Source organism: Falco punctatus (genome assembly GCF_963210335.1).
Source record: "Falco punctatus genome assembly, chromosome: 3".
Lineage (NCBI taxonomy): Eukaryota > Metazoa > Chordata > Aves > Falconiformes > Falconidae > Falco > Falco punctatus.
In genome coordinates this window covers 48,698,820-48,823,821 of record NC_137582.1, presented here as the reverse complement: position 1 = coordinate 48,823,821, position 125,002 = coordinate 48,698,820, and the positions used below count along the sequence as shown (strand labels likewise).

The 125,002-nt window shown below is 37.1% G+C and overlaps 1 protein-coding gene across 4 annotated transcripts; it reads right to left on the bottom strand.

Moving 5' to 3' along the window:
- Window positions 1-3,405: 3,405 nt before the first annotated feature.
- RB1CC1 (RB1 inducible coiled-coil 1) lies at window positions 3,406-85,240 on the bottom strand. 4 transcript variants are annotated; one of them, XM_080381461.1, is made up of 24 exons: window positions 81,160-85,240; window positions 68,668-68,780; window positions 66,674-66,801; window positions 64,094-64,220; window positions 63,661-63,831; window positions 52,805-53,007; window positions 51,258-51,693; window positions 47,124-47,294; window positions 39,689-39,873; window positions 37,082-37,268; window positions 36,920-37,001; window positions 35,985-36,046; window positions 34,853-34,956; window positions 32,100-32,226; window positions 23,467-25,382; window positions 18,933-19,092; window positions 16,577-16,685; window positions 16,219-16,459; window positions 13,135-13,186; window positions 11,745-11,792; window positions 9,587-9,645; window positions 7,695-7,831; window positions 4,739-4,809; window positions 3,406-4,379 (listed from the first exon to the last, which is right to left on the bottom strand). In XM_080381461.1, the coding sequence occupies exons 3-24, from the start codon at window positions 66,742-66,744 to the stop codon at window positions 4,302-4,304; spliced, it is 4,797 nt and encodes a 1,598-aa protein (XP_080237587.1). In that variant the 5' UTR covers window positions 66,745-66,801; window positions 68,668-68,780; window positions 81,160-85,240; the 3' UTR covers window positions 3,406-4,301. The 4 variants fall into 4 exon arrangements, with proteins under 4 accessions (XP_080237587.1, XP_080237589.1, XP_080237588.1 ...); XM_080381463.1 differs by having other exon boundaries at window positions 7,704-7,831; XM_080381462.1 differs by lacking the exon at window positions 81,160-85,240 and adding an exon at window positions 80,698-81,100.
- Between the last annotated feature and the right edge of the window lie 39,762 nt (window positions 85,241-125,002).

Sequence of the window (125,002 nt, the reverse complement as noted above, 5' to 3'; positions counted from 1 at the left end):
TTGAGCGGAAAATTTTAAGATTACTCAAATTATACCATCAGTTTCAACCCAGGCTTCAAAACAAAGGACTAAATGGAATGTTTGCCCAGTTAGTTGTACGTTCAAGACGTTCAGTGAAAAAGTCACAGCAATTCAGCCTGAACAGCGGGATGGACAAGACAACCGTGGGAGATGCCTTCCAACCTCAGCTGTTCTGTGAGTCTGACACTGCTTAAGTGCATCAACACCAAACTCAATTCTTAGCCACTATTTAGAGCCTGGGGACTCCAGGCTCCTCAGAATTTTATGTGGATGTTGGTAGTATGAGTGAGTGTTAATACAGGAAGTGCTAAAGGAAGTAACTGTTTATCCTTTATCATCACTGCTGTAGGAATGCAGAATGGCTTGTAAAGTGATCTAAAGACAGCGGTGACCTTAAAACGCAGCACTGAGACGGCTCACTGAAGTTTAATAGGCAAATACAGCTTGAAAAGGCAATAGAGTTCTTCTATGGTGAATGCTCCACTTCTAGAATTTGGCACTAAGAAGTAATTCACTGCATTACAATTTATTAATGAAAAATTTATAGGCATGAATAAGCACTACAAAGTACTATCCAGTTTTTGCTGTAACTGTTTACAGGCAATCTGGCTTCTACCTAAACCCCACACAACAAGAAAGGATGCAATATTAGGTCACAAAGAAAACTAGTGCTGCAAAAAGGCACACGATCTTGCACAGCACAGGGCAGATTTTCCAGCCCTGCTATGCTACATACATAATGAGAACTACATTTAGGGAAAAGCGTATACTTAAGTGTACACTGGTCCTACTCATAGACCATCTAAGATTCAGATGAACCACAACTGAATCCTAAACAGCACAAACTCCTGACTTGAGACCTACTGCAGAGCACTGCAAAAAACTATCTGCTTCTCAGATTATTCAAATAGATACAGCCTTCCAAGAACACTGGAAAAAATAAATCCCTTTTAAATTATCACATCCTTTTGGTGTTAAGTCTACAGGGTAACATTTGCTTTCAGTCAACTTTCTCTACCATTCCTATTACTTTTTGTGCTTCAACAATACAGTTGGCTATATAGCCAAATTTACAGAATAAACATATATTAGCAGTAGCACAAGAGGCTTTTTTAGTAACCTGTAAGTTTCCAACACGCAGCTGCCCAAAAGAATTAAGAGAAATCTCAGATCATTAAATTTATCCTTCGACTTCCCCTCTGAATATGCTCCTCATCCAAATTACATAGATATATACAAAGTTCTATTATGGAGCAAGATGAAACACATAGGTGGTACATAACAAGCATAGTTTCAAGAACTAGTAAGGCTGTGACATACACAAAATATGTAAACTACATTTTTTTCTTGACTGTTCAGAATCATTACTGAATACATTAGGTAGTTTGTTTGACAGAATTTCCATTTTGAATATACATAAATAGTATAAAATGAAGCACATGACAAATATTCCTAAAAACTAAAGCCATTGCTGGTTATTTATATTTTAAAAATATGATGTCATGTAACAATAACAGATATATCCTGGCATTTCTTTAAGCAGCAAACATCAGCAGGAAAGGACGACTTCTTTCCTCATAGTTTGCATTACTCCAATTTATGTGCTTCACAAGTTCACTTTCATTTATTGCTCATGTGTTCAGAGTTATATAAACAGTCACACCTTTGTCTATCTTAAGCTAGAAATCAAGCCAACTTTCATAGCATCATAGATCATCACTGCTACTGTCCACATATAAGCTTAAATACACATTTTTAATCTGGGCAACAATAAACAGACTAGAAAACTCAGATTTTTTACAAAGATGCAAGATTATTATTTTTTTTTTCTTTCCATAATTCTCAGCATGGAGTTCTGTACTCACCTCACTTCTGCGCTCAGGACACCATGCCAGAGCCTGCAACGAGCTTCACAGTATGTCATCCACACAGAGCAGCAACACACACAGGCCTTAGTGCTTAATGAGATTAGAGCATCCAAAAAAACACTTTCATTTTCATATGAACAAAAATAAGTGCTGCTTGTACATGCACGGCGCTGTAGGGCCATCATCTAACCTGTGGTTTTATCCAGCTTGGAAGAACTTGACAAACATCCTTTCCTCTACGGGGAAAATTCTGGGGGACTTTTACTTATCTTTGAAGTAGACTATTCAGTAACAGAAGAGCACGGTCTTACATTGTTGTGCTGGATTGCATGTTGTTATACAGATCCATTGCTGCTACTCAAGGAGTAACTGTCCTCCCAGAAATAGAAAGACTCTGTGCCTCTTGGTAAAGGCTGGTGACTTCCAAGAGACAATTAGTCCCTGCAGGACACAATATTCACAGCAGTAGGGAGATTATCTGAGGCTGGGAAAGTTTTGTCAGTAAGGTAAAAGATGTCAAGGATTCTAAACACTCTGCATATTAGAAGCAATGAATTGTGCCACATGTGCATCTTTTTAAACCACTTGTGAGTCAGTTGACTAAAGGTACAAGTCCGCACTGAATTGTCGACAGAACTGAATTCCCACGTAGTTGGCCAAAAATTCAGTAAGAAAAGATACTGGGGTGGGTTTCCCCCCCCCCCCCCCCTTTTTTTTTTTTTTTCTTTAAACCTGTTCTATAGTTCTGTGTTATTTACCTATTTGACACTGGGCAGTACTCAGCTGTGGTAATGTTCTTGAAGAACAAGGGACATTTTTTTGTTATTTAAAGAGTCAGTACATCAACTAGCAAATTTAATCAGGTATGAATGCAACTTGACAAAATGACATTCTGTTTGTCAGAGATCAACTGTCTTACATTTTTCTATTTATTTGAAAGGTGAGATACAACTACAAGCCCATGCATTTCATAAAAATCTGAACTTAAAGTTGTTATAGAAGAAAATTTTAAAGCATACACATAAGTCTCTGGGTATTCAAGTGGACCGATTAGTCTAGAAGAATATTATTTGCAACATATGGGCTGAAGCACTGACATTTTCACGTGCTTACTTTATCTCTTTTCTTCCTCCACACCTTCTGAAGATAAATTACATTTAAATAACTCTATGGATTAAGTCCTAGACATAAGCTCATAGTTGAAGCCAGAATTTCACCTTCCACTGACTACATACTTATAGTACATCTTTTTATACTTATGAAAAAATGTAAGACTACATTCTATTTTGAAAAATGTCATTTATCCATTTAATTTGCTGACAAAATTAATTTGTGCCTGCTTAAATCCTTTAAGGTAATTCTTGTAATCCCTGAATGTTTTGAAAATTAATGCCTGTTGCAGAAAATTTAGGTATTTCTATGTAATGAAACTGTTGGAGGAATCAGAGAGAAGCTGCAACAGATTAACATGAAATTAAAGATAGTATTTAAAACACACACAAATACTGCAAACACATACAGTTTCAAATCTTTATTGTTTTAAAATTCTACATGTCTTTTACAATTACAATAATTTGTTACTTAAATGACTCTTGTATGGTTAATGTACAATGAGTTTTTTCCTGAAACTCAACCATGAAATACAGTTTCATCAATATGATTTTTCTAAATAGATTAATACAAGATTTCTGTTTTGTTGGGAAGAACAAGTGCTTCACTTTGAACAAACAGCACAGGTGTCTTCCCTTCAGAATCTGTGTGATCAATCCGTCGAAAGTGCTTTTGAAGATTGCAGATCTAACTGTGACTGATTTTCAAAATCAGTCTATCAAATAACAAGTTTTTTTAACATTAAAGAGCATTTTCATGTAATGAAACAAGTTGCAGTAGTTATTTTTATTCATCTACTGAGGCAAACTCATGTTGAAGAAAAATTATATGATTATCTGCATGCAATGAACACTCCTCTTTAAATAGTTGATGAATTTTACACATATAAAGAATCTGTTAAAGAGTGCAAGTACTTTGATAATGATTTCACAAAAGGACGTATGCTGGTAATAATGGTAACTAACATTTAACATCTAAACACAAGCTAATGTATATTTAACAGGCAATTAACATGGTAAACAAACCATGTTTCATGTGGTTGCCCTTTGAGAAAATGAACTCATTTGGTCCACACTCCTAAAGTTGTCTGGGTAAAAAAATTGGAACAGTTAGGGCCAGAGTTTTTGATGAAATTCTTGTTTCTAAAATGTGACCTGTTAAAAAGTAAAAGCAGTACATCAATGATGTATCTTGTCACATGACCCCCGTATAAAAAGATGGCCTGGTATTTGGAGCGATGAACGAGCACTGAAGGACAAGTCAAAAAAGAATGGAGACAGAACAAACTAAACCTCTGTTGTGTTATACTTTCTTGTTCCATGGTACTGCTTTCACTCTGTAGAATTTTGTACCCAAAGGAACTTTAAATCTGTTTTGTGCCTACAAAAAAAAAAAATCAAGTTACATTAGAAACGTGGGATTATCGTTCCGTTTTTTTAATATTTTTTTAAGCAGAAACTGATTCCCAGCCCTCAGCATTTATGAGGCCCTTTGGAGTTTGGCAAGGTTCTGGGCTGTACGGACACAACTACGCAAGCCACTGCTCGCTCACTCTTTTTTCTAGTTTCCTTTCTCTTGCTATTCACTGACTGAAAAATGGAGCAGGAATGGCAGAACCTAGAACAACTTTCATCTCGCTTATTATGCGGAGAGTAGTTTTCACAACTTTCACAAACATTTAAATGTGAACTTCTTCTCTATTAATCTCATCAGATGATTTTCCATTATTATGTCCTTACCTTTTTTGCCTGGCAATATTCTTTTTCCATTACTTTTCCTAGCACCCAAGGTCTCCTAGATGCACCTGAAGCTAAACAGAGAATATATTTATTTTAGATAACCAAAACCTGATATTACATTCAATATGGTTAAAGATTATTTGCTAAAATTATCTCATTGAAAGCAGAAATTCTTCAAAAACCCTTTTTAAATTGAGTTAAATAAGTTCAGATGTCATGACAGTTCACTGGTGTTTTCAATAAAAAAATGTTTTTTCAGTTTAAATTGTTTTTAAAGTTAACATTAGAGCAGACAAAAGCAAATCAAAACTAATTCATTTAATGATTCAAAATTATTCTCATCAACCAAGCTTGACCTTTTGATCTTAAAGTAAGAATTTCCTTAAGTATTTCAAAGAATGTCATCTGTACTCAGCTATTATTATTGCTCTTACTGAAACATTTGATTATTTTTCTGTATTACTGATGGAAATTAGATATGCATAAATAATAATTTTAAAGCCCTACAAGGCTGCTAGTTTTGGTTGCAGTTTTCTGAGAGTACTCAATACTGTTCAGAAAGGAGAAAAGCGAAAAACCTCAATAATAAACTGACAGGTCAGAAAAGCAACAGTGGGCATAAATAAACATTCAGCTTGTATAACAGCGAGGAAACATACTTGTCTTGTATTCCAAGAAATTCTATCCATTTTACTTGCTTTGCTCTTTCATAACTATCACTCATCACAGCATGAAGAAAAAAAAAATCAAAACAGTCTGAAGGAGCAGCTCACATACGCTCTGCGTAATGGTAAAATCAATGCTTTTCTAAGCATGACAATGAGATACTGCATCTAGTGACTAGAACATGAGTCACTCAAGAACCAGTTTGAAATTTTGGTTATATTCTTCAAGATTAATCTGGCTATTGATAGCGGAGCAGATTCTGTACTACCTAATACTCCTACAAACCAGTGCAAATTATTCATAACTGGTCTGAATGCTCCACAACCAATACTTAAATCTAAACAAAAACTTGGGGTTTTTTTATTTTCTTCGCTGACAGACTTCACTGATGTAACAAGGATAGTGAGAAGGACGCAGGGATTTTTTCCTTACATTTGCAGATGAAAACTCCCATATCCTGAAGATAAGGGACAACACAAATCTTAACCAATTTCAGTGTTGTCACAGCAGTTTAAGTGCTCTTAATGTAGGCAGAGACAACCTACGATAGGCCAGATCCCTGACACAATACTGTGGGTGGATCTACAGAATTACTAACTTTATATGTACATGTTGGTACAAAAGGTCAGATTTAGATGCAATGCTTTGGCAGCCCTTAAAACAATGATTTGTAGTGCCCAGGTCCACAACAATTTTAATCTATTGCAAATGATACTAGTGTTCTGTGCTTCATTTTTCCCACTTCCCTGATGCAGTAATAGAATCAAGACGTGGCTTCCTGAAGCACTGATCTAGAGACAAATGTGCTCCTAAAGCAAATGGTAAGTCTATGTGTTTGTTTTATGTGCAGTTTTCTTGAATTTGAGACTAACTCTGGTTAGCAAGTGATAAGGAGTGGAGCAAGCCGAGTCCATTTGAAAACAGATCAGTGAATTGTGTACTCAGGGTAAAATACAGACTGACATACATAGCTTTTACCTTACATATGTAAACCAACAATAAGAAAATCAACCATACTTCACAGTTATATATGTACTACTAATGGCGTAGTTCAGAATGTATTACATCTGTAAGATAGGAGCTCTTTGCATATGTTTCACAGAGCACATGGGACAGATCCTTCAGCAGTCTCAGTTCAGTTAGAGCTTGGCGGTCTTCTCGAGACTCCACAATTATTTATGAGCTATCATCTTTCATCATAACTGAAATCTACAGTGATCCTGTTCATTGAAAATAAGTTGACAGCTTCGCACATGCAACAACATATAGAAATGTTTACTGGTAAATTAGAATAAATACATAAAAATTTCCTTCTGATGCACATTCTTAGACATCTCTGCAAAGTTGGCAGCGTGAGTGGGTTTGCAAGAATACTACATGTGATATAGGTATTTACCTGAATCTATTTCACACAGCTCAAAGTTTAGTGCAAAACATAAGTTAAATTGAAGTAATAATCTTTTTTTAAAATGAGGAAAAATAACAAAGTTTACATAGGTGCCAAAAACAGTCAATACAAAAACCTGAAGATTAAAGGAGGAAAAAAAGCAAATGTGCCATCAACCTGAACATAAGCAGAATAAACAGAAACTGTTCTCTGAAAACTTATGAGCCATGCTAAACACCATTTGAATTGGGTGGAAAAACTTTATCAGCCAAAACATTGCTTGCAAATCCCCATATACTATGGTCTACATTTTGTTATCTCAGATGTGTATTTGGGTTCATAAATTCCAGTCACTTTGAGGAAGATTAAAGAAAAAAAAATATTCAAAGACAATCTTCAAAGAACAAGAATAGGTATTAAAAAATAAGAGAGCATGCAATTTTGACAGAAATGTTACCTTGAGTTCTGTATTTACTTTCCTCATCAAAAAAGACATTGGAAGCAGAAACCCACATAAAAATATGCCTGAGACCTAGACAATTCATGCTACCAAACAGCTAAGCAGCCTGATCAGAACGTTTTCCCCATAGCCACGTTAACACACTCTGTGTGTGTACAAAATCGGCATTTTCTCTCTTTTTTTTTTAACAGCTTACTTTGAAGATGCAGATATTTTCCCTATTCTTCCAAAACATCAACTTCTATGTACATTTTTGATTTAAAATGTCCTGCACTGAAAGATGTTCAGCATCAGAACAAATAGCAAACGCTACAAAGACAGCTGATAGCCATCTTACATGCTTCTCAATTATCACATTTTTATAACTTTCTAACACTTAGTAAGTGATTTTAAGAGTGTTATTTGCATAAGTAGATAATAATTGGAAGTAATCTGACACTTACCACACTCACCTGGTTTGAGATCCAGTGCAGCAAGAGATTCTGAGTGCAAGAAATACAAGGTTGGACTAACAGTAAACAATACATAGTTATCATGCCTTTCGTCCAAGATAATGAGAACCAAATCGCCAACCTGAAAACTGGAAAAAAAAAATAATCAGGGAACTAAAAAGGCATAGAAGTTTAAAGCTACATTAATTACACTACAGTTTTTTCCCCCAAGTACTGCACAGATTGAGACCCAGTTGAACAGCAGCACAGATGTTTCTGCTTGCTATGCCAACTCATACACATTTTGTATTTCCTGAAGTCAACAAAACTTTACCTTTTAAAAACTGTTTTTGAAATGTTCTTCTACATCCATCAACTCAATATTTTTTCAGAAGAACTGACAGTTTTGCTTTAAAACATAAATATAATTTTATATTACTTTTATTCTTATGGTAATGATCAGCGTACCAGTGTTTAAAAACACTCTTTTGATGTTTTAAACTGAAGTCAACTTGAACACAGAAAAATACAGCAAAACATTTATGTAGCTATTCAATCTCAAAATTTTAAGGGCACGGGACAAAGAAGGGATGAAGCGTTCATCATGAAAGGGTTAAAAGCAAAAGAAAGACAGCAGTGACATTACATGAGAAGTTTCAAAAAGCTGCTTCTTTTTGACACTAGGATAACAGAAAGCCACCACGTTCTAATACCAAGATACAGCACAGTATTCAGAGAACTTTTTCTGTCTCCAACTTCTGTTTTACAGTGCAAATGTGCTGGAAGTAAATTATTTGCCCATTAATGAAACAAAGTCTAAAATAGCTACAAATTAAGCATTAGACCATGAGAGGGCTCCAAAACAAAGTATTACTACTGCTCTTGAAGACGGGGGAGGAAGTGGCACAGGGGAACACTCTTCTCCATAAAAGCCAACTCCAGATATATAGTCAAAGGTAAACAGGTACATTTAGAGAGAAATTTACATCTTCTTTAAAGTTCACTTTCAGATTAAATAAATAATCCAAGCTTTTCGGCCTGGATTTACTATGACAACAGACTACACTGACTTAAAGACATCTCTGTTGGACAGATTAATTCTTCTTTCACAGTATTTTCCTCACTTACCAAGAGACTACAAAGACAGTTACCAGAATATTCAGAGGCTAACAGGAAAATCTGATTCTGCACATACAACAAATTGCACTTTTATTGCAACAAGGTCAGTAATTCAGAAACCATTAAAGGAATAATTGGTGCTGGTTTTCTTTGCAAAAAGATTTTTTATATTACTCATTTAGTATCAGACCAATAAATTACTCAAGAACAGTTTTCTGTAGCTTTCATATTCTGCAAGAATTAATACTTTTTTTCCCAGCAATTTCTATTCTACCTGGAGCTGCCACTGCCAACACAATAATATATGACAGAATATTTGAGTTTATTTCACTTCATTCTGTCAAGGTAAGCCAAAAATTTTGAAGACTCTAGAAAGATAAAACTTCTCTTGAAATATAATGAAACACTATGCATATTCAGGGTGAACAGGATTCCTTCTACTTTTTCTTAGCACAATTTCAAGAAGGTTACAGATAAACAAAAAAGTAATCTAAAAGAAAACTCTGGGAGGATTCTAGAAATCCCGTGAAGGAGTATTCTCATGAACCATGTAAAGAAAGGCACAGAACACAAGACAGCCACCAACACACACAATTCAGAAAGGCCTTTTTTGTTTATTATTTATTAAGCCAGCTGGGATGGTTCAATAATTGACAGCTAAACTACACAGATGGCCTATAAATCTTTTCACCACACAGCAAGAACAGGAGGACTGTGACATTCTTTAACTACATACCTATTGAAAGCATATCCATCTGTTAATTTTCATATGAACATGTACTTACTCTCTAATTGCTATTTTTTCAGAGTGTCTTGAGGATACTGATGACATGCTCTGGGACATCTAAACAAAAAAGAGAAACACTATGAAGTATTGGCAAGCTATGATAAGATGTATATTGCAGGTAACAATACGGTTAAGAGAAATAATTTAGTATTGATTTCAAAACAGTGTCTATTCTTGCAGATTTTATATTCACTCAAGAACATAGCACACCTTTCTGCCATCCTGCCATTATGAAGTTTCTTACATAACTGACTTCTCCCTCATTATTTAAAACTGCTTTCCAGATAAGTGCCATTGAAGATTTCTTCTGAGTATACACAAGACCTATGATATAGCTGTGCACCCTAACACAGAAGACACTGGCATTCTAAAAAAGGCTGATGGTAAAACACTTGAGATTAAATATGTTTATTACAATTAAATTCTGGATGTTGAACTCTATATGATCTCTCAGTTTTACTACAGACTGTCACATAACCTAAAGTTTACTGTAACAGACAGAGCAGCATTCCCTTCAACAAAACTTGAGTCAAATTCACTAAGACCAAACAAAGGCTCAATTATGTAACGTTTACACAGAAAAAAAGGTTCCCTTTCTCAGTAATTCGTTTAAAAACCCAAATACCACCATTCCTGGTATGAAAAGGAGCTTCTTTTTATTTTTTGTTGCTTGCAGAGGTAACTCACAAGTTTTTCCGCACAAGCCAGTGTCCTGAAAAGAATTTCTTTTACTGTGCAGAACCCCTTCTGGGCTCCTTATCTGAAGCAGCTCAATAGAATTAAATATTGATATTCATGTGTTTTAAGTGTATTTCAGTTTTAGAAATGTATTGGGAAGGAAGGGGGGAGAAAGTAGTATGAAGAGACAAGAAATAAGATTTATTTTATCTACAAAATAACCAATTTTCAAGTAACAAATTGAAAAGATATTATGTTCTTATTAGAACCCATTTAGAAACCAAATTTGAATTGCTTTAGACACCAATGAGCTGCCAATTTCTCTTACAAAGGCTTGGTATTAATTATAACAATTATTTTTGTATTTGTCTTGCACAACACTTTTCTTCAATTTCACTTTACTCTGAGATGACAAGAGATTAAGAGTTTAATTCAGGAAATCTACAGAGAGGTTTAGAGGAATGTCCAGCATGTTTGGAGTTCTACCGTAAAAGCTACCCTGAAATACCTTTTGTACACTTCACTGACATTTTGAATAAGAAAAATCCTGTTATAAAATATGCTTTTAGGTGTCTTGCAATCCTTTCTTATGCCCTGCACTAGTCAGGGTTATTATATACAAGTGTAATGTGAAATGGAAAGCGTTTGAAAGATACTGCAATTTCATACCTGAATACATAGCAGGAGTAAATTACATGGTAAATTTCAGTCTTACCTCAAACAGAAAAATAGCAGCTCCTACTTGAGATCCTATTAAACATTTTTCCTAGAAATCTTACTTGCAACTACACAGGTATCAGTTCCTACCAAACTCCTAGGTATCAACCTGTCGCTTAAAGTGAGATCTCCACGGCCAGTTCAAGCAATAAACTGCGAAAGGATGTGTTTGTTTCCCATATGCACAGCAATTTTTGTTAAGACTCGAGGTTGCGACCTGTTAGTAAGGATAAACTGTGGGTAAGCAGAAGAAGTAAACACTCTTCTTTTTTCTCCCATAGGCACTGACTATTACTTCAGTGTTTAATATGATGGCTGTTTGTAGTTCCAGCTGGTAGGAAGAATTCAAGTCTCATGCCTCACAAAAATGACAGGTGCACTTTTCCAAGCACAATCTTTAAGTTCTTACTAACACTCCTAATTATGTTTAATGTGCAGGTATATTTAACATCCTTGTAAACTGGCCTTCGATCTACTGTTGTTGAAAAACCGAGCCATGGAGCCACTGAAATTAACTCCCCCTACCCCAAGCCTGGATGTTCCGTGTTCTTTGGGAAGAAGTTTCTTTCTCTACAGTCCTGTGAATCGTTTCCATGAGAAGACTGCTAAGTTGAGGTACCTCTGAAAGGTTACTAGGTTACACTTATGTGCTACTTGTCTTAACACTTTAAACACTTTTCAAGTTAATAAACCTCCACATTTTTAGTAAGCTTTTCTTATTATTTCAGGTGATTAAAAACATACATTGCACAAATACTTACCAGTCTTTGATTTAATCTCTTGTTTTCCTCTTCTTTCAACTGCAAAGTCTGAAAAAAAATCTTATCTGATTAACCAATTAATACACCTCATACAGTATAAATTGTCTAAAAAGGTTTTGATATGACCAGAGCCAGACTACTTACAAAATATACGTATTTACTTCAGCTTTCAGTTTTAAAACTATATCAAAACATCTTTTGAACGGAGCCATCTAAAAAAAAATTTCAAGTCTAGCAATTACCAGTGCTATAAAGCCCACTGCTAAGCTATGCTCATCTCCATACTCACACTTTTCCTTAAGGTACAAAAACATTTCACTGATAGAACAGCAAACAAAATGTAATTTATTACTATTTTACAGCTTCTACCTGTGATATCTATCTTTTGTAAGCAGATGACAGAATAAAGCATGTTAGTGCTCCTATTCAGAAACATCCAGCCACTTGCCTCATACAGTGCTACAATCCTTTAAGACGACATTCATGTTCTCTAAGTGATTACAAATTTCAGTCTAAGTGATCCTAGAAAGCTGAAAGACAGACACTTCTTTTTTAAGGTCAACTCTGAGAAGGCAAGAAAGGCAGCTGCAATGGATAGATATGACCGAATAGTTTAAAATTACTAGAATCTAAAAGATTCCAATGTAACTACTGAGAGTTAATCTAGCACCTTTTACCAAGAATAACAACTTCTATTTCATCAAAAAGGTTCAATTCCGCACTGTACGTTAAAAGCTACGCTCAAAATAGAAGTTTTAACTGAAGTGAAAATATAAGGAATGTATTTGGGAGAGGTGGGGGGTGTGAGAGAGAAACTTATAATTCTAGCTTGTAAAGGCATGACAGTTACTTCAAAAAATGGTAGTATTAAGCACGTGTTATTTCACCTTTTACAGAAGTAATACTGTCAAGATTACAATGCACTCCAGGTCCAATTAAAATGATCTAGGTAACAGCAGCCAAAGAGGAGAAACTACTCATTTCCAAGAGAAACAGGTAAGTCAACCTTAATTTCTGTCCAGCTGCTTTGGATGTCTTAATTTGAAAAACTTATCAAAACTTTTTTGCTACAGAAAATTCCCTAGATCAATGAACTGTCACTCCTAAGAAGTAGTATTACACATGACTCATTCATTCTGAAGCGTACATAAACAGAATAAACAAACTTTAAGCTAGGCAAAGTATAATGTATTAACACTTATTTTTAAATACTTCAATGAATTGTACTGTTCCAAAATGAGTATCATGAAAAATCATTCTCTGGAATGATATTTATAAGCCTTGCAGATACTATATTGCATCAGAGTATGTAACTAACCACAGCACAACTTCATACATGTACTTGTACGTACTTAGTTGTAACACTTAACCTCACAATCAGTCTACTCACTCTTTCTAACAACATTATCCTCTGTTTTTCTTCAGACATATGGACATTTTCACTGGAAGAAAAGGAAGAAAATGGACAGGTTAAAAATGAAACTTCTTTTCACGATCAAAAATTATCTTTCCCACCCACCACAGCCCCCATCTTCACTCAGTACCAAGTATTTGCTAGCACAGAGGGAACAGCATTGAAAGATACCTTAAGAGTCAGCATCAACATTTCTGGCAGGTTTGGGGGGATTTTTCCACCCCCCACCCCCCTTTAAACCCAAGGAAATTCTTGCAACAAGACAGCAAGTTTTCAGTCATTGGTTAGTTATAAAGTTACATGGGGCTGTTTCTGCATTTTTTGTGTTATTTTTGAAACACCAGGATGAAAGATACAGCTCCGAACGCTGCTTTGGCAGTTCACTCGTGATATTGCAGTTAAGCTCTGAAATGTCGTATTTTCCTAATCTTTGTAGTTTAAAGTCTCCATGCCATGGGGTTCTCTGGTACAAAGATATCAATGTGAACTTGCTAATTTCTTCTGTTTATCTGTGACAAGCAGAGCACTGAAGCGTGGCAAGATAATCTAACATACTAATAAAAAAATTCTTAAGAACATAGAATAATACCCAACACAAAACTTATTTTTAAAGGCAGGACAATAGGGAGGACAGTAGGTAAAGGGGTAACAACCAGCAGCTTACAGTCTGTTTTTTCTGCTTTCATTTCAAAAACGGTTCAACATTTGCAAGCTTTATCAAGTGGGTAATTCAAAGATGCAGCCAGTTTCTTCAGATAAGTTTTCTTAATGAGCAAAAAGAAGCCTTTAATCATATTAGGGGTATAATAAAATTAATCTTGGATTTTAAGCTTCTTTTCCATGCAAATGAATTCAACATTACACTGTACAGTTCTGAAGCATAAATCAGATGTTTTGAAAACCCTCAGTAATAAGAACTTCTGTTTTCTTTTAAACAAGGTGACGAGATCTGTCTTCCCAAAACATCTCATTGCACTGAGGTAACTAGAACAAAGCAGGCTTGCTGTTTATTCAGGGTAACATGACACAGCCTGTGATACTTAGGAACTTCACAAATGAGAAAGTCTACGGGAGGATGAGGAGAAGAGAGGATATGTGACAATGCAATCATAATGTATGCATTAAAAGTCTTTTAATAAACTACTGCAGGTGTAAAAGCATAAAAAGAAACCATCCCATGTGGCTGTGCTTTCAAGTTCAAATCCAGATTTCCTTAATTGGACATGGTAGGAAAGGATCTTAAAACGAGCATTACTAGTATAAGGGAATTAAAGAAATGCAGTCTTCCACCACAAAGATGTAGAAAGTGTTAGCATGAAGAACAGTTCTCATGAATCACTAAAAAAACCCCAAATGTTGATTATTTCAGTTTTCTTAGGCTGCTATAGCAGCACATACTCATACTGTAAAATTTTTCTAGTTTTCCTCAGTTTCTACATGGGGTTAAAAAAAAGCAATTTGAATACGCTGGACAAAACTTCTTTACCCTTTTTGCCTGAATTCTCTCCCACTAATCCATTCTGAAAGGATTCCGATACTGCACTAAGCATGATAATAGCCGAGTACCTTCTAGTAATGAGTCTTATTTCAATGCATACGCATCACATGCTATTCATTTTGTCTTGTTCTAGTCAGAAAGTAAATATAATAGAATGTGCATATTTTAGTACAGAATTCTTAAGTCTAACATTCTATATTTAAGAGAAACATACAAACATTGTTAAAAAATAGGAAAAAATAGGATATTTGTATGTATCATCATAAACCCTTCTCCTGGAGTATCAGACAGTCTTTACTGTTCAGAAATTTTTACGAAATTACTATAGGTACATTTGAAATAAGAATCAAGGCTATGAACTTGATGTATGTTTTTACAGTAGTCCTTACTGAAAAACACAGAAAATACATTTGCAGTAAGCTGGAATCCTGGCAACAACCAACAGGACAACTTTGTGCCAGTCAGTACTACTGAAGTTCAGAAGACTTCATAGTCACATACTAAAACCAGACTTAAAAAGTGTCTACTAGCTTTACATGTAGAGTCTTAACTCACTAGGCAAGGTGTTATATGCCAATAACAAAGCGCACTGCTATTGTAGGGCACCCAAAATAGGGAATACAGTGAAGCTGATGGCTGCAGAAACCAATTCCCTCCGATCTCTAATCACCTCAGTATTTCAAGCACACCTTCAGACACCTGCTCACAAACTAGCCCCTAATTAAACCTCCATACAAAAAGAGTGATAATCAGTGAAATATCAACATAATGCTAACTGAATCTGTTGTAAATCCACAGCATTAACCAGATCCAAACACAAATGAACGGATCTTAAAGTTCAGTTTGAAGTACGTAAGTTGCTTGCCCTAGCTGTTTTCAAGTAAATTAGTTTAAATCACTGCAGTTTTTTCCCAGCCCCATCACTGCCCTCTAGTAAGTCAGCAGTACATCACAGCTGATGGTACTGATGATTCAGAGGTTATACAAAGAGATGCTGAATACCTGTCTTTCTCTCCAATAGTACAAAACATCAGTCCAACAAGGCCCCTTGGTCAGCCTGAGTCCCATTATTTGTTTGGAAACCTGAGGATTCAGCCTAACTTCCACCCAGCATACCCATCACAGCCTCCCTTTTATCAAGGAATGCCGTTATGCTATCTTACAGCACACATGTACATGAACAATAAACTTCTTGTCTTTAAATGAGAGCCAGCCACTGTTCGAAAAATATGCCAATAACATACAGCCATCCAGCTCATTCACCATTACAATTGTTCTTCTCCTGTTTCACTTATGTTTCATACACTTGGATTATTTTTTCATCTCATAATTGTAGGGCTGAGTTTTGCCTTTAAGTTGCATACCTCTAAGTCATCAAAACCACACACTTCTGATCATCATGACATCACAATTGTATGCGTAATTTAAAAGATTATTTTTAGCAAGAACAAAGGCAGAAGGTGTGTTAAACATACTCACTTGCCCTTCACAACACCCAACACCACACATTTAAAGAATGAGAGCACACTTTGTTTATTTCTATTACAATGTCCCATACTTACTGCACAGCCATCATACTGGTTTCCATTGTGGAATCCATTCTCCCTTCGGCTGCAATGTCAGAAACCAATCTGTCTGTGTCAGTGGGAATATCAGCTGCGCAGGCTCCACAAACTTCTGAAGCTGCTGCCGAGTAGGCTGATGGAGAAAAATTACTACTTCTCAGTTTATTAACTTCTTCTTCAAGCTTTTTCTTCTCTTCAAGTAAGCGAGCTCGATCTTCAGAAAGTGTTTCAATCAAATCTATGAGACAAGTGAATAAACATGCTTTTTAATTACAGCAGAAGGATCAGAACCAATCTGTAGTGAATGGAATTGTCCTATTAAAAAGGATGAACACTTCTTCAGAAGTTTTCTTACCCTTATCTTTTTCTTGCTGTTGCATAAGCATTTTTAATTTGTCACTAAGGTCATTAATTATGTTTTCTTTTTTCATTTTCTCTCTTGCCAGAACAGTGTTAAAGTTGGTCTGAAAACAGAAAGTAGTATTACTGAAATAAGAAATGTACTGCATAAATATAACAAAATACTTCACTAGAAGAAAAACGTACAAAAGATCACACATTTCAGTTTCCCAAATTATAATTAAACAAGCAATTAAACTTGTTTACGTATTATTTTTGTGAAGAGACAACACCTCTGTATATTTTGTTTTGAGGTCTGTGTAACTAAGTTTATCCCTCTGATTCCCTCAAGCCCAATACACACACATATAATAATAAAAGAAATCATTGTCAAAAAATAGTAATTTATATGTTTTTTGTTTATTTTTTTAACATAGTGCTTATAGCCCAGCTAATGTACAACAGTTGCCTGTTTCATATTAAAAACTATTACTTTAAGGATTATAATTATTAAGACAAAGCTGCACTACATCAAAACGTTACATATGAAAAAAAATTAGTAACAAAACTAGAATAATATACTGAACCTGAATTAAAAATACATTTCAAGTCATGCATCAACTCCTCAGTAAACAGTTAATTAATGCAGAAATCATACCGGAATCCTGGCTAGTAGCTTGAATAACTGACCATAAGAACCTAGCATATCCTTTGGTATCAGTCAGACAAATCTTTCCACTTCAATCCTTCTATTAACCACTATGCCTTCACCCCTTTACTCTTAAGGCTGTGCTGAAGAGACAAAAAATACAACCAACCATCCACTAAAAGGATATTTTAAACTACAATTTTATTTTTTTGAGTTTTAAGACTGTCTTAGCCTGCACCTATCAACTCTCAGTCTCAAAGTGCAAGCTATTTGGCACGCTACACACCTTACACAGTGCACAGCAGCCTTGGGTATACATCTGCATAACAAAACTATCACACCCCACAAGCATAACTAACACCTCTAAGATAATTTTACTGAGAAAAAACCCAACATCAACAGTGAGGTTAAATACCCAGAATGTTCACTGATCTGCAGAGCCAGTCCAGCAAGGTTTCAGCACAAACTGATACCACGTTTTTATAGTTTCGGGAAAGGTTGTTTTTATTTGTTTGTTTTCATGGTGGATTTGTTTTGTTTTCTTGAGTTTGTTTTTTTTTTGTTTTGTTTTTTAATAAAAGCTTCCATCTTTCCTTGGAATTTGCTGCTAATGCCTTAAGAACCTTCCCTTCCACACTCTGCTGCATAAATGAAGAATAATATTAGATGAGGAAAATGGCCTATTAAAGCATATTCTGATGGAAAAAGAAATCTTATGATTAGCAGTATAACATATGAAATATTCCCATTAGATTTACTATGTAAGCCTCACTTCAGTATTAATGTTTGCAGTTCAAAATTTCAAAAATATTCCTTCTTTTGTAATTGTCTGCAATTTTCTGCTCTCTGCACTACGTGATTCATAGAGTTCATTCACCAAACTGGCTGATCACTACACTGTCTTTGTCCTTATCTGATCCTACCATACCTGAAGTAAATACAGGTGCTTAAAACAGAAAATCCTTTTCTAGTGTTTAAATGCAACAAAACTGTAAATAATAGCTGTTACTAAGAGATTTAATTTAAGAACTGAAGACTCATCTACAAAATCCAAGAGATTCAAGATGCTTTGAAAGGAGAAGTATGTGTACACAGATAATTATTTATCCAGTGCAATATATTTTTGTATCAACGTGTGGAGTACATAAAGTTTCTAAGTTTAAGTACGATGTAACATTTGTGTTGAACATCAAATGCTACCTGCCCAGGCTAATAAAGTTTAAAAGCCATTAAGAAGCATTCCTAATTAGTTGTGTGTTGCCCACAACTTTTGTGTTGTTAACTTAAAACTATACTTAACCAGTACCTTTCTGGAGTTCAAGAGATTAATGCATAAAACACTTACAGCACCTACCTTAACAACTTAAGCAAAAGAAGTCAACAAATAACAGAAGTTGAATCTGGATTGCCCAGTTCAGAGATATTTAAGGTGCAATTTTTTATTTTTGTGACTAGGGTTTTTTTTGTATGTTTTTGTGGTTTTTTTCAGGGTGGTGGTGGGTGGGGTTTTGGTGGTGGTGGGTTTTTTTTTTTTTGAAATGCTTAAGTATGGATTCCATTACCACATCATCTCTTGGCTCCAGATAATAGTGCAAGTTTAGAATGTGCAAGGGTTACATAGCAAAAAACCAAACAACCTAAAAACCAGCTCCATAACTTCAAAACAGCAGAAGAACACGTAACTGCCATGGGCGCAAAAGTAATAAAATAGAATCAGCTTTACCTGCTGTTCTGCAGTGAGCGATGTTCTGATGTTCTGCATTTCTTCATTCTTTCTCTTCTCTTGTTCTTCAAGTTGTTCTAAGAACTTCATTTTTTCTTCCTGAAGCTTCTCTTGAAGTTCAGCAACCAAGCTGGATTCAGCCGATGCTTCAGTGGGAGGACTTAAAAGAAAATGTTTAGGCTTTAAATTCGCAGCATATACAGAATGCATGAAGCAAACACACAAACATTTTTTCTGAAATATTTAATACTGTGTTCTAATTAAGTCATTACCAATCTTCAATACTACTTTTTATCATTACCATCTCACCAAATTCTTCTCTTTGGCATTCTGGATTTTTAGGGTACAACACTGGCTCTAATTTTGAAGATTTTTGAGGGGGGAGGGGTGTTTGTTTTCACTTTTCTAACTAATGGAAGGTGTAGAAAGCGGTAAAACAAGAAACAGTGACAATCAACTCCCTGAAGATTCTTAGCATGTCAAAATGCAAAGCCTCCAGGACTATCACATCATTAAAGCAATTCAGCAATAAATCCGATAAGGAAACCAGAGATGAAACTCAGAACTATGGGTTGCAGAATCTGGAGGACAGTAGTAGTGATTTAAGAAAACATCAATAGTCATTGACAAAGGAAGGAAAACAACTTTAAATGGCTCTTGAAACAAGCAATGTTATGTAGGCCAAATATTTTCCATTACTGAAACAAAACCTTAACTACAGTCTGTGTCTTGGCTTGAGTTATCAAGAACCACTGCTGAAGAACACTAGGATAGAGAAATCCCTTGGTTGGGCAACATTTGTAAAAAACTGTATTATTTTAAATTTTTATTATTCCTCTACAACAGAATCAAATTTAATATAAAGGATCGCCCAAACCTAACTCTCCATCTACATAGATGTGTTAATGGTTTTCTCTAGTTGGAGCAGCCTGAAGGTATGGTCTCCTGATATTAGATGGGCTGTGCTGAAAGCAAAACATTGTGTGCTAATATACTAACACTCAAGCACACCTCCTAATGCTAAAAATGCCCCAAGAATAATCCTTGCTTCATAATGCAAAGCTTCTCTGTTAAGACAAAGGACTACAGAACCTCAGAGAAACCAGAAAGATTCAGTACAGAGAACATAAAAGGAAACTGAATTGCAGAGGAGGCAGTGAACCTAAAATTCTGATCACTGCATATGGGATGGGAGTTTGGACATCCATGAAACAACCAGTTCCAGCCATTTCTACAGTCTTTGCTTTACCATACGATCCAGCACATACTCACCTACCTCTGTTTTTGCCACCAGTTCTCCCCATCAAGTTAAGCAAGTACAGGCTAAGTCTGTCTGAACTGTAAAGAGGTAGGCCTGCACCTTACTTTACAAGCAAAAAAAAAATAAATCACTGATATTACTCCAGGTAATCTAAATGCCAACTTAATACATCAGCCTAAACCCAAAGAGCTGTTAGCTGCACTAAACCAAAGCAGGTACCATCTGCCTCTCAGGCTGCCTGGACTACTGACTGCAGATGACAGCCAAGTAAAGGATACTGTTACTCTGCACAGGAAGCTAGCGCATTACCAGATTTTAAACCCCATCACTGTATTAAGTATTGGGTTTACAGCTTTAATTTGAAAAGGTCTTGACACCTATGGCAATAATTACAATGCCTAAATGTTCAGTGTTTTCAAGACACCAAAAGCACATTTCTTCAGAGATCACGGTTCCTCTGCAAGTACTACTCTAAGATGACAAAGGATGTATTTAGCAACACTAGCACTGTTCCACCACTTGGGTACATGCTGAAGATACAAACTATTAAGCAGTAGCTGAGCAGTCAAAAAGTCTGTAAGTAGGTGTAAATAAAAGTTTTGAAAGCCAACTGAAGTACTTAGTGCAGCAAAACAACCTTTGACATTCCAGAAATCATAAATAAAAGAAAGCAAGTTATGAAACACCCAGGCAAATCTTTTTTGTGCCACTGAGAAAGCATTTCTGTGCTGAATTAAATTTCAATTTATTTCTAAACTGAGGCTAGCTGCATGAGACAGCACATGTTCTCTACATGGAAGCTTCACCACTGATGATGGTCTGATAGAAGTGGCTGCATAATACCAAGGCTGAAAGACAACAAAGCTGTATTTTAGTTTTCAAAGCAGTCAGGATTCCTATTCTATTTTTAACATTCTTTAAAATGTTACGTATCTTTTAACTAACCAATGAACCACTTAACAGAAGTCATTACAGAAACTGTGTTTTTCAGTTAATCTTGGCTAGCACACACTACATACAGTAAAAGGATTAAATAGGAGAGTAACAAATGCCTTGCAGTTATATTATCTTTCCTAATCATGATTACTTGAATTTCAGGCACATTTATAACCAAAACACAGTAATTTTCATATGTTGGCAATGCATGGGTCACAAACTTTTCTCACTTCTAAATATTTTTGTTAGTTTTCACGTAAGTTCAAAAACTAAGTTCCTGATACCAATGCAATACTTGAGTCAAATTTAATAGTTCAACTCCCTGTCCATGCCTTCTAGACAGCTAATGTAACACGGCTCATGCAGAAAAGGAAATTTATCTGACAAGAATATAGACACATGACAAAAAAGCTGGCTTATGCCGTTACAAGTTAACTGCTAAACAACCAAATGAAAAAAAAAAATGAACTCAGATTACTGACATAACTTTGGGTTTTAGGTGCTCAAAATCCAAACAGCTAGACCAGTGACTTCGAAATACTAAGACAGATTCACTTAACATATATGCCCTCTGGAGAAAAAACACAGCATGTCTTCATTCCCAGAGAAAAACCTTACCAGCAGATTAAAGACATAAAGAGGAACCTTAGGAGCAGATACATATTTTAACATCACACAAAATCAAGATTACTTGACAGAATTCGTAACAAACTACTAACACTTTAGACCGAAGCAGATAGCAATGTATTTTGAAGAAATATTATCTGTTTTATCCTGTTCATATAAGAATACACACAGCTGTGTGCAGCTGTTGTGTAGATGCTGGATTTTTAAGAAGTCTGATGACAGAGCTACATCTTTTTCTGTTGACTGAACTTTTTAAAACTCTTACTGTGCATTAATACATATATAAGGAAAATAACATAGTTTATCTTTTTTTCTTTCCTCATTTCACCATATTTCATTAATAGTTTCTTCAATTCAGAAGGGCAGTTTTTAGTTTCATTATATCCTAATCTTAATTCGAAAACCATATCTTATTATCTTGATGTATTTTTTGGACACTGACATAGAAAACACAGACATGATACAACACCATTTAACAATGTATATGTTCACATATGAAAAATCCTTAGGTAACGGGACTGAAGTGGAAAATTCAAGTGAAACATACTCAGTTTTCTGTTGCACTGTGCAAGGGAATTCTGCACATGTGTTGGACTCTCTGCATAACCTCCCCTCCCCCCCCTTTATTTTTTAAACATGACATTGATATTTGAAAGTTAAATTCCAATTTAAGTCTGTATCCATGTTCTGTAGTACCCTTCTGGCTTTTATGCCCACTCTGTCCATTTTATTTATCTGTCCATTTCTTTATACTCATTTCACATACTTGGTATATCATAATACCCAGGAAAAAATGATCTGTTTGAGTATTATACAAACAAGATCTATCCACTGCATTCCTTCACGCTACAAGAACATAAATTACAAACTCTAGCATTTCAAAACAGACTAGTTTCTAAGCATTAGCCACATATAAAAATCCTAGTATTTCCATTCCATAACAGCATAATCTGCTCTGCTGACAGGCATTATGAACTAGTAAGTAGATAAGGTAAGAGAAGTCAGAAAGAGTAATGCTAGGCATTCATGGCAAAGGAAAATGTTTTCTTTTTTTTCTTTTAAATGGAAACTACAGAAATCAACAATGGAAAAACAATGTTAGAATGTTCTTTGGAATTATGTTGCCCATGTGTGTTTCTTTATGAAGCTCAAACTGAAGACCCTGAAATGCATAACCATGGCAGCTAAAGTCAACAGAAAGTCCAGGTGGCCATGGGACAGTTCCCAGTCAATCATACATATATTCCCACACACATTTTCATGCCACCATTGGCAACAAGAAGCATATGTACTTAGCCAATAAGAGAAAGTTACCAGCCTAAAAGCTAACCACTGCATGTTCACACAGCGCTAATACCAGAGCAACGGATGGGAAAGGAGAGAGGCTAAGACCATTAAAATTAGAATTTCAAGGAACATGCTCTGGAAACATTCCTTCAATGTATCATTGCAAAACTGAAGTACAAAGCCTTCATTGCTGTCTGTAATAATACTCTATAAGGTATTTTAGAAACTGAAATTTTTTTACAGACACAAAACTATCACTATCTATAAAATGGAAGTAACCTGAAACTTGAATACAGAAACCAACCCAGATAAACACTATCACAAATACAGAGAAGTTTTACTTAGTACACAGCACATCACTAATATACCATATTCATTACTTTAAAATACTAGGAAAACACAGTAACTTAATTCTTACAGTACCTCCGGTTTACTTGCATCTCAAGTTGCTGTATTTTTTCCAAAAGCCCTTTTTCAGCAGCTTCCCTCTGTAATTCAAACTCTTTACAAGCACTTTGCACTGCATCCTCTTTTTCACAATTGAGCTTCTGAATGAGCAACTGCCTGTCTTGTTCTTGGTTAGATACTAACAGTTCTTTCTCTTCCTTAAGCTTATGGATAATAGCTTCATATTTTTCCTGCTGCTCACAGAGAAATAATTTTTCTGTTTTTTCCTTTTCTAGGGCATTCACTTCCAACTCTAACTTACTTTGTAGTTCCGTTATTTGCTCTGAAAGTCTTTTTTCTGCCTCAGAAGTTTTTTTATGAAGAAGTGTTACTTTATTTAGTTCAGTTCTAAGGAAGTTTGATTCTTCTTCATATCTGTCTACTAGCTCAGAAATGCACTGATCTTTCTCAGTTGTCATCAGAGTCCTTAGTTCTGATAAGCCCACTTGATATTCATCACTGTTAATCTGTATTTTATTGTTTAATCTATCTATCTCCTTTCTTAAACTTTCAGTTTCCTTTTCAATCTGAGATTTTAAGGTCTCTTGTTGCTGGTTTCTGCTTTCTTCCAAAAGAAGCTTCATTTCATCAGTTTCTGCCTCTTTCAGGGCAAGTTCAACTTCTAATTTGCACCTCAAATCAGACAGATCTGAAACCTTGAGTCGTAACTCTTCTACTTGTTGTTGTTTCTCTTGAACAACTACTGCATGAGATTCCTGCATTTGTTCAAGTCTGCATTGGTTCTCTTTTTTTAATTTATCTAAACAGTCCTTGTGCTCAGCTAGCACCTTCTCAAATTCCTGTAAATGCCTGGCTTGTAGGTTGTTTTCCAGTTCCTTTAAATGGCTTTGCTCTAAACTCTCGAGTTCTGCCCTCAGGAGTTGTAGTTTTTCATTGTTTTCAACATGAAGTTTTTTCAAGTCTTCAAGTACTATCTCACGTGACTGTCTCAGTTCCTTAATTTCGCAATTTTGTGTCTCCATTTGGCATTCCAGTTCAAGTAATTTCTGGTCTTTTTCATTCTGAAGGCAAACTACAGCTTCTTTCTCATTTTTCACCATTGCAAATTCATCATTCTTATTCTGAAGAACTTCCTCAAGGCCTAATAAGTCACCTTTTAACTTCTTAATCTTCTTTTTATTTTCTTCACCATCCTCCAATAATTTATTAATTTTACTTTCATATTCAGTTTTCAAAGACTGTAATTCTTTTTGATGTTTATCTTTTAGTGTTTTTTCAAGTGAAAGTTTTACCTTCTCTATAGTATTTACTATTTCTAACGAAGTGCATTTTAAAGAATTAGAAAAGTCACACTGTTCTCTTTGTACAAGTGTTCTAAAGTGGCAAAGATCCTCTTTTATACCTCTTAAATGTACCTTTGAGTCTTGGGCAATAACCCTACACTTCTCCACGCAAACACTGACAGATGCTTTTTCTGCTGGAACGTCCTTTACACAAGAATTTGTATCTTGCATACGTCTACTGTCTATTGCATTGATAACTGAAGAATAAAGAGATTCCACCATCATTTCTGGACTTTGTGGATCACTTATTACATTAGGAGATACTGGATTTTCTTCTATTACAAACTCATTTACTGCTGACATGAAGTCAGATTCTGGACTTTCTGCTAATGAATCCAAGTCCAATGATCCTTGCTTGAGAGCTTGCTCCAAGTTTGGATGGGCAATAGTTTCAAAATCAAATGTATGAGCATCAATGCTGTCTGGAGATAATTCTTCTAATGGAGCTGGGGGACACACAGGAGGACAGAGGGGACCCTGAAGACTGAGTGATGGAGGAGTTCTCGAAGAGGTAGCAATTGCAGTTCCTATTGTACTTTCCATCCTTGGTGTGGTAGCAGATTGTGGTGATGCTTGACTATTGGAGGCCTACACAAAACAATGAAACAAACACTTAACAAAGTGATAGGCAAAACTTAGCATTCTAAATTGATTAAAAATTACCAGGCAAAACAAGAACTTAAAAAGTCACGATATATTAACTGTAATAGTCCAAGACATGTAAAACTAAAATATAGGCAAAAATTGCAGAAATTCAGAGATATGTTCTAGTAAGTTTCAAAAATGCAGCATTTCTACATACATAAAGTGTCTATCTATCCAAAAGTCCTACACAGACCAAATGTAATTTTACTTGAAAAGGCTGAAACGCAAGTTTGGATGATACAAAACCCTGAAGTAACCAGTAAGAAATAGGCTTTGTTTTCTAACGGCCTACTGATTCTAGTTTTCCTAATAATTTTGTTACTAAAAAAAAGGATTATTTTGTTGCTAAAACTGCTAAAAAAAATATCAGTTTAATCCGGTCCCTATTAATACACTAAACTAAGGTGGTTTACAAAAAGCTCTACCACAAAAAAAAAAACAAACAACCTGTTGTCTACTAAACATACTAAAACCATAGAATTGTTCTGCTTGTGAGAGTGTAGAAGCAGTATAGCGCTGAGTCCTCAAACTACGGCCCATGGGCCGGATACGGCCCCCAGGGTCCTCAATCCGGCCCCCGGTATTTACAGAACCTCCCACACCCCCCCACCCCCCTCCCGGGGGTTGGGGGGGAAACCAAGCAGCCGCAGATGACTGCCTGCCACTGCATCCGTGCGCCGGCCCCCTGGTTAAAAAGTTTGAGGACTCCTGGTATAGCGTAGCACAGGGCACATTCTGTTTAAAAGCAACGTTCTGACTTTTCAGAATAGAAGACATTGCAGCCTGAGTTGACTTTTTTTCCCCTCCATGCTGCTCCCATCACTCCCTGGTTTTGTCATTTTGGCTCTAGACCTTGGATAGCACCTAAACTGATACTGTAGTATCAGATCCTTCAATTTTCAGCTGAAAAACTAATGGTTAGAATAACCATCCATAATCATCCATGAGTAACAACAGTTTGTAAACAAATGGAAAGATTAAATAAAGCTTCTCCACCTTTGTGGAATTGTTTCCAAATAATTTTGATCAATTTCAGTGCTTTTGATTCTTCAAAAGCTAAGAACTTACCTTCAAATCAATTTTCCAATTAACTGTAATTAGATAACACGTTTAAATCTCATTATCAACAGCTCTTGTTCATTACCATATGAATTATTAAGCAAGATCTCAAGTTCCAGTGCCTACTCTGCTGTAAAGTGTACATTCATGATCAGTGTTTGAAACCATTTTTTCCTATTTCTAAGACGACACACTTTTCTACACTGCCATGGAATATACACTTTAAGTTAATTCAGCTAAAGTCTGATTCATCATAGCTATAATAGTTTTAACTGCAGGCCAAGTTACATGCATTTATTTCTATGCACCTGAAATTCAGTAAAGCACCATTTTGAAATGCTATAAAAAAATTAATCAAGCACAGCAGGGCCTTAGACACTGCAAACTGCCTGTGTCCTGTGATTTTCAAGATTGTTTTGTGACTGAAACTCAATTTAACTTACAGTATGATGCATCTAGAGGATTGCACTTCAGTTGTAAATTTCTTAGCTTTGTTATTTAATAGATTTCACATAATAAATTTACTGTTTGCAAGCTTTGCTTGACAGAATAAGCAAAGCATGCATTGAAGTCCTCTTCCATTACTATCTTCAGATCTACCAGAACTAGGAACAAATGGTCAACCTGCAATTACTATTAACTATTAAATACAATAGGGAATACAGAAGCCCTAATGACAACAATAATATCATCTGCAGATTCTCAGAATAAAAATACAAACCTTACGCTTCAACAAGGGTAGAACACATCCCAGCGGAAGTCAAAGTAACATACAGCCAAAAAGTAACATACCCACCAAGGATACATTGCTGAACAAGTTTTTAACAGGATAGCAAAGCAATTTTTCCTAAGAAAACTACAGTGAAATACACACAGTTAAAACACTTATGGAGAGTATCTGTGACACATGCTGAGAACAAAATCATCAGGATCACAAACTGGAAGAGACACTGAGGTTTTTTAATGGATCAGTGCCCTAAAGTCTCAGATGCATTATGTGCAACACCATAGACCAACCATTACCTTGCTTTTCCATCCTTCATTCTTGAAGGACTTACGTTATTCATCTGAGGAATGTGACTATCTTGAAAAGAAACTGCTCCTACAGACTCATGGGAATATTTGCAGTGACAGATTCCCATAAGACGTTCAGTCTCCAACTACTGAGGATCTTTCAGAATGGTGCTCTTCTCCAAAAACTCAACACTGCCTCCAGCTGATAGTCCTGATGATCCTGCTTGTGCCTCTTTCCCAGACTATCCACACTGTTTCCTCCATGCATTTAAATAGGGTGCCTGGTGTTCTTCAGTACGTTAATTTTTATTGAAGAAAATTCTGCTATCCATTGAACTCAGTTACTTGACTGCCAACGGTTAGCGGAGTTGTGCAATAAACGGTCAGCAACAGAACTCCAAAAAAAAAAAAGACAGAAATAACAGATACTGGACTGCTGATACTTAAATAGCCAAGTTTTGTTTCCTCAGTCTTTTACAAGTGTGTGCTACCCAAATGGACCCTACTCTTCTCTGTACCATGTAAACGTTCTCTTAATGGAGATGTAGTGTGACTGAATTCCAAACTGAGATTTAGGAACCAGCTATTTTCAGCTCTGATGCTCACCTATTTAGTAAAGCTACATTTACACCTCACCTCCATTAGCCTTTGCATCTATATGATAGTAAGTTATACACTTTTGATATACCTTTATCAAAAGTGAACACAGGACACTAGACAAAAACAACTTACAGGGAAAGGTATTTCTTTGTTAACGGTAGTATTAGTCCAGGTTTAAGCATTTCCCTTGGGTTTAATTTTAGCTTGCTGTTAATCTAAGAAAACTTAGAAAAAGACATGCTCAAGGACACTGTATATGCTAATGCATGCCCAGATTCAAGGCATATGCTTTAAGTGACAAACATTTCACATTGATAAACCAGAGTTTTAACTTTAATAACAGCTAGCATCACAGATGTCAGTAAGTATGCACTAAAAAAGCACTTCAAGGACTGGGAATATTAGAAGGCCCTGCAGAAAGCCACATGCAAAGGAAAGATGGCATCTACTTCTAGCACCCCTGCAGAATCATCCTAGAAGGTAAAAAGTAAGGATATAGCATGAAGAAGAAAAACAACAATAATCATCACTGCATGGAGTAACAAACATGCTACTTGAGCTTGGTTTCCTCATGACCTGGGCCTATAACAAATTCCATGCCTCTGCTGTGGGATAGATATCTAACTAGACTATCAGATTACTAACTAGCGAAGAGTTAAACCTCACATTTTAGATAGCTGAAACTATACGGAAAGCTTTGTTTACTCTTGCCTGTTCCCCCAGAAGCCAGTGCCTGCCATGTAGTTTGTTTACAGGCAGCAATGTACGCATATGTCATACACCAATTCCTGTAATGACAAAGGACAAGGAGACAAGAATAAACAAGAAAAAAATAGAAAGCAAAGACAGAGAAGTAGAGTTAAAATTTTAAGTTCTCAGATGTTGCTGTATTACATGCCTTGTTCTAGTTATGTTACTACAATAAATGTAGTCAGGGAACAGGACAATTCTTGGAAGTATTACAAACAGTAGTTTTGAACTCAGCTAGAATAGTAGATTCATATTCTGATTTGGAAAGGCAGCTTCTCTTACAAGAGAAAATTGTAATACCATTGTATTGCATACATTATTCACCTAACTGTGGAGAAGACACCTTAATCATCCTACCCGACTGTTACAGGCACCTTAACTTTCTCCTGGACATCTTTGACCCAATCACCGATTTGCTTAAACTTTGTATTATGGAGATGAGAAGGCACAGCAATAACTCCGGTGTGAGACCATTAAGCAGATTTCAAAGCAGTAACAAAAATCCACAATATTCTTTAACTACTCTGATGCAGTACTAAAAAAAGAAACCATATCAGCCAGAGAAGCATATAGTCACTAACGTTCTACGAACTTGAAAGCTGAAATAGTAAGTTACAGGGACACTTAAAAAGAAATGCTACTAACATCCCCAGTAAGGTACTGGATCTCCTGTCTGACTTGGTCTTTGCTCACCTGTCTGCGGCCACAGCTTTTCTCTCCTGCCTAAAGCAACTCTCAAAAAGACCACCTGCTATACCTGATGCAGTAGAAAAGGGGTCCTCAAACTTTTTAACCAGCGGGCCGGCGCACGGATGCAGGCAGTCATCTGCAGCTGCTTGGTTTCCCCCCCAACCCCCGGCGGGGGGGGCGGGGGGTTCTGTAAATACCGCGGCCGGATTGAGGACCCTGGGGGGCCGTATCCAGCCCGCGGGCCGTAGTTTGAGGACTCCTGCAGTAGAATGAACTCCTGCCTGACCTAGACACAGCTAAACTACTGCACTGCCAACAAGCCAGGGAAGCTATCCCAGCCCAACTTAACCAACCAGGCTTCTGCCACCACTTGTGTGAAAAGGGAGGCTGGGGTTGAATGCATCTCCTTGCGAAAGGACAAAACCAACATTTTGCTATACAGGCAACACTCAATGCCTGCATGGTCATGAGCAACCCTGCACCAAGCTGGGACAGTATCTCACACTTCACCACCAGAATGTGTAGGTGCATGAAGCTGCAGGCATCTTCAGGCCTATTATTAAACGTTTCTTTCATCCTTCTAATTATATATGTAAAATCCCAGCAATACTAAGGATAAGAAAAGACCATTTTCAGATTTCAGTAATTCTATTCAAAGAAAAGAACATGGGCAAAAGTACTGTAATTTTTAAAAAAAAACACTTCAGATGGTCTGCAGAATAAAGCAACAGAGAAAGACCTAGTTACCTTTCATCAAGTAATACCAAGAACACTGTCAATAGAGAAGGAAAAAGTCTGACACATCTATTTGCTTCAATTCCAAAAACTAGTTCAAACCAGTCACTGAAATGACACACAGAGATGGGCATTTTCAAGGTGACATCATGAATGGCCCAGCTCCGACTGTGCAATGCAGTTTACTCTAAGGAAAGAGACAATTATCCAAACCTGTCTAAGCACCTGACATTTCTGCATCAGCCAAGAATCCCAACTGGTCAATGCACAGCAAAAAGTAAGAGTGGGAAGTACAGATTCTCCTGATTGGGCAAGCATCTTTTTTTGTGCAATCAGATACTGATAAAAATATCTCAGATAAGCAACTCTGAACCAAACAGGGCAAACCATCAAGACTTGAACAAGTAAGGCACATTTCCTGTTCATCTTTCTACTGATATACACACTTTGAATTAAAACTTACTCCTTGGATTTATTTCACTCTTTGACATTGCAAGCCTTAGTGAAAAATTACTTTGTTAGAACACCTGTCACTATCCTAGTTTCTGAGACTAATTTTAGGATGCTCCAAGTTGGGGGCTCCTAGATTTCACAAAATTTATACTACTCCTAGCCATTCCGTTCAATCATACAGTGGTCAGGCCCCACCACTTTTGTTCTTAATGGCTGTTCATATAAAAAACAATCTTCATAAAGAGAGAAAAGATCTAAGTAGTGACATAAATTACACACCTTTCCTATATTACAGAACAATGAGCAGCCCAGATCTCATATTTTACATAAATAAAAGACTTCCAGTAAATCTCTTGCTCAAATCTCAAAGGAATAACAAGGTAAAGGACTTCATGTCACCTGGTTTAAACAGGATTTTGCCAATTCAAAACCCAACATGCCCATAACCTTGACATTTATAGAAAGATGCTTCTAGTCAAAGTGCATACAAACACACCATAGAAGATAACATGAAAAACGCCACCTTCTTCCTATAGCAAAGAAACCCAATCTGAAGCAGTGAACTGTACATAAAATCTTAAGGAATGCTAAATTCACCCGCAGTTTCACTGGGACAGGCTACAGTTGGAAGCTAAAAGGACCCATTTGGTATATTATGAATGATTTCAGTGACAGAATTCAGAAAAGACTGAACACACAGAAGCAATGAAAAGCAATGGGCAGAAACGAGTTTCTAGGGGATAGAGTCTGCTTGACAGGTAGAGCAAAAACTAAGAGGTCTTTTTGCCATCTATTCCTTCTACACTCAAAGAAAGGCTACACAAATTTCTTCCCCTCCCTAAAAAGCAGGACTGCAACAGAAGAGTACATGACATCAATATTTAAGCTAATGGAGACAACCAACGAAGGCCCCAAATTCTGCCTTAACTGCTTGCACCAAAAGGTCTCAAAAAGCAATGCAAAAGTCTAGAAGTAACAACTTAATTAAATCCAAAATAAAGCAACAAAAGCAAAATGTACACATTCTGCACACAGAAGCTTCAGAAAATGACAGAAAACAGAAATATTAGCAGAAAATTCTACTTCTACAATTTCTGTGGCATATAAGCATCTGTTAAATATTTAGAAGATACTCAATATCTTTTCACTGTTCTCTACATAGATTCATTTTACTCACTGAAAAGCTCAAAATTCTCAGAATATTTACTAGTATGTGATTAGAAAGGTGAATTATGCAGTTGAGAAACTAATCTTTACACCCTGAAAAACAAAAGTTTTTCTGAAGTGGTTGACAAAATGGTATTATGAAAATATTCTACTCTTCCAATATTTTTTCTTGGTAAAGAAAAGCAAAAATACCTTTTGTTCATTCAGCAGGTCTGTAATGGTTTGTGACATTTCATCCAAACTCTGTGCTGCCTTTACCAGGTTATGTAGAGCACGTACATGCTGGTGAAGAGGTTCGAAGTCACAAAGTATGGGCACCCTGAAAAACAGTACAGGAATAAATCTTTTTTCCACATTGTTAATCTAATATTCAAATAAATTATGTGTATATTCTACAATACTAGGCTTCCCTCTGTATAAGGTTTGTACTTCCTTCATTTCATCTATTTTACATGGAAAATCCACTCAAACCACCTGGTATTTGTCTTTTAAAATTAAGAACTTGAGAGCATTTAAGGAGTAGACAAAAATAAACACAATGATGGGCAAATATGTCCATCTTTCCTTCTGAGGAAAACATTTACCGTTACTGTTGTAACTCTAGGTACTACTGGAAGAGAACTGAGAGTGATCAGCTCTGTAATTGAAGAACTTATGTTTGCAAATAACTATTCTCCTGTGCAGCTGGATTCTCTCCAATCCAGCTCTTCCTTTAAAGCAGCTATTAATTCTCTACTATTTTATTTTGATAATAGGTAACCTAAATAAAAAGATTGATTGATGTCACATTCATATTGCAAGTGTTGCAAGATAAGCTTTTGATTGCCAGTTTTCTAAATCTTGGAAAAATCAACATTTATTTTCTTTAGAGTCCATATACCCAGATTTTTTAATTTGTTCAAGAATAGCTCCACCGAAATCATCAAGCAGGAGTTAATTTAGACTAACAATAAAAGCAGATTACACTTCAGTGTATTCTGCATTCTCTATTCAATATGCAAAGCAAGTGGTATCTACTGTATTTTTGTAAAAACAATATTTCAGTAATTGCTCAAACATGTAACTTCAGAAGACTGAATTACTGTAAGTAAATAGAAGCACCATTTTAACTATAGAGCTCAGGGGTTCAATGCTGATAGAAGATTTTCTCCTGGGTCTCCATTTGCCTAATACTTGCTCCTTTAGGTATTAAAAATACCGAAGAAATTATCCTTCTAAAGCAGGGGTCCTCAAACTATGGCCCGTGGGCCGGATACAGCCCCCCAGGGTCCTCAATCCGGCCCCCGGTATTTACAGAACCCCCCGCCGGGGGTTGGGGGGGAAACCAAGCAGCCGCAGATGACTGCCTGCCACTTCATCTGCACACCGGCCCCCTGGTTAAAAGGTTTGAGGACCCCTGCTCTAAAGTTTCTTCTGATGCTATGTCTACCAAGGTACATAACAGCTTCACACACTCAAGCCGTCATGTCCACCACCGTAATCATAATCCTCAACCCCAAAAAATCGGAAGAACATGACATAATCCCACCTCCATTGCCATCAAGTGGAAAGCTATGTCACTACAATTCGGACCAACAAACAGTTGGGTTTGTGACCGGTTTTCTGATAATATTAAGGCAAAACTCTTCCTCAACTCGGTCCAAACTTCCCAGGAAGGCTGTAAAATTCTTACAAACAAAAATCAGGCAAACATAAGCATGATACTACAGTTTGCACTTTTTTACTGCAGAAACACTAAGAAACAAGCCTCAGCTTATCATCATCGAGGACAAATCCTCTGTCAAGAAGACTAAGCTTACTATACTTCTTATTAATTCCAGCAGCAATACCATAAGGATGGCTGGCCAGGAATTCTTAATCAAAAAGGATGCCAGTACAAAATCTAAGCGAAAAATGTAGTGAATTCATCTCTGACACTGTGCAGTAACAGGCATCAGGCTAAGGCTGCTGGTGAACCTGACAGATGACAGCGGAACATCCTCCTTTTGGATTTACCTTATCATCCTTTGCGGGACTGTGGCCTTGGGGCAAAAAAAAAAAAACCAAACAAAAAACCACACAAAAACCCCCCAAACAAAAACAAACCCACAAAATCATTGAATTTCAGCAAATCTGTGACTGCTGATCTCTCCTAGCAGAATGGTGGATACATGCAACACCTGATTGTGTTCATCCTGACAAACAGATCTCCTAGACAGGACCTTACATAAAACTTGCTACTAACTATTTCTTGCCCATTATCTTGGTTGGCACTTCTCTGTCTGATTGCTACAGGTTTAAGACATATGAGTTTGAAAGCCTACTCTAACAGTCAACTTCTCCAGAAAGGCATCTCCAAGTTCTAGATAAGAAACTAATCTTGTCAAGTTGCCTGTGAGCCAAAACAGTAACCTTCCTGTCATGAGCATGCCTGACTCACTGGGAGGTAAGAAACATAGAAATAGAGCTTCTGCTCAAAATGATGGAAGCAGAAGCACTTAAAGAACAAATTTTTCATTAAAATCAGCCTATCAGACAAAAAGCAGTAACTGAATACAGGAGATCTCCATGATCTTATGCTGGGCTAAAGATGTTTGTTTCCTCCAGAATACCACTTAAAGAGCAAGTAAAACAAAAATTCAAGCTAATTTTGATCTGAAAAAACATACGTAAAGTTACGAGTTTATTTCACTTTAAAACTAACAAAATTTTTTTTTTTGTTTTTAGCTGTAAGGCAGCTCAGAGCAATGTCCAACATCCTTTACATCTCAATACAGAATACATGTGTTCGTTCATGCAGCATATAGATAATGTGTCTGCATTGTTAGTGAAGACCACTCCTTAAGAATGATATCAGTTCAAAAAAGTATGCTTGTCTGTTCCTTAGATTAAGTGAACTGGCTGAAGAGGGTGGGACCAGGGGAAAGCTACTGCCATAACATACAAAGTTTAAAAAGGTGCTTTACCTGAGTAATGGCTGTACTTCTGAAGGACAAAAAGACTGCAAAAACTGCAAGTCACTTAATGAGATATCTGGAAGCTCACTGTCAAATCTGCGAGGTTTTCGTGTCTGTATTAAGAAGATACTAATTTACACATTGACAAGGCAAATAATATCGAGATAACTACGGAAGCTAATTAGTAACACAAAAGTAAGTGTTAAACTCATTTCTCTCAAAAAAAAGTTCATACTTTTTTTAAAGAAACCATGTCTGGCCCTATCCCACTAAAAAAATTAAATTAAATACACATTTGTAGTCATGTTATCCATAATGCCTCGGACAGTAGCAGAATAGAGCATTTAGGTTGCAAGGGACCTACGACAATCATTTAGCCCAACTCCCGCCCTATTACCAAGCTTCATAAACATTAAGGAAATCTTTAAAAAGTTAAAGGGTAAGAGATGGCACTGAAGCTTCATTTATTGTGCTGCTAAACACACAGTCAAGTATTAATTCAGTTATTCAGTATGCAAAACACTGACAGGAGTAGCATTCTTATTTTCCAAGTATCCTTTTGAAAAAAGCTGAAAATTAGAAGCTGGAAACGAGGCAAAGTGATGTGGCAACATTAGAAGCAGTGAGAGTATTTTACTTAAATTAACCAAGCTGTATGAAACCAAAGTTTACAGACAATGCTTGACTACAGCTATACTTTTTCAGCCCTTCATGTCATCAGCCAATAAAGAGACAAAAATGCTTTTCTACCCATCCAGTGATTACAGAAAAAAAACACAAAAACCTTTTACTTGCTTTTACTGTCCAATTAATTTCATGGCTCTATTATTCAGAAGAGAGGATTAGATGATCAAATTATCCCTCCTGGCTTTTTTCTGATCATTAATAGCAATTTTTGGTTCAGTACCACAGACTCCTTGTTAAAAAGGAACATCAAGTATCAAATCTCCCACTACACTGCAAGTTATGAACCAATGTCAATATAGGTAACTTGAAATAGCAGAGAGCACTAGCTCCCAGCTTCATGTGTCAGAGCAATGTCGCAGGCACATAGCTTGAATGAATTAAGCTTAGGCTTTTAATTTATTAAAGTACTAATTATAAAAATGAAATAAACCCCAAAAATATACTGACTACATACACAAAAGGATGGAGGCCAGGAGTCAAGTCCTCTAAACAAACGATTCCTTAGAAAAGACTTCCCTGGGCAAAGAAAAAGTGGTTATTAAAAAAAACAACAACACAGAAGTGCAATATACAAACAATGCCTCAAGAGAAAACAAGCTACTGCAGTTTAATAGCTAAACTAAATTTGAAAGCATCACTATGCCATTTGGTGACAACATAAAGTTGCAAGTGACCACAGAACTTCATGCAAAAGCCACCATCCAAACAGAACTTCTCATTTTGCTGAAGCCTCTTTTTGCTTAATGTTCACCCCTGCAAAAGCCTCAACTCCTTTTTCAAATTTTCATTCTAATCTTGCTAATTTCCTTTCCACAATTTTGATAATCTTCTGTTCAGTTTTCTTATTTTAGCAGTTCATTCAGAACATAAGCTGCAGACTTCGCAGAAAAAATATGTCAGTTTTTTGGGTTTCTGTTTTGTTGGCTTTTTTTTTTTAAAAACTTCTGCTCAAGGTCTTTAGACATGGGTCTTGATTCTTCGTTTTTTTCTTAAGTAGCAGAGAGGAACTTGTAGCAATACCAAAATATTCAGTAATGGTTTTTAAAGTGTTACTTAAAAGAAAAGTAAAGCTTATGGAGCACTTTCAACCAGAAACTGCATTCAAATGTAATAATTAGAAATCCTACCTTTTAGAAACATTAAACTAACTAGAACTTTCACATTATTTTGGATAATTTATATGAAAGTTCAATATTTTGATTAATAGAAAAATTAATAGATACATATTTTATTCATAGCAGGACCATCTGGCACACTGCATACATTTACTATTTAAGTAAAAAAAATTATACAGGTATTTAAGTTACAACGTAATGAAAGTATTTTAACTACAAAGACAAAAGTCAAACTTAACCACACTTCTGATTTCACAGAAGACAAAGTACTTACTGAACAGTTTACCAAAAGATTCCCTTTTTGCCTTTTCAGCTTCATATAGGTGTTTCCCATCTTTTATTAAAGCACCTGCCCACTGTGGAAGGAAAAATACATAGTTATTTGTTAAGTTATACGTTGACACTAAGATTTGGTCTCAAAGTTCTACTTACTTACCTCCCTGTAGTGTTTTATGAACATTTTTCTCCTCACAACCTCAACAACAGCTAGACAGTACATTTGAGGAACAGTACTGAGAGCCTCTACAACCTTGACCCTTTCTAGGAGCTCTGTCACAAGACGAAGCAATGCTTGTAGTTTCTCTCCATCTTGGTCAGCATGAAGCATTACAAAACAACACCACCTACAAAAGCAGGTTACACTTTAGAAGATAACTTAGTCATCTTTCTTGCATGTAAATTTCATTAATATGAACAGCATGTCTGGATACACTGAACAATTACATCAATTTACATGGAAAACCAACAGGCTATCTGGAAGTACTAAGTAATTTAGAAATCTGTAGTCACCTTGCAGTTCCCTGTTAATTTCTCACAGTAAGATTTCCACAGCAGTGCTCAAAAAATGAACACTTACCACCATTTCAGTTAAGGTATTATTTTTGACAAATAATGCTCTTGGCATACATAACCTTAGGGGGAATGATAACGTAACTTTCTCCAGAAAAATTAAAAAAAGCTGGTACATCCAGAGGAAAAACTACTTTTCATTCATAAATCTTAAAAATAGTTATTGAAAAGCATTAGCAAGAAGTATTAAGGGTAAGAATACTGCCAAAGAAATAAGATCAAAACACTTGTTTGGGAAGTTCACACCATCTACTCACTCGCTACAAATAACAGTCCCTGTAACATACAGATTCTCACACCTTGTAACCACACCTTCAGTTATCTTATTTAAACAATCAATACATTAACTTCAAGCACAGCCATCAGGTAGCTACTGCAGAGGTGATCAACTGGTGTGTTTAAGGGGAAACATCAGGAGCACTTTACCACCAAAGAAGGCATAAAGTGGAGGCATACCCCATAATAACAATTGAAGTATAAGTGAAACAACAAATAAGTCAATATTAAGCAACTAGGAACATAACATTAACAGAAAAACTACAAGATATGCAGTGTTGACTTCCTTATAGTAATGAGTAGTAAAAAATAAAGAGGGTATTATGTGAAGCCAGCAAGCGGCCAGTTCAAAACATGTATATTTTCCACAGAACATATTGTTAAATTGCAGAACTTGCAAAAAACAGGGGTTTGTGGATTAAAAGAAAAGTCTGACTAGTTTATGAGAAAAACCTCCACCAGCAATTAAAAACTGAAGAGCTCCTTCTACATCAGCTAATATTTTTCTCTAAGAATGTCTACATATAGTTAAGTTTGTTTTCCTCATTATTAGATTCCCGTTAAGGTCGTTTGCTACTGCTACTGAAGACAAGCTAGAATTTGGTTTGACCCAAAATACAATGAGTTTTTTTGTATGGTTTTGGTTTGGTTTTTTTTTTTTTTTTTCAGGGGGGTAGCAGGATTGGTGAAACTGGAGGCTGGTTTGGTTTTAGATTGGGTGTTGTTTTGGGTTTTTTTGTTAGGTTTTGGTTTGGATTTTTGGGGTTTGTTGTTTTGGTTTTGGGGTTTTTTACATCTATGCTTTATTCTTCTTTTGAGACCTATCCTGTATGCATTCACTCTCCACACCTCAACATTCCTTACAAAGGGATGAAAGTCTTTTCCTCTAGTAACTCATGAATTAAGCGTATACTACACAAATACATAAATACTATACTTCAAAATATAAGAAATGAAAGTCATGCAGCCTATGTTCTACGTGCTACCCCTAAATACCTGCTACAGTGAAGTTACACAAAATGTCATCTTTTCACTGGACTAAGTGCATGTGCATAGGCAACAAAGACAAATTCACTTTTCATTTTACTTAGCAGTAGTTTATTTTACAAACATTAACAAGATCGGTGCTGAGAGTTCACTACTGATTGTGCTTTACTCCTTCCTGTAGCTTGCACCTGCCTCATCTACATGAGCTCCAATCTCTTCAAGAAGAAAACGTCTACTTGATGGATATCCAACATGCAAGTCTAACAGGATCACAACACTGCCTAATTGGTAGCTGCTAGCATTTTTTTTTTCCTTCCAAAAATTCTAAAGTCTGTAAACTTTTCTTATGTGTCTGACATGACAAATTATCTAAAGCTTAATTAAGTGCAGTAGTGTGAGAAACTATTTCACAATGAGAAATACAGGCTACTTACTGCCTTCTATGTTATCTAGCAACAATGCTTACAGGAAAAATTGCCATTTTTACTGGCTGTGACTAGATATAATTATTTTTCATGAATTACAAGTAAACCAAACTACTGGCACGCTTTTCTGCTTTGACGTGATCACAAGCTACTGAAGTGTGTTTCACTTACGCTTACTATAATCCTTTGAGAACATCAATGATTACCACACAAATTTTAAATATGCTACTGATTGCTTCTGAGGTTGATGAGAGGAAATGTGATTGTAGGTTCTTAGATATTGCTTTATTGATATGAAGACCACTTACACCTCTAAGAATACTCTCTCAAAATAATATCTTGTTTCACACTTACAAATAACTTCATATAAAAAAACTGAAGTAATCCAACTTTCACTTCTCTCCATTAAGAAAAACTCTATGCTTTACCAAAGGTTTTCTTGAGACACATTCTTTAAAGTCTTGATGCAAGTAGAAGCAATATAAAGTTGAAAAGTTGTAACTTACTTCAGTCTGACTTGTAGATTATTTGCAAGCTCCTGTTTGGCAGTGGTACATTTCTGTTTAATATCTAACAGTTTTCTGTGATTAGTTAACATAATCATCAGCTGATTTGCATGACTCAAACACAAATCAGGCAGCACAGAAGGATCTTTCAAGTTCTCAGCTCTCTTCTGATTAGCCAAAAATCCCTAGAGGAAAAGAGACACTTTTGTTATATGCAAGCTTTGTGACAAGCATGAAAGTGATCTATCTTCTCTGTAAGAATGCAAGCATCTTAAACTTACTGTAGCCATTGAGGAGTACAACAGAATGCTACATAAAGAAGTTTCAAAGTTGCCTTCTGTTCATTCTATAATGTAGTCCAAATAAATCTTATTTGTTAATTTCCCTCTGATACAGTTACCAACACAACCCTATAAGAACTTTACACAAATAAGCAATGCCAGTAGAAGATCACAAGCCTTAATGCAGTAGAAAAGTAACTACTGGAATGGAGGGGATTCAGCCATCATTTTAATTTCCTCAAACAACCAGCTTGTTAACCTCTAGCATATCTAGACTTAACATCAACTTAGAGCATATTCAGTACTACTGTGGGCTAAAGAATATACTTTTTTGCATGAAGAAATTTATACATGAAACAAATTAATGAGAGCCAAGACTGGAGCTAGACATCTAGACATCTTATTTGCATGCAGGAGTTGGGCACAGCTAAAAACTACCTGTTGTAGATTGCAACAGACAACCCCTAAAAGGGCAGGGGGCAAAACAGGGAAAATTAACTGCCTTAGATAAACACGTCTTAGATGGCTGATTATAGGAAGTAACATATGTACACAGAGACAGAAGAGACAGGGAAGACAGGGGGCTGCTGGCGTAACTACTGGGCCAGGCCATCATCTCCATCACATTCAACAGATGAGACAGAATACTGCTGGATGTGGTTCTTTAGGCAAGAAAATACAATGCAACACCACCAATTTTAGCTCTGATTTTGTCCACATTCATACCATGTCTCAAACGCTGCTTGAACATCAGTGGTCACTGTAGTTCTACAAACTTGCTTATTAAGCCTTTGTTTTCTTACTAAAGAATTCAAAACCAGACAATAGTTTTAAGTGTTTTTTTCTGAAGCTGAAGTTGATGAGAACACCAAACCACAGATAATTATACAAAACTGCTGAAAACTCAAACCAGTCATTACTGATTTGATGTTTAATGTAAAGCAATCTTGTCATAAGTTGCTATAAAACACATCTGCAAAGCCTGCAACACATATTTATACCCACTGAGAACAGCACAGAAATCAAAGTATCAAACAAGCATATTAAATGTAATGAAAAGAGAACCAGGAAGATGCACACTGAAGATGGAAAAGAATACTGAAGTTAACCATTTACTGAACTCAAGAGCAACTCAGGTAATGCAAAACTCTGCAAAACCAAGCGAGCTGCAAACATTTTAACTGTATATATTATCCAAACCAAGTCAATGGAAACCAGAAAAGGCAAGAAGAATGCTATTAAGACGAAGAAAAGGACAGCCCCATCAAAAGAACTTGGGCTGTTTAGTCAAGGAAAACAAAGACATGGAAGAAATACGCTGCGATAATCATTAGGGAATTGCCAAGCACCACAATTAAAGGCTGTACAGACATGACAGCATATAGATTTGAACAAGCCAAGAATACTTTCAGATCAGAGATTAACAGATTCTTATAAACATTAGGACAATGAGATTCCACACAAATTTGCAACAGAAATAGACAAGAAAATAATTGCTTTTAAACAGCAGATCAATAAGCTTTTTATATGAATCACATGGTATAGAGTCTAACATTACACAGAACTGGATGCAGCGAGCTAAAAAATCCCTTCCAGCTTTACTCTCAGTTCCAAAAGGCTATTCATAAAATTTGAGTATCTTTTGCTATTTCTGTATCTGTGGACCCATCTTTAAAATAGTATGCAAGTCAGAGACAAAATCTCAACATACTAGGAAAAACGCCAGTTAAGAAAAACTGCAGTAAACCACAGAACAACAAAGTGAGGATTAACACCAATAAAGTGTGGGAAAGTCCAATATCCAAATAACCAACTGTTCTCACAAGTTCTTGCCTTTCTGGTCCTTATCAGATGACAGAATTCATGACCTAAGCATCATAGTTAAACTAAGAAGGGTCCTGGAAAACAGGTATGATAATGCTTTTATGGATTTTTCCCAATGACTATTTCCAAATCAAAGCAACAATAAGGAGTTTTTAAAAACGTTTTAGATTGAAGTTCTAACAATCAACAGGGAAAGCAGTCAGTGATGTAATAAGCAACTGAAAAGACCCTGAATCACTATAAACCTATAAATCTATTGTTTTCTTCAACGTAACAAAAAGAAGTAGGAAAATAAAAGTACAGAATACAATAGTGACAAAGCTCTTTCCCAACAAGCCCAGAATCAAGGTCACTTGCCAACCAGGTGTTTGGTTTATTTTAGTTCAACAGAGTTATGAAAGGTTAACACTCCTCTGTACCTAACTGATGCAAATGCATTTGGATGTAACAAAATGTTTTGAAAAGCTACACTGCTAAACAGGGAAATTAAAAAAAATATAAAATCAAATAAGAATATGCTGGAGCAACAAGCTATTGGGCAGAATCACACTGAAAGATTAGAGAGGCTCCAAGTTTTCTAGAGGTGTACTCTTATTACATAATGCCACCTACTGACTGCAGTTCTAAATGCTCATGTTACAGCTTCCACAGAGAAAACTGATTTTTAATTTAACAAAACAGATTTCTCTATTAAACATTAGGGGCTGGAGATCGACTATTCAACTACATAACTCAAGATGAAATTTTTCATATAAAGGGCTGTTTAATAGTCAGTTAATTAAAAAGGCTGACTGGAAACAAAAGGACTCTTAAGGCAGGTCCAGGAAAAAGCAAACTAAGGAAGAAGGCTGCCTAGCACCAGATTGCTTTGTTCTGTGGGTTTAAGTTTGGTTTGAATTTTAATAAGGAAGCTAAGGTTGGAGTAGAAAGTCAACTCAAATTCTGGATAGAACATTAGCTTTTTCAGGCCTGGGGAAAATAAGCCTACAACTTCCAACAGAAATACTGCCACTGGGATTACCACCAAGATGTTCCTTATCCTTGTTCTATGAAGTACTGTTGTGGTTTAATCCAAGCCAGCAAATGAAGTACCATGCAGCCACTTGCTCACTCCCTAATCTCCCCCAGTGGGATGGGGAAGAAAACTGGAAAAAAGGTAAAATCTGTGGGTTGTGATAGAACAGTTTACTATTATTATTATTATTATTGTTTTATTTCAACTACTAATGAAAAAGGTGGTAACAAAAAGAGAGAAATAAAACTCAAGGAAAAAAAGTGATGCACAAACTCGTTCACCACCCACTTATGATGCCCAGCCAGTCCCCAAGCAGCAATCAGCCCATCCCAGCCAGCTCCCCCAAGTTTATATACTGAGCAGGACATCCTATGGTATGGAATATCTCTTCAGCTAGTTTGGGTCAGCTGTCCTGGCTCTGCTCCCTTCCACTTCTCATGCACCTGGTCACTAGCAGAGCATGGGAAACTGAAGTCCTTGATTTTGAGTAAATACCACTTCATAACAACTAAAACACCTGTGCATTATCAACATTATTCTCATACCAAAACACAACACTGTTACTAGCTGCTAGGAAGAAAATCACCTCTACCCCAGCCAAAACCAGGACAAGCACCTCCACTATTTCTTACGAATAGAAACAGTTCACTGCTGATGTGATGTAAAGAAAAACTGTATTAGTTTGGGTTTTTTTCTCCAGACAAAACTGAATATTATCAGTTACTATACCAATTGTGAGCACTTTTAAAAATACAAAAGTCCTCATTTTAAAAATATAAATAAACCCTTGAACTTCATCATTCTTCTTAGATTTCTATGCAGACTATCATCCGAAGGAGTAACATCATACTAACTCTAATATCTTGCAGCCATCTAATTTTTCCCAAACAGTATCCAAACTACTGCTAAAGCTGGTATGAAAATAATTCCTAAGACACACATACATCAATTAAGGAATAAAAGCACACGATAGTACACTTAATCACTTGTTTAGCCACAAACATTTAATTAACTGAAGTTCAAAAAACCCAAAAAACCCTAAGACCATCATATTCTAACTGACTGTTCTTAAAACTGCCTGTATCACTGTCGTGGTTTAACCCCGGCCAGTAACCAAGCACCACACAGCCACTTGCTCACCTCCCCCTCACCCAGAGGGATGGAGAAGAGAACTGGAAAGAATGTAAAACTCAGGGGCTGAGATAAGAACAATTTAATAGCAAAAAGCAAAAGCCACACATGTATGCAAAGCAAAACAAGGAATTCATCCACCACTTCCCATGGGCAGGCAGGTGTTCAGCCATCCCCAGGGAAGACAGGCTCCATCACGCATAACTGTTAGTGGGGAAGACAAACTCCATAATGTTGGATGTTCCGCCACCTTCTTTCTTCTTCCCCCAGTTTATATACTCAGCATGATGTCATACAGAATGGAATATCCCCCTTTGGCTAGTTCAGGTCACCTGTCCTGGCTGTGTCCCCTCCCAGTTTCCCATGCCTCCCCAGCCCTCTCACTGGCCAGTCCCAGGAAACAGAAGAGTCCTTGATTTAGTATAAACTTCACCCAGCAACAAGTAAAAACATCAGTGTCCTATCAACATGTTCTCACAGCAAAGCTAAAACATAGCCCTGTACTAGCTACTAAGAAAGTTATCCCAGCTGAAACCAGGACTATCATAAGTAATGGAACAGACAATTTATAAAAAAAGGCAAAGATGAAGATTTGAAAGTTCAAGTCTGACAAGTCTTCAAAAAGGTACAAACCATAAATTTACAGTAGCATTTAAATGAGGTGACAAAGTATCTTTCCAGCTGACTTTCAGGCACCTCACTCAAAAGTGGGATTGGTAAATTTGAGGTAGGCTCTTCATCCCCATGAAGAGGGAAAACATAGCTAAAGTCACCACTCACAGCACTGGGGAACCAAGTACCAGAATGGAAGAGCAGCTTTTCCATCATGCTAAATTCCCTTGGATTTAGCACTGTCCTACAATATAAACACTGCAAGACTGATATTTAGCACAAACTTACTTCTAAACTTATTCATTGGAACTACCTGAAGACAGGCTCCGCTTTTAAACAATGCTGCTAGAAGTACTGGTAGCACCCACCTTTATGCAGCACAGCCAGAAGATGCAGCAGGAAGCTTGGGTCCTACACCACTGTCACCCCAGTTCCCTCCTCCTCAAAAGGGGGCTCTAGCCATCCCAGCATAAGGGGGCAATATTATTCACTTACTCCTAACTAATAATATACTAATGTGTAAGGAGAAATAAGAAACTCTTGCCTTTCTTCACAGTCCCAGCTCTGACGTAATGGTGAAAATCTGAATATCAGATAATTAACACATACAGATTTTACCATACCTTCAGTTGCAAACAAGGCATTAAAGGACAATCTTAGGATATAAAGTTAACTGAAGCTCTTCACAAAAACTGTTTAATAAAAAAGCTTTGATATGGTACTGTAAAATGTCATTAAAAAAGAGCTATATATTTTACATTTAAAATAGTCTTTAATAAAAATTTTTTATTACTGCAAATTACACTGTCTATCTATTGCACGCACACTACTTTCTCACCTCACTACAAGATGGTGATCAACCATTAAACACATTACCTCTTCCCCGATCCTATACTAAGTGACAAGTCCCCAAGGACTCAGTATTTCCCTTCAAAATTAAATTTAACCTACTTAGCTCTTATTCCGTATCTCCAGCTGAAGTTCTGATTTTCTAGCTGTTTTTCTATTTCTAGACCATGAGGATAACAAAAGCCCTCTATAACTCAAACCTGAAGGTCCCCAATTTTTCTAACTACTGAAGTATATAATGCAGCAGGGTCATAGCTCCCTTTTTCAGCTCAGAAAATAAACATGTCCTCTCAGAAAAACTAACTCCGTGGAGTGGCACATAAGCTAAGTAACATTACCAAGAGAAAGGATAAAAGGACAGTGGAGTAGCTCACCAATCACCTGGTTCTATTTGTTTGACTCTAGATCTAGTCAAAAGGTCAGAAGATGACAACATATTAAGAACAAACTAATGACTTAGTTGGTGTGACAGAAAGTGTTCAGAATACGCCACCTGACCACAATGCCTATTCCATGCATCGTTTTCCTTTCCCATTATTGAGGGTTTTTTTTCCATTTTATGAGAGACTGGATGAACTAGCAAAGATGAATCAATTCAGCATCCTGGTCTCCGGCATATGAGCAATTGCAAACTACAGGCTGTCGTTGATTGTCTATTAGCAAAAAGTTGTCTGCTCTTAAACATAGCTGTAAATCAGGTGCAATTTAGACAAATCTGACAAATATATGTATGGATAGATACTAAGTTAATATTTAAGCCAGATGTTTTCTTCTCCTTAAAACTAAGAGTACTTGTTAAAAACATCATTTTTCAGATAAGCTTTAAAAGTCTACAAAATTTACAGCTGACATCTTCATCAGATCCTATTTTTAGTAGCTTTCCACATTAATGTGCAAACTGTTACACTAATACGGCACAACCTGTTTGTAAAGTATTCACTAGATTTAACATGATACATTAACACAAGAAACACCTTAAAAATTTGAAAATAGTTCTAAATTTTACCATATTCTAAGTGATTCTCATTCAGCCAGAAGAAATCCGATTTCTAAAAAGAAAATAGACTAGATGTATCCCATTCCAGAAACAATACCATGTACTGATGTATCTCAGAAGCTGGTAAGGTTACACTGGTGCTTTTATGAAAATGCTGATTGGCAGAATGAGAGTTAAATATATTTTTCCAAATTATAACCAAGAGAATGTTTACAGAAACAGCTACATATTAAGCTGTCTTTATTTTTATAGCTAAACTAACAACAGCTCTGCATGTTTCTTGTGTATTACGTCTAGGACATTTTAAGACTGACTTTATTTTGTAGTGACTTTTTCTCCAATACAGATCAAGTAACATAAATGAAGCTCTATATTTAATTTCTGGTGTTGTCCATCACCCACTGTTGCATTTTCAAATAACTTAATGGCATAAAAAAGTATTTAAATTAATGTGGTAGTTGGAGTTATGAGGTGAAAATATGACTGATGTAAAAACTACCAATATTTAAATGTCAAATTATTAATATAGCATCTTGTTATATTACTAATATAGCATTTTTGTTAACATAGCTATATTAATAATTATTATTAATATAGCATCTCCAGTGTGATACACTGAAAATTATCCTGCATTAAGACATGCAACTGTTTCATTGTAATCTTTAACAGCATACACCTATCAAAAATCTACCATATTCCAATGTTGCACACACAAATGTGTATTACCTGAGCAAGTTCTTTTTGTTCATTCACCAGCCTGCTGCAGCTTGCAATCATCTGGTCCAATGCATAGAGCCTATCCTCAAGGCCTTTAATAGCCTTCATGTTCTGATTATCTAGTTTGGCGATAGTTTGGCGACATTCTGCCAGAAAGGGCTGGATGATCCTTGGATCAAGCTGAAAAAAAAAAGATTTTTTTTTTTTTTTATTAGCAGTTGACATAGTAAAAGTCAATGCAAGCTAAGTAAATGAGTTTTTATAACCTTAATATTTTTCTTCCTTTTTTTGAGTCTAACATGTGCCTACCTCTGTCACCTCCTCCAGAATTCTGAATTACCAGGTTTGTGGATTTTATACCACAGCTCAAATTTCTTTGAAGTATTCCAACCAGACTATCATAGAAGTCAGGATCCTTACACAACGGGAAGGGACATTAGCCGAGGGGACAAGACAGCATGCAGGGGAAAGAGGCAGTTTAAAACTAATGGAGTGTCTACCCTAGAACACAGTCCATACAGCTACAGTCGAAACAAGTGATGAATGTGACTCAGTGGGAGGTGCAGTAGGGAGGGAGATGTGAGAAAGCTGCAAGACCCATTCGCCTTTTACCACTAAAGGAATGTTTTAATTGATTCCTTAGACAAGCAGATTAGTTCTAAGTAACTGGAAAACAAGCCAGAGAAAAATAATGTATTTGTAATGTTTTTTGCTGATGTTTTTCCTAATAAATACATTTTTATAGATTATTTCATTGTATTCCTTCACAGGTTCCTTCATATCCAGAAAAAGAACTGTGTTTGAAACACTAAGAGTCTACCAATGTCCACAGATATTAAGGGTGACTCTTCAGCTTTCATTAGAAGAGTAATGAAATAAATCAGTCTATTTCCTTAGTTCTAGAAATAACAGGTAATTGCAACCACTTACATAGGACAGAATTTAGTCTAAAACTGGAATACACTAGTTAGGAACACACTATAACAGTCATTAGGTGTTAGCTGAATATGAAAAAAATTGTCCAAAATTATCCAAAATGGTTATGGTGTGCCATCTATTATATGACAATCTAGTGAAAAGGACACCGTCCTGTGAAGTCGTATTAGCTGTCATACCACTAGCTTCTTTTGCTCACATACATGGTATATGCCACTTAGAGAGCACACAAATTAACTCTCAAAAGAGAAGGCACTTTTATTTGTGTTAATCTTTAGTCATACAAGTACTATATTCCCTTCAATCTACTATTTAACTGTATAAAAGCTTTCCAACACAGCACTTTTTCATTATGGAAATACGCCCCCCAGGGTACAGAGAGGAATCTGAAGAGAAAAAGCATTACAAATTAAGGAGCAACTACAAATAATAATAACTTCTTTAATTCTCAACATGCAAAACAAAAAAACACACACCCAAACAAAGACCACAAAGGGAAGTAGCAATACCTAGTAATTACCCCAGAACTTTTCAGAATAAATAATCAATATTATTATTGATGTGTCAAAATACTTTGAAGTTCTCTGAAAACAACAAAGGCTAATTTTTAGTACGTTATGAAAGATCTTATGAATCTTGGTCTTTCTCAAGTGAGTTGTCCATCTTCAGGAACCAGTAATTGTTCCTGGAATCAAACCAGATTTGTTTATAGCATCATCTTCACTGCCATCCTGTTCAGGATTATTCCCCTGTGGCATCCTAAATTACTCCAATGCAGGAGCCAGAACAGTTTCTTAGCAAATAAAATAATGAAGAATATGGTGGGGTTTCCTTTTTTTACCTTCACAAAACTAGTTGTGTTTTATCTCTTTTTACAAAGGGCATCTATTCCTCTCATTCCACCCTGTAATTTATTTCCTCCATCCATTCTTTTTACCCCATTTTTGACATAACTGCAGCTGTAGCACTCAGCTCTGCTTTCACTGGTAGGTAATACTGCTCTCATATTTAAAAGTCTCTTCCTCTTGTAGCCTTCTATTTAAGTGGCTATGACTGCACTTAACAGAAACATCTGATTAGCTCCTACTTACCCACTGTTTTTACTGCAGCCTAGGTTTCTCTAATTAGAAGCATTATTTTGTAGAAACACCTAGAGGCTAGGAGAACCAGATACCTAGCAACACTGTGCAACCCACCAGTTCCGCCATGACTACCAGTACCAAAGGTATAAAGCTCATACTCTGATACTTCATACTTTCACAAAAATCTTACCTGAATTCAGAGTTTCAAATAAGAATTGCAATCATAAACCATTTGTATGGTTCATATTTCCAAGAAGGAAAGGGCATGGGGAGAATGCAGGAAAAACAATACTTTAAAAAAAATATATTACTACCATTTTATTCTAGCTTGCTAAGCTAAAGTGTCATCTCAAGTAAATATTAAAAGCACAATTGTGTTGCAAGATACTAAGTATTTTTTTTTTTTACAGTTACAGGCCAATTCTGTTTTCAAACGTTCTAAATCAAAGGTAGGCAAAAATTCAGTCTTTTGTCCGTATTGCTATTGAAGTAAAATACATTGATCCATCTTGATCTGTTGTGGTTCACAAAACCCTGAAAGCTTTGAAGTAGTGTGATAGTTCATCAATTACAGTTGTTATGGTGGTGGCCACAATGGTCTGACTAATGTGTTTTCCCTACCGGTCAATGCTCCTTATACCAAGAAAACAAAAAAAATCTTCATTTTTGCAAGAACAATTACATTATTTCCCTACAAAAATCACCTTAAGTTACAAAACAATTACAATAGTTGAAACAAAGGATTTCTGACTAGTCTTAGATAAGAACAGGACAGAAATACACACAACTACAAGATAGCCTCTCTAAAACATGTGATGTATATCAGATCAGGTAAGACTATAAGTTATCAAAAAAGGTATAATAAATATTTAACTAAGGTGATTATTTTTTTCATTTTTCTACCTTTAGTATCACAATAATTATTCGGAAGCAGCTTTTAAATGTCTACCTTCAAATATTGAGTTCTTAGAAGACGTTACATTTGTGTCCAATTAATATTATGTAGAAAGTTAATTTATTCTCTCACAGCTTAACTACTGGGTTTTGTTACTCTTGCTTTAATCCAGTAGAAAGCACCTTGTAGCGTTACTCAAACAGGACAGAAGATTGTCTCAAATTTCAGCAATCAGGAAGTCTTTCACACAAGAAATTGAATATTGTTTTTGCTAAAGAAAAAAAAAACTTGAAAGCCCAATCTTTCTCTTCACTTTTCCTGTACTACTAAAATTTAGAGAGCTCAAAATCTTAAGCAGCCTTTAATATTACGCCCAATTCTCCAACTCCTTTTAATACAGAGCTGAAAAATCAGTGTACAGAATTGAACACATTCCCTACAACACACAGGGTTTAGACATAACTGAGACAGTCTTCTAGTCCTACCCTACAGAGAAAAAGAGATAATTTCTGTTGTCTTTGATGCTCTAAGTTATACTATTACAACTCAATATAGAGTTTACACATGCAAACAAGGCTAAACAACATAAGAAATATAAGCTAAAGTGAAAGATGATTTCCAGGCAAAAGGTTTTAAACAGTTATAATGCTCACTGGTTCAAATAATCGTTTGGAAAGTAAAGAAAGTGAGCAACATTTTATTCTAGCAGCATCAGAAATATGAACTGACATATTTGACTCTTCTGAGTTAATCTGTATCAGCTAATGCATACATATAAAATGTAAATTTATCATAATTAACCACATGAATTTGTCCCATGTTTTAATAAAGGCTTCAACATTTTTAATACAAAGAACATTAACTTTAGTCCAGAAAAAAAATCTTTACTTTCATTATAAGCATAATTTCTATGAAAAAGGCAAAGAAAGAATAGAAGCAAAGCCACTTTGCTTATAAACTACAAGAAGCTATTGGCTTTCCAACAGGAATGGCTATTTGAGAAACAAGCCAGATAACAAGCATTCATTGTGAAATTATACATTTTCCTAAAGGTCAAATTCTTAACGCTCAAGAACTCTTAAAATACTTCGCAACCACCCCCAGTCTCTGCTTTGGTCTCCGTTCAGATAGCTATCTGAGAAATGAGTTACAAAAAGTTGAGTCACTTCAAAAGCACCAGCATCTGGAAAATAAACAGCAACATTCAATTTTAAGAAATTATTAACTTACCCTGCTCATAGAATCAAAACATTTTCTGACCAGCGATTCAACATCATTAGGTCTATCTTGAACATTTATCCAGTCTAACAAAGACACATTGAAGGAAGGCTGATCACCATCTTTCAATTCTACTGATGTTTCATTGTCCTGGACAGTAGCATTTTGACCAGATTCCTTATCATCTTTTACGTTTTCAGGATCTGTGCCTTCCAATGCTGAATGTTCAACTGACTTGCAAAATGAGGCTAACACTGATTTATTGTTCACTTTAGATATATCAGAGTAAAGCACCAATTCAGCAGATTTCCCATCCTCAGCTTCTTCACTTTCTGCCCCTCCGTGGTCAGCTGAAGAATCCAGTCGTCCTAAACACTCTCTGTAACTATGTCTCGTTAGGCACTCCAACAGTGGTATCTTGGCCATGATAGAAACAGCAGAACCCAAGCTTTTTTAAAAAGGGTGAGAAGAAAAAAACATCAGTATCTAGAAGCCAATGTGACAAAAAACTAGATACAAACCATCCATAACATCAAGTACTATTTATTGTAGAACTGAAGCAGATTTGAGAATTTAGTGACTGCCCTTTCAAAATACAGCGTTCAGAATCAGCATCATGGGAGGACAGTGAAAACAGAATTTTTGCGCTCTCCCACTGCTGAATATGAACTCTTTTAACAAGTAAGCTTCTGTTTTCAACACAATGAGAAAAAGGACAGTTTGAGATATACCCTGTTTGTGGGTTCAGTTTTGCTTTTTGGGTTGTTATTTTTTTTAAACTCACAAGTGGGACTTATGTTTCCAATCTGCACAGATACCAATGCTTATTAGCAAAGATTGGGTACCCTCTGGCCAAATACTTTTGCACAGTTTCATTGGTTTCTATACATTTGATAAAAGCGATGAGGTTCAACTTTTTTCTTTTAAAGGTAAAACATATATACTTTATTTCTTTAAATATTCAGCAGCCGCTTACATTCTATTAGGCAAAGCACTCATGGAAATACCATAATACTGTAACAACCAGAAAAATGCCAAAGGTTTTCCATGAAGTAATATCCAGAGTTTGTAGGACGCAATTACACACATATATACATACACACACACTCGCCTCAAAGGTATACATGTACACCCAAAGTTTGTGTTATAACTTTATACTTACAACATAGATTATAATTCTTAATATCTCCTCAAGTGTGTTAGAAAGCAGTTAATTTGAAAGTGCAAATATGTATTTTTAAAATGTCGATTAATGTCTAAATTTATTATCTAGCTATTTCTACCATGCATTTGGAAGAACTCCAGCTCTTAAACATCAGTTTATTAATGAGCCTATCTTCCATATAATTCAATTCAGGTTTCTGTGTGCTGATGAATGCAAGGAAAAATGTCAGTTAAAAAAAGAGTAGCATAGAAAAGAAAGAATGTTCTCCTTGACACATAATCAAACGAACAAATATGTGCTTGATTAATTAGAACTAGCAGAGAGATAACACATGAAAGAAGTTTAAAAATATAGTAACTTTAAACAATGAGGATGAATTTAATGGCAAACCTACTGTGTAAGTTTCAATTTGATATCATCTATGGACTGCAGATAGCTTGAATATACATTTTCAAACTTGAAAAGCAGCTTTTGGTAAGAGTATGTACAATCTTCCAAGTTGGCCATTATGGCAGCCCAGCCTTGATGTTGAAGATGTTCATCGTGTACAAGACCTTCACAAAAGGAGCAAAGTTTCTTGGCGACCTCATACATCTCCTGTAAAAAAAATAAATTAAAACGTTCTAATGAAATGCAAATCACTTCAGTTTATTACTGTGGTAACTATATAAAGCATTAAAGTGAGACTTTCAGAAAATAGTAACATAGAAAAATGTTACATTTAGGTAAGGTGTAAAACTTAAGCTACAACTTCCTAAAAAATAACAAAACTTTTATTTATTCGTAAATAAAAAAACTAATTAGATGATGAAAAATGTATAATTTACTGAGAAGTATCTTCAAAACAGGCAGGTGAAAGTTGCAGTTCCAAAAAACCTTATAAAATTAATTAAATGCTGCTAATATAAAATACTCAGTGCACATAAACACAAACAATAATGCTTGTACTAATCTGGTAGAAGGAGCTGGCAAACAAGGTCCATTGAAGGAGCAAACTGTTGATGAGCCAAGCAGAAGCTCAGAACAAGACAATGAAATGTAAGATCAGTCAGCAGAAGCACAGGTGCATAAAATGCAAGAAGAGATGCATGAGGAAAACAGCAGGGCAGATAATTGAGGTCTTCCACTGATTAATAAACCAGATACAACATGATGAGAAGCAGTGCAGAGTCTCCACAAAACTCTAAAATGCACCCTGAAACTTGGTATAGGCAAACCAACATGGATGCTTTTCTGTTAAGAACTGGATGACACTGAGGCATTTTAAAGCCATAAGAAGGTGAAAATTTAATTACCACCCAACTTGGCAGAGTTAAGAGAGACACCTATATATGGCAAATACCATATCTTACTAGAAGTACACTAACAGCAATGCCTATTTATTCAATTACAAAGTTTTAACTATTAGGAAGAGTAACTAATTTAAATTTACCAATTTAAGAAAACAGGCTGCTCCCCTCAGTGGGACTACTACTCAAATACAGAATGAGTAACAGTCACACAATAAATCCTTCAGTTCAATACAATTATCAATAACATACTACTTGGAAAACATTCTCCTGAGCAAACCTGTATGTCAGGTTTTAGTATCTACCTACCCTCCAAGAAAGAAAATCTTACTACTTTTTGCAGGTCAAGCATACCATTAAACTAGAACTGAACACATGACTTTCCTCTGCTATAATACATTGAGAAAACCATACATAAAAGAAAGAAGTTATACAAATACAGTGAGAAAGCACTGTTACAAATGCAACACATCAGTACATTTCAGAATGCATTTGCTGCTGAACACATGGTTAGCAGCACATATGCATACCCCCAAAAATTTAAAGCCCAACAACACTTATCTTCCCAAAACAAAAAAACTGCAGAGCATTTTATCCAAATTTTCAGAATACTGAAAAAACCTGAAAATTATGAACATCCACCCCTTTTAAAAAGTCCAAGCCTTGTCTCAAGCAGCATGACAAAATACACTGTCCTTCAGATCACTGGTAACTAAACTATCAGCAGATCAACCACGAATATACAAACTTACTTATACATGCACTTCCAATAAAATGAAAAGCTATTACAAGTTTCTACCACTTCATAGTAAAGATGGTAGATCATCTTATTTCCTGAACTTTGGTCAGTTTCTGTGCACATGAGAATAAGGATTTCCAGTTTGAAATGAAGTTATTTTATTTGTTGCATGAGTTCTCACTTTCTCAGTCAAAAATCAACCAATACCACAACTTGGACAGCATCCAGGTAGTGCTAAAATTTGTAAGTCATTTTCTTCAGACTGTCTCAGTTCATCTAGACAATTTAAATTCACATATGTTGACTAATGCAATATTGACAACTTGAACAATCTTTTCTTTTTTTTTTTTAAATTCACTTTGTATAGAGGTTACTCAAAGACAAATTCTGCAGCATATAAAAAAGCTGAATATGATAATTGAGGAAGCAGGAATTAAGAGCCAAAAAGACAGGCTGTTTCACCCTAAGGTACACTAAAAAAATACACCAAAAGCATGAAGCTGAAAAGGTAACAAAATGTCCCAATTTTGTTCTAATGTATGCCCCGGGAATGTGTACAAGTACTCTCTTCAATTCACAAACACTATTCTCTACCCTTCCTCCAAACCACAGGCGATAATTCCAGAAGTGAGAGTATATGTAGAACCACACATTAGTTTGAAGACTAAAACAATATAAGCCACCTACAAAATCAAAACTGATCAGAGTCTTTTTATGCAGTTCCTTCAAGTGATTATCTCGGTTTATAAGGGAAAGTAAAGCCTAGACTTCTCCCACCTTCAAACAAAAGAGCTGCTTTAGAAGCCCTAGGTAGAGGCTTTTGTTAGTTCTGTTTTCCTTTGGACAAACACACTTCGCATGGCACAACTCAAATGCATAATAAGGAAATGTATACACTAGGCTTGCTTTGACCAGACTTTCCACCCTAAGACATACTCTTAACTAGTGGCCAATATTTGGTTTTATAAAGATTTATTGTGTTCACAATGCAAGTCAAAAGCTACAAATTAGTACTGCCCTATGAAGCTTTATTATATGTCATTCTTGATGTTCCCTTGAGAACCTAAGCGTTGTCAAATTAAGATTTTTAAGAAGGCTGCTTCCTCAGCAAAACACTTTCAAACAAAAATCAGAAATCACAAGTTACCAAATCTTAGTTGGGGTGGGGGGGGAAATAATCATTACAATTGAGATTGCTTGTTACACTGCTGATGACCAGCACTGACACACTGGATCTAGCAATCTAATCTGTGGCGATTTACCCAAATTTAACCAAACCAGAAGCTTGTGTCTCAACAGTCTGACTCCTAGAAAAGAGAGCGTAAACAACAGTATTTCCCACACTGGAAAATTAATTAATTTATTGTTTTTAGGAAACATGTAACAGAAGGGCATTCTAATAAGTGTCAGGATCTGTCATATAATGCAGATGTGTCCAGAGGAACTGTCATATAAAAATACCCCAATGCCATCTAGGTATTCAACCAGGTATGCATTTTTAAGAGCAGCTGCAGCTCCTTGCTGTACACACAGGAGATGTGGACAATAAATCAAAAAATCCCCTTATGAAAGCTATCGTAAGTATGATACTAATATACAAAAGTGGTTTTTTCTGAACTATTTAGAGCTCAAACTGAACTAACACTGAGCACAAAATTCATTAGCCTGAAAGCTAAGTTGCTTTCAAGTATGTTTTCAAAGTTACCTGTAAGCTAATAGGCTACAAGTCAAATTGTACAACTAAACAGAGACACATGACTGTTTCAGGCACATATGCAAGATATTACAACAGCATTCCATATTATCATCCTCCCAAAGTAATTTTCACATGTGTATCCCAAGTGCCAAAGAAATTCTCTCTGGGTGGCGGGGGGCAAGCAGAATTCTGTCTGCATGGATGAACCTGAAAGCAATTAAGAGTCTGCAGGAACCCAGTACTGGCTTCTTGGGCAGTATCATAAAATCAGCTCATTACATTCAAACAGTAAATAATATTACTCTGAATTCAGGTGGTTCAATTAGATGGTTCTATCAAAGCTCAAACCACATGGAGTAACTGTCCACTTTCCAGAACTGCTTCAGTCTCAGCCTATACTAAGCAGATACCATTACAGGGAACAAAAACACTAGGTTAAATCATTGGGTTTTAATGTTGCATGGAGGAGTCAGGAAGAAAACACTGTTTCAGTCGATTCTATAACCGTGCTTTCAAAATGTGAGGGTGTGCAGCCAAAAAAAAAGAAGAAAAAAAAAAGAGTGGTGAAGTTTTTGCTTCCTTTGGAATATCTATATGGCTTAAACGTAATTAAGAAATCAAAAAATACACAGATATATCTTTCTTATCATTGCATCACTACTGAAATACACCTTCAAGTGATTTGGCTTGTTCTTCCTACCATTTCCATAGACATCTTTTCTAGGGAGGCCTCCTCAGGCTGCTTTAAAAGGATCAAGACAGATCTATTTCATCTAACTGGTACGTCTGTATGCAGAGAATTAAGCAGCTCTTTGCTAAATGAATGAAGTCTAAAAACTGAATTCTGTCAGGCATATAAATAAAGGCCTGCACCAACATATGCTTTAACACTTCTCAGCAAAGTTGCCAGCTCCAGCACAGAAAATGAAGCCTGCCTAACAACAGGCTTGCTTTTGTCATTGATTTTTCACAGATCCACTCAAGGGTGATTGGCAGGCACCCAATAGTTCACAGAGAATAAAAATCAGCTCTACAAAGCAACTGAAGTTATGTCCATCTTACTTGGCTGTACCAGCATACCTAGAACACTGACAGCTCCACCATATCGCCGGAACGTGGACCTCAAGAAGCACCACTACCAATACAAGACTAGACAAGCCCAAGCTGATCTCAACTTGCTGTTACATTGGAGAGTAAATAAGGCATCTTCACTTCCTAATTTGTCAAGAAATTCACAGGCCCACCAGAAAGAGTTATATCTTTGGCTGCGTGCTTTAACAGAATGTTACTGGAATTCCTTTATCATCATAAATTAAAATTATTCTTCTGATAACTACTTCTGTTTAGTACATTTCAATCAAAATCAGTAGAAGCAACAAATCACATTTTATCTATAACAAATGAACTGGTAGTTTTTCCCATCAATTTCAAGACTTTGTCTTTGCATTCTACTGTTGTATTTCTGCTCATCTGAATGAAAATAATCTGAGGAAGGTCTGTTTTGTCTTAAGTAGTCTTTGGACTTACCTCTAAAGAACAAAATTCTCAGGAAATGCAGGGTTCTTTCCATTCTCTACAACCCTGTGGTAAAAGGAAACAAGTCATCAAAGTCCTCTATTGCCATGTGACTGAAATCCTGTTAGAAGGACTCCTTACAGGTTTCAGTCACCCTAAAAATCAACCTCAGGCCAACAAAAAAAAACCTTGGAAGTGAAATTACACTCACCCATATACTGTAACAGCAGATACACGCTTCCAGAAAAGGTGACCATTATCTTGCTTACCAAAATTAGTAACCAAGACCAGTATCTCCAATTCGTACACCTCCAACTAAAACATCAGCAGAGCTACTAGATAAACCACTTCAAGGTTTCAGCTTTTAGAATATGTAATTGGAACAGTTAATTTCACTGTGAGGGAGACTGATACTTCATGGTAGTTTCTCTCCTTTCATTAGACAGCTGATTATTCCATTTTCCTTTAATACTGGTAATTTTTAATGACTGTCCTTTGGACATCTGTCCACACAGTGCATGACTTATTACATACTCAGTATTTATTTCATGAGCATAATACAGAATAAGTTATTCTTTAAGTCATAGCTTCATAACTTTCTTCAGTACTGTTTTCCACTGCCTCTTTGCTCTGACATTAAAAGCAGGCTTAGAGAAGTCAAGTGAGAATTCACTGCCAATAAAAATACTGAGAAGCAGACACAAACCACCACAGCCAGGGAATCAAACCATGGTAGAAGTGATAACTTCTAGTAGCTTGATTCCAAGACACTCAAGTCTTTTTTCTCCTGGTAAATTTTCTAGAAGCTTGATCTAACAGTTCTCATTACAAAGGCCAACCAAGACAAACACTAGATCTTTTGGTATACCTTAGGGTAAGCTAAAACCTGCTGCATTCTAACCCCACCCAGCTTGACTACTTTAAAAGAGTAAGAGACTGATCACTAATCCAAATTACAAAGTACTCTGGACTTCCATGGAGGAGCTAGAAGTGTGTCCGGCTATTAGTCTAAATTTCTCCAAAAAGAATGAGTAGTATTAATTTGGCTACATAATTGTTACAAACATTACAACGTCTTGAAGAACATTAAAATTTTAAAGTAACTTTTCCAGAGGGTCTCAAAACAGCTTCCTAGTAGAAGGGAAAGAACATTTCTCCAAGTAGTAGATACGCAGCTTTCAGGAAGCATGACTCTACTTCTTGGCTTAAGTATTATGAAGCATTTGGAACTAAACCAAGAATGATCTAGTAACAGCTACAGCCATGGTTTTAGGCAACCAAGTGAAATGACCACACAGTTTCTCATCCTCATTCCCATTTCTCAAAGAAAAACTGACCAGAATTGACAGTTTGATGACAACAGCAACAGTATCACATGAAATATGAGTAACAAAAAGTCCGTTTCCAATATCCTTCTTCTGGAACAAATAACAAGGGAACTTCAGCTAGATCACAAAAAGAAAAATAATTAAAAATAATCCTTTCCCAAAGGCTTATCTAACAAATTATTTTAAGCAGTAGTGTTAAAAAACCACAAGATTAGACAAGATTCACACAACGTAGTTTACTGCACAACGCGCTGTGCAGAGAACAGCTTTGTCTTCTAAGCTGGTGTGCATGTAACTTGCAAACGCTGTGCACCTCACTGTTCACATACTGTAGCTCAAGGCCAAAACTGCTGAACTGGAAGAAAGGTGGGAAACCAGGCTAGTTGTAAAAAGGCAAGCTGTAATCCTTAGGCACAGATATCTCAAAGGTAAGCTTTTAGTCGAAGGGAAACCAGGATGTCAAGACATAAAACGGAAATAGGCTTAGAAAGTGGCTTTAACTGGGATTTAAAAGCCAGATGGTATATGCAACAAACACTGACCAAAAAATTCTAACCAAAAAAGTTCACAAAGCAAAGATATTGTGCCACATATGACAGAATTTATAGCTAGAGCTTCTGTTTAATTGGTAAAGCAGTAAGTTAACCAACACAGCTGCTTTTAAGCTACCTTATCTTTATACCATGAATTCTACATAATGAGATCTCAGGTAATCAACAGGAACTTAAGAAAATCTGTATAGATGTTGAAATCATGAAAGCAAAACAGAAGAACTGAGGTATCTCAATATGGTAATCACAGTACTGTGGAAAACCAAACAGGAGTAGTAAGCTTCCCACAGGAATTATTTCTGGTTAGGAAGTATCAAAATCTTAAGGCGGCTACATATAAGTTTAATTAGTTTCAACTGGGGGAAAAAAATAAATGGCTGCTCTTACATCTACTTATAGCCTATACATACATGGGCAAAAGGCTGTAAGAATGCCAGGGCCTCCACTGTGAGCTGAAAGATTACTTCCGTTTAATATCTGAATAGTAACTAAGGATATCTGAAAATTATGGCAAAAGACATGCAGAAAGCAAAAAGCAGAATTTGAATCAATAATGGTCAGTTTTAGACAGGCAAAAAATGATGGAGAGGAAATAAAGGCATGTATTAATACTTGTTAAAGGAGAATCTAGAACCACTTGTTATTGTGAAAAAAAAATTAAAGGCCATATACAAGTGTATACAAAGTATGGAACAGAAAAAGTGAATCAGTAACAGCTGTCCAACTTTTTCCACAGTATGAAATAAAGTTCAAAATAAGGTAAAAAAAACCACCTTTCATAGCATTCTACAGCATAGTTGCCAAGTAGTATACAGTTCAAGTGACAGATGCTGAAAAATTTTATTAAATTCAACAGCTTTCAGGCAGGCTTAAAATGAGGGAGAAAAGACAGAAATAGAAGTCTTCATACTCTGAAATACTCAATATCTTCCACACAACGAGTTTGCTTATTAGTAAATTAGACAAAGGCCATGAGGTACAAAAGATAACAGAGAGCTCTTAGTAAGTTAGCAGCCATCTTCTCAACAATCTTTACTATTTCATATGCTGTTTACAACTTCATATCAAGTCTGATTTTAAAAATCTGTATATCCTCTGGACAGAACAGATACTAAATTAAATAGAAGCTGGTAGCTATCAAATACTCTCCACTACTTTTACATAGTTATACATCACTGTTTCTTATTGTTGATAACGGGTAAGACTTCATATCATGAGCAGTGATTTCAATTGTAACTTCTTGTCCTAATACAAAACATTTTATTATGTAACAGTAGTAAATATTGATTAAATTCAATTAATTACCCTAAGTAATTACAACAGGCACAGACTCTCCATCAAGTACTGCCACTCTGCTTTTCTAGTAGAGCAGGTTACTGTCTCTCTAAAATTAACAAAAATACAAAGCTTGGATCATTGTAAGGCAGATTTTTTATGCCCGTTTTGCAGGAAGTCTCCCATACAGTACTCCGTGTGGCTTTTGATGCATCAGTTTCACAACTACGGAGGTTCAGAGCCTTTCAAGTTCTCCCCAGATCTTAATCAATTTTCAGAAGGATTAATATCCCATTCCCTCTTCCCCCCAGCCAAGAGGCTTATGGTGAACCTCGAAGAAGATTAATACTCTAACCACATTCCCAGTCCTGTCTCAGTTTCTTCTGAATTACTGCTCAATATGCTTCAAGCAGGCATAATGAAAAACTGCTTTAGTACAATGCTGCAATATTCCTTTATATACTTTTCACACCTTGGTACATCTGAAGTCACGATAGCCTATTTACTAATCTTCCACTATACGTGATGGTTTTGTCACTCCCCCGAACTCCCAAAGAAGCACCCAATGCACTCTCACAGCCTAACGCTGAGCCTATGGCTTTCGAAGATTTAAAATCTTTGATAAAATTAACTGTGGGTATTAAAGGTGTATCAGATTTAAGAATACTACTACCTATTTAATCTTTAAATAAATTGCTAAATTTTTCACAAAACATTCCAATATCATTGTAGGCCCTTTACAAGCAGGGAAGAACTGGAAGTGGGGAACAATAATTTTCAAGGTAAACCTGTGGGGTAGAAATAAAGTCTCCTTTCTACTTCGATCCATGTTTAAAGGCTTTAAATACTGAATTCCTCCCCCCTTCCCATAATATTAATACATGCTATCAAGTATGGAAAAATTTATTTTCTTCTTGCAAAACAGCTCAAGATCACTCTCTAGATAATTTTTTCAGTCTCTAGCTAAATGTTACAGCTCCAGCTGGCCAATAAAAAGTGTACTCCATGGAGAGACTTTTTAGTCTTTTAAGACTTATTTCTGAAATAAGGGCTTCCCTTACAAAAAGCTTGCCACCAGAACGAGCCAGTAAAGCTCTAAATAATTTAAAAGCAGAAATACTGCAATAAACTTGCTTGCTCTGCATATTAATACATCCCTCAGAATCAAGGGGGAAGAGCAGATAGCACTAAAACTTGAAAAGAATTAAGTAGGAGTATTTTTTATAAAACTCCTGGAATATAAAAAAGCTTACTCCAGAGAAATAAAATCTGTCAGCGTATACTAGACTTCACCAGAACAAAACCAAAATTAAGAATCTACAAGACCACAAAATCATGGATAGGATGAAGAAAGAAGATAAAATATCAACCATGAGAAATGTGAGACTGGGTACCACCACCTTTCACTTGCATTACCCTAAGCAAAGCAAAAAACACAGAGACCTTAGTAATTACTATGGCCCGCCTTTCATATCAAATCAATCAATGTTAAGCATTTAACAGATACCAGTCTTGCTGACTTATAACATCCTCTTAACACCTCACAAAAAAAAAGGTTTTAAAGCAGTTTCAGTTTCAGCTGCTAAAACCAGAACTCACACTCTTCAAGGAGCACAAATGAAAACCTCCCACTCCTAGCTGAATTCACATCAATATCCACTCTTCTCTGTATGACAGTCATATGATTTACCGATGCCTAATAACTCAAGGTCCTATTTACTAACTCAGCAGTAACTGTCAACAGGTGATGGAGAGAAGGAAGTCTACTGGACTCTATCATTGCCTTAAATCACAGTATATCAAGGTCAGATTATTCAGGCTAACTTCCCCCTCCTGACAGGTCAGGAGGCCAAGGGGGAAAAGAAAAATGTGTACCATATGCAAGCCTCAGCACTTTTCTCTAAATTCAGCTGTACAGTATAACGAACGAGCCAGTTCAAGTGCTAGATGTTCTTTTGGACTGCATTAAAGTTGTCACTGAAACTAAGACACTTTATTACCAAGGCAGCACGCTAAAATCATGTATTACTATTCATTTTGTGCTACACCACCACTGACCCACTCCCACCTGTTGGAAGTTTAAATAAACTTTAGAGACATTAAAAATATTTAATGCATTTAAATACAAAATTTGAAAAGAAAAACGAGGGCAGTCTTTCCTAACATGAAAAAAAGCAATCAATCCAGCTACTGAAGGCATTGTGTCACTTGAACACACAGCCATTTCTACTGTATGCACACTTGAAACCTTACTGACCATGTTGCAGGGAACTAGTTTCCCCTACCAAAATAATACAGAAGTAATCAAATTGCAATTCTGGTAATTCTTTCTATGAAAGTAAAAGTCAGCACTCAATAATAGAAGACCTAAATTTTAGGAAAAGCAAGCATAGGTTTTTGTTGCTCCTCACCAGTTGTTTAGACATGCAAGATTAAACTGAATCTTGGCAAGGTGCTCTTAAAAATTATACTGCTGATTTTCTACTTGGGTTAACGTTTCCAAAGTAACTTCGCTGTTTTCAGGCTGAGGTAGACTGAAGACAATGAAAAAAAGGCAGAGCATTAAGGCATGGGTCCAAAGCAATCAGATTGCTTTTGTTTTGCAAATGCTGTAAACTTACACATCCATAAAGCTGTATTACAGTATGCTTTTGAAAGAAGCTTTGAACATGCTGAAGCAGCAAGCACATTTCAATACCTACCTTGAAATTTTGAGACAAAGGCTCTGAAGAATACATCATTACTAACATGCCATTCTTACTGTCTTTAGAACAAATTGTTTCAAAATTTTTATCAAGATTGCCCTCTGACATACGATTTTTTCTTTGGTGTGCAGGTACAGTAAGAAATTACTTACCACAGCAAGTTGTGTCCGTGACGCTACCGTATGAAACACTGCAGGCATCATGAGAGATTCTTCTACTTTCAATTCCATCTCATTCTCTGCTGAAAACGTTGTTTTGGGGATAGCTGGTGGACGTTCACACAAGATCATTTCTTTGTTGAATAAAAAAATTGGATTGGTATCCTACACTCAAAAAGAAAATGAAATCAAACACTGAATAAAGGCAACATACTGTTCGATCACCAATTATTTTGTCTTGTAGGTAATGTGCCCTAAGAACACGTTAAAGCTTACATGCATAAGCTGAACACAAACATCTTTTTCTGAAAGCAAAGAAATCCAGCATACAGTACACTGCAGAAAAATACTTTAAAATCCCTTAGTAAAACATCTTTTTCTTCCCCCTAAACTGACAGTTTAGACAAAGAATGCAGCATGCACTTACTGTTCCTGCACTGTAACTACACACTCTTCTGTCTGGTGCCATACACTCTCCTCCATTGACAACCAGTACTTGGTGCTGAATGGCAATCTTATACTTTGTTTGAATTGCATGTTTCAGATCAGCCACACTGGAAAAAAAATGGGCAAACATGATGACTAATAGAGATAGCTGACTTGTCTGTGTCAAAGAAGAACTTTTTTTTAAAAGACCTATTATTTTTCATTCTGCATAATGACATATTTCTAAGTTTTGTAAGTGCTGTACTGTGTTGCATTCCGGATATCCAGCTAATAAGCTATCAGCTAAAAGATGACAGCCTCTGCATTACTAATAAATTATCAGCAATCTTTTTCCAAGAAGATTTGATAATCCAGAATTTCAGCATGCGAAGTCACACCAAGCATTTAGGATAATAACTGTCAAGTCATATTATGTTCTTTGAATATGTACTTCCTGAACAGCTAACTTACTGAAACCCTAGAAGGCAGCAAGAGTATTAACACTTCATTATGCATAATGTAAGCAATTTCACCTAATCAACTTTGATTTACTATACATTGAGTACAGTATGGCATTTAACAGAGAATTAAACAATCTATATATATGCAACATTCATATAAACATTACAGACACTTTTAATGAAGAAACAGTAGGTCAATAAAACATCCCTGTTTTAGTTCACCACCCTTGTACCTTTAATTCTGAGCGATGATATCTTCACTTTACTACTTACTTTACACAGTTCTAGACTGTCTTGAAGACACAGGCAAACACCAAACTGAACAAGAATTTACTAATATGATATAGTAACTGACCCAAACTATAAAGCACTGGGGTAGTACCTGTGCAAAGGTATTAAACAGCTTCAGAGTATCAAGTGAATAACCAATATAAGCAACAATGGTTTTAATATAACTGGCAGGAAGTATAATGATATTACTGGCTATATGGTCCTTGAAAAATAAAGATCAGTTATCTGAAACAACCATGATTCAATACCACATTGTGAATTCACTACGAAGGAAACTATGCTACAGTAAGCATTCACCTACCATCTCCATGGTCTTGGGGAAGATAGATCGGCCTGTCTGCATACACAGAAACAGGCAAAGAACCCAAGAAAGTTAAGTCTTGCTAGAAAGAGCAAGTCTATATATACAGATATACAGAACAAGAAGTTAAACTGTTCAACTGAAGTCTTGGATTTTGTGTGGGTCAGACATTGGAAAGTTTGTCCCTCAAAGAACTATTCGCAACTGAGCAAAGCGTCAGCCCATACCTGACTATTAGGTACCTGGTCTGGCAATTCAGACGCCGTACCTCACTCACCATTATTTAGGAACAGAATGTCTCAATGTACCACAAAGCATAGAGGGGTGCTAACACATCTGCTAAGGACCCAACCGATCCAGAATGGCCGAGATGAAATGCTTCATGCTCAACAATACCCTGAGTGTCAGCAGGCGTTGCAGAAGAGCAGACAAAAATAAACGGTGTAGGCAGTCTTAGGGGCCTTCCACACCAAACAAGTTTCAAAATCCAAACTCACTTGTTGAGTCATGAAAATTGCAAACAGGAATTCAGGAGAAAGGAAACAATGGATGTGAGCACAAAATCTGTGGTAGAACTCTTTCAAGCACAGTTACTTGCAACTCATTCATCACTGACAGAATATGAAGACAGCAGGTAAGCTTGGCTCTTGCTAGCTCCAACGTGCAAGGGCTATCAGACTGCACACAATTTATTTATTAGATCAGTCCCACGTGAGAACAAGGAAAAAAGATACAATACATCCAGTATTTCTTAGACCTCTCTAAAAGCTTCTTTATATTTGCAAGATGCTTTTAATGTGCAGTGAAATTAATACACATAGGAAAGCTGCTGGGGCTTAACTGTGATTCTGTAACACTGCTCATGCTTAAAGCAGCTGGACATTCAGAAATTCATGTTTTACACATGAAATGCTCTAAAACATTTTGGAGCCTTACAACAGAGGACAGAACCAACTTTTACCCATCCTGGATATGAGACAAAAACCTGCATGCCAGTTCTTTAGCATCCAGTCTAAAAATATTACAGAGCACACACTTTCTTCAGGATGTATATATACTGACAGGAAAAAGAGCAATTTGCAGAATTTCTTCTACAATGCTAGTCAGTAAAAAAAATAAACATTTTACAGAGGAATCCTAAATAAAAATGCCATCCAATAAAAGGTCACAGAAAATCAGAAGTTGTTCTGACAGTTTTTCCAAAAAGGAAGCATAACACCAGAATCAGCTAAGAGTAGGTCATCCTCTGTCACTTCCCCAGAAAGTAAATAACCTCTCCACTCTTTCATGGGACCTCAGACACACACAATCACTTGCAAGGCATTGCAAATGCTAACAAATAAATCTAAAAAGCAGAACACAAATCCCAAATTCACTCAAATACATGAAAACCTAGAAGATAACTACATGGACATACTAAAAAACAACTGACTATAATCTCTCCAGAACTCAGCATACAAAAAGTATATATAGTCTTTAATTAAAAAAAAAAACCAAACACAGATAGGCAATTAATTTACTTTCTTACTTTTGTACAGCAAGTTCCGTATCAAAGGTAAGGGTAGTTCCCGTGTTGACCAAAAATACATACAGCTTCATGATGATTTCTTTAGGTCTCCAAAGTTTGTAAGTTCCACTGCTAAAATCATTTAGAAACTGAAAAAAAGATTCCAAGTGTTAGTTGCACATATCAGTTATGAAAAGCATGTACATGCTTTTGAAAAAATGTTTTTAGATATGTAGTAGGTGAATGGATCAGCTCTTTATCCATTACTAAACATAAAGATGCTCCTCTGACCAGGAACATGGGCAAAGTAAGCCTCTGCACATACAAATGGTTAAAAGAACCAGAGGTCACCATCTCAGATCATTTACCTGGCTTTTCTCACTTATGAAATGCCTTTTAAAGCCTCAGAGAGTTATTTCCAGACATCTTTTCTAGATTTTGCAAACAGCAGCATGATCTATGCTTCAATTTCTCAACTTAGACTTTGTAGCTTTATCTGCTCACTACTATCCCTATCCATAGATTTTTAACTGAGACATACAGAAGCATTAGCAAAAAACAAAGTTTCAAAGATATGTAGTTTTCTTTTTGTATCTCTTCATAATTAAGTAATAGTTTTAAAAAAAGTATTTTCCTCTTTCCAGCACTAGCTAGATCTGTGGCTCCTTTCTTTGTTGCTAGTAGCAAATATGGAGCAATTGAGAAAGAAAGCGCAGTCCAACACATTGGAAGCATTTTCAGTCCTGTACCCTACAAGCATCCGGATGACCGTCTATAAACACGTTTTCTCCATTGCACATAACATGAAAAAATAATGAACTGCTTTGTAAATCATTTGAGATTTAATCTGAGATTTTATCACTGAAACACTCCACACTTCTGAGCCTTTTTTTCTTCTCCATAGTAGCTCATAAGTTTATGAATAATTTCCTCCACACTAACAGGGTTGCTGCAGGAGTAAAACTAGCACTGCAGTCAGTAATGACCTGAATTTTTTATTTTTTTAATGTGGAAGGAGTTATGAAAAGTTAGGCTGCAAAAGTTTTACCCACTAAGCAATGTTCTTCTATCATTATAAAAATTACCTTTCGGATTAAATTACTTCACAGGAAACTTAAGTTCCACCTTCCCTGAAACATGAACAGGACACATACACAAGGTCTACACAGCTAACTATTACCCTAAAATGAGTCCGAATTTGCATTTATCTTTTTGCCTACACAGAGGAAAAACTGATAAACCATAGAGAAAAATAACAAACATATTAAAATGGAGAGGGGGAGAAGTTTTACCAGAGTAATAATTCCAGAAAGTCAAAAGAGCTTTCTAATTTTCAAGCATTAATAACAGTGCATAAACTAGTCAAAACATGCATTTTTACAAGGCTTCAGAAACAGAACCATATCAAATAAAAAAGCCCCAGCTAAAGATCCAATCTGAATTGAGATTTGTTGTCTTTACACTTAATTCTTCAGTGGCACCAGTTCTAACTTACATCAGAAAATACTCCACAAAGTTATTAGATAAAGAAGAACTGCTGAACATCAAGAACAAGCTAGCAATAATTTATTACTAAATTATTTGGCCTAAGTTACAGAATTACATCAGCCTCACGCACACAGAAAAACTCCTTTTTATATAGGGTATATTTGTGACTGTGGCCCACGTACAATTGGAAACAAGTGTTAAATAACACAATGCTTAAAGCAAGCACCATGGAGCATCCACCAAAAAAATCTCTTTTCCATCTAAGCAAAGTAAAGGGTTGTAGGGTATCTAGTTTTCATAGCAACATTATTTTCCAAGCTGAAGTGATATTTACAAGAGAATCTGTCTGGAAACCTCACATACATAAAGTGAAATTTTAATTAAACATTTACCTCTCCATACCTTAACACTAAAGCTAACTATTTAAAACACAGAAAAAATATTATCAAGAACAAAAATATTTATGACAGTATCTGCCACGCATAAATCAGCAGTCTCACGATTTTTAACTTCAAGCAAAGAATTACCTCCAGGCACTATACAAAGCTATCACCTTCTTCAGGAGGAGAATAAATGCACACATTTGCTCTGCTTGATTTTTGGCCACACAGTAGCATGGCTGTTCAAAGCCAGAGATGATCTGCAAAGAAAAGATACAGAATGCAATTACAGGTGTTATTAACATGTCAGGATTTTATGGTCATCATCACATCTAATCCAGAAATCAGCATGTCAATGCCAGAAAGAATAATGAAGTGGTAACACTTTTTTGTTAGTTAATAATGCTATCCAGTTGCAAGCCCACTCAAAACTGCTACATACCTGAATACTTTTGCCCGTAAATTTAGTTAAAAATAACCATTAAAAATATTCTTCAGTATTTACAAAGAGGCAAATTTAGTTCACTAAAAAGAATTGCTTGTACTTCCATTAACTGAACATATTTTTCAGAACTGGCACAAAATGTGATCTGATACTAAGAGCAACAGAGGAAGTCATAAAAAAAGCAATTTATCTAAGAAAATTCAGTGTAAAAAGGCACACATACTACTGCTGTTGAATGAACAGTATTATCCTGCAGCTGTATCTAACAGATCCCTCCAGGAATCAGCATCATCTTCCTTACCTGAAACAAGGTAACCTTGTTTGCTAAGCTATTCACCTATTTTCAAAACATTTGTTAGATTTTTTTTGTTTGTTTTAATAAACTGAAGATGTTACCATTCCCAGCTGCTTGTCACTGGCATCCTTTGTCAGGGGCTTTCTCTCCCAGAACTGCTGTTTAAACTACAATGGAAACTACAACAATCAAAATGAGCCAGATCAGCAAAGGTGGTCTTTTTAGGCTACCCTAGTTTATTTTAACTGTTATTAGTTAAGTAACAGTGCCAAAATAGAAGGAGCACTTGGCAAGGAAGGCAGTAATGAGCAGCTGGGCTCAGGGCAGTCAGGCAAGCGCACAATCAAACTCTGAACTGCAAACATTATTTCTATCATGTTAATACCCTAGCAAGCTTTCTGAGAAGACGATCAGGTACTATAAAGGGTGATAATCCACTACTAAAAATAGGTTTGCTGAAGCCTGAAAACCATTAGAACATGTAAATCATTTTATACAACTCATGTTACTAATGGTAAATAAAAATCCTTTATCTTAAATTTGAAAAACTTATGAAAAAGGAAAAAAATTACCCAGCCATCCCATGTATTTTACATTCATGGAACAGATAGCACTTTGTTAGGCTGTTATTTCAGCATTATCTTCCTCCTTCCTGTCCACTTCTCCTTTTATCCTATGCAAAATGCACACACATCACCTTGTCAGAAGCAAAGGTACAGCAAAAGGGAAAAAAGCAATATGATTAAGTACCACCATTGGAAAACCAGTAACTCAAGTGTCCTCCTTCTGTTTATCTATCAGCAGTGAGTAGTTGTACTTGAGCAAAATCAATTTCTGAACACTTGTTTTTGATCAAAGTAATGCACATTAACACAAATAACAAAAAACTACTGAAACACTTTGCCACAAAGTAGAATCACAACACTATAATCTATCCTTCTAATTCCTTTGCAACCATTAAGTAATCAAAGAACAATTGTCATTTCTTCCACACAGCATTTCAACAAACAGTCCTGGGCTGACAAAACTACACTTAACACAGGCAGGACAAATTTATATTAAGTTACTCATTACAGAAAAAGGGGTGGGGGGATGGGGAAGTAGAATTCACCCACTCCAAAGGTTGCCAAAAATTTCAGTGAGTACTTCCACAAATCAAAGAATCATGTGAAGGAAAGTTTCAGAGAACATGTGCCTTTAACACCAAGCTTTCCTGCAGATTCACCGGTGCCCAATAATGGCAGGCTGCACCCCCTCATCAGCAGGAACTATGTTAAGTGTCTCTCTCCAGCTGCCTGTTTTCACAGCAGTGGACAAAACCAAATTTTGAGAGTTCTCCCTAGTCTTGCATCTCTGGAGAACATCTGGCTGTGTCTGGCAAAGTCCAAGATTAGTTAAATGGGGAGATGTATGAAAACCAGTCACAGTTGTCTATGTCTCTTTTCTTTGAAAGGTCAGGTTACAGCAGACTGTTGCAAGCAATGTCAGCTACATATCACAAACTAGCCTTTAAGTTTGTTCCCAATATTCAAGAATATTATGATTCAGCAGTAACACAAATTTTTAACATAAGCGTTGAGTGAAAGTCAGGCATCATCAAGCTTCAAAAAAAAAATATATCCATAAACACACACACTTTACTCCTCTGTTTGTATTGCCTCAAAAGGCCATTAAGAGAATTGTGGACTTTTGTAGCATTATACTGTTAAAAGTTTCAAGCTTTTTAGCATTACACCGCTGAAACTATTTTAATAGAGGTTGGACAATTACTAAATTTGACAGCTACTGAAGATAGAGCTGCTAACTACATAATCAGACAAACTGTAATAAAATGACTAATCCACCCAGATTATTTGTTTGAACTGTGACTTGCAGCATTAGATCCTGCTATCATGTAAACTAGATCATTCAAATTATGGCATGGAAGCTTGTACGATCAATAGCCATGAATTATCACTAACACCATTACAAAAAATAGCTGAAAAGTTTGAAAAGGAAATTTCTGTAGCAGCTGCCAGAGCGGACAGAAGATAGTAGGCATGTAAGAGAGGACAAAAACAAAAGAACAGCACAAAGAAGAAAAAACTTTCAGAATTAATTCAGAAGATATGTATTTTGTTACATTAGCTAAAAAAACACCAGAATCAACCATGAATATGTTATGCTGGTTATAACATTTATTTCACTGCTATGCATTGTGTTTACATTGAGATGCAATTACTCCATCTGCTTTACTTCATGGAAGTATTGCAAGGTTTTCCTATCCAATATAAGTATATTCAAAACTGAGTACTTCTGAAGTCTGTTGATCAATACTTTCAGCGCATGTTGTTTAGAAGGGTTGAAATTTTGTGTACTTCAGAACATGCTCTTTGTTACATCTGTAAACGAAACTGTCTATTTACAAACCTTTCCTTTTTGTAATTGCAGTACAGAAGTCATGGGCTTTACAGCACTCAACAAATAATCCAAATAATATTAATCATCTATTTCTGCCCTGAAGTGCAGAATCCCTGCTCCATTATTCAATTCTGTTACATTGTTTCACAGTACAATTCTTTCAAATGTCAAAAACTCAAAACAATGAAGTATGGCCTTCCAGGTAGGACAAAGAAATCAACATTCATGCTGTTTGGGTTTAAAGGGGCATTATCAACTTCACTTTGAAGTCATTTAAGTTCCTTCTACAATATCCCAATATTTATGTTCATGCACATGTTTTTGACATCTCATATCCCATACCTCCTTTATAAACCCAATTACAAGCTAAACTTAAGCAAATTAAGTTATTAATACATTTTTCTTTAACTCCTTGGAATTTAAACTGCACTATGCCGAAGTCATGGCTTTCCTTCAAATTTCCTTTAAAATTCCATCTTCTACATCAGCAGCATAAGGTATCTTGCTTTTTGTGCCTGGGGCTGCTTTACATCTGCACTGTAAGGGCCATACTTATCAAAGCTTCAACTCTAGGGTCACAAAGGACCAAAAGGCCCAAACTCTTTCCCCCCCCGTATGTCTCCTGGTTGGAAAGGGCTCAACTCCAAAAGCAGACAGACAGAACTTGCTTAACAACCTAAGCAAGGCAAGACTCTCACTCTTCACTCAGAAGCCCTGCAATTCCACATTGCTAATTATTAGACATTCACATAGCTCTGTATGGACATTATCTGTATGCTGCTAATAGAGGAAGTTTGTCTTCTCTTCCTACAGACCAGCTGAGGTTATATTGCAAGTAACAGCGCCTCCAATATGAGTCATAAATAATACCCCTGACTACAAGGGTCAGGTGCCTTACAGGACACCAGTGCAGAATTCCTGCCTGTCAAAACGGCAATTCACCTGTGGCAAAGGCTGACAAGTCTGTCATGTGCTTGAAAGACTCAAGTGCTATTCCTCATTCACTGAATATCTTACCTGGAGAAGATTTTTCCCTCAAGGAGAATATACTTTTATTACCTCTGGAAATGGGGAGCCAGATCTGGGATGCATTAACATCTTATTAAGCTGTGCTTCTGTTTCCATACAGCAAATCTTAAGGTTCGTATTCAAAATCCTGCAATTCCTGTGATTTCACCTTCCTCTCTTCTCAGAGCAGGATTCCCTGTTTCACTTCCAACTTAAGCAACTCTACAACAGCCAAAGGTACAAGACTAGTGCAGAATGTTCCTTCCAATTTGTTTTTCTTCTACAAACCTGTCTTCTACCTATATTTCCTTTGCTTTTTCAGATACCCTTCTCAAAAAATGTTCTCTTGATCCAATTTGCATACCTCACCTCATAACCGAAGGATTTTATACCACATAAATCCTAGTATCAAAGGAAAACTTAAAAGAGCTTGAAGCTGAATTTAAGGAAACGAACACCTTCATGTTAGCTGTAAAATTATCTCTAAAAGCAGACTTCAAGGAGCTTTCTTCAATACTGCATCTAATCAGAAATATCTTAATTTTGCAGAAGACTACTACCACCACAACAGACAGAATGACCTCGTTATGAGGGCACACATTCTTAACTAATGCTTTTAGCAACAGAAATGGCTTCATTTCTAAAACACAACGCAAGTGTATACCCTTAACTGGACAACTGAGTGTTGAAAGGAAACATGTTTTAAAAGCCTCTTAAGTTTAAGAAGTAAATCCTAAAAAAAAAAAAAATATCCTAAAATATGTGATAGTAGGGCTGCTCCTGACTCAGTTTCAGAGAATTTCAACCCCCACTCTTCCAAAATAAATTTAACCAGATGACCACATCTAACCACCAAGATACATGTTACTCCAGGTGAAGATCCTATCTCCCATTAGCACCTTATATCAAAGCCTATAAACCTTGTGTTCAAGCCACACTAGTCTTAAAGAAAGGCTGTCAATCCCTGACATCTGTAAGGTGCCATCTGGAGCTCTATTTATACTGTGTTGAGATGTGCATCAGGCACAGAGGCAGTTACTTAATTACAGCATCTCCAAAAGTCACTGTGTTGTTAACAGCTCTTCAACTCAGTAAAGCAAGTCTTTTGCACTCAACCCAAGAACCAAGCTGTAATTCTGCACAGCAACCAGGAAATGTGCCTAAGTCCCTAGTTCCCAATTCACTAAAGAGAAATTCCAGAACTCAGTAATTCAGTATACAGTAATTCACAGCATATGAGGCTTTTGGTTTTCCCCTCTTTTAGATGAATCATTTTACACAATATCAACTTAAGATTTACAGATCATCCCCACATTCAGAGTTGCTCCTCATTCAGCAAAGTAGGTGCAGCAATACCTTCACAGATCCTCAACATTATCAACAGTGGAAAAGCAGGAGATCAAAATCAACTGCACCTGGGCAGGTAAGAAAACATTGTGCATTAAAGAGTAGCTTTTAATTTGGCATGGCCCAAAACAGTGCAGCTTCTTACAAGTTCAGACAACTTATATTGTGGGTTCTAGGAAAGCGATAGTTTCAGACATGTTTATGAGGCAACAAGCCCATTATTAGGCATTGTATCATGATTCTATATGTACATAATTATAAAACTTCAGATCTGAGTGTTAGCATCTATTTACATTGCAGTTTTCACTCATTTGAGGAGCTGCCAAAACACAATCCAAATAATGGGTCAGACAAGTTTTCCTCCTCCAACAGTAACAAAAAAAAAGTAAAAAATTTTACATTTTCCAAAACCCCACATCTCTTACCTGACAAGAAGTTCACTTTCTGTGCCTCAGTCAACAAGTACAAGTCAGAAAAAAAATCAAGCGTTTCTGATTTTCCTATTGCTAGGGAACAGCCCACAGCCTGCTAAAGTACCCTTTTTCTTTCTTTTTTTCTTTTTAATTGATGGAAACAGTCTTTCCACAGCTGTCTGACTTGTTTTTTGACAAAGTTAAGCAAAGGTTTTGTCAGCCTTTTTTTTTTTTTAATGTATAGTTTTGACATTTCAAAAGCATTTGTAGACACAAGTCTCTCCCCAATTACAGTGATTAATACATTCACTTTGCAAAGAATCATGCTTTTGGGTACATGGAGCTTCAGGTGGTTTTATTCAAGTTCCCAACTGACTCCATACTGGTGGGAAGGTTCTCCCTGTAGACATAGTCTTTAAAAATAATTAGCATGCAAAATCTCACAGTGTTTGCAAACAATTCTACATGAAATAGCCAACATAAATCCCTTTATTTCTTACACCAAACTCAGACAAGTCAGCACCAATGCATATTTCACTAACACTCTCCCGTTAACCAAGACCATAATCATATAAACAACACTGGTTATACTAAGAGCACCAGACTTAAGAATTCCTTCCCTCAGCCACTTCTGCTCCTGTCCCACAGCAGCTTTCAGTGGTACAACTTTACAAACTACTATGGAGTAAACTGGATCACTTTGCTCTAACAAGCTAGAAACAGCATACTTCCCCAGGTTACCGCTAGCTCAAATTAGTTCCATGATCCAATTCACTACACAGCTCCACAAACTGTTACACTACAACTAAGGCTGGAAAGAAGCTGATGAATACAGCACTGTTAGCCAAGAAGACAAGTCAGAATTTCCAGAAGGCATCATTCACATTCCTAACTGCCCATGCTATCATCAGTTATTAAGATAACTTCTGATAAATCGTAACCTATTAAAAAAAATGCCAGTATCCTCTTAAAAAGCAGACTAAGATAACCCCAAAATGGGCAATCGCTACAGATGCAACTGAGGACAGTTTATCAAAATGTAGTCTATGAGGCTACTCCTCCTGCCCTCCCCTCTCCACATACACCATCATAATACTACAAGGGTTTTTTTCTTTTATGTGGATAGTACAAGGTAACTTGGCCAGACCTACTTTAAAGGATGAAAGCACAGAAAGTAAGTCTGATAAAATGGCATTTCTTTCACAGGAATGAAAACACTACAGGTAGAAAATAAAAGTAAAAGATGGACAATAATGAAATGTAAGACAAGTAAAGACCCTTGTGATTTATTTTGCCATTGTGATCCAACCGCCTACATAAAAGCCACAGGTTCTTCCTTAACCAATTTCTATTCATAAGCAGTCATATTTTAGAACAACATTAAACTTTTCCAGTAATAAAAATATCCACCACCATCTTGGTCAGCTGTTCAAATGATTAGCAACTTACAAACATCCATATGAATAAGAAAATTTTGAAACATGTTTGTAAGTTTAGCATTTGAACTTGCATGATCTAAATATGGAATTCCTCTAATTTTGCATTTTAAAGTTCCTTATAATTCACATCACACCCATGAACCCCCTCCTATTAATCAACTATTTTTTCCAGTGGTATCTGAAACAGACAAGTAAAGACTATTACATTCAAAAATCATGTCTACATTTCTGGCAACAGAGCTTATACTCTATTTGCATGTTACATAGTTACAAATCACCTTCAGATCTCTATTGACATCAATCTGAACAAAGATAACAGCAACCTACTGAGAAATTAGAAAAGCTGCAGGATGGATTTAAAGAATATTAAATTTTACCTTATCTCAAGAAGATGTTTAGTAGTTTTCAACTGCCCTTCATCTTTCTGGGATAAGTCTTTGGTAGTTTAAAACAGCTAACAATACATTAATAAATCCCTTTATGGAATATTACCAACTTGAGAACTATAATACCTGACAAAAAAAAAAAAAAAACAACCACAACTGTTGAGATACTTCAACTGTACTCCTACCTTACTGTACTCTGGCTGTGCTGTTTGCAGCCATAACATGCATGTGAAATCATTATTATATTACATTTGTTCCTTGAAATTTATAGGGATTTTATCTCTTGAGTCTTTCACATAAATAAAGGAAAGTTTACACATTACACCCCCTCTTTTCATTCAGACAGAAATGAGAATTTGGAGCCGTATTTTCTTTTTTTGTTTAAAAAACAATTCATTGGGTTTGAATCAACTGTCTTTCAATCAGTGGACAATACAAGCATTTGTAAAGAATTTTTTTTAATTATAATAGCCAATTCGGTCATCTTGAGTTTACTAGCAGGAAACCTGCAATATCACATAAGCATAATATATTAGAAGAGAGCTGCTAGTCCAGTTACACAATATATTCTTATATAAGAACTTCCACTTCATCTGAATTTAATAAAAATACACACTCTGGAGGATGGAAGGAAAACTGTATACATAATATAAGCACCATTTTGTCAGTGTGAACTGTTTATCCTAGGCACAACTACACTAAATAAGGGTCAAATATCCACAGTTTTGACATATCACCACAGCTACTTGGCATCAACCAACCCCCCCAAAAAATTGAGATAAACCACTGACATTTAGAGTCCCTGCAATATCAGGAACACATCGCCATTCAAATAAAGAGCAAAAATTGCTGCAGCCATATCTACAATATATGTAATACACAAAAAGCATATTTTACAAGACTGTAGCATGAACATATTCAATCATACAATGAAGTGGCAGATAAGTCAGTTACAAAAGAACAAACACCAAATCAAAATAAAATTTGGGAATTTAGGAGCAGCTACCTCAAATGTTCAGAAATCAAGTCTCAGCAAAGTGCCATTCTTAATTTATGTTTTAGCTTTGCTAAGAGTGGTCTGATTTAATATAAATAAACCTTTTAATTAGTTCTTCAATGATGCTTTCATCTCTAAAATACACATTGTTTTCAATCTGTTCAAACTGAAAACAGTATACTGGTTTTTCAAACACATCTTCAAGAATAATAATGAAGATTGGTGTATTGTGTTTCTATCACACAGCTACTAGTTTCACTTAATCCTTCCAAATAAAAAGAACAGGCAATTTTTAAACACTGAATATATTATTTTACCACCACAACTTCCCTACTCTCCTGAAAAAGCAAAAATACTGTTTCAAAAATAAGTCTTTGGTGGTAAGAAAACATGAGATATTTCTTAACAAGAAAATAAAAGCATGGTCTATAGTCAGAGACCCATTAGAACTATCCTTAAGCAAAGATGCTCTCACACATCATTCTTATTATTGGACCTACGGCATTACACAGCAAGGCAGGTGCAGGACATTTGGAACCAGACTAGTCAACAAAGCAGTTTAATATTTTACCTTCAAACAGCAAGTAATCAATACAGGTCAGAAAGAAATTAATATAACACTTAACAAGTCATTTCACACAGAAAGCAGACTACCATATTGGACAACAGCTAATTTTCTAGATGTATAAACTACTAGAGGTTTATATATAACACCCTGTAATCATTTTACCTTGGCACAATAAAGACAGCAGGCCCAGCTGCAAACTGTGCTCCCAGATGATACTGTCAACATCTCGGATGCACGTAAAAATTCTAGACTGAGCTGTTGCTTGACCTGGTACTTTGAGCTCAGAACCCTACTGGAACTGCGGACTGCAAACCTGAACAACAAAAAGGAAATACATACCTGGAGATGGGCAGAAGACAAGCACAAATTGCCCTGATGTTCCAGGTGGTGTAGATACTACTTATGTATTATTAACAATTTAGTTATGCTCAAATCCCATTAGAAAACACACTAAAGTACATCCACTTCCAACCATGCTTACAAATGAGAATAGAAAGAGCTGATACATGGTTATGATGCCTTCCAACTTCTCTTTCAACTGAACTAAAAACTAAATTAGAAGTGGATTTGCAATATGAAATAACTTATAGACAAGTGACTTTCATAATAACTACAGAATGCTAATTAGCTAACAAAAACCATTGTTAGCAATTTCTCTATCAAAATGAATCACATGTAGTATTTTGCAACAAAGAATCCATGTAAGACTCTTTCAGCCTGTACACTGAAATAATTACTCTGACAAATCAGCTAAAAAACAGGTACTTTGTAATTCTAGCAATTACTTTTTTGCCTGCTTGGTATCACTAATATGTATATTATTAATGTATCAGTGCATTCAATCGGATACTGCAGTATAATACAACATTATCATGTAAGTTGGCATCTTAGGATACCATCAGTAGGGTTCTTGAAAGTAGCAGAGTATCAAAAATTTCCTTTTTCTCCCCTCTTCAGAAATTCCTCATATAACATCATCGTGCTGCAGACCAAAATGAAGATCACAACTTTCTTGAGCAATATGCATACGCAGGAGACACATGACTGCTTGGACACTGTCCAAATGACTCTGAAGTAGCTTGTGTGACGGCCGGGGTTACACAGGCTATAGTTTTTCTTTCTGACTTGCTTCACTTTACCACAACATGGGAATGAATCCAACCTGTGCAATAAAAGCCTCAAGACCCTCACACCACTCTGAGCAAGTCTTCCACAGAAACTACCTACCAGCTTAAAAGCAAATAAAGACTTAAAACCACACTGGTAACAAACTACTCTACAGGACAACATAAAGAAAAATTATTTCAAATGATCTTACTGTAACTGCCACTCTCTAATCAAAATTAAAAAAAACCAACATGTGCTACCTCCCATCCCCCCACATACACTCACCCCTTAACCAGAATAACCGAAATTTTAAGAAATATACTAATAATTTAGAAATTATTGTTTTCCCTAATTTTTGCAAGACTATGTAACCTTAGCTGCATTCACACAACATGCAGGGACAAACAATGTTTTAAACAGACACCAAAAAAGACCTCAGAATAACCCTTGCCCTCTTCTCCAGTCAGAGTGCAACTCTGCTGCGTATGCTTCTAATTATAAATATGGTAACATGACATGGAGAGAGAGACAACCCCTCAAATATGATCTCGGAGACTAGTAACACAAGTCTGTGCTAAGCATAAGGCTAGATCAACACAGTACAGTGTAAGACAGGTTTACCCTTTTTTTTTTTAATTCCACAAAACAAAGCCACTTGTACAAAGCATACAATAATATATTTCCAAAGCACAATTAGGTCTACCTTACACTAATCCATTATCCCAAAAAATTGTTTGCATTTCCAGCTCTATAACTGGCACAGCTCACCAGTAAGCAGTTTTCTTACTAGTCCCAACATAACAAAACCATTTTGAGTTCCTGACAGCATTTAGAATTAAGTATGCTCTGCACACTTTCATTTAAACTACGCTTCATGATGTTTACACATCTAATTTCTTTCTTGTTAATATTTGCTTCATGGCACTGAAGTTTATGTTAGAACACTAGATAACAGTAAAGTCCTTTCCTCACGCACCTTCTCTTCTAAAAACTTCCCAAGGTACTAGGCATTAAGCATTCTTAACGTTTACAGCTTAAATACTCCATAATAGCACACAGGTTTTCTTTATTGTTATGCAGCATTTAAAGCATCTACTGTTCCTCCCAGTACTTCATAGCTGTATGAACTTCAACTGTAAGAAGCATGTTTTCCAGCCTCATTATTTCTTCACCACCACTGAGGTACCTTTTACCATACAGCCAACCAAACACCTCCAGAAGTGTAAGTTCTTCTATAAAGCCAATGGCATGAACTACTTCTAGCACAAATTTATGTGACTGGCAGAAAAAAATACTCAACCTCCTCATTCTCTCCCAGAAAGAAATAAAGGTGAAAGCTTTAAATACAAACCACAGGGAATGGCTCACGGCCAGAACATACCACTTTATTATTTTGTCACTTTTTTTTTTGTCTGAAGTAATTAATAAAAAAACTATTATAAAAGAATTAAGCTAACATATCTGGGTCAGTTACAAGTATCTCAGGTTCAGATATTATGGGTTTTTTCTATCCCTAGATGAAATTAAGTAAGAAACATGAGTACTACAAAGATCAATTAATTTAATTTTCCCAGCATTCATATTAGCATTTCTACCTCTGGATCGCTGTCAACTAGAACTTCGGGGGGCACGGATCAACAAAAACGGCTGAAAGCCTACCACAAAGCAGTAACGACAAACCGACGGGGAAATTCAGGCACAACATATGCTTCCTCGGGAGCAGAAACAAGTAAACAACCGAGGGAAAGGCAGGACAACGGCTGTAAACACACCGCTTCTGCACGACGCTCGTCCGACCGCTGCCGACGGCGGGCACGGAGGCGCAGCCGGGCTGAGTCATCCCTTGTAGTAACTTCATCGCCGATCACTCGCCCTGACAGCGGGGCCCCGGGCAGGGAGGCAGCACCCCGGCCCGCCCGGCGCTGCCCCTCCGCCAGCCCTGCAGTCGCTGCCCGCTGCCGCCGCCCCGGCCGAGCTGGAGTCACCCTGCCACCCCAGGACCGCCACCGGCAGCGCGACCCCGGTCCGCCCCGACCCCCGTCCCAGCGCTCTGTCGCCCGCCCCGCGGGTGCAGCCCCGCGCCCAGAGCCGGGACCGCCACCCCTTGCCAAGGCCGCCCTCCCGGTAACGGTGGGCCCGCCGGCGAGGTCCCCACCCTCCCCTCGGCTGGGAGGGGCCGAGAGGAGAAGCAGGGGGCAGCCGGGGCAGCCCGCGTCTCACCCGGCCGCACTCACCCGAGGGTCCCGCGGCAGCGCCGCGCATCTTGCGGCGGTGGCGGTGCGTCCCCCCCCACCCCCTTCGCGGCCGGGCCCGGCGGCTTCGCAGGGACAGGCACCGCCCCAGCGGCCACGGCGGCCAGGTGGGGGGAGGTGGCGGCTGGCGGGCGCGGGAGGCGGCGGGGCCGGTGGGGCGAGATGAGGAACGCGGGGACGGGGAGTCCTGGCGCAGCCGCCGATGTTTGTTATTGTCGTCAGCCGCTTCCGGCCCCGGTGCATGCCGGGAGAGGCCGGCCCGGAGGAGGAACCGCGGGCCGGAAGCGGCGGCGGCGCGCGGGCTCGGGGGAGGCGGAAGTCACGCCCGCGCGCTCACCCCGGGAGACCCCGTGGACCGTTTGTTCGCGCAGAGGCGATGGCTTGGCCCGTGGTGATATGGATTCCGAGGCCTCCCCGGCTCGGGGCTATAGGCCGCTAGGCGTTGCCCCAGCGCGGGTAACGAGGCGGGCAGCAGCCCTCCTCCAACTGAACGTTAAATCCGGGCGGGAGGGGGCGGCTCCAGGGGTACTCACCACCCAGGCCGGAGTCCTTTCCCTGCCCTGCAGGGGCCGCGGTGAAGGATTGGCGCCTGTGAGGGCTTAGGGAGCATTTGACATGAAGCAGGAGGAAAGCTGCAGGGCAGGAAGCGGCCTCCTAGGCCTTGTCTCTAGAAAATGAAAGTAGCACATGTCACTTTCATATTTCGCTGCTACTATAGGTTTCTGTGGAGGCTTAGCCTACTGAATGTTGAGGTGAGGACATAGGCACATAAACTGGCGGAGAGTGGACTGGAGAGGGGTGCAAGGAAGCAGGTTCTTTAACTTGGAACTGCAGGTGGGGATCAGGATGCTGGAGTTACAGATACCCTCCAGCAAAGATGCCTTGAGCACAGCATGTGGCTGGGTCATACCTTCTCTGCTGCCTCACCATGACCTCTTCTTCCATAAAATACACCATAGGCAGCAGGCCACAGAATGTAAGAAAATCAAAGCACAAAAGTATGGCCAGAATATGAAGCAAGCACATCATAAGAGTAAGGCAAACGAAAGCGCAAACATCCAATTTTTAGCCTGTAGGACATGTATTCAGCAAAATAGCTAGGTTCATGGTGTACAGCATTTTCTTCACCTCAGATTTCCTCTTAGGCCTGTTTAAACCTCATATGTACAGCCCTTCCCCTAATTTTATGTTTTACTTCTAGTTCATCAGCTTGTAAGTCTACCACTTCTCACAGGTTTGACCAGGCTTATGGTTTTCACAGTTAACTTTCAGTAGCTACTTCTGCCATGTTCAAGAGCTTCCTGCCTGTCTGTCATGTTAAAGTCTGTTGAACGGTCACAGCTTGTCCAGACAGGTATTCTTTAGAAAATGCCCCTGCTGTGGGTTTTTGAAAGTAAGCACAGCTTCACCACCCCTATTTGCCACCTTGTGGCACATGGTAAACAAGCACTCCCCATTTTGCAGCTTCTTGGGAGATGTGTCCTACCACATTCTCAAAGACATCTTTGGCACTTCAGACTACAGTAGTGAATGAAGCTGAGAAGACATTGGTACTTGGATGAACAGACGTAATGGGATATATAATACAAGTTTCTAAGAAAGCAATTCAAGGCAGCTTTGTGTAATATAACACTGATTGTGTCAAAGTTCAGTGTTTAGTTGTACAGATATCAATTTCTGCTTTTTGCATCTCCTAAAATGGTCCTCTCCTTCATAAATTCCATGAATGTGATGAAGGACTAAGATTTAGTGTGAAGGGATGGACATCCAGCTAGAACTTGACAAAATAAGTGTCATACATGCTACAACCAGGGAGGTAAGCCAGAGGTAAAAAATGGCTTTGAGGTTTAGTAAGCCTGAAGCACCAGCGAGCCTCATTCAATTTGTCTTGACATACTGAGTGACCTCTTTCAGTTTGAGGAGCTGAGAGATCAGCAAGTGAAGCAACAGCACTGACAGTGTTTGTAGTTTTCTGGCAAAGCACCTTGGCCACTCAAGCTCTCGGCAATTGCATAAAATGAGGCTTCAGGCACTTAAGCACTGTTCAGTTTTTTATAGCACATGTGGGACAACTGTTGAACTGGGAGGCAGCTCCGGCTGGACTGAAGCAGGAACTGGGGAGTAAGCAAAGCGCTGCTAGCAGAGCAGGTTGGTCTGGCTTGTTCTTATAACATTTCATTATGTTGCTTCCTCTCAAAGTGATCCAGAGCCACTTCATGCCAAGCAACTAATTACAGGGTTTTTTCATGAGCCTGTCTGAACAAACCCAAAAATTTAACATTATATCTAGCACTTCTATCCTGAAAAAGCAGTATTTTATGAAAATTATTTTACTTCAGGGTATAAGAAAAGAAAACATTAAATCAGGGTTGCTGATAGTTCTTCACATTTTCAAAGCGCTGTACTAAATGTAGCTGATTATTCTTTCAACATAGTTTTTAGGATTCACCTGTGGTATTTATTTTTTTTATAGACAGAAAGGTTGAAGGAGTTTTTCACTGTGTGCTTTTAACTTTGGGTGCTAAATTTGGTATACCAAAGAATGTGCCTTTCAAACTACATGTTTATGCAGCTGTATTCAGGGAGCAAAAAGAACAGGCTGCTTTGCAGGGTGAGGCAAGCTGAGAGCTAAGGCTGGCAGCAAGGGAGTCAGGGACAAGGGGCACAGTCCCACAGGACCAGAGTGAGGTCTGGTGGCAAAAACCGGGTTCAGCCACCAGTTCGGTGACTGGTGGACAAGTCCAGGGCGAGAAGGCAGGTCTGGGGTGGAGCCAGCACAAGCGGCAGTCTAGCTCAAGAAAGGGCCAAGGCCAAGAGCTGGAGCTTGAATACGGCTCTTGAGCAAAGGGCAAGCAGCGAACACACAGCACTCTGACAGCAGCCTGACCAAGTCCCACAGCCACACTCTGTCAGAGCTGGCCTCGAGCAGGAGCAGCCAGCCCCCTCAGAGGAGGAGAAGGTGTTGCAGAGCCTCTTAGTAATTTCAGGGCTGTGGCAGCTGCCATGACTGGAAATATATTTATATGCAAAGTTAAAACAGTGTGGATACAGAACCCAATATAAAATAAACAGGTAAACCAATTTCTGTTACAGATTGCCATCTTCTTCTTATAGTCAATCTAAAAATTGTTTTATCTGTTATGAATATTAATTTCCCAAATTATTGTCAAATTATATCCATCCTAACACCTTAGCTATTGCATTCATGACCCCTTTTAGCTTATGCCATTACTGCTTCTTGTAATTTAAATATACACTTCTCAATAGATTTTGTCTATTAAGCTGGATACTGTAATGTGGTTTATAATTAAAAATTCCAATTGTAAAACAAAATTGTACATGTATTGGAAGCATGGTTGATTAGCTACTACAAACTATTGGTGTGGTGGATTTCTTGAAGTCAGGAATGCTTTTGAGAGAGATTTAGAGAAAAAAAAACCAAAACAAGTTATTGAATTCATTCAATTCCAAAAGAAAGTTAGGAGATGGGAATTTGAGCACTCCACTTTCTTCCAAAAACAAATGGGTCAAGACTGGGTAAGCTCCTATTTGATGTGTTTTAGGAAAAACATTGAGTGTGAATCTGAACTGTCAAGGATTACAGTAGGTAATTAACATCACACAATTACCTCAAGTGGGCTGTTTCACTGTCAGCCATTTAATTTGTTATGTGTTTCTCTCTGGAGATGTCTGTTCATGTGGTTCCTTAACACCTCTCAGTTTTCTCCATGGTACCAAATAAACTTAAGCCTCTTGAGTTCTACTCTTAAGAGTTTATTCCCATAGCTGATCTGTAATATTCTTAACACATCAAAGCACACCTCTTAAACTGATAACACCAGGTTAGAAAAATTATCTCAGTATCAAACAGAGAAGCAGCATATAAGTTTTTCTGTACCATTATAGCCTGCCATGCCAGTAACGAACCAATGCTGCCAGTATTTATTTAGTTCCAAATGTAGTTGAAAAATAATATCTTCTTATTTTCTTTAGCTCTACTTGCCATAAATTCTCCCTTTGTACTTCTGCTTCCCTTAGAGTTACTAGCTTCATCAGCTTCCCTTCATTTTTGTCTTGTCGGTTTTTCCTTTTTTTTTTTTAGTATTGGAGACAGCAGCATTCACTTCTCTGCTAAGCCAGGCTGATGTTTTAAACCCAGGTTCCTTCCTTCTCCTTTGATAGTTTGTGGCATCTTGCAGAGTAAACTGGAACAAGTATTCATTTTCAATTTTAAGTTTTCTTCAACTGAACAATTTAATCACTTTTTTAAAAAGTCATTTTTTAAACTACGAAGTATGTGTTACTGTTCTGACCTGGAATATACAAAGTAAATACCAGTCTCCAATAACACAAGTTTTCCTGCATGTTATGGAGAGATACTTCTAGAACTTCGATTATCCTTTAATGTAGCCTGGCAGTCCATAGCCAACACCAAGTACTATCTCATCCCTTGCTTCTTTTCCAGAGCACTGACTGGTACATAGCTGTCAGTAATTTGTTTTTGAATGGTCAATGACTCAGGAGCAGCTGACGCCATTTTTGAAGGCACGCCACTCCCTCTGACCCCTTTATGGATCATTCCTAACCAGTGATTTTAACACTGTGTGGCTTCCCAATATGTTTCAGTAATTCTGACTGCACAGGTTTTGAATTCATAAGTGATTTTTCTGGTTTATTGCCAGAGGTCCTTGCAGGAAGGGAATGCTTAGCTTCAATTTAACATCTAGGTCATGAGATCAGTTCTTGGTCCTGTGCAGAAATATGCAAAGGACATTTAAACTTCAGAAAAAACAGTCAAAGTGGACATACCCTCAGAAGTGGTTAAGGACAGAAGCTCTCAAGGGAAAACAGGCAGCCTAAATAATCCTATAAAAATCCCATGCTGCATATTTTAAGAGACCCCACTTGTGTGCTGGAGCAATGACCTTACCACACCACTACCACCCCTTCACAACACAAAGACAATACTGAATGCAACAAGGCCAAACAACTAACATACTAAAGACTATGTGGAACAGTAACATTACATTTATAGAAATATATTGCTATATTAGCGTTACTGAATATTTAATATTGCTGAGAACAGAGTTCCCATTTTTTACTGTGTAGCAGCTTTGAGTTTTTATATTAAAGTACTTAAGTCATGTTCATAGAATCACAGTCATGGAATGGTTTGGGTTGGAAGGAACCTTAGATGAAACTAGATGAAAGATCATCTAGTTCCAACCCCCCTGCCATGGGTGGCAGGGACACCTTCCACTAGACCAGGTTGCTCAAAGCCCCATCCAGCCTGGCCCTGAACACTTCCAGGCATGGGGCATCCACAGCTTCTCTGGGCAACCTGGTCCATTCCCGTGTCTCACCACCCTCACAGTAACGAATTTATTCATCATATCTAATCTAAACCTACCTTCTTTCAGTTTAAAACCGTTACCCCTTGTTTTGTCACTACAAGCCCTTGTAAAATGTTCCTCTACAGCTTTCTTGCAGGTACTACATTTTAGGTATTGAAAGGCTGCTATAAGGTCTCCCCAGAGGCTCCCTTTCTCCAGTCTTAACAGCCCCAACTCTCTCAGCCCATCTTCATAGGAGAGGTGCTCCAGCCCTCTGATCATCTTTGTGGCCTTTCTCTGGACTCACTCTGGCAGGTCCATGTCCTTATGTTGGGGGCCCCAGAGCTGAATACAGTACTCCAGGCGGGGTCTTACAGGAGAGGAGTAGAGGGGGAGAATCGCCTCCCTTGACCTGCTGGTCATATTTCTTTTGATGCAGCCCAGGATTCAGTTGGCTTTCTGGGCTGCAAGCACTTTGCCACACAGTGCCAGGTCATGTTGAGCTTCTCATCCACCAACACCCCCAAGTCCTTCTCCTCAGGGCTGCTCTCAATCCATTCTCTTCCCAGCCTGCATTTTCACTTGGGATTGCCTCAACCTACATGCAGGGCCTTGCACTTGGCCTTGCTGAAATTCATGAGGTTTACATGGGCCCACCTCTCAAGCCTGTCAAGGTTCCTCTGGGTGGCATCCCTTCCTTCCAGTGTGTCGACTGCATCATACAGCTTGGTGTTGTCAGCAAACTTGCTGAAGGTGCACTGAATACCAGTGTCCAAGTCACTGACAAAGACATTAAACAGTGCTAGTCCCAATACTGACCCCTGAGGAAAGCCACTTGTCACTGGTCTCGATTTGGACATCAAGCCTTTGACCGCAACTCTTTGAGTATGACCATCTAGCCAGTTCGGAGTGGTCTCTCTGTCAAATCCATGTCTCTCCAGCTTAGACAAGGATGTCATGTGTGACAGTATCAAAAGCTTTGCACAAGCCCAGGTAGATGATGTCAGTCATTCTCCCCTCATCCACCAACACTGTAACCCTGTTACAGAAGGCCACTAGATTTGTCAGGCACAGTTTGCCCTTAGTGAAGCCATGTTGGCTGTCACCGATCACGTCATTATTTTCCGTGTGCCTCAGCATAGTTTCCAGAAGGATCTGCTCCATGATCTTGCTGGGCACACAGGTGAGACTGACTGGCCTGCAGTTTCCCGGGTCTTTTTTCCCTTTTTAGAACTGGGTGTTACATTTCCTTTTTTTCAGCTCATGGGAACTTCACCAGACTGCCACAGCTTCTCAAATATGATGGATAGTGGCTTAACCACTTCATCTGCCAGGTCCCTCAGGACCCATGGATGCATCCCATGAAGTCCCATGGACTTGTGCACCTTCAGGTTCCTTAGATGGTCTCATACCTCATCTTCTTCTACAGGAGGTGGTTCTTCATTCTTCCAGTCCCTTCCGTTCCCTTCTGTGACTTGGGCAGTGTGTCTGGAGTGATTGCCAGCAAAGACTGAGGCAAAAAAGTCATCGAGTACCTCAGCCTTCTCCATATCCCAGGTAACCAGGTCTCCCATTTCCTTCCGGAGAGAGCCCACAATTTCCCTAGTTTTCCTTTTATCACTGACATACCTATAGAAGCTGTTTTGTTACCCTTGATGTCCCTGGCCAGATTTAATTCTATCAGGACTTTATCTTTCCTAACCTTGTCCTTTGGCTGCTTGGACAATTTCTCTGTATTCCTCCCAGCCACCTGTTCTTGCTTCCACCCTCTGTAGGCTTCCTTATTGTGTTTGAGTTTGTCCAGGAGCTCTTCATTCATCCATGCAGGCCTCCTTGTTCACACATACAGTCATAGTTTTAAATGTCTAATTCCTGCTACCAAAATTAATTACATAAGCAGATATTTCAGTTGCAGAAGTTATACCAGGAATTAACTTGGCCTGCCTTGCTAGAAACCTGATTTATTTTTTCTTTTTACAGTTATGGCATAGGATATACTGTCGTCATCTGCAAAATAACATTCTAAATATCTAAGTCTTTCTGCTCACAGATGACATACCCTGATCCTTTATGATTTGCATCAGCCACTCTCCTGGTTCAGTAACCACAAAGAAGGGATTTATAAACAGAGGGGTGCAGGCATACCTCTGAGGCTTCAGCTCCTTCCTTACCCGAGCAGTGAACTTTGCCTCTCATCATAACCCCTGGAACAGTATGGGAAGCCCGTTGCAAATGGCAGTATTGTCCCAGGAACAAGGGATTTTTGGCATCTCCAGCTGAAAGCCAGCCAACATCACAGCAAGCAGTGATCCAGCATCACCTGGAAGTGAAGCTCATCAGGCACTCCAGTGAGACAGGCTCAGATGCTTCTAGACTATGCACACTCCTTCTGTAGTTTGATTTTAATGTGCAGTCTATTTATTTTTTTTTAAGACTAGAAAAGTATGATTATATTTAATCTAAGTCACTAATTTAGACATTTGGGGTTTTTTACATTTGTTAATAAGAACTAATTGCCTTCTAATTGCCTTTTTAAACAAGCATATAAATTCCCCTCTTCCCCAAGCTTTGTATCAACACAAACTGGAAATTCAAGATGCAGAAACTCTGCATTTAATATATTTTATTGATGCTATTTAAATAAGCTCCTATGAGCCTTAAACCGAATATATAAACCTCACTTTGTTCTTCTATGAAGATGAATTGTTAAATGAAAATATCATCTATTAACATACTGAATTAACTTTTTGTCCTTTGTTCTAGTAACTTATAGCATTCATCCCTTTTTGTTTCATTTTTATTCCTGAATGGAATAGGAACAAACACATCATTTTTTTCCAGCTCACAGAGTCTCAATTCAAAGAATTAGTCATTGACGTCAATTAATGGAATAAACTGAAATGATGAACTAAATAAACTGAAATTATGGTTCTTTGCATCTCCAGAAGAGACTACACCTATCAAATATTCCTAAGTACCTAGTTACATTATTTTAAAAGATAATGTAGGAGTAGACTAATTTAAACTAGGTTTTATATGCTTTTCAGAAAAAAAAAATCTGACTATTCTGAGTGCACTTGCATTCATTACTCATTCTTAGGAGCTTTTTTATATTCATTGATGAGATCAGGTGTGGGTGCTGGTAGAATCCTCTTTCAGGGCTTTGCAGCTTTGGAATTTGCTCTGCATTTGCGCTTTCCAATACAACAAAGATGACTGCTGGTTTGATTGCATCATTTATGTTCGCTATGCATTTTAAAACTCTGTATAGATTGTTCAAATCAGTGTAGACAGGGAATTATTTAGAGAGGTGGGGACTGTGGCAGGCTATTTTGAGGTTAATAATATCCAAAGCTCTTAAATGAATGCTTTCTAAAATTCTTGCATTTAGTATCTTTATACTCCAATGTATGAAGGACACCAAAATGGAAACCAACACATGCAAATATCTACTAATTACAAATTACTCTCTTCTACTGAAATAAGCAAGTTAGAGGTTTTATTGTTTCCTCAAATACATAAGCCCAGAAAAATGAATTTTACTGTTTTGAATCCATTTGCACAGAACCTTTCTGAGCAACATTAACTGTGTTCTTAATCCTTTTATCTGTATTAACTGAACTATTGGCATCATAAAGGAAAAGTGTGATATAGGAATCACATCAAACTATAGATTAAGCCATTTTATCTGTTTCCCCTTTTTGAACATTGCCCAAACATTAGTACTTTCAATCTTCTAGAGTTTCCCTGATTTTCACATTTTTATTAATATCAACTTTAGTGAACCATAGCATACAACTCCAAGTTACCTGGACTTACTGAGTTCTGTGAGTGTCTAGTAAATTCCTTAATTGGCAGCAAACAATTTTAATGTCATTAATATTTCCAGCACCTTGTTATAAGCTTTTTGTTCAATTCTAGGACTTTGGGAACAAGAGCAACTGACCCCTGCCTCGACTGGCTATGGACTTCAGCTTTTCAGTGTTTCATGTTTTGTAGCTTCCAGTTCACAAAGCTCCTATCCATTTCTCTTTACCGCTGGTGTATTACATAATACTGATTAGTTTTGCGGTTGCTGCTGCTGTTTAGTTTCGAACTATGTCTTTTATATAACTGGTAAACAGTAGCTCTCTCTAGATGGTGGAGTTGGGCCTTTTTCTCTACTTACTAAATCCTTTGAAAGAATACTCAATGTTCATCCACACTTTTCTCATTACCTTTGCTTCTGCAAAATTAGGCAAAAGAATTGCCAAGTTTATGTACATAGCCTAATCAAAAAAAAAAAAAAAAAACAAAACCAAAACACGCCAGTTCTGAATATGAGACAAAAATTATTAGTGCTCACTAAACAGTCACAAATTCCAGCTGAAGAATTATTTTATCGGGATTTATCTGCAGGAGGAGTTGTTTCTTCCAGCTTAGTTATAAGAGGTTATTTTTGTAAGACAGAGCTGGAGAAACTCATAAAGAATATTGTTTAATATTTCTCTAAGTACTAACTCAACTTTGGAGTTTGCTTATGATGCAGAAGATAAACCCTTGGCCTGTCCTGAACGCCACTTAGATTCTGAGCCTGCTTAAGCTTGGGTTTGCATTGTGCTCTCCAGAGCCATGTAGAAATTCAAGAATTTCCTGTAATTTTTTTAATTCAGAATTTTTGCAGACTACCATCTCAAAATGCTTTTTTCCCCACACCCCTAACATCATTGTGCCGCTTACTATTGTGTGAGGAGCATTCTAGCATGAATCAAGGTATTTTGTGATTTTACTGCAGACAGCTAACATTAGAATCGACACACAGTCCTAATACTCTATGCAGGATGGCAGATTGTAGAAGTGGAGAGGAACCTGCTTTATGCAACTGTGTCTTTTATTGGTGACAGCACAGCTGAAACATCATACGGCTCATCTGAGGCTGCGGAACCAGTGAGGGGGAAATTCACAATTCGCTAACCCAGCCTGAGCTCGGTGTTGCTGCAGCTGTGGCATCGGCAGTGCTGCAAACAGTTTAGGGCTAACAGAGTGAAACCTTTGACAAGAGATTTTATGGTGACTTTCTCTGTAATTACAGGATGACATTTCTGAAAGTTCGTGATAAAAATAATCTCATATGGCAGGTAAAGTTTGGGTAGAGTATTGCACAGGTGTACTCTGAAAAAAAGCATATCCACATTGATACAGGAAGCAGCAATAAAATAGAGGCATTTAAAGAAAAAGAGCTAAATACCATATGAAAAGTCCTACAGCTGTAAGGAATAGCTCAGCAGTGTACTTAACATTGTTAGGAAGAGAAAAAAGAAAGAAACATTAAGAAGAAAAAGAAGTGAGGAGCAAGTGAGAGCAAGCCAGATCCAAAAGTGGAATTAGACACAGAAATATTACTCCCGTCCGTGCTTGGTGACCAGAGCAAGCCCTAGAGAAACCTGGGAAGATCATTTTGCATTTTCAGTTCCACTATATTTGAGAAGTAGCCCTGAATCCTCAGGTAAGCCACAGCAGGATTTCACAGCAGATTTCATATGATCTTTTTAACAATCCTGCTGTGGTGATTTCTCCCTAAAGACAACTTTGCATATTTCTGATGCTACAGATTTTTCTTAAAAAAATATTTAGTAGAAATAAATTGATTCCACTTCTTAAATAATTGCACAGGAAATCTAAAAGCAAGGTCTGAGCTGTAAGGGCTAGGTCAAGAATTTTCTGGTGTTACCAAAGAGAAGTATTCTATTTCCTCTGAAGCCTAAATGGGCAATGGATTTAGGTTTTAATACTGTCTTTTTTGAACAACATCTGTGCATCTAAGGCTTGTTCTGTTCATGCTCATGGCTGATAAAGCCAATATGCAACAGGGACATTTGCTTGTATAGGGGACAGTAGTAGCCTTAACCTTGCATGAAGGTGGTATCCTCTGTCTTTTCTCCACAAATGATCCAAAGGATGCATATCCAGCAGTAGTATGAAATAAAATGGCCCCTCATTTTCTCTTTTTGTTGGGATTTAATTCACTTTCTCCTTCTCCCCCTGTCCTACCTGTCCTGGACATATGAGCCAGCCAGAGTGGCATCCCATCTGATACGTAATCCATGGTTTTGAACCAGCTGCAAAAAGTACAGAAGGTTCCCCCCCGTACTGCCAGAAAGAGACAGTATGAATTTCTCCTGGTTTTTACTAGCTTTTAAGGAAAGTGGAAGAGTATTTCCACTGCTGTTAGCTTTAGTTAATAGGCAAAGCATTTTTTTTTTATTCTTTAGAAGAGCTGCTTCTGTGTTACACCACATAGCTGCATAAGACAGTCTACCTGTTTCATGGATTCCGTGGTTTATTGCTAGCCACACTATATTGCAGTAGTTAAACCACAGCACTAGAGGTCATTGCTAGTCTTTACATTTTTAATCTGCCTGAAAGCAAGTGTTGGAGCTCTCAGAGTTTAATGATAGGAATTAATGGGGGTTTTTTCTTCTTTAATCAAGATGCACAATGCATCTTTACAAGATGCAAAAAGGCATACCTTTGAATATTTTTAATACTGTAACAAAGGACAAGTAGAAATTTAGAGGTCCGTTGTAGCATGACATCAAATGTTTAAGTGCTGATACTTACATATTTTACTAGATTCATATACTTCATTTCAAAAAGGATTGAAGTTGTTGGAACTGCTTAATGGGTTCCAAGGTTATGTTCCAATTGAAAATTACTATGTTCAAAAAATCAAAGATAACCATTGCAAAACAATTTTTTTGGAACAAAATTTTTGTTTTCTTAAACCAACATTTTAAGTGGGACAGTCACCTCTGCTATAGTACTTTCTACACAGTTCCAAAGTTACTATTAGATTTTCTTTCAGCAGACTTTATTGCAAGGAAATTTTAGTTCAAAGATACAGAATAAATTGTTTTGTTTAGAGAAAATTAGTTAAAAGACTTTCAGAACCCCAACTATGGAAATTTCATCAGTTACTAGGTGAAGCAATAGACAGAATAATAAATGATAAACATATTTAATTGTGTTCCAAATGTCTTTGCATTTGCCCTATGGACCTCTGAGGCCATACTGGGACTTAAAAATCACCTTCTATTTGTCTTATTCTAACACTAACCAGAATACTGTAATCAAGACATCACCACTTCTTATGGTAGGCTATAGAGGAATGAAGGCAGTGGGTTAAATAACATTGATAACATGCACCTGTGGCCTTGCTTCAAAGGCAGTGGGGTGATTGACATGGATGATGTGCAGCTGTAGCTTGTTCCCACTAAATAGTTAAATAGCCCTGAGGAGTGTGAGAAAGGTGGTTGGATGGAGAAATAGTATGGATGGTAGGCTCTGATCTATAGTAAGGCCTTGTTGCAGCCTGGTAGCGTGCTTGTGTTGTGACAGTAAGCTACCAACTGAAAGAAGATGACAGTGTGATCTTTCTTTTGCTCACTAAAACATAGTAAATGTGGTTGATTATTTATATGTATATGATTATATGTAGTAAATACAGGAAGAAAACCTAACAGTTAAGTCCTGTTAAACAGGTTGAAACTTTTATTCCCCTTACCCACTTAAGTTCAGTATCTGCCTTAGTCAAGAATAGCAAGTTTATTTTACTCTTGCACCAACTACCAAATAAATATTTTAAAATTACATTCTTGTCAGAGGTTTATTTTTTTGTTGTTCCTAAATTTCTTTAACACCAAGATTCCTTAGATGGACTTGCAAGAACATTGGTGCCAAGTAGCAAGGATGAGCAGATGGATATGAATCTAGTCTTCTTAGACATTTAAATCAGTGCAACATTTTCCTGTTCTTTAATTATTATTATTTGGAGAGTAATTTTAATGTTCTGATCAATTTTTTTGTGGTATGAGTCTGATCTGTAAAGATTGAAAGTTTCTTTTAAAACATCTATATAACATAAGTCATAAGAGGGTAGAATTAATGTTGTTTCTATATTTGAATTACCTATTCACTTATATAGACAGTATTGGGTTTTGCTTTTTTTTTTTTTTTTTTTGCAAAGGCAACATTTTACATACTTTTTTGAAAATCACCCTTTTCTTAGAATGTTTTGTGTTAATAAATTGCCCTTATGTCATTTGGGGTTATTTAGTTTCACTGTATCACTCTTTACCCTTGGAATAACATTTACGAAGTAAACAGATAATGTGCATTTGGCAGAAACCTTACATTCAAGAGCAGATATTAATGCCCTGCGTTAAGTTAATAATTTTAAGATAAGCACCATTTGGTGCCATGGTTTCTTGAGGCTAATTTCAGCAGGGCTAAATATATTAACAACATCTCAGGTTATTGATGATTGGTTTTAATCCTGTTTCCTTTTAGTTATGTGAGCATAGTCCCCACCTTTCTCAGAATATTTTGTGTAGTATTTGAATGTTGTGAAATGAAAACTGAATTTGGTCTTGTGACTGTGGCAAGTACATAAATGTAGAAACAGCAGTTTCATATGATCTTTCACTTTGAAAATTGATAAATATTTCCTTGAGAAGGTGATCATATATTCAGTGCAATATTACTAAATCAAAAATATGGACATGGGTGTTTATGAAGAGTAAAGCTTAAATGTAATAGCTATGAATATAGCTCTGTTCTTCACTGTGCAAGCTGAAACAGTGTGTTCGCTGAAGTGCCTTAGAGAGAATGACTCAAACCTGTCGTGTTTGCTTTCTTATTACTTTATGTAGGAAAGAAGGACAACTCGTACATAAAAGTATGAAATACATTTGAGGCATAGTCTTGTTTTAGCAGTTTAAAGTTTTGGTTGGTTTTGTTCATCTGAAGTTTTATTAGCATTATGTCCTGATGTTTTTCTTCACTAGGTATATTTACTTATTTCTTCTGTTCAGTTGTACTGAGATATTTTGACTGTACTTTCTTCTAGCCTATAATACCCTTAAAGCCCTGACACAACTGGGACCTGCAGTCCCTGTTCCTTCCACTATATTCTGTAATGGTATTGTTTTCTAAAGCCCTGTATTTCCTCTCAGTTTCATATTTCCTTGCTGGACATGCATGTTCAGCTGCATAAACTTTTTCAAGGCTGAGTAACTATATAGACAGAAGAAAACCTTGAATATCCAAACTTTAGGAATTACTTTCTGATTAAAAGTTTTTAAATTAAGTTGGGGAAAAATAGTATTTAATTCTTCAGTGTAATCACCAAACATTTGCAGAAAGTTTTTTGGACACTAGATGACAGTGGAAGATAGTAATTGCAAGCAGGATTTTGAAGTAGAACATAAGTGGAAGCATGTATTTAATAAGGTTACATTATGATTGTTGACACAGCACTAATGTTATTTCTGGAGTTAGATATGTATCTTTTGCATGTAAAAGGGAATATTATTGATCTTGTCAGTTTGGCATAATTTTCTCCTAGTTTTAGTATTTAGAATGTACAATGCCCCCATTTTCTTTCTTTTCTTGGAAATTTATGGCGTGTTTAATTCAAAGATAGGTAGGGTTTCTGGTTTTCTGAACAGCTGAAAGCCAAACTTACACAACAGAATGGTAATGAGGCCGCTGCACTAGAAGGGCAGGACCCATACTCCACTTTCCTTTCATATTAGAATTGAGAGAAGAGGATGATAATGGGGGGGGAAGGGGAAGTATCTGTATGGATATTAAAGAAACATTCTTTTTATTTCTAATTATCATATCTTGATACAGTCAGAAACTTTTGCTTATACTGAGTGGGTATTTCTGAAAATCACGCTTCTAAGTAAAGTAAGCTTGTGCTTGGCTCACCGTCATTTCAAAACCGAATGTCCATTTCTGACAAATTATTCAGTATCTGGAATCTTAGATGTTGAAGGTCTAAATTAATTCCTGGTAAGGTACTATCCAGTAATTTCCAGTTTCTCCTTCCCTGCAGCCAGCTCACAGCCAGACCTAAGAGAGCTGGATGAATGTATAGACGGGCAAAAGATCTGCTTTTAAATTCTTTATCTGTAGACTTTCAGGTCTAAAAAAGTTTGATTGTGTATGTAAGGAAAGAAAACAAAATTTTGCATCACTGACAGTCTCATTAAGGACTCTGAAAACTAGATTAAAACAGGTACTTTATCTAGGAATTGACATGTAGCAAAGCTCTGAAGTCTGAAAAAGCATTTGTCTGAATTATTCTTGCCTTAAGCCATTGCTATTCCTGTTATGAACAATAAATCCAGTGCAATAATAGATGAGTAAAAGTAGAGTTTTTTATGAGCATCTTTGGAAGAAGCAAAATAAAGATGGTCTGTAGTTAAAAATATGGCAGAGCCAACAAACTGGCATCATACTTATGTTTCAAAGGAAAACAGAAAGATTAAAAGGGCAGATATAAAAGGATTATTCTGTTCACAATAAAAATTGAAAAGTTATATAAACCTATGGGAATGGGTCCCAGGACATTGTATGGATGAGATAGTCTACCAGAACTTTAATTTAAAAATCATGATGCCTTCTGGTGACTGGAGACAATATGTTTTGGAAAGCACAGTCTTAGTCAATCTTTGTTACAAATATATAGTTGACGCTCCAAAAGAGAACCTACTAAACAAAAGAGGTTTAGTCACAAAGAATTTTCCAGGTCCCTTATCAGAACACTTTCTCTAAGAGGCAGATGATGGATTTAGCTTGTAAAGGGGAAACTAGAAATGCTGGTTCCTGCCTTATTAAGAAGCAATAGATTTACACCAAAGTTATATTCCAACAATACTTGGATTTTTATGAAATATGTTTTAGAGCCAATGACAAACAGCAGATTTACCTTAGATTTCTTCAGTGAGTGTAAGCCACGAACACATGAATGAAAACATGCCCTTTTTTTAACATACCATGTGATTTAATTGGTTTCAGGTTAGTGGAGTTTATATTGAGTACAGAAGAGCAGTATGAGTTGTCTTGGTAGTACAAAGAGCTCTTCATGTCTGACAAGAGTTCCTACTGTAGCACAACAAACAATCCCAAAGTGATGGGTGAATTGCTTCATTACTGTCACTCAGATATGGTTAATGGTAAACTCTCATAAAAATGCTGATTTATGAATGCCACTAGAAGAAAAAACAAAGAGAGGGCTGATCCTTTTCAGTCAAAGAAGCTTTTGGGCAGAATGAAATCTGTTAAACCAAACTAGTGGTTCCCCCTCATTTCTTTCTCTGAAAAGGAAGTGGAACTGAACGAACACAGAGATATCTTTTCAAGCCACACACTGTTTTGCAAGCCTGTGGTGAGACCTTACAGAAGCCCTCCCAGGGAGTGTCAGAAGTCTGGCTGCATTCAGAGGTAACCTTGCACCAAGCTGTGGAAGATGGTGGAGTTTACACAGAGGATTTGCAGCTGTTCAAGAGCAGGTTCATCACTGTGACACTGTCAGCTGGACCTCAGCACCTGCAAGCAGCAGGTAGCTAGGGTGAGAAAAAAGTGAAGCACCTAAGCCTGCCTCTCATGGCCAGCAAGAGTAGCTGAGGCTGAAATGCTGCTGTTCTGGGGCTGCACAGAGCCACAATCACTGGCTGGAGAGCAAATAATTTGTGTCATAGATTCTTGCTTGGGATTGAATGCATTTTGCTCAGAGGCTTATATCATAGACTGAAAAACCTAAAACTATTCAACAGAGGCATGTTTTGGGCCAGGAAAAATTCCTGGGAAATAAAATACAGTCTGGATGGTTTGTGTCATCATTTGGTAAAGATTCAAGTGAAGACATTCCTGACCTAATGCTGTTAGAGGTATAGGGGCAAGTTAGATACAGAATAAGAAATGGTTTATAGATAATGTATAAAATAATGCTAAGCCCAAAACTTTTTTTTTATGCATACTGTTTAAAGCATCAGTCTCCTGATGATAGAACAGGAAACTTGCTATTGCATGGACATGCGTCCTTTCATTTCTACAGTTTTGTGGTTAAATAGCAGAGCTTTCTGACCTCCAACATGTGATACGGTAACACTGTGTCCAGTGGCTAAATATGCATTTTTCAGAGAGATTTTTAGAGTCTGGTTTATAAAACTGCCACAGCCATTACTATTGAACAAATGACTGGGGAAAGCATCATTTGTTCGTTCATTTTGAGTGTTGGAAGTCATTGTGAGCGTTTCTTTGCAGACTCTTCTCCCTTCACCATTTTGATGAAATCTAAAAAAAGCAAATTTTATGCAAAGTCAGAATATTTTGTTCTTGTTTTATCTATTTATATTATTTTTATTAGCTGCATATATTTTTCTATTAGACATTTGAGATGTGCCACAATTCTTACAGCTGACACAAAATTATCTTTACTGAAACTGAGAACTATTTTGAAGAAATTGGTCTAAACAGTTGGTGTTTTTTTGCTAACTTACACAATATAACCTATAACTTGAACTTCACTAACGTAGCAATGATAGTATTGTAAATATTTACATTAAGCAGAAACACGTTTCTGTTTCATCTCTTGTTTTACCAGTCTTTGCCCTTGCTGCTGTCAAAGGCAGGCATGCTTGAATGTCAGAATTAATACAGGATCTGGACCAAGCAGTATTGCTGCAAGTTTATGAAACAAACCTGTGATTTCACATACATACCAAACTTCAACAAACCACACTAGATTGCAATTCTAAGTTGACAAATGTGCCAGGAACTTGGAGGATCTACTTACATATAAAAAGAGCAAAAGACTCTCATGGACATGAATTTTTAGTGTCATGATGGTCAGAAATATTAATGTTTTCCTTTCTACAAACTCCTTAAATCTGTTACAGTACTGTGAAATACAAGATTACCAACTACTGAAAATTCTGTGATGCAGGAGTCGGATTTTAGTTTGAAATTCAAATTACAGTGTGTAGTTATGCAGAGTTGGATACAAGCTTTGTGAGGCCATTTGTAAGTAGCGAGAGACTTGCATGCCCACGGAAGTCTTCTCTAATTTATGCTTCAGCAGTTATTCTTAACCACACATTAATAGGAAAGATCTTTCAAATAAGCCTTTAGTCAATAAAATATTCCAGGAAATGCCTGCCATTCATCTCATATCCTTAAAAATATTTTTTCATTTCATATTAGATAAGATATAATGGGGATAATATAGATACAACAAAACATATAGAGATAAATGCTGGGTTTAATCAGTATAATCTAAAACCTGAATACAGTCTAAACTGAATAACCTGTATTGTCTACTAATCTGATCCAGTTGCTAAAGAAAATATTAGCAGTCTTTCAGGGGTCTTAAAGATTTCGTTGATTTTAACAGATATCAGATAAATATGGTACATATCATAAGCCATGAATAAATATATATATATGCACACGCCATTTACATTTTATATACTAAGATGGAATTTTTTCCCCTAACGACTAATATAGACCTCAGCAAATAAAAGCTTACCTTAAACTTAGCATTTTGCATTGGAAGAGGAAAGACTTTGCATTATGAGCATGTTGATGTTGTGGTGTTTTGTTGAAGTCAATTCTGATTACAATGGTAGGAAAGAAACAATCTGAGGTTAACATACAGAGGAAAACGTTGCATTTGAAAGAGAACACTGACCATTTCACTGGAGTTACAGCAGAACACGGTGCTAGTTTCAGAAACCATTTCCTCTGCATTCCTGCAAGTAGTTTTAACAGTGGGTTGTGTGGTAAATATCTTTAAAGTGTTTCACTTGTTATAAACTGTCATGCTAAACTAGTATCTGGAAACACTCCAGACTTTTTCATGAATCATACTTAACAATGAGGTAATTATTAGTTCTAATCAACTTTACATTCAGTCAAAACAAATGCATTAAATGATCAAAAAGTATCTAAAATAAACATCTTGATCTTGATATAAATCCAGTCAATATGATTAAGGACATCCGCACTTATTTTCTATGTGTGAATTAAAACCCATGACAATATTTGTTATCCATGCTGTAAAGAACTGATCACTTGTGTTCAAACTGCAGCTGCTATCGTTACTGCCCAAAGCCAACACTCCAGTGCCCTCTGCAGCACAGAGTCCAGCTGGGTTGTGTATCCCGGGCCTTACAAGTATGTAGACAAAAACCGATGAAACCAAAACAGATTTGCAGAGTCCTTGAACACTGGTAATCTCAAAGCAGAGGATAGGCATTCCCAATATAATCCACCAGTGTTTTTACCTGGGTCTGAAGAGGACCTTGTACATTTATAAGCACACTGAAGCTGTCTGAGGTCCCATTACTTTCTCTGGTCCTCAGGACTGTTAAAGGAAAACTTGATGAGGTCCTAAATATTCACAGGGTATCCCTTTTCCCACAGAGAATGTCATGACAGTTAAATGGGTGTATTTAGCATATCTGTGGAAAGAAAACAATGATGGATTCAATAGTATGAGAATACTGAACTAGCACCACAACTGAACTGAATACTCTTGAAAAGTAGAAAAGTCTAAAATAACTTAATTCAGTTTTCTTTAATGATCTGTTTCCCATTAAATTTCTGACAATAACCCTGAAACATACTGGTCTATCTGGTACTTCTTTCTTGGATTTAATGTTGTCTTCTAAATGTTTTCAGAATTTATCATTGAGTGTCTAAATTATACCTTGTAGGGAAAATACCAAATACTGCTCAACAGCTGAAGCCTCTTTTCAGTTCACCATTTGTGCTTGTCTTCAGAAATCATAAACCATTACCATTTCTAGCAGTAGGGTATGAGAGGCAGTGTCTACTGGCTTTCTAATATGTGAATCTGACTGCTTTTCAGCAGGGCATTATCTCACCCTTACTAAAAGTTATACAAGTATGCAGAAAGCATCTTAGCGCTAAGGCAGCCTTTCCAGCACATAAAGGATTGAGAAAATGTAGTGTGTTTCTCACTTTCTGAATGTGCACAAATTGATAGAATAGGTTTTCAAGCTGTATATTGAAGACAAAGATGCTTAGTAATGCACTAATACAATAATAAATGTTTCAGATAATGCAGTTACGTCATCTGTATGTCTGCACATCCTGGTACTGGTTAGTGCCAGCAATGACTCTTTAATTGTTCTTTTAAGTGTCAACAAAAAAGGAATTGGATGCATCAAGCTATGTAGTTTCACAGAAACTTTATCTTTGACAACAGGGCAAAACGCTTTGCCAAATTCTCTGTAAAGCACATTCCTAAGCATCAGTTCTGATATACCATTCCTGCTCGCCTCTCTTTTCTGTATCGTCAACTATTTTTAAGATTTCCAGAAGATACAGGATCATAAGACATGGAACTATACAAGCCCCCCATTTTGATTAGTTCTTTATCTCTTATCAGCAAAGTTCCCCTGGTTCTCATATTATTGAATAGACACCAAACAAGCATCAAGTTCTTGGAACTGACATGTCAGTGAATCTTCTTGAAATACTAGGGTGAAATCCTTAGCACAATTAGTGAGGATTAATCATTTGTTTCAATAAGGTCAAGATTACATCTTACGAACACCTATATCCATGAATGATAGTATAATGCAATATGATAGTGTCTGCGTCATAGTTTTAAAAATGGAGGACATGCACAAAACCCTTCAACTCTGAAACAGACTAATTGTAAACAGTACATGGATTGCCAATAGGACATGCTTAAAGAAATGGTATGTATGTTCAGGGAACTATCACTAAACAGAACAAGTTTCAGCCCTGCATACTACATACATTTATGTAATAAATCACCACTGCCAAAATGTGCCACTGGGCAATGAGTAGGAAAGAGTAGTCAGATCGTGGTAGCTCTAATGCTGGGTTAGCTGAAGATAGTGTTTAATCCATTTTCAGCAGTTCTAAGAAGGCACTTATTGCTTTCATTGACCTTATCAGAGTGACTAGATGTAGCCATTTATTACTTTCCTGGGAAAGAATGAGATCCTCTCTGCTTAACTTGAGCTTAGAATCACAGAATAATTTAAGTTAGAAGGGACTTCTGGCATCTACCCCACTCCCACTGCTGCAGCCCAACTTGCAGGGCTGACCCCAATGTTAGATGAGGTTGCTCAGAGCCTTGTCCAGTCAATTGTTACATATCTGTAAGGATGGAGATTTGACAGGGTCGTTGCGCAACACGTTCCAGCGGTTAACCAATCTCATTTTGATCTTTTTTTTTTTTTTTTTCGTGTCAGAATTTCCCCTGATGCAGCTTATGGCTGTTGCCTGTCATCCTATATGCTTCACAGAGAAGCTGAAGTGAGAGTGTTCTGTAGCCTGCACTTAGGTAGCTGAACACTACAGGTACACTCACTCACCTCTAGTCTCCTCTTCTCCAGGCTGAGCAATAAGCCACCTTCTTTAGCCTCTCCTCATGTGTTATCCTACAGTGCCCTAACCATCTTAGAACCTTTCTGCGGACTTCTTCCAGTCTCTCAATCTCTCTTTTTTACTGGGAAGAAGGGGACACAGAAGAGGACATAGTAGGTCAGACTTACCCTCAGAAATGCTGACTAGAAAGGAATAATCACTTCCCTTGATTTCTCAATACATTTTTCCTAACACAGCCATATCATCGCTGCAGAGGCACACTGCAACCTCACCTAATGTTGTCTGCCAGGTTCCCAGGCTTTTTTCCATAGGGCTCATCCCCAGTCAGCCAGAGCTCAACCTTTATTGTTGCATGGGATTATGTTGTCGCAGTCCCACTGGGCTTCCTCTTTATCTTTGCTAAACTTCCTGAGGTTTCTCCCAGGAAACCTGTTCCTCATGCCTGTCAAAGCACCTCTGACAGGCAGCCCTTTCTGCCAGCGTATTGAGTACTCACTCCAATTCAGTGCCACCTGCAAGCTTGCTGGGGGTGCATTGTATGTATCGTGTCCATTTCCAAGTGGAACTGATTTTCATAGTGGAATTATTTAAGGGTTTCTATGAGTAACAACTTTACATTTTTAAATTAAAAAATGTGTCTTCATAACAGTAAGATATACTACAGTGTTTTGGTGAGGCATTCACATGTTTTCTCAGTGTCTGGTGAATATGTCTGCTGAGTGTTTTACACAGGCTTGAGAGGACCTTAGAGCTGCAAGTTAGTGTGAGCAGAAAGAAACCATCTTAGGTTCTTTATCCATCTATTAATCGGTGCCGGGAGTTTGCTGCTTTTTTGAAATACGCAATCTTCAAGACCATTCAATAATAATATCAAACAGCAGGAAAAATTGAGCTTACAGAAAAGCTAAGGAAACTAAAAGAAAGGAAAGCCGCAGTTTTAAACAAGAGAAAATCATGGTATTAAGAATTACTTCTAAGATTAGTAATATTTCTGGAAAGTCAAGATGGGACAATATCTACTCAACCATAATCTTTGCACAATAATATGCTCTGGAGAGAAGGCAGCATGAACCAATATTAACATACATTCCACCATATATATGTATTTAGGAAACTTCTGTCTTTTCAGTTCTTCAGTAACAGATACATACATAAGTGTGGAAAGAAATAGAGTGAAGGAACAGAGACCTGAGAACGTTTTTGTAATTTTGTTGAATGTTTTATGTGCATTTGGTTTCCAAAAACTTGAAATGGAAATGCAGGATTGTGAGAGTATTTTGCTAGCTGTCTGCTTCTGCTAGGATGGTAAGTGATGAAGCAATATGCAGTATGAACTTTACCATCTTTAGATTTCAGAGTCGGTATTTCATTAAATTTAACTGACAGTTCACAGCTCTCGTAAGGATTATTTCAGAAAGGGAAAGCAGACTCACAAGCACTTGTAACCAGCTCATCACGACAAAGGAAAATGAGCTTATACTTAAATTTCATTAAATAGCCATGTTAGCTACTGCTCCAGTGTCATTACTTTAGTTGCACCACTGCAATTGTTTGTGGAGCTCTGTGGTAGACAAGGCACAGGAATGAGTTAAAAATAGCCTTTTTTTAATAGTAGTTTAATTTTCACCGTGAATTTCCCCTTCCAGTTTATCATATATTGAAATATATTAATTATATAAATAAATATATCTATTATATAGTGATATAATTAGATATATTAATATAATATATTAAAAAGACAGTAGGACAGGAGCAAGGATTAGGGATGGAAGCATCTTATTCTTTCATTGGAAGAAGCATACTACCTGTGCTTGGAGGTTAGGCACAATTTGGCATCTGGAACATGCAAGGCATGGGAATTCCTGGATTCAAACACAACTCCAATTCTTGTACTTGGGAATCTAGTTATACTGTTTACAATCTGCTATTTTGTCCACTAGTATTTTTCACCACTTGAGATCTGGCTATGGAACTTGATCAAATTGTTTACCCTTTCGGAATGTGACCAGGGAGAAATGCAGAGGAGACAATGACTGGGTTTGTAGGTGACTGGAAAAAGGAAATCCCATTCCACAGAAAATTCCAACACTAATTACGTTTACTTTCATTGCACATCAAATCCTTCCCTAGCTCAACCAGAGGGAAAGGCAGTGGTACACTGAGGAGCTGTGTTAGGTACTTGGCAAGCTGAGATAAGCTGAATCTCTTGGGAGACGAAAAGTGTGAATAAACAACAATTTTCATGAAATGTAACAGCTGTTGACCTGGATCTATTGGTTACTATGGATAAAATATAAAATTCAGACCACATTTTAAGTCAGTACAAGGCAACATTCATGTAATTTCTTCAGAAAAATCTATGGAAATACTTTTCCCACAGATTTTTTTTTTTTTTTTTCAAATGAAACGTTATTGCTGTTATTAAAGAAGTGAAGAGGCTATTAAGAGAAGAAATTAGCAGAGCTCTTATGATAGAGAAGTGAAAATTCTCTTGTTAGAAGATCAGTATAGAGCAATACATTAGGGGGTTTTTAATGCTTTTCAAAATGCATACATAAAATATTCACACATAGTCTCTTCCATCTGCTTTAGCTATCTATGGCATCACTAAGGTGGTTTTGGTTTTGAACTACTTTGCTTATAAATTCTAGAAGAAAGAAACATCATGTTGCATTTGATCCAAAAATCATTTAACATTTTAAGCATTTTCCCTTTCAGCGTCTGGCAAAGAGCAAAGCAAAGGCCCAGATATCACTGGGGACAAAACACATTCTCTACTTTGGCATCCAACAGTCCTGTCAAAGCCAAATATGCTCCCAGACAGGGTAACGGCTGTTATTACTTGCTTGAGGTGCCAAAACTGGTGTTTGGAGAATGATGTTAGAAAATGAAAAATTAATCAGCATACATTATTTTTCTTCATAGCTGTCTATGTTAGTAGAAACTGTGTGATATCATATGGCAGACACCCATGTTAAATATTTTTTTTTTGCATGAGTTCTCTTAACGTTGCCGGTAAGCACAGAGTTAAGGCTCAGTTTCTCTTACAGAAGACTACAGCGGTAAAGGACTAAATGTTATTACACTGCCCCCACCCATGCATTAGCCCACAAGATATCCGATTTTCAGTATCCCTCTTACACTACAGACCTGAGTGCAAGTCCTATAGCAGTACCAAAGAGCAAAGGCAGAGAAAAGTGTGTATCTCACTTTTGTATAGTGAGGGAACACCTCACTATAGTCAAGGTAGCTGCCTCAAAATCACACTGTGCAGAAGTAATTTATTGCTTGTTGCCTCATTCTACCCTCAGGCACCATGGGTATCAGGTATGAAGTATGTCTTGTTTTGTACAATGAAATATTTTGTTCTCCCTTGCATTATAGAAAGAAAACATATGTGATACTAGTTATTATATTAGAGAAAGCAAAGTCAAAGAAGCACACCTTGTCATTGAAAAGTGCGTGGTTAGATCTGTGATGGTAACTAGCTTCAAGTAACTTTCTTCAACAATCTGTTTCTTAAAAATTAATCCAATTATAACCTCACCCTGCCATGTTTAGTAACTGTTGCTTTCTTATGTGGTTAGTTAATGAGAAATCAGAAATTAGACATTCAAAATTCCTTGTCTTAGCAATTTTCTTCAACATTTTAATACTAACTTCTTTTACTTTAAAACCCTGCTAAAGATACCTATTCTGGAGTCTGGCAATGTCTCCTGACAGTATTAAAGAAATATGTAAAAAGACATTGTGGTGGGTTGATCCCAGCCAGCATCCAAGCACCCACACAGCTGCTTGCTCACTGCCCCTCTTCCCCCAGCAGGACAAGGGAAAGAATAGGAAGAGAAAAAGTGAGAAATCCACTGCACTGAGATAAAGACAGAATAATAAGTGAAGGAAAGAGAAATAAAGTAAGTGATGCAAAGGGAGTCACCCCTTCCAGCAGACAGAGGCCCAGCTAGTATCTGAGCAATGGCCCCAGTTTTTATTGCTGAGCCTCGTGATATATGGTACGGGCTAGCTGGGGTTAGCTGTCCTGGCTGTGCTCCACCCCCCTCCAGCTTTTTGTGCTCCCCCAGTCTGCTCACTGCTGGGGCAGAGTGGGGAAAAGAGAAAGTCTTTATGCTGTGCAAGCACTGCTCAGCAATAGTTGAAATATTAGTGTGTTTTCAACACTCTTCTAGCCACAAATCCACAACACAGTAACATATGGGCTGCTATGAAGAAAGTTAACTTCATCCCAGCCAGACCCAGTATGGGCACTTTGCAGTGTGTGCGTAATGATGAAAGCCTTTGACGGCTCCTCTTTGACAGTGTTGATGAAGAAAAAGATGATGATGAAGAATAATCAGCCCTGACAACTTGGGGCCTCACGCTGAAGAGCCCTACACTTTTGAGCCTAAAGACTGTACACCGTATTCCACTCCACATACACAGTGAAATTTGCTGTCATCAGCTCTGTGGCACACAGGTCTGCTGGAAGATCAGGAAAGATTGCTGCTCATTTTTCTTTTTAAGGATTATTTGCTACCTGTAGCAACAAGTAGCAACATGGATCAAGTCTGAGCTGAGCACTCAGACCCACACAAGGAACAGACAGACAGTTTCTGGCCCTCAGTGCTTTCAGTTTTTACATAAATCAAGGGTCAGGTCAAGGAAAGAGCAAGACACTGTTCATAGTCCCTGGGCAGAATATGTTTTGCTGCCTATTTGCTCAGAGCACCTAGTCTCACCCGACAGAAGTGCTTTCTTACAAAGATGTTAACTGAAAATACACCAAGCAATCTTTTTTACAGTGAACAGACAGCAGTGAATATGAAATATGATCAACAGCATGAACTGATTTTTTTCAGACAACTGTTCAAAATAAAGGCATTTTTATGTTAGTGGATTATTTTCATCTGGAGAATTAGGCTTCAACTATAACACAATTCATTTTAATGTAAGTGTGCAATACAAAATACAGGATTTCATTTTACTTTAAAAAAATTTGTTAGCATGTTTTAGTTACTGAAATTCTCCATTGTTAGAAGTCTTTTAAAACAAGAAAAATGATATTTATAGGAAAACAAAGTTTTAAGGGAAATAATTCAAATACTCTTCAAGATTAAGAAAAAATCAGAATAGCACTAGAAAGAAGGTGCAAAAGGAAATATTCTCAAAAATTTCTTGAGGAAGATCTGAGATCTTCCAAAGGAGTGCAGCAATTTTTTCCATCCCGTTTTTATGTCTATAATCATAAGTAAGGCCAAGAGTATGTATTCTTATTCCGTGTGGTGGAGCTGAACAGGCTATGCATTACCAGATCCACGTAAGTGACTGACAACATCACCGTGGGGAAGAAAAGCACCTCTCTTGTTTCAGTTTGTTCCTGTGGTGTCTCATACTCCCACTGCTCCACTATAAACAGCCCATCTCTGTCTTCTTGATATGGCATTTTAGGTATTATGCATGAAAGTAAAAACCTGTTTTCTGTTTATTGGTAGTGTAAAAATACACCCTTTTATTATGGTTAATGCAATCACCTTTCCAATTGGCTGTGGTATTTTTGCAGACTAGGAATGCATAGCAAATTCTGACATTTCCAGAGGGCCAAAACAGACTCAGAACTGTTAGATATATAGTGCTGTTTGGTTCATGTCTTAGGACCTCAACCTAAGCTTGCTTAAGTCAATTTTATTTTCAGTAAGTAATGCTGTGGTATCTTTTCTACTTCCTCTGATAAGAAGTGGTACTGGAAAGTATAATAGGTCTCACAAGAACACTCCTGCTGAACAAGTGAACATTAAAGTGAGATGTTTTATTGAGGTAACCTATTCCTAAACATTACCATGAAGTAAATATCAAATGTTTCATAATGTACAAGTCCAACTCATAGAGAACTAAACTACACTTCTCTGCTGGAGAAACTACAGCAAGGCAAGAAGCTGCCATGATTCCCAGCTTACTTTTGCCTGTGCTTGCTCTATAATTCTCCAAAGGTCAATAGTCCCCACAGTATTCCAAATACTCAGGGTGTAATTTTGTTCTGCAGATTGCACAAAAGCAAGAAAGGTGATGTTGACATTAATTTAAGCTTGCTAAAGCTATGATCAAATAATAGAGTTTAGCCAGTATATGTTCATGAAATGACCACATATCAGTGCATTAACCAAACACACCCTCTGCATGCACCAAGCTGTAAGCCCTCTGAGACCAGCAAGGGACTATCCACTGCAAGACTTGATTAAAATGTTCCTGCTAATTTAGCTTAGTTGGAGTAGCTCTGTAAAATAAAATAAAAGCATTAACTTCAATGGTAGGTGTCTGTGTGTTGAAACAAGGAAATTAGACATGCCTCATACTGTACTGTTTAATTGAGTGTGGGTAGAGAGATAAATTATATGTACTAAACCAAATTTGGATTGTTGTAGGCTTTGCTTCCCTGTAATTTTTTTCTGTCACTGAAAATTGTGAGGATGAAAATGACTGCAATCAATCAGCTCTGATTTTTGTTTTCTGAGCAAGCAGCAGATTAGCAATTTTATTAAAATTTGTAGACAAGTGGGTTGAATCTTTAGTTCTCCCTTTTAAATATATTTTGCATTTCTAACAAATTATTTATATTTTGTTTTCCTGCATATATTAATGACAAAACTAATAACTGCTTGTTATTAAATAATTACTCCAGTGCCCAAATGTTGACATATTGCTGCTGGACCTGGAAGCTGAAAAATGGCTTCTAATATGGTCAGTAAAAAGTAAAGAAGGTGGCTGATTTAAAATTTAGAAAGATAATACACAACTCAAGGTGAATAAAATTTAAAAACAGGGAAAAAAGCCCTTACCATTGAAGTGTACTTACACAAGAATGAAGAGGAAAATGCAAATATATGGATGTGGATTAAAAGGGAATTATTTAAAAATATTTTAACATTGCAAGAGAAAGAAAACCCTCTTAATTTAAACTCGGTACTGGTTAAGCTGAAGTAAAAACTGTAAGAAAACAATACTCCTCATCCCTCCAATGCATAGCACTTGGGAAATACAGGCAAGAAGTTCAAATGGACAACAATGAAATGCAAATAAAGTTGACAATTACAAAGATGAATACGTGACAATTATTTTTAATAATTTAGTTTAATTATATAATTTATATCAATAAAATATTAATTTAAATAATCCTTTTAAAACGGGATTTTAATATTGGTAAGAACAGAATGGCTTGATATGTTGGAGAAATAGGGATCAATTTTATCCCCGGAGACCTTTTTGGAACATAAAACAGCATTTTTGAAAACACAGACTTGCAATAGTGCAATAAAATTGCAAAATATTCCCAATGCTGTTAAAATTCCACTTAACTGGAAGGATTTGCATACACCTCTATCATCCCATTCATTTGTAAAGCAAGCTCTTCATCTGCTTCTTAACCCGGTGTTGTCCTGTCCTGTAAAGGTTCTTGTCAAAGACTCAAACTTCTCTGAGGTTTCAATTTCTTTTTTGCATTAAAATGAAATTCCTGTATTTACTCTCCCTCTTTCATGCACAATTTTAGGTCATAGCATATGCTTTTATGAGAGAATCCTTCATATAGTTAACGCTGCTTTCCACCTAAAATTGGGAAAACATAACATTTTTGCTCTCTTGTTTACTATTACTTATAAAACTTAATTACTACAGATGTTGATGATATCACGTCTTTTTAGGAGATCTGGTATGAGCTTTGGACATTTTTTACACGGGCATGGTTTACAAGGCTCAGTGAAAGCTGAGTTCATGATGGTATTGATGCATCATCCAACGCCCATCCCACACTTGGAAAGCTCAAAGAACAGTCTTAGACTGTGCCTGTTGCCTGTGCCAAAAAACTCTGTGCTTTTAAAAAGGACTCTAAGTACACTATTGGCGACTGGAAGGATGAACAAAAGTCATTATTCCTTTTTCGATGGGTAGGTACACATTTCTTAACAGTGTTCATTTATAACTTAGTCTCACTCATAAAGTCACCCTACCAAATCCCATCATTAAGACAGATTTGAGTTCTTGTGAGTTTCTCCAAAAGGAAAAAACACAAAAAAATAATGACGATACTTTTTTTTTAATTATTAAGAAGTAAACATCTTGTTCAGCAAGGACTGGGTAGGCTTTCTTTCATTTCAAGCCTTTCTAGCCAAGACTTCTCCCAGAAGACTTTGTCTTTTATCACTTGCTATTGGCTTGGGAATGTTTCTCTAGCTATAAACAGTTCCTACCTTTTCTTTTGCAATACTTTGCTGCTTGTTGCAGCTCCAAAAAAAAACCAATTTGCATTTACCTTCAGCCTCTTTACTGAAACCGTCTTTTGCTCACATAGTTGTTTTCTTAAGCAGACCTTACCTGAGGTAGTGGCTCCTCCAGGCTCAGCTGTCTTGTTCCATGAGAAGCAGACCTGTGTTTTCACACAGGCCGGGTCAATGCATCTCGGCAGCTCTGCCCACACCCGCTCTATACAAAACACATCAGTTGGCTGGGCTGGCTGGAGCAGATGATCAGTCAAACTTCTGTTTAGAAGACGGTGCTTCCTGTGAAAGTCTGCTGAAATATTTGAAACTGTACCTATTGGTTAGCTTTCAACTAATGCATGAAATACCTTTGATGAAGAAGTTACTGATTTTATCTGTTTTTCCTTCTACAGAGCAGAATGAGCACCTAGGAAGCTTTTCATAGGTGCAAACCTGAATTTACTGGCTACGCAAGTGTTAGGTTTCACACAGTTTTGTACTACAAACCTTTTAACAGTATTGTTAAGAGCAATTAATAGAGAGAAAGTATTTATTTGAATTTCTGCAATGTGTTAGCAATACTACAAGCAGAAGGTTAAATAAAGGGTTTCTGAAAAAAGCTATGGTTTTGCATTTGAATTTTTTCTACAGTTCAGTGGAAGAAAATGTGTTGAATTATGCATTTTGCAAATTAATTTTTACTAATGTTTTTCTGAATATTCATAATTTTTCTGAATGTTCATAAAATTTCAGGAAAAATTTGCTAATTATGGCTAAAGGATTACTTTATGAAAGATTTTGATTTTGTTCCCCATACAAAAGTATAGGTAATTTACTAAGAGCAAGAAATTTACACTTATTTAGAGACTGCGAGGGGAAAAAAAAAAGAAGAGAGAAAGCTAGCCATCTGCTTTAATCCATCTGGTAAAGTACTATTAAAAATATCTTTATTTTTAACGGTTACAATAGAAGGAACTGAAGAAAGATACCAAAGATGTCTGAGGAGTATATGCTGTTGTGCACAATAGCCAGTGTCCTAAAAAGTTTCCTAAAAAATATGCAGTGGCATTAGATTGAAATACTAATTTCCTAGGTCAAAGATCAATTAAAAAGAGGTATTAGACTTCTGTTTTCATTCTAAAGATGAAAAAATGCTTGTCCCATGTCATATAAAACCCATGCCATTAGTCCTAAGCAAAGGCCACTTTCTCATATAATTGCAATTAATGTACTGAAGACTTGTATTACCTCACAGTCCAGCCTTTGGGATATGCTAGGGGCCCTTGAAACAGGCCAGCATTCAAAGTTGATATCATATTTTCCTGGGAAGAAATCTGATGGAGAGCCTAAAACTGCTGAAAACTGAGACTAGTTTTAGCCAGACAAGTGGCTTTGCAAATTAACATGTAATAGAATATGGTGCACAACGTTTGTAGTTAGAGCAGTCATGACTAAATATTTATTGATAGTGAACTGTGTACTAATAGATTGGTTCTTGGCACAAATACTAGGCACACAGATTTTTTTTTCACATTTTTTAAAAAAGGGGTTTTGATGTGTTTTGCATCCCTCATTGCAAAAAAACCCCATCAAACAAAAGCATGATGCAGTAGAATGTTTAATGTAAACATTCTGAAATGATTAAAACCCAGCATTTTGTTATAAACATTTAAATTAAATTTATAAACAATTCCACCTTTTAAATTCTAATGTCTTGGAATCATTTAAAAATGTATCACCGTATGTGTATTGTTCTCAAATTCAAACATCCGAGACTTCTATTCCTTTGTTGATTATGAAACAGACACTTTTCAATCCAGTTTGCAATAAATCTCTAAAGATTTAGAATTTCCAGTGAGATAACCAGGCTGGCTTCCAGCCATTTTGGGAAGCATCATATGATTTAGTAAACTATAGAATCACAGTATTATAGAATTGTTTAGGTTGGAAAAGACCTTTAAGATTATCAAGTTCAACCATTAACCTAGCACTGCCAAGTCCACCACAATGTAAGCCAACACAGTAACTGCAAAGGGTATTTAAAAAAACCCAAAACCCCTGCAAATTAAAATCACATAAAATGAAAGTGCTATGCAGCAGTAGAAGTTTATAGAAAATGTATCTTATTTTGTATTATAAATGCATACAGAGAAGCCACATCCTTAATGCCACTTCCAAGTCATACATATATATATGTATATATATATATATATATATATAAAATAAGTCAAAATCAAATACTGCAATCCTTGGTTTAAGTTTCCTTCAAGACTGAGCAGCCTTTAGGATCCAGGCTGATTCCTTCTAGACTGGTTGACATTTCTCCAGAAAGACTGTTGCCAACCAGGGCACAATCAGCACTTTTACAGTCTCCAAGGGTAGAGAGAAACCTTCCCATTTAGACAGCCTTCAGCAGATTTTGCAAGACTTGAACAGAGAAAAGAAAGCAAATTAATATGCATTTTCATACTGATCTGCAGTGCAATTAGCTGAAGAGCTAATAAAGTGAATCACGAAATTATATACCTGAAGAAAAATGATAAAAAAATAGATACACTTATTTTTCTGTCTGTTTTATGTTAATTCTCACCTGTAAAGAAAGAGGAAAATAGTTAAACAAGCAAACAGCACTTACAGCCTACTACAGTAATACAGTATTTTCATTTTAGTGTTCATTGGAATTAAATACCTTGTTGTATACAGCCCAAGTATTTAAAATTTCACATTTTAGTGAATATTACTACCAATATTTATTTAAAGTTTCACAAAAGTTGAGAAATGTTGATAGAAGCTTCAGGATCACTTCTATTTGGAAAAGTCATTGGATGGGGTATGTTTCCTTCTGATGACTTTTCCAAATAGAAGTAAATTTGTAAATACTCAAGAGTTTATGGTCTATGTAGCTTGCAGGCTCCAGATTTGAACAGGCTGGAAGACCTTGTGATGCATTAAAAAGCCTGTTACCAGGTTCATTTGGCCCTACACAAATGTGACTCATTAAATCTATATGCCTTTACACTAAAAAACTCAAGTGGGATGATTTTCAAAGGCTAAGGACAGTTTTGCTGCATAACAGCAAGATTGACTAACCTCTTATTATTTTATGCACATTCTAGATGCCACAGTAATTACCATACTAAAAATTCATGGATTAGTTACATATATTTGTAATTCATGGATCAATACATGTAATCGATACAAAATTACACACACAAAAAGGTAAAATTTAAAAGTTCATTTGGATAGAGGGGAACAACTTCTCCTGCTAGATTTTTGCTATCTAGTCTTGGTAGATGTTTCTATCATTTGAAGAGAAATTAAAAAAAAAAAAAAAAACAACCAAAAACCAACCAAACAAACAAAAAAAAACCTTCCAGGAATTTCTGAAGCAGAACGAAGTAAATTACTATCAATCTGAACACTGTGTTTAAATATGATCTGTAGTCCTATACAGTTGACCAGGGTTTGAAGAACATTTCTGTGGTGGGAATAAGTTACTCTGAAGACTACCCAAATTTACCAGCAGTAGGCTAAAGAGACTAAGCAAATTCATTGATGTAAGATCAGTAAGATGAGCACTAAGTAGGTTATGCTCCTCACAGTAAAAGGTGTGAAGCTGTGGAAAAGACACAATCACCAAAAGGAATATCATAGGTTTGGTGGAGGCAGCTGTCAGGTGCCCAGTAACTGGGCGCTGAGCATCCACGCTAGGTCTGTGCTGTGGTCACTGGGGAGAATGCCTAGTGCAGCTAGATAAAACATTCAGTAATTAAATATTTAATGAAAATACACTTGAAGACTTTTAGCTTCAGAAATTTCCCTGAAGTCCTGCCAGGGGAACTCCTAAGGTAGCAAATTTAACTAAACCTCATAGTTAACGTTAAAAAAAACAACCAACCAACCAAACAAACAAAACCAAAAAAAACCACCCAAAACTGTCCTATCTTCTTTGTTCCCAAGGGCTGATAGAGCCAGATAACCAGCAAGGGGCTGATCTAGTAACTGAGGAGGAGCAGGAGTCACTAAACTACACCTAAAGTGTGCTTGTATCAAGCAGCAGTGCACACACACAGGGTCCTGCAAGGCAGCAAACCCCCGGCTTAGTACAACACCATGTCCCATGGTGCTGGTTCCAAATGCTGCTGGTGTTCAGGTTACAAATCAGGCAGCCTCACTGCTGGGACGGGAGGTGTTGGAGCAGGAAAGCTCAAAGGCTGGGAACAGGGGAGGTGTGGGGCTGGATGTGCATGGTGGGGAGAGGGATGGAGAGTGAAAGCTGTCTTCCCCTTTGTGCGCAAGTCATGATGTGCAAAAAAGACAACCTCATCCATGCAGCTATTCCAAGAACAAAGAGGAGGGGAGTGCATCTGCATTAAGCCTCTCATTTTCTACTTCGAAAGGTCACGCAAGCCACATTAGTATGGCATTGATAGTACTAAAAGTATTAAAAGCTAACCCTGAAATTAAAAACCAAATGTTTCTCTGTTTCATTTGAAATACACACAATATCAGAGAGTAGGCAATGTCCTAACTTTTCTGATGGATGAAGTCTTACCACTTGGTTTCAACAGGGCAGGATTTGTCCTTAGAATACATTTGTGATATTAAAGATTTACTTAGATATTTTCATTCTTCAGGGAAAAAAGAATGTACTTTAGCTTGAATAAAGTAGACTGTCAAACCAAATGAGAAAAGTCCTGCTTTCCCTGTTTCAGGGGTGGCAAGACTACACAGTGGATATATAATTAGCAATAAAGCTCAAGTTTCACCCATCTAGCTCTCTTTTGGCAGAAGTCATACTTCACCACTGTCATTTCTCTCCATTGATGCTCTGCAATCTACTGTGCTTGGGCTCTCCCTCCAGGTGAAGGACCTGATGGAGGCATTAGAGGCAATTCTAGAGAACTTCTAATAAGAAGATGGGAAATGGGAGACCCCAGCATTGTGCAGCACTTGATCCAAAACCAATTCCAGGCAGTTTTTCTATACTGTCCTAGTTTTAGCTGGGATAGAGCTAATTTTCTCCCTAATAGCTGGTACAGCGCTGTGTTTTGGATTTGGTATGAAAATAACATTTAACACACTGACATTTTACTTGTTGCTAAATAGTGCTTACTCTAAGCCAAGGACTTCTCAGTTTTCCACACTCTGCCAGTGAGCAGGTGCACAAGCCAGGATGGAGCATAACCAGGACAGCTGACCCGAACTAGCCAAAGGGATATTCCATACCATAGAACATCATGCTCAGTGTATAAACTGGGGGGAGTTCGCTGGGAGTCACCGATCACTGCTTGGGGACTGGCTGGGCATTGGTCAGTGGGTGGTGAGCAGTTTTATTATGCATCCGCATTTTATTCCTCTCTCTCCCCTCTTCATTACAATTCTTGTTGTTACTTTATTGCACTTTTTTCAACTATTCTTATCTCAGCCCATGGCTTTTACTTTTTGCTGATTCTCCCTGTCCCACCGGGGCAGGGACAGGGGGAGTGAGCGAGCAGCTACATGCTACTTAGTTGCCAGCTGGGGATAAACCAGACAAGGACTGATACTTCTGAATCTTTTTCCTGTAGTGTTTCAGACCAGATACACTAACAGGAAGACTCCATTCCTTCATGATAATTTGTCTTAAGTGTTAATATCCCTGTACCTCTGAGGGAGACAGGTAAAATTTTTGCCATCTTTTCTGTATTGTACACCACTTGGTTCTTGTTCTTATTCTGCACAAATATATGTGATTCAATATATCCTTCAGCAACTCACAAACAAATTTATGGTCTTCTCTGTCACATCACTAACAGAGCATCCTTGTAGTGAGACAGGAATGGGAATATATGCTTCTACCTTGCTTCCCTAGTTGATGATTCAGCAGCTTCATTTCATCCACCTTCACCAGCAGCAAATCTAATTGAGCAGGCAGTTAAATGGTGCAGTAAGATGTTGGTTCACAAGCTGCTCAAGCAACCTGCAGTTTACACAGTGCAGCAGGGAGGTCAGCTGGATGCTCGACTGCTGCCACTGGTTATGTCAGACATCTCTCAGAGCCTTAGAAAATGTCAGATTACCCCATCAGCTAATCAGTTGGAGTGGCAACTCTCACTGAAGCAATTAAGAAGTCATTGTAATTACTTCTGAAGTAAATTGATTTGCTATTTTCACTTTCCTTTTAAAGGGCAGAGAACAACTTTACAGCCACTTATGTTACTCTTTATCTAACTTTATTCCAGCAGCCAGCTTGAATAAAAAATGCACTTAAAGTAAGAGTGAGTGACTTAACTTTCTCCCTAAATTCAGAATTACTGCAGAAACCTCTATCCAGCTGTTATCTCACCCTGGGGAATCTCTGATTCCATAAAAATAAGCCTGGAGGGTTCTCTGACTCTGAAGTTCACCAGATACCTCTCCAGTATATGTGTACAATTGCACAGCTTTAACATTGCTGAACAAACTAGCATATTTACACAAGCTAGAGAGCCACAGAGGGAGATTTTCTCTCCCAGAAGGGATCAGTCTGGTGGTCTCCCAGACAATGTATAAACATAGTCCCTGAATTCAAGTCTGATCCTGACAGTTCAAACAGAATACATTTATAGCAGCTGCTTTCTTATCAAGCACAGTAGGAGGAAGAGCTTGCCTCAAACTGTAACATATTTGCTGGAGCACTAATCCAGAATATGTCTATTTACCTCCTCTGGTGATTTATCGTTACAGCTCCCAGATTCCCAGCACACAGCTAAGTATAGTAGTTATATGATGTGTTGTTAGAAAAACAGCTGTGGGACTTTGGAGAAATTCAAAATTCTTTGTAACCTATGGGTTTAGACACCCACCTGTAATACTTATTATCCTCCTCTGGTTGACCCAGCTTTGAGCTGGGAGCTGGACTCGACAGTCTCCAGAAGCGCCTTCCAACCTCAGCCATGCTGTGCTCCTGTGATCCCAAAATAGGGAACACCTAGATTCAGACCTCTGCTTTGAAGACTATGTTTTGCAAAAGAAAGACATATTATTAACTTCTACATCAAGATTCACCTGCCCGTGGGAGGGGGGATAATGTATTGTAATTGCTAAATTTTTTTTTAATCCCTTTAAATTATTCTGTGACTGTGTGTAACATTTCTACCATAAACAGATGAGTAAAGATCCCAGATTCAAAAGGCAATATGGAAACAATGGTTGAAAACTGTAAATAGCTTCTATTACTGCTACGTCAGGTAGCAGTATCAACTACATAAGCTCAGCCAACACAGGTAAGTAAATGTATCTTCCATTTATCAAATATTCCAACAGAAGAGAACTTATTCTAGATTTGTCTTTGTGGGTGATACTTGCTTCTAAAATAACGACAGATATACATGGATTATCTTAAGCTCTTCCACCCCCTTAGCTAAATATGAACAGAACCATATTCAGGTTCAGACATGATTCTGTATGTCTCCCAAGGAGGTGATTGCCCCAGCTGTCTGCCCTCCTTTCCTTCCTGGTACCGCTTCCTGGACTTATCACAGAAGTCCTCTCTCTTGGCCAGGCAACCCAGGTTATTTTGACAGAATGCAACCAGGAAGCTTGCAAGAACAAATTGCTTTGATGCAGAAGCCCTTGCAGTAGGCAGTGAGGCTGCAGGAGGTACTCACCATTCTCAGAAAAGGAGACAGTAAGGCTGGAGGTGATTATCTCCATCCTCAGAAGAGAGGGTATCTAACCAACAAGTCACATTAAAACTATACCCAGTGGCTATTCTTGTATTTGTATATCCTTTACGTACCAGTTAAGCATGTCAAAGTATGGTTTGGTAATGAAAGAGATTAAGCAAAAAAGACATTTGCTCAACATGCCCCATTGTCCAAGACTAGGCAAGTCAAGTGATCAGTTCCCATGATATCAAGAGATGACCACTAGCTCCACGTACCACTTCCAAAGAGTCTCTGAAAGACTATTACAAACATTAAGCCTGCTGCTAATGGCCTACAGTTCACTACTGGACATACACAGCTCTACTCAAAAATTGAATAATACAGATTGAAAAACAATAGGAGGAAAACAGATAAAGCAGTTTGCATTGCAATAAACACCCCACCCGGCGAAGTAGTAACAGTCTTTTTAAAAAAATTCTGTTCATGGGAATCAAGGGCAATTAGTAGTGCAGTCAAAATAAAGAATTAGTAGTGGTGTAGGTAAAAGCAGGAGGAGAGAATTAAAACTAGAGAAAAAAATTAATCATGAGTGAATCCTATTTTTATCTTCTAGGGATTAGCATCAATAACATGTAAAAGAATTGTAGAGGAATGAAGGCAGGTTAATTAACATTGATAACATACAGCTGTGGGCTGGCTTCAGGGGTGGTGGGTTGGCTGATGTGGATAAAGTGCAGCTGTGGCTGGTTCCTGCTAAGTAGTTAAATAGCACCAAGGAGTATAGGAGAGAGAGAAACAGCTGGAAGGGGTGAAGGAAGTAGAGAGATGAAGAGAGCATTTGCTGAAGAGAGACCTGGAAGAAGCAGAGGGAGGAAAGAGAGTGTCTCAGATGTAGGAGAAACAGGGGTCCCAGATGAGGAGAGGCTGCCTGGAAGAAGAGTCTGGATGCAGCAGAGGCAAGGAGCAGAGCGGTCTGGCCTGAAGAGGGTGAGGAAACAGCATAGACAGTAGATGAACTTTTGAAACCTTGTGGGGAATTGGTGGCTGTGCTGGGGCAAGGCTGGTTTTGATAGTGCTGTGACAGTAATAAACTTGTGACTAACTGATATAAACCTGCATGTTGATCCTGTTGCCCAGCTTTCCCTCAAATCAAAACACAAAAGAGTTTTTTCAGGCAAGACTGATGGAAAGCTGGTTGTTCTTGTCAATTGGTTATAGAAAAAATCTCTACTTTAAGAGAGAAAGTAGTGAAGAATGAAGGACAAAAAAACAAAATATCATGTTTCGTGCACAAACTCCCTTCAAGATGTTAAGAAAAAATCTTGATAGTACACTATTTTTAAAAATATTTTAAATGTAAAAATATGACTTACAAACTTGAGAATCTTTAATCAGAGTAAGATGAGGTAATGAGGACAGTCATCCTTTTTTTAAGAGGAAAAAACATACCCTTATATCAATGTTACAATGAGATACTCAAATCAGCTTCTAGTATGTTACAGATACACATATTCTTACATCCTCTAGACCATTATTTAAGAAAAATTTAAAATACCTTGGTCAAAATACATCTTAAACCTAGATTAAGGATGACTGCATTAGACAGGAGCATATGCATTCATTAAACTGTTTCACTGTTGGCACTTAAGGAATCTGTTTAAAAATCACTCAATAACTGAATATTATATATACTAGACTTACCTTTTGTTCACCTCAAACTGCTCAGATAAAGGGAGCTCAGCAAAAACTATACTATACTTCATTCAGCTTCACCAGATAGTGATGTTCATGGTTGATTTCAGCTTCCTGATCTGCCAGATAAGTACCATCGTATAAGGGGCATAAGCATAACTGATTCATCATCTACCATGGCTAGGATGTTGTTGCCAGATTGAAAAAGGAGGTCTGAAATTTTTCTTTCATGTTCTGCTGTGTAAATCATCTGTAGGAACTTCAGAAATTCTGGAAAGATTGCCAGGTGAAATTCCCTGGCTAGCTGGACTGTTTCTATCTATCAGGGTTCAGTTTTCATGGTACTCTGATGGTATTGTATGCATCATGGCTACTGTGTTGTATTGTGCATATATTGTGTGCATTGTGAATAGTGTCTAGGAGTGGAAATGATATTTTGGAACCTGTACAAGGGAAAATGAAAAGATCAAGAAAAAAATATCCAATTTCCTCTCCAATATTCTTGGTAGCTCTGCTGAGCGCTCCTGTTCCCACAGTGCCAGTCTCCTGTCACACAATACACTAACAAGACAAAGTGATTGTATCCTTGCCTTCTAAAATACAACAGAAAGTATGAGAAAAGCAGTAGATTCAGAGTTACTAATTCATGAAGGAGAGTGAGGTCATGACCCCATACATATACAATGCCCCAAGGGTCAATACTGGGTTTCGTACTGTTTGGTGTCTTCATTAATGAACTACATGATGGGACAGAGTGCACTCTTTGTGACTGTGCTGGTGATGCAAAACTTGGAGGAGTGGTTAGTGGACCAGAGGGTTGTGCTGCCTTTCAGAGGGACCTCAATAGGCTGTGGAAATTGGCTGCCAAGAACCTTACAAAGTTCAGCAAATAGAAGTGTAAAGTCCTGCCCCTGGGTAGGAATAATACCAGACACCAGCACAGGCTGGGAGCCAACAGGCTGGAAAGCAGCTTGGCAGAACAAGACCTGGTGGACACCAGGTAGAACATCAGCTAGGTATGTGTTCTTGCAGCAGACAGTGTTGTACAAGACTGAGAGAGCTTGGACCGGTTAGACTGGGGAAGAGAGGTGCAGGGAGACCTTAACTTTGCATATAAATACCTGATGGGAGGGAGTGAAGAAGACCGGGCCAGGCTCCTCTTAGTGGCATCCCCTGAAAGGACAAAAGGCAACAGGCACAAACTGAAACACAAGAAATTCTGATGAAACATAAGGAAAAAACCTTTTTTTGTGGTAAGGGTGATCAAACACTGGAACATGTTGTCCATTTTTTGAGATATTCAAAACCCAGCTGAACATAGTCCTGGGCAGTCTGCTCAAGTTCATAGAATCGTAAAATGGTTTGGCCCTATCTGAGCAGAAGGATGGACTACCTGACCTCCAGAAGTGCTTTGCAATCTTACCTGTTCTTTAATTCTGTGATTCTGTGGCTGTGATTCCATGCTGGTATGAAAGGGTATGGCCGGTATCTCAAAGTGTATGTTTATTCCTCAGTTATGTGGTCAAAGATTAAAATGTCAGTGCTTAATAATAATTCACAATAGCTGGGAGTTAGCAAGATTTCCATTTTACTTCCAGATTCAGTATGTTTGCCATAAACATTTAACATGTTTAATTTTGATAGGCTCAATACTGGGACTAGAAGAGAAAAAAGATATGGAGATAGCTGCAAAAGCATACCCTGTATTAAAATTACAGGGTTAAAAATGGACAACAGAAACAAGATCTCCATTTCTTTTTGAATCCAAACATAAAATATCCAAGAATAAATAGCTACAGTATATAATATCTGTAACTGAAACAAACTTCCTGTAATAAGAAAATCAGGAAAGGTGATTTGGATAGAATTGACATAATTTTAAGAAATTGTGATACACATCTCTAGACATAAAAGTAAAACGCTGGACTTTCTGGAAAAAAAATGGTCATTAGAAATCATAAGCAGGTTTTTTCATAAATATACCTTCACATCACCAAAATTAACTTTTTAGGGTCAGTGGTAAAGTGAATCAAAAGTTTTCTTCTGGTTTCAGTAACACCTGTCTTTAATTTTCTTCATAATGGTTGCATGGAAACAGGTACCTTTCATCTAACCATTAACGTTTGGCTGTCTAAATGATTTCCTGTTATTTAGGCTGCAATCAATGTATTAGATGAACTTTATTTTAGACACACATGCTTTTTCAAGATGAAGACTGATTAGTTTAAAATTAATTTGCAACATCAAGCAGATGCTAAATCTGGGCTACACTAGGCTTTATATGCATCACTCACTTTCCAACAAGGCTGGGTCCCAGTGTGAATGGAAATTTTGCTCTTGTGTATCCCTGTAAAAGCACACAGTAAGCATTAGTTTGTGCCCTTGGAGCGTTCATGCAGGAGTAATCCAACTGATTCAGATTTTTTCCTTTCATGTATTTTAGGTCTGGTAGGACTTCTCTGGGCATTTCATACAGAAGCTTGTTATTCACAGTGTCCTGATGACCTTACATTTGTTAGGACTCATAGAAAAGTGTTCAGGAGAAATCAAACAGACTGCACAAAGTCAATCTGAGAAGGAAAGACAAAAAGCAAAGAGTTTGCTAACCCTTATTCTGAAGATTAGAAGGAGAAAAAGGGGCAGCAGTTCTGTTACACCCATAAAAGATATTCTTCTAACACCGAGGCTAACATTATAAAATTACCAAAAATACACCAGTCAGTTATTTCCTTACTATGTCCACTAGCTTTGACATTCTATTTTTTTCTTACATGTACTTTGTTGCCATTTTTATTCTACTGCTTCCTTCACTCCTTGCTACTGTATTTCCAAGTGTCCTGTTTTCTGTCTCTGCATACATGTGTGCGCATAGTGGGAAAGGAACAAGATTTCTAAAGGATTTGGAAATCTTCCATTTTCCTTGTTAGATAGCACAGGTGGCATGGAAATCTTGGAGGTCAGTAATTCAATTTCCCACATCCCTCATGCTTTCTCCATATTGTCTCCAAGGAAGAGCTTCAGAAAATCTTCATTTTCTGTTGGTTGATCCCTTCATACAACCAAGGTTTCTACAGACTTAGTGACCTGCCTTCTCCACCTTCTGGTTGCCCCAAGAAAGCTCCTATGGTCCATCAAGGAAAGAATTACTGTCGTATTTTATTTATTAACATCGTCTAAGAAAGGACTCTCCTTTAGTCTGCTAAACCTATTTTTTTCCCAGAACTGATCTCTTAGAATTCTCCACTTTTATATTCACAGAACAAATACTTACAAAAATAAAGACAGCTCTGTAAAGCTTTTTGAGATGAGGCAAATTCCTTGCACTTGGCAACAGATATTGGTAAGGCAAAACAAAAGTTACAACTTTTAAATAGGCTTATTACATCCTTAAGATATGCAGCTCTAAATATGGCCTGACACCTATCTTGTACTAATTTTATTATTCATCCTGGAATTTATATTTGGGAAACCTTTATGGTTCAATTTATTTGTTGTTTCCGGAACCATAAGGATTAAGCATTTAAAGAAGCTTTGCCAGTAGGAATTATCCATTCCCTTTAACAGCTAAATTATATTCCAATATTCTTAAAGTTCTATAAAAAAATAGATGAAGTATTTATAAAATTAAAATATCTTTTTCTTCTAGAACATGGGACACAGAGCAAAATTTTATTTTGGCGGTCTTTACTTCTGCTCTTACAGATCCTTCTCTCAGTCATGTCATGATGAAGTAACAGAAATGGAAAAGAATAAAAAGCTGCTGCAGCCACACTTCGCCTGTTTGGTGATCAAATACATACAAAAGAAATGCTTAAGTATCTATCCATAGCTAAAAAAAGTCTTGTTCATCTGCTGCTTTCCCTATGTTCAATGACTTTTCAGTGCAAATTAATTTTGTTTACCAGTGTCATGCGTAGTATATATTGTCTCAGATGGTCAATATGAGCATATTCACAGTGTTTCCAAGTACTCCTACACCTGCTTTGTAATGAGATATAACTCGCCTCCTCTTTATTTAGACTCTCAGCATTTATTGACTGTCTTCTTTCTTATTGAGTCATTTACATTCATGGTGGTGCAGTTTCTTCTTTCTAGGATGTATCACCCTGATGCATTTATTTTCCCCTAGCTACTTTGATTAATATTGACAAATCACTTATTTCCTCACTTCAGTCTTTCTTAATTTTCTTGTCTCTCCCTGAGAAGTGTTTAATTATAATTAATCCTTTCATTTCCTTACTATCCATTTAATTGTCGTCTTCTCTTCCTCTTTCTTGTTCTGTGTTAATTTGCTCCTCTAATTTAAATTTTTGGCCACCTCTAAGCTATGATACCTATTTTATTCTTCAAAATTCTCACTTGTCTCCTCCAGACAAAACTTCATCCTCCTGAATACCTGTTGTGCTTTTTTAGGATCCTGCTAACTTCTTTTACCATGGTGGCTACTAATATAGTTAAGCAAGCATCACTTAAGGGGAATAAAATTATTCTCCTAGTTTCTGAGTGTGAATTATCTGTTCAGTGTATAAACCTTTTTCTGAAACAAAACTGTTAATGGCATGATCTATTAATATAAACCAGGACTGATTTTAGATTTCAGTAACTCTCCTAGATCTCTCCAGGTCTGAAAAGTGCAGCAAACCTACTACAAACTTGCTGTAAAGTCTTGAATTTCAGGCATCTTCTCCCATCTTCAGGGAGTCAGTGT

Coding starts and splice junctions, on each gene's coding strand:
- RB1CC1 (XM_080381461.1), bottom strand. CDS start 66,744: ATGAAGCTGTATGTATTTTTGGTCAACACGGGAACTACCCTTACCTTT. Junction 19,093..23,466: donor GAGATGCAAGTAAACCGGAG/GTACTGTAAGAA, acceptor TTTTCTTTTAAG/TCCTCCCACTGAAGCATCGG. Junction 16,686..18,932: donor CGCTCACTGCAGAACAGCAG/GTAAAGCTGATT, acceptor TTCTGTTTTCAG/ACCAACTTTAACACTGTTCT.